At 43.2% G+C, this 144179-nt stretch overlaps 2 non-coding genes across 2 annotated transcripts; both read right to left on the minus strand.

The window, feature by feature from the left end:
- Window positions 1-69742: 69742 nt before the first annotated feature.
- Window positions 69743-69817, minus strand: Trnaw-cca (transfer RNA tryptophan (anticodon CCA)). The gene has a single exon. It is a non-coding gene; the product is annotated as a tRNA-Trp (tRNA).
- Window positions 69818-70042: 225 nt separating this feature from the next.
- Window positions 70043-70117, minus strand: Trnaw-cca (transfer RNA tryptophan (anticodon CCA)). The gene has a single exon. It is a non-coding gene; the product is annotated as a tRNA-Trp (tRNA).
- Between the last annotated feature and the right edge of the window lie 74062 nt (window positions 70118-144179).

Here is a 144179-nt window from a genome sequence, read left to right on the forward strand (position 1 = left end):
GGCAGAGGGTTCATCGAACCACAATCATACTATCTCTCCACCATTCCACTCCCGAACAGCGCGCGGGAAAAACGAACACCTAAACCTTTCTGTTCGAGCTCTGTTTTCTCTTATTTTATTTTGATGAGCATTCCTACCTGTGTAGGTTGGGCTCAACAAAATATTTTCGCATTCGGAAGAGAAAGTTGGTGACTGAAATTTCGTAAATATATCTCGCCGCGACGAAAAACGTCTTTGCTTTAATTGACTTCCATCCCAACTCGTGTATCATATCTGCCACACTCTCTCCCCTATTACGTGATAATACAAAACGAGCTGCCCTTTTTTGCACCCTTTCGATGTGCTCCGTCAATCCCACCTGGTAAGGATCCCACACCGCGCAGCAATATTCTAACAGAGTACGAACGAGTGTAGTGTAAGCTGTCTCTTTAGTGGACTTGTTGCATCTTCTAAGTGTCCTGCCAATGAAACGCAACGTTTGGCTCGCATTCCCCACAATATTATCTATGTGGTCTTTCCAACTGAAGTTGTTCGTAATTTTAACACCCAGGTACTTAGTTGAATTGACAGCCTTGAGAATTGTACTATTTATCGAGTAATCGAATTCCAACGGATTTCTTTTGGAACTCATGTGGATCACCTCACACTTTTCGTTATTTAGCGTCAACTGCCACCTGCCACACTATACAGCAATCTTTTCTAAATCGCTTTGCAACTGATACTGGTCTTCGGATGACCTTACTAGACGGTAAATTACAGCATCATCTGCGAACGACCTAAGAGAACTGCTCAGATTGTCACCCAGGTCATTTATGTAGATCAGGAACAGCAGAGGTCCCAGGACGCTTCCCTGGGGAACACCTGATATCACTTCAGTTTTACTCGATGATTTGCCGTCTATTACTAAGAACTGCGACCTTCCTGACAGGAAATCACGAATCCAGTCGCACAACTGAGACGATACCCCATAGGCCCGCAGCTTGATTAGAAGTCGCTTGTGAGGAACGGTGTCAAAAGCTTTCCGGAAATCCAGAAATACGGAATCAACCTGAAATCCCCTGTCGATAGCGGCCATTACTTCGTGCGAATAAAGAGCTAGCTGCGTTGCACATGAACGATGTTTTCTGAAACCATACTGATTACGTATGAATAGATCGTTCCCTTCGAGGTGATTCATAATGTTTGAATACAGTATATGCTCCAAAACCCTACTGCAAACCGACGTCAATGATGTAGGTCTGTATTTCGATGGATTACTCCTACTACCCTTCTTAAACACTGGTGCGATCTGCGCAATTTTCCAATCTGTAGGTACAGATCTATCGGTGAGCGAGCGGTTGTATATGATTGCTAAGTAGGGAGCTATTGTATCAGCGTAAGCTGAAGGGGACCTAATCGTATATAACGTATATAACTGGTTCATACTTAGGGACTCTGTATTACTGGGTGATCAAAAAGTCAGTATAAATTTGAAAACTGAGTAAATCACGGAATGATCTAGATAGAGACGTACAAATTGACACACATGCTTGGAATGACATGGGGTTTTATTAGAACCAAAGAAATACAAATGTTCAAAAAATGACCGACAGATGCCGCTTCATCTGATGAGAATAGCAATAATTAGCATAACAAAGTAAGACAAAGCAAAGATGATGTTCTTTACAGGAAATGCCCAATATGTCCACCATCATTCCTCAACAATAGCTGTAGTCAAGGAATAATGTTGTGAACAACACTGTAAAGCATGTCCGGAGTTATGGTGAGGCATTGGCGTCGGATGTTGTCTTTCAGTATCCCTAGAGATGTCGGTCGATCGCGATACACTTGCGACTTCACGTAACCCCAAAGCCAATAATCGCACGGATTGGGGACCTGGGAGGCCAAGCATGACGAAAGTGGCGGCTAAGCACACGATCATCACCAAACGACGCGTCTAGCAATATTTTGTTTGTTTTGGTTCTAATATAACCTCATGTCATTCCAAGCATGTGTGAATTTTTACCTCTCTATCTACATTATTCCGTGGTTTATTAAGTTTTCAAATTTAAACTGACTTTTTGATCAGCCGGTGTATAATATAGAAGACTTAGTGATTCCCCTCCTACGGAAATGGTGTGGTGGGAGCTAAAAGGTGGAATTGGCACTCAATCTGGGACGCAAGCTGGAGAGCATGGGAGGCAGTCAGTAACCAGCAGCCGATCAGTCAACAGCGCAGGTGCCGAGTGAGACATCCAGTACCTAATTTGAGATGGAATGGTCTCGGGTGTAATTACCGCTGTAAAATGGTGCTCTCGCATTGGAAATGGCTCTAAAAATGATATTCACGTCGCCAAGAAGAACTAAGTAGAGGATATTACTGCCAAAGGAGAGACCAGGTAGTCGCTACGTGCTCGCCACGACGAGTGCGCCACTACTTCACCTGCTCCAAGGGGTTAGAACTGTATAACAATATGAACCAGAGTGTTTGTGTGAATTAATTTGCAATAATAATTCAAATATTATTGATTAAAAACAGTCTTGGTTGCAATTTTAGTTTTATTGTTCAACGACGCGTTTCGCCTTATTTAGGTATCTTCAGGTTACCAAGACTGTTTTTAACTAATACTGTTTAAGCACTGGTTTGCTGTATGCCAAATATGGATTGGAAGAAATTCAAATATTACTGAACTTTGTGTACGAACCATGAATTTACTCCTTTCATGGTACCTAACATGGTCCTCTCCTCAAAATTATTATAGACCAAGTATCCTGTATGTAAAAACTGATAATAATCAGTGTTATTTGATTGTGCCTGATTTCTCAATGCAAAAATATATAAATGTGTATAGTCAGATTAATGGTTTCATTGAAATCAAAGGAGGCATTTATTGATGAATTTATAAATATCTCCAATGGGTTTTGGTTTGCTTCTATTTTATGTCTGTGATTTAATGTTCAGCAGTATAAAAGTTGTCAGTGAAAATCACTTGGTTCACAAGTGGTGTTATAAAGCATTTGGTTTTGATGCTGTTTAAAGTTAACATTTAACTGAAGTCTTTTCTGAAGTTTGTAGAAAGTATTGTCAGTGCAAATGGTATTAAAACATTACAAGATAAATGATCTTAAAAGGGGGAATAATTCAGCTTTCATCACACTTCAAAGTACACTCCTGGAAATAGAAAAAAGAACACATTGACACCGGTGTGTCAGACCCACCATACTTGCTCCGGACACTGCGAGAGGGCTGTACAAGCAATGATCACACGCACGGCACAGCGGACACACCAGGAACCGCGGTGTTGGCCGTCGAATGGCGCTAGCTGCGCAGCATTTGTGCACCGCCGCCGTCAGTGTCAGCCAGTTTGCCGTGGCATACGGAGCTCCATCGCAGTCTTTAACACTGGTAGCATGCCGCGACAGCGTGGACGTGAACTGTATGTGCAGTTGACGGACTTTGAGCGAAGGCGTATAGTGGGCATGCGTGAGGCCGGGTGGACGTACCGCCGAATTGCTCAACACGTGGGGCGTGAGGTCTCCACAGTACATCGATGTTGTCGCCAGTGGTCGGCGGAAGGTGCACGTGCCCGTCGACCTGGGACCGGACCGCAGCGACGCACGGATGCACGCCAAGACCGTAGGATCCTACGCAGTGCCGTAGGGGACCGCACCGCCACTTCCCAGCAAATTAGGGACACTGTTGCTCCTGGGGTATCGGCGAGGACCATTCGCAACCGTCTCCATGAAGCTGGGCTACGGTCCCGCACACCGTTAGGCCGTCTTCCGCTCACGCCCCAACATCGTGCAGCCCGCCTCCAGTGGTGTCGCGACAGGGGTGAATGGAGGGACGAATGGAGACGTGTCGTCTTCAGCGATGAGAGTCGCTTCTGCCTTGGTGCCAGTGATGGTCGTATGCGTGTTTGGCGCCGTGCAGGTGAGCGCCACAATCAGGACTGCATACGACCGAGGCACACAGGGCCAACACCCGGCATCATGGTGTGGGGAGCGATCTTCTACACTGGCCGTACACCACTGGTGATCGTCGAGGGGACACTGAATAGTGCACGGTACATCCAAACCGTAATCGAACCCATCGTTCTACCATTCCTAGACCGGCAAGGGAACTTGCTGTTCCAACAGGACAATGCACGTCTGCATGTATCCCGTGCCACCCAACGTGCTCTAGAAGGTGTAAGTCAACTACCCTGGCCAGCAAGATCTCCGGATCTGTCCCCCATTGAGCATGTTTGGGACTGGATGAAGCGTCGTCTCACGCGGTCTGCACGTCCAGCACGAACGCTGGTCCAACTGAGGCGCCAGGTGGAAATGGCATGGCAAGCCGTTCCACAGGTCTACATCCAGCATCTCTACGATCGTCTCCATGGGAGAATAGCAGCCTGCATTGCTGCGAAAGGTGGACATACACTGTACTAGTGCCGACATTGTGCATGCTCTGTTGCCTGTGTCTATGTGCCTGTGGTTCTGTCAGTGTGATCATGTGATGTATCTGATCCCAGGAATGTGTCAATAAAGTTTCCCCTTCCTGGGACAATGAATTCACGGTATTCTTATTTCAATTTCCAGGAGTGTATTTATGAAAGGTGTGTAGAGTTTGCATATACAGGGTGTTACATAAAGGTACGGCCAAACTTTCAGGAAACATTCCTCACACACAAATAAAGGAAGATGTTATGTGGACATGTGTCCGGAAACGCTTAATTTCCACGTTGGAGCTCATTTTAGTTTCGTCAGTATGTACTGTACTTCCTCGATTCACCGCCAGTTGGCCCAATTGAAGGAAGGTAATGTTGACTTCGGTGCTTGTGTTAAAATGCGACTCATTGCTCTGCAGTACTAGCATCAAGCACATCAGTACGTAGCATCAACAGGTTAGTGTTCATCACGAACGTGGTTTTGCAGTCAGTGCAATGTTTACAAATACGGAGTTGGCAGATGCTCATTTGATGTATGGATTAGCACGGGGCAATAGCCGTGGCGCGGTACGTTTGTATCGAGACAGATTTCCAGAACGAAGGTGTCCCGACAGGAAGACGTTCGAAGCAATTGATCGGCGTCTTAGGGAGCACGGAACATTCCAGCCTATGACTCGCTACTGGGGAAGACCTAGAACGACGAGGACACCTGCAATGGACGAGGCAATTTTTCGTGCAGTTGACGATAACCCTAATGTCAGCGTCAGAGAAGTTGCTGCTGTACAAGGTAACGTCGACCACGTCACTGTATGGAGAGTGCTACGGGAGAACCAGTTGTTTCCGTACCATGTACAGCGTGTGCAGGCACTATCAGCAGCTGATTGTCCTCCACGGGTACACTTCTGCGAATGGTTCATCCAAAAATGTGTCAATCCTCATTTCAGTGCAAATGTTCTCTTTAAGGATGAGGCTTCATTCCAACGTGATCAAATTGTAAATTTTCACAATCAGCATGTGTGGGCTGACGAGATTCCTCACGCAATTGTGCAATCACGTCATCAACACAGATTTTCTGTGAACGTTTGGGCAGGCATTGTTGGTGATGTCTTGATTGGGCCCCATGTTTTTCCACCTACACTCAATGGAGCACGTTATCATGATTTCATACGGGATACTCTTCCTGTGCTGCTAGAACATGTGCCTTTACAAGTACGACACAACATGTGGTTCATGCACGATGGAGCTCCTGCACATTTCAGTCGAAGTGTTCGTACGCTTCTCAACAACAGATTCGGTGACCGATCGATTGGTAGAGGCGGACCAATACCATAGCCTCCACGCTCTCCTGACCTCAACCCTCTTGACTTTCATGTTGGAATGTGTGAACACTCTCATTCGAGCTGATCGACGCATCGCTGCTGAAATGGACGTCTTTGGGGACTCTGAAGGGGTTGTTCTGTTTGATGTCCTCCCTCATGGTGCAACGATCATATCTGAAGTGTATTGTGCTACCCTCAGGAAATCGAAGAAACAATTTCACGTGTTGGTCGCCACAAAAATGCAAACAAACTTCTTCTCCATGACGAAGCAAGGCCACACAAAACTCTACACACGCGAGAAGAGCTCACAAAACTTCACTAGACCGTTCGTTCTCATCCAACCTACAGTCCAGATCTTGCACTTTCAGAATTCCATGTGTTTGCCCCATTGAAAGAGGCACACGTCGGGAAGCAAAGCGTGGCGAGGTTATTCATACAGCATGACCTCTGTAAGGTTTTGAGGACACAACATCAACAACAACAACTGTGTAAGCTGTAAATATTTTTGTTTAATGTTGCATTCTTATCACAGAAATACACGCATTTAGACAGTTTACAATGTGATAACGTTACGACAGTTGTCAAACGAGTGCATCTCGTCCTCAGAAAGTGAAATAATTCTAAACACAACAATAGCAAACTTTAACTAGAAGTTTCTTTACAAAATTATTCTTATGACTACATCATAATGTTGGCCAGTACTACGATAAATTATCGGATTCCAGTTTAAAGTTCGGTACTTTTAAGGATGACCATCAAGTCTCCAGAGCATGGATAGTTTTGTGACAAGTTGAGCAAAAGATTACCTAAGGTCGCTGGAGTTTGTAGTGGACCCAAGCTTGTGGATCAACAAGTTTACTCCTCTGCTTGCGGAATTTTCCTTAGCTGCGATGAGCTGTCATCTGCATGGCTGCTCTCGTTCTCTGAAATTCCTATAAAAACTAATAAGGCATTTGCTTATTTTTTGCAACAGAAACTCTCCCTAAGTTTCTCGTTACGTGAGAAAACATGTACTCATCCCTAATCTTGGAATATCGCGATATGCACGCACATAGCTGGAGCAGCATGCATATTAAAATGCCCTCTCAGTCCTCGTAAGAACAATTAAGTAACTGGCTAAATTGTTTCGCCACAGTTGGAGCTCAACGATGCTACAGCTAATATCTAGCTGAATGTCAGCCACAGACAATGCAGTGATCACAAAAATTTCTCCTCTGCATCGTACAGAGCGTTATGAGCTCCGTTCTGCACTTGACACCAGTTCAGAGAAGAGTCCCCAAAAATTTTGCTCTTCTCTTTCTCGTCGTCCAACTGTCTCCCTACCTGGGTTCTTTCGTTCTCCACGTCATGGGTTTTACGACCAATAGGAGTGTTCCTCTTACTTTCGTGGAAACTTTCTCTCTCTGCCAATCGCAAGGGCCCTATCGTTAAACTGCGTCAAAATTTCATCACTTTACTGCTTCCTAGTTCGTTTCCACCAGTCGGACGTATGAGTCCCCCCCCCCCCCCCCAAACGCCTAAAAGTTACATGCGTACATCACATGTGTAACATGTGTACCACTCGCTGTTCACGTGATCAACACCATAGATCTAATACTCTACTGATTTATTTTGCTTTTGTTTTATTTTATGTTACATCGTTGAGCTTCTGTAAATGTTGTTTGATTGAATCGATGACACAAAATTGTATACTCCTTTCTTTGTAAAAAACTTTGATGTCATGATTTGATTCTATGCAATGTAGTGTATCTGTCGTTTAAATTCTTTGTCCCATTTGGAGGAAATAAAACTTAATGTATATAATTGTAATTTCTGTGTGAATAATTTTTTGTAGAAATTCAATATGTGCAAATGTTCTGTTTTATTTAATGCGTTTGGTTGCTGTTATGTAAACTGCTGATCCTCACTTAGGGTTCTTAGTTATTCTGTATGTAAAAGTTGTTGTGGTTCCCCTCGGGAATGGAACTGCGAAGCGCGCGCAAATTGTGGTTGGCCTAGGTAGAAAAGGTGGAACAAAGAGTCAGTCGGGGACGAGCTACCAAACTGTGCACTGCCATGTGAAGGTTGTATATTGTGCTGGTTCCGAGAGAGGCTTTTTCTGCTACTTTCCAATGCCTCGGATGGATGGATAAATAGCTGGAACGATTCTGGAATTGGTATTCATCATCGCCACCAAGAAAGGCCAGAGTCCAGCAATTCTGTCTGCAAATCCGCCTACCAACATGCGGTTGCCACCACACTGCGCAATCACTGTAAAGGAGTACTATAATAATGTACAGTGAAGGATCAGCTTATTGGGTGATTTAGTGTGTACAAATATAAGGTAACTTATACCTGAATTTATGTACCTACCTTGATTTTTTCCCTAACACAACACCTTTCAGGTTCCTCCCCATTTGAACTATGATTACCGAGTGTCCTATTTTATGGAAAAAATGAAAGCGTCAGAGTTAGACAATTAATTACATAATGTTGTTTGATCTTTGATGAGAAGGGTATATTCAGATTTACTGTGGATTTAGTGAAATTGTGGGAGGAAGTAAATGTAGTTTTATGAAGTTTCAAAGTCACCTATTTAATCATTTACTTGAAAGTAGAAGGCTGTGGTAATAAAGACAATTTGCTGTTTCTTTTATAAATTAAAGTTCTTAAAATTGAGGCTTATAAAGTTTTGCTTAGTAAATGATCACATTGCTGCCTGTAGTAAATTTTAAAAGGTGAGTCAGTTTCTTGCAATTATGTCAACATTGTGTTTCACTGTAGTAAAAGTGGAAAACCGCAATAGTAGAAAATTATATGTACATGATTGCTAAGTGTTTGTCTCTCTTGTGTATTAGAAGTGCATATTAATAGTATAACTCGATCCACAGTTCGTCTATTGTGCTAATGCTAGGTAACAAGTAACGGGAAGGCCACTATTTATGAAAACCATAATTTCTTTATTCAAAAGACAGTGAGAAGTAACCTTTAGTGAATTCCATTTAATTTTCATTCTAAATAGAATAGTATTTAGTTGAGAGATATTTAACCTTTGACCAGTTCATAAAAATGCAGTGAACTGCATTTATAATTTCATGTGAGCTAGGAAAATATTTGAACAATAATACTGAACCTATGTCCAATTAATGATTCTGCACTGAAGAGTAATAATAACGTTATAAATACCATTCAGTTCGAATAAGCACAGAAAGTAATAGAGTGTTTCGTTATTTGTTATAGTTATGCAAATAGTTTGTGCTGCTCTAGTTGTTAGTTCCAACCTTAACGTTAACATATGCAGGTCTCAGTGTTCATTGCACTCCCGTGTGGTAAAATATAGGTTGTGTTATCCGTTAAAGTTACTCATACCTACTTTCTTAAACAAGAATGTTAATCATTCTCTTGCCTAATTAGGCTGGCGACCGTTTTCCTTATTCTTTAAACAATGTAGCTAAGTAAAACATTGTTTGGACTGTTTAAATATTTACGAAATTCTGACTTTCCTTTCCGATAAGCCACCTCCGTTAGGTACAACACCGTCAACACAACAAAATTCCTCTCAGAGGGTAACACTGCTCTGTTACTTTATACCATAATTACTCTAACAAAATAATTCTGCTTTGCAAACTGCCTCCAGCTTCGAGGTTATGGCATGGCAGTAGCGGAAAGTAGTGTTATGAACTGCGTCACTGGTTTTGTTTGTATCCATTTGGAATTCCGAAACTCAGTTTTCTAAAGCTTCTTTCTGTCCTACTTCCGGTGGCCCATTACTTGCTCTCCAGTATGCGTCACCTGTCTGGTCGCTGACTCCCTCCATGGGACGCCCCTAAGAGGTTTTCGTGGTGCCTCCCGTGGTGCGGCCTCTGCTTCTGCCTGCATCTGCTTTCACGCAAAACGTTTCCTCTCGCTGCCTGTTTCACCTTCAGCTCATTGAAATGCATTATATAGGAGCAATGTGTTAATACCATCGATTGAGTGTCATCCCTTTTGCATTACGTACTTATAGGCAAATCTGCTCATTACTGCCGAAGTAAGTTATGTGTCATATTCACCTTCCCATTACGATGTACAACACTCTTATGTAAAGTGCGAATTGACCTTCACTTATTCTCCCACCTTACATATCCTCCTCCTTCTGTGTTCAGTTTTGCACTGGGTCAATCAGTGGTTGAGAAATTGATTAAAGTCAGTGCAAAATTGTTTGCAGCTGCTGACTGTAGCAACTGACATATTTACCGATCAACTTCCTGTTTTAATATTTAGTATACCTTAAACAGCAGTTCGATCTAGTCTCCTTATATTCTGTTTTACATTGTACTTGATTTCATGTTTACAGATTTGAGCTCTTAAGCGATGTTCTATTTTCTTTCAAAATGTAACATTCTTTCTTATTTTCTGACTTTTATACAATTCACTTGAACTCATCTAAGGTCCTTTTCTTTCAATATAGTTATCTACATTTTAATTTTCATTTAAATTCAAACAATTTGAGTTTATCTATAAATTTGTATCATCCCTAAAAATTTTGACTTTGAGACTAATCAGTTTTTTGCTTACCTAATATATGTTAAATGATGATGGATATATATTGAAAGTGAGGAAACCTTCATTTAACATTATCCTCTCTTTTTTCAGTAGTTTTCATTTTATCCCTGGCTTTCATATCGACCATAATCTAAGACAGTTTCATTTCTTACAATAAAGTTTATGATCTATATTAAACTCAACCGAATCATTCCCATGACCTTACAGGCATAAACCTATTCATAAAGGTGTTTATATTCCACAAAAACCTTAAATCTGCACATTATAACTTTACAAAAATTTTCAAATTTGACTTTTACAAACATAATTAACTTCTATTCCTACTAATTATTTTACAAAATTTAAACTATCATGGAATACCTAAACCCATTCATATTTATATATCTTCTATTTCTGATAAACATATCACACATTAGAATCTAAACCTCCCACGAAATGTTAACACTAGGTTTTGTTAATTTAAACATGCTGAAAAATATGAAATACAAGGAAATATTATTGATATGTCAAGATTAAAGTTTAAAAAACATATATATAATTTGTTTGGACAGTAGTCTGTCAGACAGTTCTTTCTCCTACATCTTTAACATGGTTCGTTGAAATCGTCACTGTCTTCCATTGAACATGGAATAATGGTCGGCCGTATTCCTCGTCTTGTCTCCGTTGAGCATAAATATGATTGGGATGCGCCTTGCCTCGTTTCTGCCCAGCATGGAATGACGGTTGGCGAAGAGAAAGGTTGCTGAAGGTCTGAGCGTGTTGTGAATGCGTGGTTGCCTTTGTTCCTTTTTTCATATGGTTCCAATGGTTCTGAGCACTATGGGACTAAACATCTGAGGTCACCAGTCCTCTAGAACTTAGAACTACTTAAACCTAACTAACCTAAGGACGTCACACACACATCCATGCCCGAGACAGGATTCGAACCTGCGACCGTAGCGGTCGCACGGTTCCAGGCTGAAGCGCCTAGAACCGCTCGGCCACACCGGCCGGCCCATTTTTCATGTGCCCATGGTGACATTGTACTGGAGATCCGTTTCTTGCAGCACGAAACTTTTCTTCTCCATTCATCGAATCTTTATATTGGTTCATCGTTGGTCTCTTCGTCTCTAGGTAGTCATCTCCCATCTCTCGTTATGACATTTGAGGGTGTTGCAATTTACCATAGGAATATCGGATATTTATTCTGCTAGAACGGTTAAATTGGATTCTTCTTGTTAGTTAAATGCAATAATGGTCTCGTATGGGAAGGAATCTGAAAAGTTTTCTTGATCTCTTCTGGTCCAGGCTTCTCCTTCTTCTAAATCTTCTGCATGGCATCTTCTGTTCTTGGTGCATCTTGGTGTCTTCTCACTTGTGTTTTCGTTTTTCTCTGGACAGGGAATTGGGATTGAAGACCTGTTTAATTTCGTTATCGTTTAATCCCGTTCTTATGGTATCTTCTTTGAAAATGTTGTGCATTCTTTTATTGTACTCGGCTGTTCATCTAGATAGATTCGACAGCCTTCCATAGTTTTCTTGCTTCGTCCCATTAGCATTCAGGGGTTGTTTCGCAGTTGCTGAATTCCGTATGGTCTGATAACAGTTTCAGCTGTTCTGCACGTAGAGTTACAGAAACGCGTCTCTTCTTCTTCCTGTGGTGAATTTAAACACCCGCTCGTCCTTGCTGTAATATGTCCGGCTCCGTTCCGGTTCGGTGGACATCCATCATCTCTCCATATGCTGCTTTAAACAGTTCACGATAGAAGTGCCAGGTATCTAACACTTTTGCAAAACCATTTTTATAACGCTTGTATGTTGCTTTCGTATGAATAAAGCTCACGTCAGGGTACACGTTGATTGTATCCGGGATGCGTTGTAGTTCTCCAAACTTTTACCCAGAGGTGTTGTCCTCTTGGACCGTTGCTTCCACCAACGTCGTTTCTTTCGTTATCTCGTAAGGTGACGTACCAGGCACTCGCACTCAGTGTCCCTTCGTCTCACGCCTAACCGCTCTCCTCAGTCCTGCCGTCGATCTGGCCGCAATGATGCTGCACCTTGTCTGCTGACTTCATATTTAATACAATGTTTGTCCCCGTTTTGATTATCTTACTTCTCTTACAGACAGTTTGACAGAGCACTGAAAGACCTGAGTCGAAACAAGGCCCCGGGAGTAGACAACAATCCCTTCTAACTACTAACAGCCTTGGGAGAGCCAGTCCTGACAAAACTCTACCATCTGGTGAGCAAGATGTATGAGACAGGTGAAATACCCTCAGACTTCAGGAAGAATGTAATAATTCCAATCCCAAAGAAAGCAGGTGTTGACAGATGTGAAAATTAGCGAACTATCTGATTAATAAGTCACTGCTGCTAAATACTAACGCGAATTCTTTACAGTCTAATGGAAAAACTAGTAGAAGCCGACCTCGGGGTAGATCAGTTTGGATTCCGTAAAAATATTGAAACACGTGAGGCAATACTGACCCTACGACTTATCTCAGAAGCTAGATTAAGGAAAGTCGAACCTACGTTTCTAGCATTTGTAGACTTAGAGAAAGCTTTTGACAATGTTGACTGCAATACTCTCTTTCAAATTCTGAAGGTGGCAGGGGTAAAATACAGGCAGCGAATGGCTATTTACAATTTGTACAGAAACCAGATGGCAGTTATAAGAGTCGAGGGACATGAAAGGGAAGCAGTGGTTGGGAAGGGAGTGAGACAGGGTTGTAGCCTGGTACTTTATCCTCTTGCTTTACTATTTCTCTCTCCGTTTCGTATAAATGAGCTACATCTTTTACAATTTTGTCATCATCAGTTTCTGTGATACTGTCTATATTCACCGTTAATAAGTCCTGCTCCTCAACATCGGTCGATTCCCAGTCAACTGCATCCCAGCATGCTGTTGTTTGTATCCGATTACCCCCTAAACCTACTTCAGATACTTCCTGATCAAAACTAAGTCTATTTACATGTTTAATTTTATAATTAACTTCATTTTGCGATTGAATCACTTGTGACTGGTCTTCGTACCGTTCATCTCGTCAATTCTGTCTTTTACCTGGGTTTGGTGGCCTCAACTCGATTTCCTGTAACGGTTCATTTCGCTTGATTTTCCCAACTTTTCTGCGTTCTGGCCATTTCATTTCCACCTGAATAACTTAGATTTTGTTGTTGAAAACCTCTAAAACTTCCTGCCTCGTTTGCACGGTGATTACATCTCGGATCATAGTTACCACCGTAGTTTCTAGGGCCAAATCCACTATTGTAATTCCGCGGCCTACCAAAAGCATAATTATTATTCGACCTCTGTGAATTTCCAAAACCATAGTTATTATTGTTATCCCACGGGCGATTACCATTATTTCCATGACAATTACCTCTTCCTACGTTATTATTGCCTGTGGAACTATTATTAAAGCCTAATCGGTTGCTATTATCCCCCTACCTTTGTTTTCTCTCACTGTACGTTGTTTCTTCGCGTCATCTTCACTGAAGATGAATTCAAGTTCTCTTAATATCCCTTTAAATGCTTGTATATTATCTCCTGCCCTACCAACCAATGACTGCTGATAACGTAACGATAACTTCATTGTGCTCATACGTATCAGTTCCCCATCACTGTATGGATTATCTAAACACATTCGTTTCTTCGAAAAATCCAAATGATTTCTTTTCTCCTGAATCTTCGAATAATTCTTTCTGTAACAAATCATTCTTTATTCTATTTTGGGTTTCCGTGGACCAGTATCCCTCCAGGAATGCGGATTTAAATTGCTCATACGATTGACAGTTTGTAGCTATTCTTTGCGTGGTTTCCGCTATTGCGCCATCCATATACCCACAAATGAAGTCTAGTTTGTGTCTAAGTGGCCAATGCTCTGGTGACCGATATGGAATTGATTTATAAACGTGCGCGGATGTAAGCCGTTCCCACTTTCTTTGTAGTGTTGGAATTTTCTGACTGTAAAAAAGAGCTCATTGTCACATTTTTCTATTCCACCTTACGGCATTTGTGTTTTCACAACATTATCCGTTCCCTTCAACTGTGTCATGTTTTCTCGTATTCGTTCTACCATATCTGGGTCCTGAGATGCAGATTTACGTCCCATCTAGCATTGTTTCTACGCAGTGGTGTTCAGTTATCTAAACCGTATCGTTCCTCGTATATCGGACTGAAAGATCCGTTTAAATTTAGCGCTACTGCATCAGTTTTTTGTCCTTCTATTTGATTCATATTGACTTGCGGTCTATAGCCTGTTGTACTATAACTTGGAAATTGACAAACTGGTACATGTGTCGTCGCAAATTGCTCTGTTCTTGCATACGTTCGGAGGGTTGGCTGCCGCTCTGTTTAAAGAGAGATGGGGCCCCTCCACGCCCGCACCAACGTGGTGACCAAACCAAAAGTTCTACTGTCACCTCCGTAAACATGTTAGTTATCTAGTGGGTGGATCACAGGATGCTGGGCTGTGATGTTGTCCGTGCGTCTGGGTAAGGCTACGCATTAACGTTGGAATGCGCGCGTTTACCGTTTCTCGCACCATTGTCTGTTGTGACCGCACATTACCTGCTTCGCTCACCTGTGTTAAATGTTCTCCACCCATTTGATTCTCTTTCGTTTCGGTAATTATTGGCGCAACCTCTTGTGGATATGACTGGAATCTCGTGACTTTTTTGTGTTTCCGCCACTGCTACGGGTGATTGCACAACTGACTTGTTTACTTCTGGATTTCTGTCCATCACTATGTCGGATGATACTACCGGCTCCGTTGCCACACTACTGCTTTCAGTATGGTTCTCGATACACTGTTTCAGTTCTGTACGAAGCTGTTCATACTGTTTCTGATTTTTCGAGACGATGTTTTCAATGCGTGTATCGAGTCTTTTTAATGCGGCTCGCATGACACGTTTTCTGACATTGAGCTCTTCCACGATTTGTTGCGCCTTACTAGACGTCCTACTTGCTAAACTGTCAACTCTTTGATTAACATTAGACACTGTATCCAGCACCTGGTCAACGTCAGAACGCATCTTTTTCTGGTCAGCCATTAACGATTGTATAAGCTCGCGCGAGGCTCTCGCCTCTCTCCGGATTTTAGTAAACTGTTCATTAACTTCCGTTCGTAGTTTCTGCTGATCTTCGACGACTTTGGCTCTGAGCACTATGGGACTTAACAGCTATGGTCATCAGTCCCCTAGAACTTAGAACTACTTGAACCTAACTAAACTAAGGACATCACACAACATCCAGTCATCACGAGGCAGAGAAAACCCCTGACCCCGCCGGGAATCGAACCCGGGTTTGAGGACTTTTTCGAACATGGCGTAGGTTTCAAATTTGAGACTATTTAAGCCAGCATTTGTCTCTGTTTTTAAATCTGCTAACCTTGCATTTGTTTCAAGTTTTAAGTCTGCTAACCCTGCATTTGTCCATTTGTCTGCTTTATGACCATAGTGAGTTGCTTCAGTATTGCGAACACACTATCTGACTCTTCGCCATCGTCACCTGTCTCTATTTGATGTAAATTTTGCCGTTCGTGTCTTTCACGTGGCGCCTCATCGACTTCCGTACATAGTGGGGACGCACTTACACACATTCTTTCTGCTGACAACTGTCCCGTATGATTTAGAATTACTTTATTTGGTCCAACGTACTGAAGTTGCTGGCCGGCCGGTGTGGCCGAGCGGTTCTAGGTGCTTCAGTCTGGAACCGCGCGACTGCTATGGACGCAGGTTCGAATCCTGATTCGGGCATGGATGTGTTTGATGTCCTTAGGTTAGTTAGGTTTAAGTAGTTCTAAGTTCTAGGGGACTGATGACCTCAGATGTTGTCCCATAGTGCTCAGAGCCATTTTAACTGAAGTTGCTCGTCCTCTGATTCTACTTCTGACCCACTAGATCCGTCATTTGCTTGTTTTTTTGCATTCTCAGACTGTGATACCAATCGCGAAACTACCACCATTCCCTCTGCACTATCACTCCGTTCCGTTCCATGACTCGCACTCGATACTTTTTGTTGTACATCAGTTTCTATCCTGTCAAGATCTACAGTTTGCCCTATCTGCGATAATCTCAGATCTTCTAACTAATCGCTGACTTTCTCGAATAGCGCGAGCCTGAGCTCTCGTCAACATCGAGTTATACGATCTTACACGTTTCCAAAATATCAGAGAAAGTTTCTTAGACTATGTACACATAATTAGTAACGCCGTTCACTGTTTGTAGAATTTTAAATCAACTCAACAACGCCGTGAATAACTTCATGCGAGCCAGCAAGGTCATGCACAAGATGCTTTTACACAAACATATATATTATCTTACTTATTAATGCAACTTTTTCACACTTTGGAACACATTTACGGTATTCTTACACTATACATACACATACATTGGGTAACCTCATCACAAAAACAACAAAACAAAATAAAATTTCAGTTCAGAATTTAAATTTCACTTTCTAATTTGACTAATTGCCATCCAGGCAGACCAGTTGCCACCCTGGCAGGGTCGCCATTCTGTAAGGTTTTGAGGACAGAACAACAACTGTGAAAGTTGTAATTATTTTTGGTTTAATATTGCAATCTTATCACAGAAATACATTCATTTACACTGTTTACAATGTCACAATGTTACGACAGTTGTCAAAGGAACGCATCTCGTCCTCAGACAGTAAAATATTCCTAAACACAATAATAGTAAATTTTAACTAGAAGTTTCTTAACAAAATTATTCTTACAACTACTTCACAATGTTGCCCAGTACTACGATAAATCATCCGATTCCAGTTCAAAGTTAGGTACTACGTATTTAGGATGACAATCAAGTCTACGGAGGATGGTTACTTTTGTGACAAGTGGAGCAAAAGGTTACCCAAGGCCGCTCGAGTTTACACTGGACACAAGCTGGCGAACCATCCAGTTCACGCCTCTGCTTGCAGTATTTACCTTAGCTGCGATGAGCTGTTGTCTGCATGGCTGCTCTCGTCCTCTGAAATTCCTATAAAAACTAATTGAGCCTTTGCTTATTTTTGCAGCAGAAACTCACCCTACGTTTGTCATTATTCGTGAAGACATATACTCATACCTAGTCTTTGAGAGAAAACATGTACTCATCCCTAGTCTTGGAATTTGGCGATATGCATGCACAGGGCTGGAGCAGCGTCCATGTTAAAATGCCCTCTCAGTCCTCGCAAGAACAATTAACTAACTGACTGGTTCGTTTCTCCACAGTTGAAGCTCAACGGCGCTACAGCTAATATCTAGCTGAATGTCAGCCGCATGAACGCAGTGTTTACACAAATTTCTCCTCTGCATCATACAGAGCATTATGCACCCCATCCTCGCACTTGATGCCAGTTCAGAGAAGAAAATTTCGCTCTTGTCTTTCTCGTAGCCAAACTGTCTCCCCACCTGGGTTCTTTCGTTCTCCACATCACGAATTTTTTCGACCAATAGGAGCGTTCCTGTTTTTTTTTGTGGGAACTCTCTCTGCCAGTTGCAATGACCCTACCATTAAACTGCGTCGAAACCTCGGCACTTTACTCCTTCCTAGTTTGTTTCCACCAATCGGATGCTTTTGCCCACTCCAGACGCCTAAATGTTACATGCATACATCACATGTGTACCACTCGCTGTTCACGTGATCAACCGTGTCACTGGTTTCGTCCGTATCCATTTTAAATTCCGAATTGCAGTTTTCTAAAGCTTCTTTCTGTCCTACTTCTGGTGGTCCATTACTAGGTCACCAGTAGGTGTCACCTGTCCGGTCGCTGACTCCCACCATGGGACGCCCCTAAGAGGTTTTTGTGGAGCCTCCCGTGGTGTGGCTTATGCTTCCACACAGAATGTTTCCTCTCGCTGCTTGTTTCACCTTCTGCTCATTGACATGCATTATTTACGAGCGGTGTGTTAATACCGTCGACTAAGTGTCATCCCTTTTGCATTACATACTTACAGGCAAATCTGCTCAATACTGCAAAATTGACCTTCATTTATTCTGCCACCTTACACGTTGGCTCCGACGTCCTCCACTAGAGCTGAACGGTAAGGGCATACAGGCTCTCTGGGTAAGGTGGCATAAGGCTGTTGCATTCAACGGATATTAAGTTGAAAAATAGGGTAATAGCACTTTGGACCCAAAAGAGCGGAGAATAATATAGTGTATTGGAATCCTGAATAAAATTAGTCTGCGTTCAGTACGAAAGTGTTACTTAGAACAAAAGTTTTACTTACTCAACTCTCCACATACTAGCGGAAGTGAGATTCAACTAATTTAGTGGTATTATTTCTTCTTGGTGAGATGGTGTACCCTTAGGCCGGCCGGGAAACGATGATTTAAATTATTCTTTAAGGAATGACAAGGTTCTCAGTAGAATCGGTGAAAAAAGAAATACGTGACAAATAATGACAGGAAGAAAGGACCAGATAACAGGACATTCTGAGAATGTACGTTTGGAGTGCAGGATTGTGTGGTAGTGAAACATGGATTGTGGGAAAATCGTAACAGAATAGAATCGAAACATTTTCAATGCAGGGCTACAGACGAATGATAAAAATTAGGTGGAGTGATAAGGTAAGGAATGAAGAAATTCTCCGCAGAATCGGTGAGGAAAAGGAGAGACAGCATTATGGGACACTTTTAAGACACCAGTGAATAATTTCCTTGATACTGAAGGGAGCTACAGAGAGAACGCATTGTAGGGGAAGACACGGATGGAATATATTCAACAAATAACTAAGAATCGTGGCTGTAAGCGCTGGTCTGAGATGAAGAGGTTAGTACAGGAGAGAAAGTGCTGGAGGGCCGTTTCAACACGTCATTAAGTTGACAGAAAAAAGAAGAACCTGGTTAGAGTGCTACAAGGATCTGTGCACAACTAGGAAGGAAGTCGGCCAGGAAAAAGATAGAGAAAACGTTATGCGAAATGATACCGAATAGGAATAAGTAGTAACAACATTTAAACACGCAGAGTCCATGGATTTATGATGTTGTCTCCATACCCGTACACATCCATCCGCTCGATACAGTTTGAAACGACACTCGTCCGACCAGGCAACATTTTCCAGTCGTCAACAGTCCAATGTCGGTGTTGACTGGTCCAGGCAAGTCGTAAATCTTTGTGTCATGTAGTCATCAAGGGTGCACGAGTAGGTCTTCGGCTTCGAAAGCCCATATCGATGATGTTTCGTTGAATGGTTCGCACGCTGACACTTGTTGATGGTCCAGCACTGAAATCTGCAACAATTTTCGGAAGGGTTGCACTTCTGTCACGTTGAACGATTCTCTTTAGTCATCGTTGGTCCTGTTCTTGCAGGATCTTTTTCCGGCCGCACCGATGTCGGAGATTTGATGTTTTACCGGATTCCTGATATTCACGGTACATTCGCGAAATGGTCGTGCGGGAAAATACCCACTTCATTGCTAACTCGGAGATGCTGTGTCCCATCGCTCGTGCGCCAACAGTAACACCACGTTCAAAGTCACTTAAATCTCGATATCCTACCATTTTAGCAGCAGTAACCGACATTTGTTGTCTTATATAGGCGTTGTCGACCGTAGCGCCTTAATATGTCTGTTTACATATCTCTGCATTTGAATACGCACGCCTGTACCAGTTTCTTTGGCACTTCAGTGTATATTGGCTGCAGTAGAATCGTTCTGGTCAGCTTAAAATTCCAGTTAAAGTAATCAAAATGAGAGAATAGCTGTGCACGTTTAGGATTAGATTTCAGTTTATTTAACGTTCTCATTTTTGCTAACGACATACTGTTGAGATGGATGAGTGTCATTCCATTTTATTCTTTTAACCTTAGCGATGTGAACTGTGAAATGACAAATCAGTTTGAAGATGACCAAGTAATTATTGTTATGAAGAGCAACTTACCAGTTACGAAAGGTATGTGGCTCATACACCTTTAAGTTATGAAATGGAAGGTAACGTCTGCAACATAAATGTTTTCTTGAGATAACAAAATATTACCTATGTTACGGCTCTGATGTCGCCGTTTCAACTGTAATCCATTCGGAATGTTTATGGTTCTTCGTTATCAAAGGATGGTGGATGCATCCAGTTAGTTAATTAAATATAATATTTCCACTTGTTTCCTGAAAGCGCACAACTAATAAATGCTAGGATGCTTCTGAGATACTCTGCTGTAAGTCACTGTAGTGCACATTAACTCTTTGTGGTAATGTCATTACCATCACCTAAATTCTTGGATTATATTCTTAGCTCCATCGTCCCCTGAGCGCGGGGGATGCGCTGCGAACTGTGAGAGATCTGACGACAGATTCCGAGGGCAGTTCAATAAGTAATGCAACACATTTTTTTTCTCGGCCAATTTTGGTTGAAAAACCGGAAATTTCTTGTGGAAAATTTTCAAACATTCCCGCTTCGTCTCGTATAGTTTCATTGACTTCCGACAGGTGGCAGCGCTGTACGGAGCTGTTAAAATGGCGTCTGTAACGGATGTGCGTTGCAAACAACGGGCAGTGATCGAGTTTCTTTTGGTGGAAAACCAGGGCATCTCAGATATTCATAGGCGCTTGCAGAATGTCTACGGTGATCTGGCAGTGTACAAAAGCACGGTGAGTCGTTGGGCAAAGCGTGTGTCATCATCGCCACAAGGTCAAGCAAGACTGTCGGATCTCCCGCGTGCGGGCCGGCCGTGCACAGCTGTGACTCCTGCAATGGCGGAGCGTGCGAACACACTCGTTCGAGATGATCGACTGATCACCATCAAACAACTCAGTGCTCAGCTTGACATCTCTGTTGGTAGTGCTGTCACAATTGTTCACCAGTTGGGATATTCAAAGGTTTGTTCCCGCTGGGTCCCTCGTTGTCTAACCGAACACCATAAAGAGCAAAGGAGAACCATCTGTGCGGAATTGCTTGCTCGTCATGTGGCTGAGAGTGACAATTTCTTGTCAAAGATTGTTAAAGGCGATGAAACATGGGTTCATCACTTCGAACCTGAAACAAAACGGCAATAAATGGAGTGGCGCCACACCCACTCCCCTACCAAGAAAAAGTTTAAAGCCATACCCTCAGCCGGTAAAGTCACGGTTACAGTCTTCTGGGACGCTGAAGGGGTTATTCTGTTCGATGTCTTTCCCCATGGTGAAACGATCAACTCTGAAGTGTATTGTGCTACTCTTCAGAAATTGAAGAAACGACTTCAGCGTCTTCGTAGGCACAAAAATCTGAACGAACTTCTCCTTCTTCGTGACAACGCAAGACCTCATACAAGTCTTCGCACCCGAGATGAGCTCACAATACTTCAGTGGACTGTTCTTCCTCATGCACCCTACAGCCCCGATCTCGCACCGTCGGATTTCCATATGTTTGGCCCAATGAAGGACGCAATCCGTGGGAGGCACTACGCGGATGATGAAGAAGTTATTGATGCAGTACGACGTTGGCTCCGACATCGACCAGTGGAATGGTACCGTGCAGGCATACAGGCCCTCATTTCAAGGTGGCGTAAGGCCGTAGCATTGAATGGAGATTACGTTGAAAAATAGTGTTGTGTAGCTAAAAGATTGGGGAATAACCTGGTGTATTTCAATGCTGAATAAAACAACCCCTGTTTCAGAAAAAAATGTTTTGCATTACTTATTGAACTGCCCTCGTACAATGCTGGTGGAACCACAAATCTTTCGGAGGGGAAATTGCTAAACACCAGGCGATCCCTACCTATTCTCATGATGACCTTACTACATCGTCAATTAAAACTGCAGAGGGCACAAGATAATCGAGCTTCGACAGTTGATTCATGGAAACGAGTTGCCTGATGTCACGAATCGCGTTCCTTGTTACACTTGGTCGTCAGTTGTGTCGAGAAACGCCGCCACCCGCAAGAGCGGCTGCTCGAAACATGCAGCGTGCGACGGCTACAGGGCGGCAGGGGCAGTGGAAGTGGTGCTCACATCAGGAGTGCAAGTTGCTTACATACATAACATGAGGTCACAGAAGTCCTGCAATAGCGATATGCACATGTACCGATGACGGTACTATCGCGTACACAAGGTGTAGAAGGGCAGTGCATTGGCAGAGATATTTGTACTCGGGTGATTCATGTGAAATGGTTTCCGACGCGATTATGTTAGCACGACGGGAATTAAAAAACTTTGAACGCAGAATGGTAGTTGGAGCCTAATGCATGGGACACCCCATTTCGGAAATCTTTAGCGAATTCAATATTCCAAAATCCACACTGTCAAGTGCGTGCCCAGATTACATTTCAGACATTACCCCTCACCGTGGACAACACAGTGGCCGACGGCCCTCACTTAACGACAGAGAGCAGCGGCGTTTTTACGTTAAGTTGTCAGTGCTGACCGACCATCAACAAAGCGTGAAATAACCGCAGAAATGAATGTGGGACGTACCAGGGTAATCCTAAAAGTAAGGTCTCCTATTTTTTTTATAAGTACAGAACTCTGTTTGTGTGACAGTTGTTCACATTGTTATGAAGAGTGCTTCACACGCTGTGCCTGTTTGTGTGGCAGTTGGTCACATTGTTATAAAGAGTGCTTCACGTGCTGCGTGTAAATACACGCACGCCGCGCTGAGGCGTCTTTGCTTGGCAGCCGTTGAGAATGGAGCTCCCGTTGGATGTTACCGCCAAGTGCGAATTGTATGCAGTTATTCTTTTTGAACGCAAAGGGCACTGCGCCGATTGAAATCCATACCCAATTGACGGAAGAGTATGGTAAGTCGTGCATGGATGTCAAAAATGTTCGTAAGTGGTGTAGAGAGTTTGCAGCTGGTCGGACCGAAATTCACGACGAACAAAGGAGCAGGAGACGGTCAATTTCTGAGGAAACAGTGTTGAAGGTTGGGCAAAGCATGCGTGAAGATCGGATCACCCTGGATGATCTCTGCACGTTGGTGCCTGAGGTTTCCCGAAGCACCGCTCACAGAATTTTAACGGAAACATTGAACTACCGGAAGGTGTGCGTAAGATGGGTGCCACGCACGCTGACTGAGGACCTCATGCGGCAACAGTTAATGCTTCCCGCGCATTTTTTCACCGCCTTGCAGCCCAACAGGACAACTTTCTGGACTCAATTGTCACGGGTGACGAAACCTGGGCATACCACCTTACACCTGAGAACAAGCAACAATCGGCCGGCCGGGATGGCCGAGCGGTTCTAGGCGCTACAGTCTGGAACCGCGCGACCGCTACGGTCGCAGGTTCGAATCCTCCCTCGGACATGGATGTGTGTGATGTCCTTAGGTTAGTTAGGTTTAAGTAGTTCTAAGTTCTATGGGACTGATGACCTCAGTAGTTAAGTCCCATAGTGCTCAGAGCCAACAATCACGCTATTTGCGGTATCCTTCTTCGCCAAAGCCGCGGAAATTGAAACAAACACAGTCTGCCGGTAGAGTCATGAAAAACGTTTTTTAGGATAGGAAAGAGGTATTGTTGGTAGACTTTATGCCCACTGGGACAACAATTAACGCTGACAGGTACTGTGAGACTCTGTAAAAATTCAAACGGGCAATTCAGAACCGGAGAAGAGGAATGCTGAGCAAGGGCGTACACATTCTTCATGATAACGCTCGCCCACACATCGCTCGGCAAACCGTTGCTCTCCTGCAATAGTTTCAGTGGAACATAATCACCCACCCACCCTATAGTCGTGACTTGGCGCCCAGTGACCGTCACCTGTTCCCTAGGTTAAAAGAACATTTGGCGAGAAAGCGATTCAACTCCGACGACGAGGTGAAAGAAGAGGTTCATAGCTTTCTGAACAAGCATGGCGGCGAGCTGGTATGGCATGGGCATACATAAATGCCAAAGCGCCTACAAAAATGCATCGACAGGAATGGTGATTACGTCGAAAAATAGCTAAATTTTCAAGCTGTAAACTGATGTAAACCATTGTAGAAATAAACAGGTCTATGTACTTATATAAAATAGGAGACCTTACTTTTGGGATTACCCTCGTACGACGAACGTTAGGACAATGAGGCGAAATTTGGTGTCAATGGGTTATGGCAGCAAACGACCGACGCGCGTGCCTTTGCTAAAAGCACGACATCGCCTGCAGCTCCTCTGCTGGGCTTGTGACCATATCTGTTGGATCCTAGATGACTGGAAAACCGTGGTCTGGTCAGAGGAGTCTTGATTTCTCTTGGCGAAAGCTGATGGTACGGAGTGAGCAGAGACCCCCCCGATGCCATGGGCCCAAGTTGTCAACAAGACACTGTGCAAGCTGGTCGTGGCTCCATAAGGCTGTGAGCTGTGCTTTCACGGAATGGATGAACAGATCTTTCACTGGAAACGGTTATGTTCGGCTACTTGGAGACCATTTGCAGCCATCCACACATGATTAGAATTTCAGAAAAATTGGGTGATTTATACAAGAGAAATAGCTTCACAAACCGAGCAAGTCAATAACGTGTTGGTCCATCTCTGGCTCTTAAGTAAGCAGTTATTTGGCTTCGAGAGGCCCCAAACTTTCTCAACTGGGGAGACAACTGGCGACGTTGTTGGCCAAGGTATGGTTTGCAATAACAATGGAGATACTATCGAAGACAGTGCAGCCAAAGCAGATTTACTAAACACAGCCTTCCGAAATGCCTTCACAAAAGAAGACGAAGTGAATATTCCAGAATTCGGATCGAGAACAGCGGCCAACATGAGTAACGTAGAAGGAAATATCCTTGGAGTAGTGAAGCAACTTAAATCACTTAATAAAAGCAAGTCTTCTGGTCCAGACTGTATAACAATTAGGTTCCTTTCGGAGCACGCTTATGCATTAGCTCCATACTTAACAATCATATACAACCGTTCGCTCCACGAAAGACCCGTACCCCAAGACTGGAAAGTAGCACAGGTCACACCAATATTCAAGAAAGGTAGCAGGAGTAATCCACTAAATTTCATGCCTATATCGTTAACGTCGATATGCAGCAGGATTTTAGAACATATATTGTGTTCCGACATTATGAATTACCTCGAAGGGAACGGTCTATTGACACATAGTCAACATGGATTTAGAAAACATAATTCCTGTGAAACACAACTAGCTCTTTATTCACATGAAGTGCTGAGAGCTATTGACAAGGGATTTCAGATCGATTCCGTATTCCTGGATTTCCGGAAGGCTTTTGACACTGTACCACACAAGCGGCTCGTAGTAAAATTGCGTGCTTATGGAATATCGTCTCAGTTATGTGAGTGGATTTCCGATTTACTGTCAGAGAGGGCACAGTTCGTAGTAACTGACGGAAAGTCATCGAGTAAAACAGAAGTGATTTGAGGCGTTCCCCAAGGTAGTGTTATAGGCCCTTTGCTGTTCCTTATCTATATAAACGATTTGGGAGACAATCTGAGCAGCCGTCTTCGGTTGTTTGCAGGTGACGCTGTCGTTTATCGATTAATAAAGTCATCAGAAGATCAAAACAAACTGCAAAAAGGTTTAGAAAAAATATCTGAATGGTGCGAAAAGTGGCAGTTGACCCTAAATAACGAAAAGTGTGAGTGCTAAAAGGAACTCGTTAAACTTCGGTTACACGATAAACGAGTCTAATCTAAAAGCCGTAAATTCAACTAAATACCTAGGTATTACAATTACGAACAAATTTAATATGGAAAGAACACGTAGAAAATGTTGTGCGGAAGACTAACCAAAGGCTGCGTTTTATTGGCAGGACACTTAGAAAATGTAACAGACGCACTAAGGAGACTGCCTACACTACGCTTGTCCGTCCTCTTTTTAGCATACTGTTGCGCGGTATGGGATCGTTACCAGGTAGGACTGACGGAGTACATCGAAAAAGTTCAAGGAAAGGCAGCACGTTTTGTATTATCGCGAAATGTGGAAGATAGTGTCAGAGAAGCGATACAGGATTAGGCTGGAAACCATTAAAAGAAAGGCGTTTTTCGTTGCGACGAAATCTTCTCACGAAATTCGAATCACCAACTTTTTCCTCCAAATGCGAAAGTATTTTGTTGACACCGACCTACATAGGGCGGAATGATCACCACCATAAAATAAGGGAAATCAGAGCTCGCACGGAAAGATATAGGTGTTCATTCTTTCCGCGCGCTGTACGAGATTGGAATAATAGAGAATTGTGAAGGTGGTTCGATGGATCCTCTGCCAAGCACTTAAATGTGATTTGCAGAGTATCCATGTAAATGTAGATGTAGAAAACAAGCAATAGAAACTCTTACCGTGTGCGGGCAGGCATTATCCAGCTGAAATGTAAGCCCAGGATGGCTTTCTATGAAAGGCAACAAAATAGGGGTGTAGAATATCAACGACGTACAGCTGAGCTGTAAAAGTGGTGAGGGTAACAACCAAAGGGGTCCTGCTATGAGAGGAAATAGCACTTCAGACCATCACTCCTGGTTGTGGTCGTATCCCACCACTGTCGTGGGCGTCTCAAGAGCCTCTTCGCTGGTCATCGGTTCTCAATTCGAAGTAGGACTCATCACTGAAGACATTGTACTCCGGCTATGAGAGTCCAGGCTAAATGTGCCTGACGCCACTGAAAACGGGCTTTTTGGCGTACAGAGGTCAACGGTAGTCCTGCGAGTTGCCTATTAATGGTCCTTGTGGTCACTGAAACACCAGTTATTGTATGCCCTACTATCGAAATATTCTCTGTTCACTGTCATCGACAGCTGCGCGATTAAACTGCGCTCCAACGTCGCACGTTCATCCATCGGTGGTCAAAGTTTACAGTTTTACATTTTCCGTTGATACATGTACTAATAAGCACAATTCCTTCGTTGAGCATTTTTTTCTCTTTGCGTATATCAAAGGTGTGGTAAATAAACTGGATATTTAAAGAAACATTGTGCTTTTCATTAACTGAATTTTCCTTCGGTGCTTGGCAGAACATGACAATAATATTAAAAACGAAAACACTTCCTAATGTTCTCCGTATTATATTTATTTTCCCACTAATCGGCTTTCGGCTTCTCAGGCCATCTTCAGGTGACAAGTGAATGTCGCAAACACAGATAAACACGAAGTGGGACACTTACACAGATATTACTTGCATAGAAGATATAAAAATTACGAAGTCTTTACATATGAAAATATTACAGTAATTACATTAAGTAAAAAAATGGTGTAAACAAAGCTTTTGTATGAAGATATATGTAACAAACGATATGAAAAAAAAGAATTTACAGCCTGAATATAATATTTGTAACTAAAACTTAATTTAACAAAGCGGCAAATGGAAATTGGGTCTCATCGTTTAGTAATAGGCTGGCATTCTGAGATATGTGTTTCTTGATTTACAGTAGGCTCATTTTTCTGATTTTTCTTCTTCTAAACCACATGTATCATATTTTAGCAGAAGACTATCTATATGATAGAGAATGTGAAGATTTGCATGCTCTCAAAAAAAAAAAAAAAAAAAAAAAAAAAAAAAAAAAAAAAAAAAAACTGGAAATCAACAAACAAATGACAAAGAATGCCAGCCTAGTATTTGCTCATCTTCCTGTTTTTTTTCTTCTTCTACATCATATGTATCATATTTTAGCAGAAAACTATCCATATGATGTACAATGTGAAGTTTTGCATGCTGTCAAAAAAAAAAAAAAGACCACTGGAAATCAACAAACAAATGACAAAGAATGCCAGCCTAGTATTAAATGATCAGACTCAGTTTCTATTTTCCCCCTTTTAAAATTAAGTTTGTCCAATCCGTAAATTCATTTTATTTCTCATCATTTGTTACATGTACCTCCACGTAAAAGCTCTGTTTATCTCACCTTTTTTACTTAATGTAATTATTGTAATATTTTTATATGTAAGCACTTCGTCATTTTTATATCTTCTGTACAAATAACATGTGTAAATCGCACAGCATGTTTATCTCTGTTTGCAACATTCAGTTCACACCTGAAGATGGCCTGAGAAGCCGAAACCCAGCATGTCGCCAAATAAATATAATTTTGCAGAGTACTAGGAAGTTTTCTCCTTTTAAACATAGTGCATTTGTTTGGTAGTGACCCTCGTATAACACGAGACTGAGACGAAGATTGCCCGAAGATGTCCCGAACTGCGTTGTGTCCATAAGGAGCTAAAACAGCCGCAAGTTACGGCGTTTGATTTTCGTATAAAAGAATGCTTCATTTTAGCCGGAACTCGGTTTATGACAACATCGACGCGTCGGGAACGGTGTGCCCACTGGCCGCATCAGACGCAACGAGACAGAGCCCAGTTAATGCGCAGCCCATACCTAGCTTCCTCCTTTCCCCGGTAATGGCCCGCGGCGAATGCCACCAAGTACGATCGCGGAGTGACCGCCTCATTTGTCACTCTTAGTCCCAATCCCCGCGTGGCTTGGCAGTTCTCCCAGTTTAATAGAGTTCCCTCCCGCCCGCCTCCTGAATGGCTGCGTAATTTTGTATGCTGGCAGCCCCGTAATGTCTCACTTAAATTCTAATGTATCACCGCCTGTTTCCTGCGACTGCCCGCGCGGTCCAGTGGCTGCTTCGGCCAGGTCGCGGGCGGTCGCGTCCAAACAGGCCTACCACAACCCCAGCTGCCGTCATTTCCTGAGCCTCGCCATTACTGTCGAGGCGCCGAGATTTGATTCGGAAGCTGACAATCCTGATTTAGTTTCTTTATAGTTTTCCAGAATGCACTGGAACGAAAGCCCCTGCTGGTCCGTAATACAGTGACGCAGACAAGTGCTTCTGTGTCACTGCTCTATTAGGGGTCCGACTGTCTGGACTCGAGGCGAAGGCCAGGGATGGAGTCCGGTCTGTGTTCGAGAGGAGAGTGCATGAAATCACGGACTGATGGTTCTGCCTCATGTTTTCTTGTGAGACATTCTCGATAATAGTTAAGGTACCTAACAACTGTGGAGGAAGTTCTCAAGATGACATAGAGGCATATCATGGTCACAAAATATTGCGAGGGGAACTCTGTGCCCCAGACAGCGTACGTATGCAGTACTTGCAATAAATCGCAGACATCGCTCTGACATTTGCTAGGACTTGAATGATGTAGCTGTTGAGTTGGTGACACAACTGAATTTTACTTGTTTTTTAGTATCGAAAGTTGGTGAACGGTGTGATCTTCAGCATCGGTTTACACCTCTGAAGGTGAGAACAATGTTATCGTACTGGGTGGTTATAATTAAAGTGCAGCTGCTCACAAACGCTCAGTGTGGGCTAAAATTATCGTATGGCAGTGAAACGTGGTAGATATGCTAATGCGTTAGTGCAGAATTGATTTACACTGGAAAAAAAATAGTTCCAATTTTGGACACCAGGTGCAAATCTGGCGCTAGTGATCACGTTGTGTCACATTTGTTGTCGACGTCTCTGGTGCCCATGCTGAACAAAATGTGGATGTAGCAGTTAATAATAAAATCAACACTGCGCCTTTCTCACTTCTTTGACCTTTTTTGTCCACATTGCATCCCAATTACGTACGGAAACATTTCTACACGTCTTTCTTACATTCATAGCTCCAGCTTTGCACTTGATGGTCACAAATGAAACTAACTTTTTTCGAGTGAAAATTGGTTGCGAGTTCACGCATTAGCGTATCTACCAAATTTCACTGCCATACGATAATTACAGCCCATACTGAGCCTCTGTAAGTAATCGCGGTTTAATTATAATCACCCGGTACTACACTACTGGCCATTAAAATTGCTACAAATGGTTCAAATGGCTCTGAGCACTATGGGACTTAACTGCTGTGGTCATCAGTCCCCTAGAACTTAGAACTACTTAAACCTAACTAACCTAAGGACATCACACACATCCATGCCCGAGGCAGGATTCGAACCTGCGACCGTAGCGGTCACGCGGCTCCAGACTGTAGCGCCCAGAACCGCACGGCCACTCCGGCCGGAAAATTGCTACACCAAGAAGAAATGCAGATGATAAACGCGTATTCATTGGACAAATATATTATGCTAGAACTGACATGTGATTTACATTTGGGCGCATAGATCCTGAGAAATCAGTACGCAGAACAACCACCTCTGGCCGTAATAACGGCCTTGATACGCCTGGGCATTGAGTCAAACAGAGCTTGGATGGCGTGAACAGGTACAACTGCCCATGCAGATTCAGCACGATACCACATACTGCGAGCACTCGTCCATGGTGACTAGTCCGATAAAGAAGTCACATTGCCGAGAAAGGCAAAAACGCGACCATCGTCGGGGAATACCAATCGGAGTGTTTTTTTTGAGCCTGCCAAGATGTGGTGCTGACAGATTACTCTCGTAAGGAGAAAACCTTCACAGGAATATGCTACCTGAACCTCTTGACCAAACTGATGGAGGCTGCCACCAAGGAGCTTTCTGGGATGCTGTTCAAGGAAGTGTTTATGCTTCACGACAACACCCAGATCATTCTGCAGTCACGGATGCTGCTTCTTTAGACTACCAGTGTCTGCCCCTCACCCTATATTCTGCTGACATGGCACCCAGTGACTTCCTACTCTTTCTTCCGATGAAGAATCCATTGCTTGTCAGGTAGTACCGGAATGACGACGCGCTGATTTTCGAGGTGGAATGTGATGTGATGACAGTCGGCACCTGCTGTGTTCCGAGGAGCCAAATGTTATGCCCTCGGTGCTAACGATGAATGGGTGGGAGGTGACAAAAGTGACCTGTCGACGTAGGAATCTTGTTAGGTAAGCAAAAAATTAGTTGACACAAGCGCACTTCAAATAAATATAATAAATTCAAGTTCTGTGAAAGAACTGCTGCACTGTTGGCAACTTGTGGCAGACGCTCGGTACGGTCTACACTGAATGTTTGCCGGTAGAGCTAACTATCAACAACTCGGTGTAACGTTTGGCACCAATTAACGAGACGGAAGTAATCTCGACTAGCAGCAGTCTTGAACGAGAAGACTATAACACCGTCATGGCAATCTTAATTGGCCGACGGGCTGGAGTTTTTACATTGGTGGGCACGTACAAAGCGCCTGCAGGAATTTCGGCAGTATTGAGATCCTACAATACTAGCGAACGTTTCCTCAGAAGACAAAATGTAGACTTATACACAACTACGGTTTTCGCCAAGTCCTCCACTGGAGAAATGTGTCGCACTGAAAGGGGAATAAGTACAGATGGACTAACATCGCCAGGTATCATGATCACAGATTGACTTTTTGGTGGTGATATGATGACCACCCCTCTTACGTATTGGTGGTAATGGGTTAATTTCCAGATTCACGCGGTTCTTCTGCGAAGTGTTCTTCTCTACAAGTTTCGGGTGTTTTATCCCTGTGGATTTGAGAACACCGCAGTTGTATTCATACACATCACTAACGAAAAAACTGCAGCCAGACACACCTAATCGAAGAATGACCTATTTCACCATAACTAATTTCGGATCTGGTTCCATCATCAGACGGCACCGAGGATTTCTCCAACAAATTTCACCTGCTTGTACTGTAATATAACAGCATTTTCATCGCTTTTCTCATTTACAAGAGCTTCGACGTCATATGTAAGATCTGTACATTTTACTTACTAGAGGAAAGGGAGTTCAATAAATAATGCAATACATTTTTTTTCTGAACGGAGGTTGGTTTCATTCAGAATTCCAATACAGCGCATCATTTCCCACGCTTTTGGCTACAAAACCCAATTTTTAAAAGCAAGCTCCGTTTGATACGACGGCCTTAAGCAACCTTACTCGAAGGGCCTGTATGCTGACATGGTATCACTCTACAAGTCGACGTCGGAGCCAACGTCTTGTTACATCAATGACCTCCCCACCATCCATGTACTGCTTCATTGGAGCACAACAAATGGATGTCTGAACATGTGAATTCTGGGCTGCAGGGTGTATAAGGAAGAACAGTCCAATGAAGTTTCGTGAGCTCCTCTCGGGTTCGCAGACTTGTATGAGGCCTTGCGTTGCGATGGAGACGTTCATTTGCATTTTTTTGGCGACGAACACGCTGAAATTGTTTCTTCAATTTGCTGAGGGTAGCACTATAGTTTCAGAGTTGATCGTCGCACCATGAGGGAGGACATAAAACAGAATAACCCCTTCGGAGTTCCAGAAAGCCGTTGCCGACTGAATTTTCTTTCTCAGAGCCGAGGTAGTCTGGCGCCCCTATATCGATTGCCGTTTTCCTTACCGATCGAAGCGATGAACCCAAGTTTTATCGCCTGTGATGTTGTTCGACAAAAAAATGTCACGATCAGCCCCGTAACGTGCAATCAATTTCGTTGTTCTTTATGATCTTCTGTTATGCGGCGAGGAAGCCAGCGGTACACACCAAGTCCCCAGTTGTGCAGCGAGGTGTTTGATTGTGAGCCGTTGCTCACATCGAATGAGAGTGTCCGCACGTTCCAACATTGCAGGAGTCACAGCTGTGTGAGGCCGGCCGGCCCACGGCAGGACGGACAGGTTTGCGCGACCTTGTTGCGATGATGACAGACGCCTCGCTCAACGACTCACCGTGCTTTTTTTCACTGCCTGGTCGCCGTAGACACTCTGGAAGTGCCTATGAATATCTGCAGTGCTCTGGTTTTCCGCCAAAAGAAACTCAATGACAGCTCTCTGCTTGGATCGCACCTCCGAAACATATACCATTTTGAAGGTTACATATAGCGTCGACACCTATCGGAACTTCATGAAACTTTATACGCTGAAGCAGGAATATTCCACAATGTCTCACAGCCTATTTTCGTAACTTTTAAGCAGACATTGTGCAAGGAAAAAGTGTTGCTTTAGTTACTCAACGCCCCTACTGGTTTCGGATCTAGGCCCATCATCAAGCGGCAGCGGGTTTTCGATAGAAATTTCATGTCTGTTTGGTTTTGTCGTTTAAAAGAGCCTTTACGTCATATCCAAGGTTTTTACATTTTACTTACTCGAAGAAAAGTTTTGTTTTATACAGGCTCGTCCATTGATAGTGACCAGGCCAAATATCTCATGAAGTAAGCGTCAAACGAAAAAACTACAAAGAACGAAACTCGTCTAGCTTGAAGGGGGAAACCAGATGGCGCTATGGTTGGCCCGCTAGATGGCGCTGCCATAGGTCAAACGGATACCAACTGCGTTTTTTTAAATAGGAACCCCCATTTTTACTACATATTCGTGTAGTACGTAAAGAAATATGAATGTTTTAGTTGGACCACTTTTTTCGCTTTGTGACAGATGGCGCTGTAATCGTCACAAATGTATAAGTACGCGGTATCACGTAAAATTCCGCCAGTGCGGACGGTATTTGCTTCGTGATACATTACCCTTGTTACAATGGATCGTTTATCAATGTATGGTTATTGTGATCAAAATGCCCAACGGGCGTTTCCTATGTATGCTGCTCTGTATCCTGGACGACATCATCCAAGTGTCCGGACCGTTCGCCGGATGTTGTTGTTGTGGTCTTCAGTCCTGAGACTGGTTTGATGCAGCTCTCCATGCTACTCTATCCTGTGCAAGCTTCTTCATCTCCCAGTATCTACTGCAACCTACAGCCTTCTGAATCTGCTTAGTGTATTCATCTCTTGGTCTCCCTCTACGATTTTTACCCTCCACACAGCCCTCCAATGCTAAATTTGTGATCCCTTGATGCCTCAAAACATGTCCTACCAACCGATCCCTTCTTCTAGTCAAGTTGTGCCACAAACTTCTCTTCTCCCCAATCCTATTCAATACCTCCTCATTAGTTACGTGATCTACCTACCTTATCTTCAGCATTCTTCTGTAGGACCACATTTCGAAAGCTTCTATTCTCTTCTTGTCCAAACTAGTTATCGTCCATGTTTCACTTCCATACATGGCTACACTCCATACAAATACTTTCAGAAACGACTTCCTGACACTTAAATCTATACTCGATGTTAACAAATTCCTCTTCTTGAGAAACGCTTTCCTTGCCATTGCCAGTCTACATTTTATATCCTCTCTACTTCGACCATCATCGGTTATTTAACTCCCTAAATAGCAAAACTCCTTTACTACTTTAAGTGTCTCATTTCCTAATCTAATTCCCTCAGCATCACCCGACTTAATTTGACTACATTCCAATATCCTCGTTTTGCTTTCGTTGATGTTCATCTTATATCCTCCTTTCAAGACACTGTCCATTCCGTTCAACTGCTCTTCCAAGTCCTTTGCTGTCTCTGACAGAATTACAATGTCATCGGCGAACCTCAAAGTTTTTACTTCTTCTCCATGAATTTTAATACCTACTCCGAATTTTTCTTTTGTTTCCTTTACTGCTTGCTCAATATACAGATCGAATAACATCGGGGAGAGGCTACAACCCTGTCTTACTCCTTTCCCAACCACTGCTTCCCTTTCATTCCCCTCGACTCTTATAACTGCCATCTGTTTTCTGTACAAACTGTAAATAGCCTTTCGCTCCCTGTATTTTACCCCTGCCACCTTCAGAATTTGAAAGAGAGTATTCCAGTTAACATTGTCAAAAGCTTTCTCTAAGTCTACAAATGCTAGAAACGTAGGTTTGACTTTTCTTAATCTTTCTTCTAAGATAAGTCGTAGGATCAGTATTGCCTCACGTGTTCCAACATTTCTACGGAATCCAAACTGATCTTCCCCGAGGTCGGCTTCTACCAGATTTTCCATTCGTCTGTAAAGAATTCGCGTCAGTATTTTGCAGCTGTGACTTATTAAACTGATAGTTCGGTAATTTTCACATCTGTCAACACCTGCTTTCTTTGGGATTGGAATTATTATATTCTTCTTGAAGTCTGAGGGTATTTCGCCTGTCTCATACATCGTGCCCACCAGATGGTAGAGTTTTGTCATGACTGGCTCTCCCGAGGCCATCAGTAGTTCAAATGGAATGTTGTCTACTCCCGGGGCCTTGTTTCGACTCAGGTCTTTCAGTGCTTGGTCAAACTCTTCACGCAGTATCTTATCTCCCATTTCGTCTTCATCTACATCCTCTTCCAGTTCCATAATATTGTCCTCAAGTACATCGCCCTTGTATAAACCCTCTATATACTCCTTCCACCTTTCTGCCTTCCCTTCTTTGTTTAGAACTGGGTTGCCATCTGAGCTCTTGATATTCATACAAGTGGTTCTCTTCTCTCCAAAGGTCTCTTTAATTTTCCTGTATGCAGTATCTATCTTACCCCTAGTGAGACAAGCCTCTACATCCTTACATTTGTCCTCTAGCCATCCCTGCTTAACCATTTTGCACTTCCTGTCGATATCATTTTTGAGACGTTTGTATTCCTTTTTGCCTGCTTCATTTACTGCATTTTTATATTTTCTCCTTTCATCAATTAAATTCAATATTTCTTCTGTTACCCAAGGATTTCTATTAGCCCTCGTCTTTTTACCTACTTGATCTTCTGCTGCCTTCACTACTTCATCCCTCAGAGCTACCCATTCTTCTTCTACTGTATTTCTTTCCCCCATTCCTGTCAATTGTTCCCTTATGCTCTCCCTGAAACTCTCTACAACCTCTGATTCTTTCAGTTTATCCAGGTCCCATCTCCTTAAATTCCCACCTTTTTACAGTTTCTTCAGTTTCAATCTACAGTTCATAACCAATAGATTGTGGTCAGAATCCACATCTACCCCAGGAAATGTCTTACAATGTTCGCCGGATAGTTATGTTATTTATGGGAACAGGAAGTGTTCAGCCACATGTGAAACGTCAACCACGACCTGCAACAAATGATGATGCCCAAGTAGGTGTTTTAGCTGCTGTCGCGGCTAATCCGCTCACCAGTAGCAGACAAATTGCGCGAGAATCGTAAATCTCAAAAACGTCGGTGTTGAGAATGCTACATCAACATCGATTGCACCCGTACCATATTTCTATTCACCAGGAATTGCATGGCGCCGACTTTGAACGTCGTGTACAGATCTGCCACTGGACACAAGAGAAATTACCGGACGATGACAGATTTTTTGCACGCGTTCTATTTAGCGACGAAGCGTCATCCACCAAAAGCGGTAACGTAAACTGGCATAATATGCACTACTGGGCAACGGAAAATCCATGATGTGGAACATCGCGACCTTGGCGAGTTAATTTATGGTGCTGCGTTATGGGAGGAATGATAATTGGCCCCCATTTTATCGATGGCAATCTAAATGGTGCAATGAATGCTGATTTTCTGCGTAATGTTCTACCGATGTTACTACAAGATGTTTCACTACATGACAGAATGGTGATGTACTTCCAACATGATGGATGTCCGGCACATAGCTCGCGTGCGGTTGAAGCGGTACTGAATAGGATATTTCATGACAGGTCGATTGGTCGTCGAAGCACCATACCATGGCCCGCACGTTCACCGGATCTGACGCCCCCGGATTTCTTTCTGTGGGGAAAGTTGTAGGATATTTGCTATCGTGATCCACCGACAACGCCTGACAATATGCGTGAGGGCATTGTCAATGAATGTGCGAACATTGCGGAAGGCGAACTACTCGCTGTTGAGAGAAATGTCGTTACAAGTATTGCCAAATTCATTGAGGTTGACGGAAATCAGTTTGAGCATTTATTGCATAAACGTGGTATTTACAGGTAATCACGCTACAACAGCATGCGTTCTCAGAAATGATAAGTACACAAAGGTACATGTATCACATTGGAACAACCGAAATAAAATGTTCAAACGTACCTACGTTCTGTATTTTAATTTAAAAAACCTACCTGTTGCGAACTGTTCGTCTAAAATTGTGAGTCATATGTTTGTTACTATTACAGCGCCATCAATCACAAAGCGAAAAAAGTTGTCCAACTAAAACATTCGTATTTATTTACGTACTAGACAAATATGTAATAAAAAATGGGGGTTCCCATTTAAAAAAAAACGCAGTTGATATCCGTTTGACCTATGGCAGCGCCATCTAGCGGGCCGAACATAGCACCATCTGGTTTCCCCCTTCAAGCTAGACAAGTTTCGTTCTTTGTAGTTTTTTTCGATTGACGCTTATTTCGTGAGATATTTGTCCCGGTCACGATCAATGGACCATCCTGTATATTACGGCACTGGAGTCTGCATCAGTGATGTTGAAAATGAGGGAAAGACAAGATGGAGGTAGTGTTTGCATTTGATGTTACCTCCGATAGTAATTTGATCGGCTGTGGCCTGCAGCAACGCGAGTGCACCAGGCAGGAGAGCCGCCTTAGTAGGACAGCAGCGGCTGATGGAACGCCGCAACGCTAAGGCTTTTGTCAGGCGTCCAGCAAGAGGCAGCTTACAGCAGTTGTACGGGCTTGCCGACGTACGGGCACCATACCTGGGACCCCCCTGGAGGCGCCAAGATTACCGGATGGAGACACCCTTGACCCGAGTCTCTTTACTCGTTGGCACCAGCTCGAGCCCCAGAACGATCAGGACTAGCAGCGCGCATATACTACTAGGTGACTCATGATGCAGCTAGACGTAGCCGTAGCTGCTTGGTCCTCATGTTACCGAAGGCTGGTATGAAGTACTTCACTATGTCGGCAGTAAAAGAGAAGAAGCTGCCGACTCAGCGGGGACTATTTATAGTTGAAAATTTTTCGGTTTCATTGTGGCAGGATACAACAGCAAACGGTTTCGAATTTAACGAAGCATACAAACACACTGGCGAAAAAAAAATCGCAATACCAAGAAGCTATTGTGTGACATAAAGAAAAGTTGGTTGGCGTGTTGCTACATCTGAAAGACGACTATTCGAATTCCGGGCCAATAGCATGAGTAACGTTAGTAGCGTCACTGTGAGTATGCAAATCAGGTTTGCTTTAAACATACGCTATAGCGGCCGTGAGCGTTAGATAATTACTTGTCGAACTGAAGTTAGTCAAGAATGTCTTTAAGGCGAAAGAGACACCATTATTAACACCTCACCTAGGTTTGAACCAGGTCCCGTAACTGGGGTACGAGTAACTGGATGTTCCTTCCGCGGTACTGCAGAATAGTTGGCAGGAATGTAGCCAATGCGCACGATTGGTGGTGGCGGTGGTCACGTGAATGTACGGTCGCAAGAAAATCAAGCCCCGGACGGCCACGTGGCACTGCAGAGAGGGAAGACCGCCGTGTTCGCCTTATGGCTCTTCCCTATCTTACTGCGTCTGCAACAGCAATTTGAGCAGCAGCTGGCTCCACAGTGACACAACTAACTGTTGCAAATCGGTTACTTCAAGGATGTAAGCTTATTTGTCCGTCGCTGACACAGAAGAACGCAAACCTTTCCTTCCCGTCTGGGCAAGCTGTGAAGTGTCTAGGGTACATGTAAAGCTTACTGGGACAGGTTAAACGCTAGCTGTAATGAATTCGATAATTCGATTGTAATACTGGCATTTAATTTTGATATTTCCCATAACTGAGAAAAAATACAAAACTGTGAAAATTTTTTGACCACCTACACACTCCTGAGAATGGCACATTAACTAATTTGCAATTACGCGCCCCAATTACCGACAGCTACGTTGATGAGTATTCGGCACGTCGCAAGGATAACTACAAAGTCACGAATACTAGATAAGTTGTTGGAAGTGGTTAAGTGTTGGTGAAAATCTCGCTTCTGAGCACACAAAGAGCTCTAAGCGCAGAATTCTGCATGGAACGCGCGTTGGTGCAATGCTGCGATACACATCTCCCGCGCTGAAACTCGTCGTGTAGACCTAAAAAATGCGCAATCCTGCACCTATAGTGAAAGCAATCACTCAGACTGGCCCTATGTTGAAGATACCAATAACTCGGATGGCGATGCCGTCTCCGAATCGCAGCACTCCCACTCTGAGGTGATCTCAATTGAAAGTTGCTTCTCAAACTTCCACCCCAAAGGACAGCACAAATCCTGCAAGATAGAAATCAGATGGCAACTTCCTTTTGACAAAACCCATAACTCAAATTCGAGAAAAATCCCTCTCTGCTCTATTCTGCACAGAGGAACAATTCGCGTCTTAAATCTCGCGGGATGCGTCCTAACTCGCCGATGTCCAAGTCGAAGTCCGCTCCCTTCGGAGACGATGGCCAAGACACCGTCTCCAAGTCCGTACCGCTCGATGGTTCAAGTGGCTCTGAGCACTACGGGACTTAACTTCTAAGGTCATCAGTCCTCTAGAACTTAGAACTACTTAAACTTAACTAACCTAAGGACATCACACACATCCATGCCCGAGGCAGGATTCGAACCTGCGACCGTAGCGGTCGCGCGGTTCCAGACTGTAGCGCCTAGAACCGCTCGGCCACCCCGTCTTTAACGGATCCAACCAGTGCCCGGTTCTTTGCTGGTAGACGGAAGATAACCTTGATTTTATTTTTCTTCAGTAAACGGCCTATTTTTTTTACGACACATTCCCGGCGTATGGAAGGAACGCATGTAATATCGGATGATGAAAACCTCCACGCAGAATTAGAACACTTGGAGAAGGTTTTTAAAGAGAATGGCTACACTTCACGCCAAATAATGAAGGCCATGCGCGACTGTCATAACAAGAAGCAACGCACTGAGGACGCTGATGACGACTTTAAATCAACTGCGTTCCTTCCATACGCCGGGAATGTGTCGTCGAAAATAGGCGCATTACTGAAGAAAAATAAAATAAAGGTTATCTTCCGTCCACCAGCAAAGAACCGGGCCCTGGTTGGATCCGTTAAAGACGATTTACAACTGAAGAAAGCAGGCGTCTACAAAATTCCCTGTGAATGTGGCTCTGCATATATTGGACAGACGAGAAGAACTGTCCATCAACGATGTACAGAACATGAAAGACACATCCGTCTGCGGCAACCGTCAAAATCGGCAGTAGCAGAGCACTGTATTTCATTGGGACATTCAATGCAATACAATGGAACAAAAATTTTAGCTCCTGTTTCCGGATTTTGGGATTCCGTAGTCAAAGAATCGGTGGAAATACGTCTTGCCGATAATCTTATAAATCGTGACAACGGTTTTCAGCTGGATAAAAATTGGAATCCTGTTATTAAAATTACACAATCACAGCGGAATCGACAACGTCATTCGACACTCAATGACTAGATGATCTTTTATTTTCACCACCGAGGGCAGCACGTACAACTCTGCTATGCTGCGTATGTCAACACCTGACGCATGCGCTGTAGGATGCCAGTACATTTCGCATGCGCGAGATTCGGTATAAATACCGCGACTGCACCTGGGCTCTTCTCTTTCCAAAGTGTTGCGAACAGAAATCATGCTGTCGCTGGGTGTGCTTTTTATATCTCTTGCGAACAGAATCCAGACTGTCACCGTGTTTTTTAATTGTCTGTCTATTATTTTTCTGCTTCCTGTGTATTTTATTAGCATCATCCACCCTGTGTTTTATGTGTTAAGCTCCAGAATTTTCTGCCATTTTACCTTTAAGTCACCGATTTTATCGCCAACTGTTATTATTTTTTTTATTATCTTCATCTTTTTACAACAAATTCTGTAGGCTGAAGAGCGGCGTAATAAGCTGCTGCCAGCCCGCCCCCTTTAGGGGGAGTCGAAACTCAATAAAGGAAAAAAAAAAACCTGGGCTCTTCAGTAGTTGTGTGCTCACCTGATGATGGCCGGACGTCTCCGGGCCGAAATATCGTGGCAGAAAGTCGACGGGATCCGGCTGCATACCCGGAAATTATTAGAAGAGGTATTTGTTTATTATCCTCTCTGCAGTTACGAGAGATGGTTACAAAATAGCTTTTTTTACCAATTAGCCAATAGATGGCGGTATTGTCTTGAAGTTTCCGAGGCGCACAAGTCACATGATGTTTCAGTTTTGTGCTGACTGTAGCAGAGGACACATGGCAGCCCCTAGTGGCTTGCACCTCTGCTGCATTATATTTTAGTTCTGACTATCTGACGCTGTCAGGTGTGACCGCAGCTTTCGTATTTTTTGGTACGTTATGCCGTAACATTTAGTTTTAATTTTGTCCGAAGAAGGTGTCCCTTGTGACACCGAAACCTAGGTCGCAAATTATTTGTGTTCGCGATTGAGGGCTGTGTTTTTCAAAATTTTGTATTATACAACAGTCGCTGATTGACAGCCATGTTAAAAACCTCATTGGCACTTGCATACAATCAACCTGTCTGCGTTCTAGACACACTGGACCAACTCCCGGAGTTTTGGTATAGAGTGCGATTTCGTATGACAGCAGGAGCACGTGACCCGACAATTGTACGTAAATCTGGTGATTCGACCTGCTGTGCTGACATTCCAGACCAGCATTCCAGGGGTTGTTTTCCAAGAGAATAACGCTCGCCCATATACCGCTGTTGTTACCCAACATGCTCTACAGAGTGTCGACATGTTGCCTTGGCCTGCTCGTTCATCAGATCTGTCTCCAGTCGGACACAAATGGGGCACCATCGGATGACAGGTTCAGCGTGATCCACAAACAGCGTTAAACGTCCCAGTATTGACCGAAGAAGTGCAACAGGCATCCATCTCACAAACTGACATCCGGCACATGTACAACACAATGCACGCACGTTTGCATGCTTGCATTCAACATTCTGACGGTTGCAGCGGCTATTAATGAACCAGTATTTATTTGCAATGGCTTATGTAGCGCTTACATTAACCCATGATCTTGCAATCTTAATCGCTGAAATTTGTTACAGAATTTTTCTCATTATGTGTATATTGAAGGGCGATCTGTTTTAATTGTTGGAAACCATTCCAAAGCCTATATCGCAAAAAATATTTTTAATCCAAGACAACCGGTTTCAACAGTCTTAGCTGTCATCTTCAGGTCTTAAACTTTTTTTCTGTAGTAAAACATGTTCATTTCATGCTGATCTCACGCACAATCAAGTGGACAGTGTGCTGAGTTTTGTCCACTTGACATCTTGTGCACGAGGCTCACCGTAAAATGAACAAGTTTTACTACAAAAACTTGTTTTTAAGATCTGAAAATGACAGCTAAGACAGTTGAGACCGGTTGTCTTGAATAAAAAATGTTTTGTACGATCTCGGTTTTGGAATGGTTTCAGTTAAATCTCACACCTAGAGACAAACGTATTCCCAAAATTTTGTTACTTTATAATAATCATTTTTTGGTGTTGCGATTTTTTTCGTCGATGCATTACGTCAAAGTACTTTGTGCAGTGTGCGTTCACATCGAGTTTGTTTTGTGAGCCTGGCCCTGTTTCGTGCTGCTATGGAGGAGACAGCTAGTGTGCCCAATGTAACACGCAACGGTCATTGGAATTTTTCCACCACATTTTTGTACCTTCTTGATGACATAGTGCTGGCTTTCTTTTCTTTTAGCTGGGCCTACATCACATTTTATATGTTTTTTATGACCTATGGATTACGTATCAAGTTATTTTTGCGTCCTTTTTCCCATTTTATGTGGCTTTATGACGGATGGGTTACATATCGAGTTATTTTTAAGTAAATTTCTGTTAAAAATGGCTCTGAGCACTGTGGGACTTAACATCTATGGTCATCAGTCCCCTAGAACTTAGAACTACTTAAACCTAACTAACCTAAGGACAGCACACAACACCCAGCCATCACGAGGCAGAGAAAATCCCTGACCCCGCCGGGAATCGAACCCGGAAACTCGGGCGTGGGAAGCGAGAACGGTACCGCACGACCACGAGATGCGGGCAATTTCTGTTACTTTCAGTTCATCTTAAATGTGTAGTTGTACAAAATAGGTTTCTAGTCGATGGATTTCTTGTTTTTCTAGACAATGCCCAAAAAGGGTGAAACGAGTTATTGAAATCAAATAACTTCGGAAATATTTATAGCTGCTGCGCCCCATTTCCTTGTGTTGGTGCCCTGCCTTCGCACAATTAGGTGACAAAGCTAGCGCTGCGTTGGACTACGGCACGTGGAAATTCAGCCCACCATTGCGGTGGAACTGGAATGGAAGATGAAAGTTTAACTTCCTGTCGACGGCGGGGTCATTTAGAGACGGAGCACAAGCTCCGGTTACGAAACAACTGGGAAGGCAATCGGCCGTGCCCTTTGCAAAGGAACCTTTACGGCATATGGCTGGAGCTGTTTGGGGAAATCATGGAAAACTTAAATCTACAAGGCAGGATCGTGATCTGAACCTTCGTCCTTCCGAATGCGAGTCTACTGTGATAACTGGACCACCTCGCTCGCCGGCGGACTGGTGTCTTGCACCACGCTATTCCAGCACCGAGTAGCAGGATTCCATAGGCAGCTCGCCTGCCTGCTTTTCAACGGGTTATGAAGTCTGATGGGTGCTGTTGCAACAGCGTAACGCAGCTGTTCCATTCACGAATTGCTCTGATTTTCTCTTTGTGACTGCTTCGTGAGAACTATATGACAGGAAGTAATTTGTTTCCCGACATTTCCCCGAAAGTATGCTCTCGCAATTTCAACAGTAAACGTAATGCACAACACCTCTCTTGCAGCATCTAGCACTGCGCTATAGTTAGAGTCACGAAAGACGGCGGTCGAATTTAGGCTTGTTCTGCGCAACCTACGGCAGCCAACGAGCGTTCAGTAGTGATCTGAGCACGCTGCTGTGAATATTGTGACTAGTGCGAGCATTAGACGCAATCGTAGAAAGATATTTAGTGAATTTTTGTTCTATATGTTGTGAAACGTCCCCTTAGAAAAATTATACATGACTGTGCTTAAACTGACACACAATATTTTTGGCGCAACGCAGTCTGACTTTCAAAAATCCATACAAAGGAATTGCCCTGACTAACATTAACTTATATGTTTCACAAATCACTTACCTCACAAAAAAATCTTCTTTACTCGAACTACTGCAATACAGCGAGCGCCAATACTGCCAACTAAATAAAAGATTCTAACTACTGAAGGCACTAACTACTGATAGGTATAGTTAGCAAATGAAAGATTGTGATAAATAACAAACAATGTATTTACCTTGATAGTGTTCAAAAGTCATGATATATATTGTAGTTCATGACATCCAGTCTTACAAATGTACTGTCTCTGTCCAAAACTCCGCCATCTCACTCCCCACATCCACCACTGCTGGCGACTCACCTCCAACTGCACAACGCTACGCGCTGTTAACAGCCAACTGCCCAACGCTACAATGGCGAGTATTGCAACAATGCCAACCAGTCACAGACTGCACACAGCACAGCCAGTGATTTTCATACAGAGCGCTACGTGGCGGCGGCGTTACCAATATAAGAACCTAAACAGCCTACTTACAGTTGCGAGTTGTCATCGCTGATAGAGGTGGTAAGCGAAAAATTATACGTAAGAAGCAAGCGAGACGCTGATTCGCAGCAGACATGCCTTCTTCAAATGTAAAACGCGCATATGCAAGTGCGAAAACTGTAGCTTGGAACCGGCAGCAATGCAATCCCGGTTTCTGCCTCGTCCTGTGCGAACCGACGTCAGTCGTGAATCGCACTATAGTCAGTGACGAATCAAATCACGCTGCGGAGGATATTTTCTATCTCTTCGATTACTCGTAAGTGGTAAGTGTCCCAGACTGATGAACAACACACAGGAGTAAGTCGAACGAGTCTTCTTTCGCAGCTGAATTATAAATACACCAAATAAAGTTATGCATCATCCCAGTTCCCTGTACTCCTGAAGATAGACGTTGAATGTGGATATTGTATCACAGACACAGTCCCTTTGACTGTTCAGAGATGTCACTAAACCCGCCCAAAGATGTAAACAACCATGCATGAGCAGCGCCTATTGGACGGAGTGGGTCCGACAGCCGATCAGTTCCAGTCTTTCCACCAGGAAGGAGGTACACGGCTCGTGTTGTCTGTAGTTCAACCATGCCTGGACGATCAATACCGCGGTTCGATCGCGTCCACATTGTTACTTTGTCCCAGGAAGGGCTCTCAACAAGGGAAGTGTCCAGGCGTTTCGGAGTGAACCAAAGCGATGTTGTTCGGACATGGAGGAAATACAGAGAGGCAGCAACTGTCAATGACATGCCTCGCTCAGGACTCCCACGGGCTACTACTGCAGTGTATGACCTCTACCTGCGAATTATGGCTCGGAGGAACCCTGACAGCAACGCCACCATGTTGAATAATGGTTTTCGTGCAGTCACAGGACATCATGTTACGACCCAAACTATGCCATGTCACCGCCCCACAATTCTTCGTAATTATTTTGCAGTACATTCTGGACAGATCGAGCGAATGATTTGACCACCCATCGAACATTTATGGGACATAATCGGGAGGTCAGTTTGTAAACAAAATCCTGCTCTGACAACACTTTCGTAGTTATGGACGACTGTAGAGGCACCATAGCTCATTATTGCTGCAGTGGACTTCCAACGACTCGTTGAATCCATGAAACGTCGATTTGCTACACTACCCGGATAAAGGAGGTCCGACACGATATTAAGAGGCGGTCCACGACTTTTGTCAACTCAGTGTATGTTTTCGTAATTGATAGATTATTCGAAAAACCAGGTGTACCACGATTTCCCGTTTCTGATGTTTCACTACTGTAATCACCTTGGTACCTATGTAAGTAGGCCGTTTAGGTTTTCTTATTGGTAACGCCACGTAGCGCTCTGTATGAAAAATCACTGGCTGTGCTGTGTGCAGTCTGTGGCTAGTTTGCATTGTTGTCTGCCATTGTAGTGTTGGGCAGATGGATGTGAACAGCGCGTAGCGTTGAGCAGTTGGAGGTGAGCCGCCAGCAGTGGTGGATGTGGGGAGAGAAATGGCGGAGTTTTGAAATTTGTAAGATGGTTCAAATGGCTCTGAGCATTATGGGACTCAACTGCTGTGGTCATAAGTCCCCTAGAACTTAGAACTACTTAAACCTAACTAACCTAAGGACAGCACACAACACCCAGCCATCACGAGGCAGAGAAAATCCCTGACCCCGCCGGGAATCGAACCCGGGAACCCGGGCGTGGGAAGCGAGAACGCTACCGCGCGACCACGAGATGCGGGCGAAATTTGTAAGACTGGATGTCATGAACTGCTATGTATATTATGATTTTTCAACACTATTAAGGTAAATACATTGTTTGTTCTCTATTAAAATCTTTCATTTTGCTAACTATGCCTATCAGTAGTTAGTGCCTTCGGTAGTTTGAATCTTTTATTTAGCTGGCAGTAGTGGCGCTCGCTGTATTGCAGTAGTTCGAGTAACCAAGATTTTGGTGAGGTAAGTGATTTGTGAAAGGTATAGGTTAATGTTAGTGAGGGCCATTCTTTGTAGCGGTTACTGAAAGTCAGATTACGTTGCGCTAAAAATATTGTGTGTGTCAGTTTAAGCACAGTCATGTACAATTTTTCTAAGGGGACGTTACACCTAGAGGTGTTTGAGGTGGAAGTTCTTTTGTTATTACAAGAGCGTAAACACTTTGCGGCTGGTCAGTGTGCGAGGCCAAACGTAATTCATGAGCCGCCCTATCTGGTGCGAGCACGTCACTCACTCAGCGTCGACAGTGTAATAGATGTAGCCTATCAACAGGGGCTCGGCAGTCCGGCGCTCTAGTGTGAATATTATCTCCATATTACTCGGAGATTTACGCCCGTAATAAATTACCTGGCGCGTCCCGCTAATGGAAGCTGACGCCAGCTCTGTCGGCGCCTCTGACACAGGAATGCACTTTGGCCAATTAATTTCGAGGATCAGCCCCGGAGCAGCTCGCGATAAGACGGTCTGTGTCCTCCGCTTCGCCGATACGACACCGCCTCTGGTCGGGGATAAAATTCGTAGGAAGCGGCAGGGTAGTTACAGATAGCTGTGATATGCTGTGCTTAAAGAAGGACTTAAAAATTTCCGGGCTTTTACCAACTTGCCGTCCGATCTCATATTCTCCCCGTCGTGTATCATGTTCTTTGAAGCTTTTGCGGCTTGTCAGAGTATATCGTAAAAGAAGATGCCTTTCATGTAAGAAATCTGGAAGCTTTCTGCATAACGTCCATTTACTTATCAACGGTTCCCAATCTATGGGCAATAACTATATCCCTTACCGAACAGTTCCATCACTGACATGTCAGATTACCACCCAGGTAGAAACTACATTATCTGCACGTAAGATTCTCGTATGGCAGTCTCAGCGACACTGCTGCCGTTGTTTAAACAATATACGCCTCCTTTGGATATGTCGCTATGCCAAAGTTTCAGCACTGAGCATTCATACACTCCTGGAAATGGAAAAAAGAACACATTGACACCGGTGTGTCAGACCCACCATACTTGCTCCGGACACTGCGAGAGGGCTGTACAAGCAATGATCACACGCACGGCACAGCGGACACACCAGGAACCGCGGTGTTGGCCGTCGAATGGCGCTAGCTGCGCAGCATTTGTGCACCGCCGCCGTCAGTGTCAGCCAGTTTGCCGTGGCATACGGAGCTCCATCGCAGTCTTTAACACTGGTAGCATGCCGCGACAGCGTGGACGTGAACCGTATGTGCAGTTGACGGACTTTGAGCGAGGGCGTATAGTGGGCATGCGGGAGGCCAGGTGGACGTACCGCCGAATTGCTCAACACGTGGGGCGTGAAGTCTCCACAGTACATCGATGTTGTCGCCAGTGGTCGGCGGAAGGTGCACGTGCCCGTCGACCTGGGACCGGACCGTAGCGACGCACGGATGCACGCCAAGACCGTAGGATCCTACGCAGTGCCGTAGGGGACCGCACCGCCACTTCCGAGCAAATTGGGGACACTGTTGCTCCTGGGGTATCGGCGAGGACCATTCGCAACCGTCTCCATGAAGCTGGGCTACGGTCCCGCACACCGTTAGGCCGTCTTCCGCTCACGCCCCAACATCGTGCAGCCCGCCTCCAGTGGTGTCGCGACAGGCGTGAATGGAGGGACGAATGGAGACGTGTCGTCTTCAGCGATGAGAGTCGCTTCTGCCTTGGTGCCAATGATAGTCGTATGCGTGTTTGGCGCCGTGCAGGTGAGCGCCACAATCAGGACTGCATACGACCGAGGCACACAGGGCCAACACCCGGCATCATGGTGTGGGGAGCGATCTCCTACACTGGCCGTACACCACTGGTGATCGTCGCGGGGACACTGAATAGTGCACGGTACATCCAAACCGTCATCGAACCCATCGTTCTAACATTCCTAGACCGGCAAGGGAACTTGCTGTTCCAACAGGACAATGCACGTCCGCATGTATCCCGTGCCACCCAACGTGCTCTAGAAGGTGTAAGTCAACTACCCTGGCCAGCAAGATCTCCGGATGTGTCCCCCATTGAGCATGTTTGGGACTGGATGAAGCGTCGTCTCACGCGGTCTGCACGTCCAGCACGAACGCTGGTCCAACTGAGGCGCCAGGTGGAAATGGCATGGCAAGCCGTTCCACAGGACTACATCCAGCATCTCTACGATCGTCTCCATGGGAGAATAGCAGCCTGCATTGCTGCGAAAGGTGGATATACACTGTACTAGTGCCGACATTGTGCATGCTCTGTTGCCTGTGTCTATGTGCCTGTGGTTCTGTCAGTGTGATCATGTGATGTATCTGACCCCAGGAATGTGTCAATAAAGTTTCCCCTTCCTGGGACAATGAATTCACGGTGTTCTTATTTCAATTTCCAGGAGTGTATGTTACCGTCTAATCACATTAGCGTAACAACCTGTTAAAAGCTTAAATGAGCAGCTTTTGCGGCGCGAGACGTGCAGGAAGAGGGTGAGCGAGGTTCTGGAAGGTACCGTCAGAGATGTGGAGCCATGTTGACTGCAGTCCCGTGGCCAACTACGCTATGTTTCTTAGTTGAGGATCTATGGCCCCAACAGCCCGATCGAGATGGTCCCACTGATTCTTGACTAGGCTTAAACCTAGGAAGTTTGGTGGCCAAGGGAGTACGGTTAACTCATCCAGGTGCTCTCAGAACCAGGCACGTACATTCCGAACTGTGTGAGGCGTTGCGTTGTCCTGCTGGTAGATGCCATCGTGCCGAGGAAGAACAATCTGCACGTATGGGTGGACATGGTCCCCGAGAATAGATGCCTATTTCTGTTGATCCACTGCGCCTTCCAGGATGACGAGATCACCCAGGGAATGCCAAGAAAACATTCTCCAGATCGTAACGGTCGGATGATTGTTATGGGTTGAGGAGAGACTGCTGGTAGCTTCTTGGTTCATCTGAGCAGTCAGTTGTTCAACAGCTGCACGTCTGCCTGTACACTGCAGCGTCCTTCAAATTCCATATTCCTAGATTTCCAGAAGGCTTCTGACACCGTTCCTCACAAGCGACTATTAATCAAATTGCGTGCATGTGAAGTATCGTCTCATTTTTATGGCTGGATTAAGATTTCCTCTCAGAGAGGTCACAGTTCGTAGTCATAGACGATAAATCGTCCAGTAGAACAGAAGTGATATCTGGCGTTTCGCAAGGTAGTGCCATAGGCCCTCTGCTGTTCCTGATTTACACAAATGATCTAGGTGATAATCTGAGCAGCCCCCTTAGATTGTTTGCAGATGGTGCTGTAATTTACCGTCTAGTAAAATCATCAGATGACCAATTCTAATTACAAAACGATTTAGGGAGAGAATTTCTGGTCGTGAGAGAAGTGGCAATTGGCACCAAACAAAGAAAAGTGCGAGGTCATTCACATGGGTACTAAAAGTAATCCGATAAATTTTGGGTGTACGATAAATCTCACAAATCTAAGGGCTGTCAATTCGACTAAATACCTAGTAATTACAATTACTAGCAACTTAAATTGGAAAGACCACATAGATAATATTGTGGGGAAGGCGAAACAAAGACTGCGGTTTGTTGGCAGAACACTTAGAAGATGCGACAAATCCACTAACGGGACAGCCCACATTACACTTGTCCGTCCTCTGCTGCAATATTGCTGCGCGGTGTGGTATCCTTACCAGGTAGGATTGACGGAGGACATCGAAAAAGTACAAAGAAAGTCAGCTCGTTTGGTGTTATCGTGCAATAGCGGTGAGAGTGTCACTGATATGATACGCGAGTTGGGGTGGCAGTCACTGAAACAAAGGCGGTTTTCTTTGCGGCGAGATGTTGTTGTTGTGGTCTTCAGTCCTGAGACTGGTTGATGCAGCTCTACATGCTACTCTATCCTGTGCAAGCTGCTTCATCTCCCAGTACGTACTTCTGCCTACATCCTTCTGAATCTGCTTAGTGTATTTATCTCTTGGTCTCCCTCTACGATTTTTATCCTCCACGCTGCCCTCTAATACTGAACTGGTGATCCGTTGATGCCTCAGAACATGACCTACCAACCGATCCCTTGTTGTGCCACAAACTCCTCTTCTCCCCAATTCTATTCAATACCTCCTCATTAGTTATGTGATCTACCTATCTAATCTTCATCATTCTTCTGTAGCACCATATTTCGAAATCTTCTATTCTCTTCTTGTCTAAACTATTTATCGTCCATGTTTCACTTCAATACATGGCTACACTCCATACAAATACTTTCAGAAACGACTTGCTGACACTTAAATCTGTACTCGATATTAACAAATTTCTCTTCTTCAGAAACGCTTTCCTTGCCATTGCCAGTCTACATTTTATATCCTCTCTACTTCGACCATCATCAGTTATTTTGCTGCCCAAATAGCATAACTCCTTCACTAATTTGTCTCATTTCCTAATCTGATTCCCTCAGCATCACCCGAGTTAACTCGACTACATTCCATTATCCTCGTTTTCCTTTTGTTGATGTTCATCTTATATCCTTCTTTCAAGACACTGTCCATTCCATTCAGCTGCTCTTCCAGGTCCTTTACTGCCTCTGACAGAATTACAATGTCATCGGCGAACCTCAAAGTTTTTATTTCCTCTTCATGGATTTTAATACATACTCCGAATTTTTCTTTTGTTTCCTTCACTGCTTGCTCAATATACAGATTGAATAACATCGGGCAGAGGCTACAACCCTGCCTCACTCCCTTCCCAACCACTGCTTCCCTTACGTGTCCCTCGACTGTAATAACTGACATCTGGTTTCTGTACAAATTGTAAATATCCTTTCGCTCCCTGTATTTTACCCCTGCCACCTTTAGAATTTGAAAGAGAGTATTCCAGTCAACATTGTAAAGAGCTTTCTCTGAGTCTACAAATGCTAGAATCGTATGTTTGCCTTTTCTTAATCTAGCTTCTAAGATAAGTCGTAGGGTCAGTATTGTCCCACGTGTTCCAACATTTCAACGAAATTCAAACTGACCTATTTACAAAATTCCAATCACCAACTTTCTCTTCCGAATGCGAAAATATTTTGTTGACATCCACCTACGTAGGGAGAAATGATCATCATAATAAAATAAGAGAAATCAGAGTTCGAACAGAAAGATTTAGGTGTTCCTTTTTCCCACTCGCTTTTCAAGAGTGGAATGATAGAGAAGTAGTATGAAAATGGTTCGATGAACCCTCTGCCAGGCACTTAAGTGTGAATTGCAGAATAACAATGTGGATGTAGATGTAGATCCCTGTCATCTATGGCCCTTGAAGCATCACAGCTGCCTCATTTTACCATGCACGTTGTACTTAAACCATAGCGGCACGCGAACAGTTTGCAAAGTTTGCCGTTTCCGAAATGTTTCCACTCTTGGCCCGAATGCCAATGAATTCAGATAAATCGCGCCTTTCCGCATTATACTTCACTGTTTTCCGTCTAGTGCTGCCGCCTGCCGTCTGCGAGTGGTGTTTGCACGTTGACGTCACACAAAGCTGGTGGTCCCATTAATGTGGCCGGACCGTGTATTACACACGGTGTATAAGAACCTCAGCCCAAGGAGTAATTCATTCAAATTGCAGAATGACGTCTTTGTTTGTGAGTCTGTTATTCACTCTGTCGGCTTGAAATACTCTGTTTCTCAGGCTAACGCAACGGAATGGAAGCGTGTTAATAAATATATTTCTCTGAAATTTGGCTGAATTACTCCTCGGGCATGTCCGTAAGGCGTAATACGCATTCTTTATTTTAACTTATTGATTAGTTGTTGCAAAAAATTGACCAAAAGCACATGACAAAACTAGATCTTTGTCTCAAAGGTTCACTATTTTATTGCTTTTTTTTCAAATTTCAGAAAACTGTGCTATTACTTCATGCGCAATATGCTATGTACTAAGAAAATTCTTTGTTTTTTAATTTCAGATCAGATTTGCAGACTACAGGACTCCGTCATGAAAACGCATCATTTTGGAGAGAACAAGTTTAACTCCTCGAACGGGAGGCTTAATGAGGACCGAGTTTCTTTAAAAAAGCAGAAAATGTTGTCCAAGAATCAATAAATAATGTGCAAAATTATTTAGGCTGATTGCTTCAACAGTTTAAGAAAGTCGTAATTTATAGCTGACTCAGGTGAATGGATCCTTAAATAATCATGACAGTCTCGCATATGCACGGGATAACCTTTAAAAACGGTATTCCAAGCTATGTAGACTGAGAACAAGTACACTAAAACAATCGTGTTTCAATGAGTGAAGACGGCCGCTGTGACCTAGCGGTTCTAGGCGCTTCAATCCGGAACCGCACTGCTGCTACGGTCGCAGGTTCGAATCCTGCCTCGGGCATGGATGTGTGTGATTTCCTTAGGTTAGTTACGTTTAAGTAGTTCTAAGTCTAGGAGACTGATGACATCAGATATTAAGTCCCATAGTACTTAAACCCATTTTTTTCATTGAGTCACAGTAAGAAAGTTTTCTTGTGGCAGCAGTGGCTCAGAAGAAGATGTTAGTTGTAATATTTCCATGAAAGCCTTCGACCTACAAATAGTCTAAAAATTGTTCTTTTTAAATTTTTTACGAGTGATCTGTGTCAGATGTTATATGCACTGTGGTTTTTAGCAGTTAGAGGACAATCTGTTTTACTTAAACAGATGCATTTACTTGCCGTTACACATCTTTACAATCACAATCTTTCCATCGGCTTAAGAAATATTCTTGTTAGTGAGAGAACATTAAGATATACAATGCGGTGACAAACGTCATGGGATACCTCCTCAAATTGTATCAAACCTCTTTTGCCAGGCATACTCGACGCTCTACGCTGCATGGACTCAGCAAGGTTTTGCAAGTCCCCTGCAGAAATATTGAGCCATGCTGCCTCTATAGCCGTACATAACTGCGATGGTGTTGTCGGTGCGAGGATTTTGTGCACGAACTGACCTCTCGATTACGTCCCATAGGTGTTCGATGAGATTCATGTTGGGCGGTCCAAGTAGCCAAATCATTCGCTCGAACTGACCAGAATATTCTTCATACCAGTCGCATGGTGCATTGGCATTGTCTCAAAGTAGCCGAAGGTAACCGCGACCCAGTCCATTCCATGTAACCGCAGGCCGCACCATTATGGAGCTACCATCAGCTTGCACATTACCTTGTTGGCACCTTGGATTCACGTCTTCGTGGGGTCTGCGCCATACTTGCATTCTACCATCAGCTCTTACCAACTGAAATTGGGATTCTTCTGACCAGGACACGGTTTTCCAGTCTACCATGGTCCAGCCGATATGGTCACCGCCCTAGGAGAGGTGCGGCGGGTGAAATCGTACTGTTATCAATGGCACTTGCGTCGGTTGTCTGCAGCCATAGTCCATTAACGCCAAATTTAGCCGCACTGTACTAACCGGTACTTTCGTCGTACATCCCACATTGATTCCTGCGGTTGTTTCATTCAGTGTTGCTTGTCTGTTAGCACTGACAACTTGTGCAGACACCGCTGTTCTCGGTCGTGAAGAAGACCGTCGGCCATTTCGTGGTCCGTTGTGAGAGATAATTCCTGAAATTTGGTATTCTCGGCACATACTTGATCCTGCGGATCTCGGAATATTTAATTCCATTACGATTTTCGGAATGGAATGTCCCATATGTGTAGCTCCAACTTCCATTCAGAGTTCAAAGTACTGCGACCACATTCACGTCAGAAATCTTTTCACATGAATCACCTGAGTACAAAATGACAGCTCTGCCAAAGGTTTGCCCTTTTATACCTTATGTACGCGATACTACCGCCATTTGTAGATGTGCACATTTCTGTCCCATGACTTCTGTTCCCTCGGAGTAAAAAAAAATGTCGACGGTGGAAATAAGTCACCCCTCCCCAACCCTCCAACCACTCCTGCCTTTACAGTATAACTACGAGAAGCATGTGGCATGTGTATTCCTTTTCGTTCACGCTACAGAATAACGATCCACTTACCGTTTTTTTTTCTTTTTTTTTATCTTCCGGAGAAGACATTGATTCCTTTAACTGAGAAACGTGTCCTGAGATCGAACTTTGAGCTCCCTGGTGTTATTGTGGTCTCACGTCTTTTTGTAGAAATTTGAGGCGATATCGCCTGTCTGAAACACAAATGAGTTAAAACATTATGACCATCGTCCAATGCAATACCTAATGTCGTCTGGTGGAACTGCTCTCCCATGAAGTGACAGGGAAAGTATTCGGGAGGAAAGGGGGGGGGGGGGGAATAATGGCGATTGGCGATTGAGGAAACATTCTAATAGAGACAGGGGCCGCAAATGGGGAAATCCACGGACACGAGCGACTTCGACGATGGACAGACTGTTACGACCAGACGCCTGGGAACGAACATCTCGGAAACGGCGAAGTCGGTCGTCCGTTCTCGTACCCTACGGTACAATACGAGTTTCCTGACGTTGTCAATGAAGGCGATCTGCCATGTGAACTGCCGGCCGGAGTGGCCGAGCGGTTCTAGGCGCTTCAGTCTGGAACCGCGCTATCGCTACGGTCGCAGGTTCGAATCCTGTCTCGGGCATGGGTGTGTGTGATGTCCTTAGGTTATTTAGGTTTAATTAGTTCTAGTTCTAGGAGACTGATGACCCATAGTGCTCAGAGCCATTTGAACCAGTTTTGCAGTGTAAACTTCACCAGCCAAGATCCCTAAGGACGCATTTTATTGGAGAACCGGTTCTCACAAAGCTATGCTGACATCAACAGATCTTATGCTTTTAAATATTACAACATTTTTGTCCATCAGTGTTGAAAGGCGTTTCACACTGAGTATACACTTCCCACTGTCATGAATATCAGTACAGATCGGCATGTAAAACTACATACACAAATAGAAACATAAAACATAACCGATGACTTCCTGATGTTCACAAACAGCTGATGGTTAAAATGAATACTCGTAATCAAAGCAATACAGTTATATTTATGTTTATATGTAATAATTTTACATTTTGCATGTGGATTTGTAGTGATCTTCATGATAATGGGAACTGGAGGAGGTTACTAGAAACGGAGCACAATCTCAGGTTGGGGAAGGATATCGGCCGTGCCCTTCCAAAGGAAGCATCCCATCATTTGCCTCAAGCGATTTATACAAATCACGGAAGACCTACGTCAGAATGACTGGACGCGAATTTGAACCGTCGTCCTCCCAGATGCCTGTCCAGTGTGCTGATCACTTCGCCATGTCGCTCGGTGATAGTGGGAACTGTATATGCAATGTGAAACTACTTACAACACTGGTGGACAATACACTCAGGTGACAGAAGTCATCGGGTTGCGATATGCACATACGCAGATGGCGGTAGTACCACGTACCCCAGGTACTCTATGTGATCAAAAGTATCCAGACACCCCCAGAAAATACGTTTTTCATATTAGGTATGTCGTGCTGCTACCTCCTGCCAGGTTCTCCATATCAGCGACCTCAGTAGTCATTAGACACCGTAACAGAGCAGAATGGCGCGCACCGCGGAACTCACGGACTTCGAACCTGGTCAGGTGATTGGGTGTCATTTGTGTCATATATCTGTACTGGAGATTTCCACACTCCTACACATCTCTAGGTCCACTGTTTCCGATGTGATACTGAAGTGGAAACGTGAATGGATACGCACAGCACAAAAGCGTACAGGTCGACCTGTTGAGTGACAAAGACGGCCGACAGTTGAAGAGGGTGGTAATGCGTAATAGGCAGACGTCTATCCAGACCATCACACCGGAATTCCAAACTGCATCAGGATCCACTGCAAGTGCTATGACAGTTAGGGTGGAAGGCGAGAAAACATGGATTTCATGGTCGAGCAGCTGCTCATAAGCCACACACCACTCCAGTAAATGCCAAACGACGCCTCGCTTGATGTAAGGAGCGTAAACATTGGACGATTGAACAGTGGAAAAACGCTGTGTGGAGTGACGAATCACGGTACACAGTGTAACGATCCGATGGCAGGGTGTGGGTATGGCGAATGCCCAGTGAACGTAATTAGCCAGCGAGTGTAGTGCCAACAGTAAAATTGGGAGGCGCTGGTGTTACGGTGTGTTGGTGTTTTTCATGGAGCGGACTTCCACCCCTTGCTGTTTTGCATGGTACTTTCACAACAGAGGACTACATTGTTGTTTTAAGCACTTCCTTGCTTCCCATGTGGAAGAGCAATTTGTGGATTGCTATTGCATCTTTCAACACGATCGAGCACCTGTTCATAATGCACGACCTGTGGCGGAGTGGCTACACGACAATAACGTCCCTGTAATGGACTGGACCTGAATCCTATAGAACATCTTTGAGATGTTTTGGAACGGCGACTTTGTTACTGGCCTCACCGACCGACAACGACACCTCCCCTCAGTGCAACACTCCGTGAATAATGGGCTGCCATTCCCCAATAAACTTTCCAGCACCTGATTGAACGTATGCCTGCGAGAGTAGATGCTGTAATCAAGGCTAAAGGTGGGCCAACACCATACTGAATTCCAGCATTGCCGATGGAGGACGCCACGAACTTGTAAGTCATTTTCAGCCAGGTGTCCGTCCGCAGCTCGTGATCTTGCTGTAGCGTTCTCGCTTCCAGCGCACGGGTCCCCGGGTTCGATTTCCGGCGGAGTCAGGGATTTTCTCTGCCTCGAGATGACTGGGCGTTGTGTGTCTTTCATCATCATTTCATCATCATTGACTCGCAAGTCACCGAAGAGGTAGATAAGTCATACCTGGATGATACAGCAGACGGAGAGTTTCGTCGTGAACCCTCACACTCTGTAGCAGTATTTCCCCCATTTTTTCTTTTTGTCCCCGGTGCGAAAAAGTCTTCGCAGTTTTTGTTTCCCATCCGGTGCAAGATGTAGCACTGGTTAATGGTGGTATGGATTCCACCCTTCAGTTTTGTTTCATGGTTTCCTTAGCCCCGCACTTTTCTCTCTTTTTTTCTGCCTTTTTGTACAACTATTAGCATGTTTTTAGTAATGTGCGTCCCCAACTCGACGCAACGAGTGCACTTACTACTTTTCAGTTTCTTACAGTTAAAAAAAAAAAAGGTGTCAGCTAAAAAGGACTTGCAATTTCGGCAGCCGAACACCCCGCATGGGGTCTCCCGGCAAACAATGCCGTGCGATCATTTCATTTCAGTCAGGTGTCCGAATGCTTTTGATCACATAGTTTATAAGAAGGCAGTGCAATGGAGGAGCTGTCATTAATACTCAGATAACTCATGTGAAACGGTTTCCGACATGATTATGATCGCACGACAAAAATTAACAGACTTTGAACGCGGAATGGCAGTTCGATCTAGACGTATGGGACATTCCAATCCGGAAATCGTAAGGAAATTCAGTTTTCTGAGATCCGCAGTCTCTAGAGTGTGCCGTGAATATCAAATTTCATGCGTTGTCTCTCACCAGGTACAATGGCCAACTGCATTTACTTAACGACCGAGACCAGCGGCGTTTGCGTAAAGTTGGCAGTGCTAGCAGACAAGCAACACTGCGTGAAATGACCGCAGAAATCAATGCGTAACGTATGACCGACGTAACCGTTAGGACAGTGCGGCGAAATCTGGTGTTAATGGGCTGTGGCAGGAGACGACCGACACGAGTGCCTTTGCCGACAGCACGACGTCGCCCGCCGCGCCTCTCCTTGGGTGCTGACCATACCGGCTGGACCCTAGACGACTACAAAACCGTGGCCTGGTTAGATGAGTCCTGATTTCAATTAATAAGAGCTGATGGTAGGGTTCGTGTGTGACGCAGGCTCCACGAAGCCACAGACGCAAGTTATCAACACGGCACTGTGCAAGCTGTTGGTGACTCCATAATGGCCGGCCGCAGTGGCCGAGCGGTTCTAGGCGCTTCAGTCTGGATCCGCGCGACCGCTACGGTCGCAGGTTCGAATCCTGCCTCGGGCATGGATGTGTGTGATGTCCTTAGGTTAGTTAGGTTTAAGTAGTTCTAAGTTCTAGGGGACTGATGACCTCAGATGTTAAGTCCCATAGTGCTGAGAGCCATTTGAACCATTTTGAACTCCATAATGGTGTGGACTGTATTTACATTTGCAACCATTCGTGGACTACATGTTCGTAAACAATGATGAAATTTTAATAGATGACACTGCGCAATGTTTGAAGGCAACAATTGTTGATTGGTTTGAAGAACATTGTGGACAATTTGAGCGAATGATTTAGCCACCTATATTGGCCGACGTTAATCCCATCAAACATTTATGTGACGTAATGGAGAGGTCTCCCGCCGGAGGTTCGCGTCCTCCGTCGGGCATGGGTGTGCGTGTTGTTCTTAGCGTAAGTAAGTTTAAGCAATGTGTAAGTCTAGGAACAGATGGCCTCAACAGTTTGGTCCCTTAGGAATTCACACACCTTTGAACATTTGAATGGAGAGGTCAGTTCGTGCACAACATCCTGCACCAGCAACACTTTCGCAGTTATGGACGGCTTTAGAGGCGGCATGGCTCCATAGTTTTTCAGGGGACTTCCTGCGACTTGTTGAGACCATCCCACGTCGAGTTACTGCACTAGGCCGGGCAAAAGGAGGTCCGACACGATATTAGGAGGAATTCCACGACATTTGTATGTTGCAATATTTTTAAGCTAAGATCCTATAATAATAATCAAAGAAACATTAACAAATACAACATCAAAAGTAAAATTCCAGGGAGAAATTTCACGACATTTCGAGGTCAAAACCGGCGTCAGACAAGGAGATGCGCTGTCCGCGGTACTCTTCAACTGTGTTCTGGATAAAGTCATAGCAGAATGGAGAAAACTCACGCAAAAACATGGAGTTGAGAAAGTCCAAATTGGAGGGAAGTGCTACAAAGCCATTGAAACCAACTGTTTTGCCTTCGCTGACGATCTCGCCTGTTTAGCTTACACACAAAAAGACACAATAAAACAAACAGAATTACTTAAAGAAACTGCTGAAAAAGCAGGCTTGCAAATTTCATTTGAAAAGACAGAAATCATTACAAATATCAAAAATCCACCAAAGAAAATAACTACGAAATACGGAAAAATACAGGTATCTAAACATTTTAAATATCTTGGTGAACTAATTCAGCCTGTGGCAAAAGGTCATCCAGCCTGCAGGGCTAGAATACAAAAACTAGAGACAGCAACTCACTACTGCAGACAAATGTATTCAAAAAAATGTATATCCAAAAACATTAAACTCAGACACTACCAGACTGTCATTAGACCGCAGATACTATATGCATCAGAAACACTGGCAAATTTTACATACGCAGAACAGATAGAAAATCGTGAAAGAAGAATTGTGAGGACAATTCTTGGACACAGGAAAATAACAGATGATCAAGGCAAGCCTGTATACAGACTAAAAAGCAACAAAGAAGTGTATACGAAGTGCAGCAAAATTACAGACGAAATTAGAAAAAGAAGATGCTCCTTTTATGCTCACATCATGAGGATGAACCCGAATAGGTTTACAAAACAAATATTTTCGTACATTGCAAATATAAAATATAAAAATTTATGATTTATCAACACAGAAAGAGATCTAAAAGAAATGGACATAGATCAGGAAACAATATTTAACAGAAACCTTTTTAGAAAAAAACTGAATTCATTCACGGGTTTCGGTGTGAAAATTAAGGAGACTTGTGGAACTAAATGGTCTGAAGAGAGAAAAGCCGCCTTCAGCGCAAGAATGAAAGAAGTGTGGACTGAGAGAAAGAAGACTTCCCAGAAGCGCAAGAAATAACTGTTTTCACGGTCTTTAACGGCCAAATTTCTATAATAATAATAATACCATACTTCTGTCGAAACCGATGTTCCAGTAAAATGCTTTTTTTAGCGATCTTGGCTTGTGAAGTTTTATTCAGCTACGAAATCGAGAGTAGGTGACAAGGTGTTGGACGTGTACGACTCGTCACAGAAAATGGAGGCTTGCCTACGAGTTCCCATGGTGACCCTAGCTCGTCATAGAATACGAGTGTAGTGGACACGAGATGACCGAGATTGGACCGTGTCTCCTGGTCGGAAGAATCACGTTTTTTCTTACACTGTGCAGACGGTTGTGTCCGTATACGCCGTCAATCAGAAGAAAATTGCTCGACGCATACACCGTGCCACGGACGTCGGCCGATGGGAACAGTATTATACTATAGGCGAGCGCTGATCTTGATTTCTGTTGTCACCAGAAGAATCTACTTTCATTCAGCCATCGCTGTGGGTCCCTTTATTGCTCTGGGATAAGGCTCACCAAACTGGAATACCTTATTACCTAAGTGAATAAAAGTTTTACTTAACTTCGGCACAGAATTGCTGTATAATTTACAACTATCATTGGCTTTCAAAGCGTCAGTTGATGCACTTATTAACAAACTGTTCTCTTGCGATACAAAATGGAACTTTTGCGATAGCACATTTCTTCAGAAGCTTTAACTGTCAGTGTCCTAGATTATGATGTTGGCTCCTGCAGCGGTGGTTTCGAAGTGAGCAGAGCTCTTGCATGCTCGACACTATGTTGACCTCAGTGCGAGGGCACTGTTTTGCTGAGAGTGGAGATGTGGTCTTCAGGAGCGCCTCCCATACGTCGCAGCGTCTGTGGTATCGGTACGCGTTGCCGACTTTGATGTACCGTGCTCTCTGGACGGTATCTCAATATCCAAGGGAGCTCCTGTAGTTATTAATAAGAGAAAAGAGTTTCGGAGATCATTGATGTAAAACCGCTTATTGAAGTTTCTTCATTTATTACGACGTTTCGGCTACTTCCATCATCAGACATAAAAAAAACCTTAGAACTTACAACAGAAGGTCTTTTTCCAGTACTAAAAGGCCTAGATTTTACTACTGAGTCAGAACTTTCTTTTAGAAGTTCTAAGGTTTTTGATACCTGATAATGATGGTAATCAAAACGTCGTAACAAATGAAGAAATTTTAATAGGCAATCTAGACGGTTTTATTTACAAAACCTATGGTAGCCAGTGAAGGCACAATGGCAGCTTTGGACTACGTGGACATTACTGCAGACCACCTGCATCCCTTCATGCTTGATGGGCACTGGCTCATTATTTACAGGAATCGCGTGTTCTGTGCTTTGGAATCTTGTGCCAAGTATCTCCTGAAAGCCGACCAATATTTTATTAAATGGTTATAATTTTAGCTCTTTTACGTATCTGAAATGGAAAAATTTAAAAAGCAGATATTTTCAAGTATCTAGGAGGTAATAACCAAGAAAGGAAACATTAAGGATGAAATCTCGGAGAGAATTGAAAATTGTTCCTAATTTTATTACTGCGTATCAGACATAATTAGTAACTGGAAAATACCTGCCTAAGAAAGGATCATGACGCACAAGTCATTTTATCTGCAGTTTGATCTAAGGGTCAGAATGTTTGACTTGGACAAAGAAAGACCTGAGCAGAATACAATAACAGAGTTGCACTTTCTACAAGTGATCCTGGGCAAGACGAGAATGGACGAGATACGGAATGAAACCATACGAAACACCCTACAGGTCAAGCCCCTGAAAGAAGCTACGGAGAGTAACATGCTTAAAGGGTTTGCCACCATTAAGATGGAGAGAGCAGGTGAATGATGATGTGAACCGAAGAGGCCTGCAATGGGAGGAGGTGCTAAATGACAGACTGTGGAAGAAAAGAGAAACCAGGAAGAAGATCTGTGAATGACGTGCATAACAGAAACGCATCAGGAGAAGAAAAAGAAGGATTGTATTTTACCATTAATTTTAACTTGTGAACCACTGTGTGGCTAATTTGAGAAAGATCATGACACATCAATGGGAGATTGACAAATGACACAATGTTAGACATACGACGAACAGATAATCTTTGAGTCGAAAATGTTCTTTACGGTTGCAATTGCAGCGAGAGATAAAGTTACAAAACAACTCATCAGTAATGCAAAAGCCCGTAACCGGAAAGAAATGCTGCTGAAGCCGTAAAACGTGTTACGGAGCAATGGAAGAATGTGGTTCGGTCGGATGAATCTTTGTTCACACCGTTTCCTACTTCTCATCGAGTTTACGTCCCAAGAGTGTAATGTGGCGGCGGTTCGGTGACGATTTTGGCAACCATATCGTGGTTGTCCATGGGCTCCACTGATACTCTGCAAGGTCGCATTACTGCTGATCATGTCATCCCAAGGTACAATATTTGTTCCCCAGTGGTAGTGCTGTGTTCCAAGACAACAGGGCCCAAGTTTAAACTTCTCGTGTCGTTCACGGCAATTTCCTGCTTATGGAACTCACAGGGTTTTGTGAACAGGATGAACTGTCGCCACTCTCCTGGTCACCAAAATCACCACATCTCAAAATTATTGTGCCTTGGTGGTCTGCTTTGTAGAGAAGGATGGATAATGGATATTCACCTCCATCTTCGTTGCCTGAATTTGCCACTATTTTGTAGGAAGAAAGGTGTAAGACGCCACTGAAAACCATGCAGCACTTGTATTCCGAGACGCCTGGAAGCTGTTTTGAAAGCCAGCAGTTTTCCTACACAGTATTAGGCCTGGTAATTTGTCGTGTTTTGGCATTTTCATATTTTTGTCTACACTCTGTTAGTTCCGGAATAGAATAAACAACTGCATTCAGAAATCTTTTGTTATTGTACCATACAATGTGGTAGCTGTGCGTACAGGTTGAAAGCACTCAGCCGTGAAACCTTGCATCTGGCCAAATTTCATGATTCGAGGTCAAGACCCGAAGTAGGTGTTTTGATGTCTGAGTTTGCGAGTATCAAAATATGTGACATACATGGCAGTACCTTTTGACAGCATCGACTTGGAAGCTTAGCTGTTTTATGCCGCCATAGGACCGTTGAGCTTAGTACGTGACATAAATCTTAAAGTTAGACGTGACCCCGTTCGTGAGAAAAATGTTAACAGCCGGAGAGAGAGACGGGCGCAAAGGGATCCTGCACGGTTATTCCGTTCTACCCATCGAGGCACGGAGCCCTTTTCTTCTGCTTCCACAGGGGAAAATAAGTCTTTTTGCCACAGTCAAACGGTGCATCTGAAGGTAAGGAAATTCATGCTTCGTTGAATAGAATATGGGGTCTCCCAAATATGAACTAAATATATGATTTCAGGAAAAAAAGAGCATTCGCCCAGTGACTTCGCGATATCTTTTTGTTGCAGTGGATCATTCGCTGCATTCCATTGATGTCAGGACTATTGTGTCCTCAAATTACGCCGCAGGTTTGTTCACCTTGAAATGTTTCTGTAACTCAGCACATTCATTTCCTCACAGTATATTTTGCCCTTTTCTGTATCTTGCTCTAACCAGTTTCGACACAAGATCTTTAGCAGCCACTTTCTTTTCCATTGTGAAAAACTTAATTCCTTGGCGAGTGGGTTTACTCTCGACAAATACTATTCGGACATGTGGTCTTTCTCGTTTGAAAGTAGTTTGCCACTGCTCTCGGTCACTTCTTGTCTGGACTTGGTACGGTAATGTCGACGAGGCCCTGCGCGCTGTGTTTCTGATGTTGAGAAGGAAGCTGATTTTGTCTGGTCGAAGTCCACTCCGTTGCGCAGACATCGCTATGCGTAAGGACCGGGTGCGACCAAATCTATTTATTTACTGTGATGGCTATTGTCGTGTGGCGAGGCTAGTTCGGGAATGTTCGCTGGTATTACCTCGCTCGTAGCTATTCGATCGTGTGTTTCCGCACAGTTCAATATGCGCTCAAAGGTTATCACGAACTACTTGGAAGCTCGTTATTGCATCACTAGTTGCTTTATTTAATTCAGTGCTATTCTAAATTCCAAGATGCTAAAACTTCCTAACGTGTAAGGTTAATGGTAAAAGGTAAGGTTGCTTTGGTTCGTAAAAGTTGACTCTCCGTTTGTCTGATATTGTTGGCGGTGTTCCTATAGATACAGGGATAAGTGATCATGATGTCAACATACCGATGATGTTTGCTGAAGTTAATAAATCTGCATCTACATCTAGATGTTCACACACACTCTGCAAGCCACGAGTCTGTGCGACTGTCAAATGATGGTATGCTTGTACAGTCCTCATACGTGAATGATTTAATAGCGAAATTTAAAACTTCAGCTTTCCTTTTTCTATCTTCTATTGCTACATCAGACTGCTCACAGAGTAGTTAAGGCAAGAAGGCTAGGACACTACTCTCGCTAGAAAGAGGAGAGAAGCAACTGTTACCATTCCACGTACACGACAAATGGACATGTTAGTTCCAATACGATGGTCGTAGAGGAATTATGGACGACGTTTACACAGACTGTAAATCTCGTTCTGGGAAAGTATGTACCTAGTAAGTGAATCAAGGAACGAAAATCCCTATCCTGGTTTAATAACAAAATTCGGAAATTGCTAAGGAAGCAGAGACTGTTGCACTATCGGTTCAAGAAGAAAATACAAGATGACTTTGACAAAATTTATGGTTGGTGCAATGAATGGCAACGAGCTCTAAACGTAGAAAAATGTAAGTTAACACACTGAGTGGGAAAAACAGCGCCTTTCGAATACAGCGTTAGTAGTGTGCTTCTTGACACAGCCACGTCGATTAAATATACAGGCATAACGCTGCAAAGAGATATGGAATGGAACGAGCATGTAAGGACAGTAAAAGAGAAAGCGAATGGTCGATTCAGGTTTATTGGGGGAATTTTAGGAAAATGCTGTTCGTCTGGAAAGGAGACCGTATGTGGAACAATAGTGTGACCCATTGTCGAGTAGTGCTCGAGTGTTTGGGATACCCACAAGTGACGACATGCCAAATTTAGTAGAAATTCCTACGTCTGTGGAAGGCTCGATGCTCGAAGCCTATCACTGTCGTCACACCTTAGCAAAATACCTTGGCGAGAAAGCAAGAAAATTTTGGTCCTCCGTAAGAACGCTAAGCAGATCAAAGGTTTGTAGCGTCACTATTGACCCTGTAAGTAGGCTGTTTATGTTTTCTTATTGGCAACGTTACGTAGCGCTCTGTATGAAAATCACTGGCTGTGCTGTGTGCAGCCGGTGGCTAGTTTGCATTGTTGTCTGCCATTGTAGTGTTGGGCAGCGGCAGCTGGATGTGAACAGCGCGTAGCGTTGCGCAGTTGGAGGTGAGCCGCCAGCAGTGGTGGATGTGGGGAGAGAGATGGCGGAGTTTGGTAATTTCTCATGAACTGCTATATATATTATGACTATTGAGGTAAATACATTGTTTGTTCTCTATTAATATCTTTCATTTGCTAACTATCCCTATCAGTAGTTAGTGCCTTCCGTAGTTTGCATCTTTTATTTAGCTGGCAGTAGTGGCGCTCGCTGTATTGCAGTAGTTCGAGTAATGAAGATCTTTGTGAGGTAAGTGATTTCTGAAAGGTATAGTTTAATGTTACTCAGGGCCATTCTTTTGCAGGGATCTTTGATAGCCAGATTGCGTTGCGCTAAAAATATTGTGTGTCACTTTAGTGAATGTTTGAGTACGTTCAGTTTTGCTCAGCTGTTTGAAAAGCAAATAGTGTAAGAGGTTTATCAGCACAGTCGTGTATAATTGTTCCTAAGGGGACGTTACAACCCGTCTGGTGCAGCACTAAAAGATAGTAAAACGAAAGCCGAAATTTTAAAATTCGCGTTTAAGTAATCGTTCAGGCAGGAGGATCGTACAAACATACCATGCATTGACCATTACACAGAGTGTCGTACGGAGGACAAAGGAACAGGCAACCCTGGTGTAGAGAAACAATTGAAAGAGTCGAAAAATCAAGTTCCATGTTCTATGAAACACTACGGCATTGATCCCTAACTTATCTTGCATTTATCCCGAATCTCTCGCCCAGTGAAGATGCCAAGTGACTCAAAAAAAGCGCAGGTGACTCCTGTATTTGAGATGGGTAAAAGAAGTGACCTGCAAAATTACAGACCAATATCCTTAACATCGATTTGCTGCAGAATTCTTGAACATACTCTTCATTCGAATGTAATAAATTTGTTTGAGACGGGAAAGCTTGTGTTAATGAATGAGCAAGGATTTGGAAAGCATCGCTCGTGCGCAACTCCTTTCATCCTTTTCTTGCACGAAGTGCTGCGAACCATAAAGGGCAAAAGGCAGCTTCCATACGGTGCCCCACTGCAGGCTCTTAACGAAGGGTTGTCGTGTCCTGACATAGGCGGGAGAAAAGGGTTTACTGGTCAGTCTGCGCTCCCGAGCGGTACAGAGCAGAAGGCAGAAGGGCAATTCACAGTGAAGGCATTTGATTGTTTTCTTCTATCTGAGCCAACACTGGTACAGGCATTTACTAGAAATGCAGGTGGTGAGACTAGGTAGGGAACTCGTTGTGGAGATTCTTGGACAAACAGGGTTTTGAAACAGTTGTTTATTCCAGACAGGACTAACTAATATACTGGAGGCTAGTTCTAGTGTTAGAAAAATCATGTCGTTTTTGGAAACTGAGAATCTACTATGTAGGAATCAACATGGATTCCGGAAACAGCGATCGTGTGAGACCCAACTCGCTTTATTTGTTAATGAGACCCAGAAAATATTAGATACAGGCTCCCAGGTAGATGCTATTTTTCTTGACTTCCGGAAGGCGTTCGATACAGTTCCGCACTGTCGCCTGATAAACAAAGTAAGAGCCTACGGAATATCAGACCAGCTGTGTGGCTGGATTGAAGAGTTTTTAGCAAACAGAACGCAGCATGTTGTTATCAACGGAGAGACGTCTACAGACGTTAAAGTAACCTCTGGTGTGCCACAGGGGAGTGTTATGGGACCATTGCTTTTCACAATATATATAAATGACCTAGTAGATAGTGTCGGAAGTTCCATGCGGCTTTTCGCGGATGATGCTGTAGTATACAGAGAAGTTGCAGCATTAGAAAATTGTAGCGAAATGCAGGAAGATCTGCAGCGGATAGGCACTTGGTGCAGGGAGTGGCAACTGACCCTTAACATAGACAAATGTAATGTATTGCGAATACATAGAAGGAAGGATCCTTTATTGTATGATTATATAATAGCGGAACAAACACTGGTAGCAGTTACTTCTGTAAAATATCTGGGAGTATGCGTGCGGAACGATTTGAAGTGGAATGATCATATAAAATTAATTGTAGGTAAGGCGGGTACCAGGTTGAGATTCATTGGGAGAGTCCTTAGAAAATGTAGTCCATCAACAAAGGAGGTGGCTTACAAAACACTCGTTCGACCTATACTTGAGTATTGCTCATCAGTGTGGGATCCGTACCAGATCGGGTTGACGGAGGAGATAGAGAAGATCCAAAGAAGAGCGGCGCGTTTCGTCACAGGGTTATTTGGTAACCGTGATAGCGTTACGGAGATGTTTAACAAACTCAAGTGGCGGACTCTGCAAGAGAGGCGCTCTGCTTCGCGGTGTAGCTTGCTCGCCAGGTTTCGAGAGGGTGCGTTTCTGGATGAGGTGTCGAATATATTGCTTCCCCCTACTTATACCTCTCGAGGAGATCACGAATGTAAAATTAGAGAGATTAGAGCGCGCACAGAGGCTTTCAGACAGTCGTTCTTCCCGCGAACCATACGCGACTGGAACAGGAAAGGGAGGTAATGACAGTGGCACGTAAAGTGCCCTCCGCCACACACCGTTGGGTGGCTTGCGGAGTATAAATGTAGATGTAGATGTAGATGAACACAGGTACAGGCATTTACTAGAAATGCAGGTGGTGACACTAAGTAGGGAACTCGTTGTGGAGACTCTTGGACAAACAGGATTTTGAAATAGTTGTTTATTCCAGACATGACTAACTAATATACTGGAGGCTAGTTCTAGTGTTAGAAAAATCATGAATAACACTGTTACAACAGAAGCCAGTACAGAAGTCTCAGGAGTGGATGCTCACCACAGTAGCAGACACTAGCAGCATCTTAAGGCAACAACTTAGTTGCAAAACAAAGCATACTCAATGTGACACTGTTCACTGAAGCACTCCAAGTGAGAGAGCAGATTTACACGAAGCTCCACCGAGGCTGGAGTCGACGGACGCGGATTCGGCGCTCAGATCGTCTGACTGAGAACTCCGCCAAAATGCGGAATCTAGGGGTTTTAAAGAGTCGCGTGGGGGCACTGTTTTTCCCACTTAAAGCCATCCAGCTAATCCCGCAGGTCTCTTGCACGCGCCTGCCAATCACGGTTTAGTTAGGTCCCCTATACTGCTACTGTGGCGGGAATGTTAATGCAGTTGCACTAAGTCCGTATTTGGTATCAACATTGTTCAGCTGAAAGCTAAACGTAACTGCTCTGCCAAATAAGGCTTGCATAATTATTGTTATACGTCATTTAGCCCCGCCTCTCGGGTTCCCCGGAGTAGGGACTGCTAGGTCAACAGTTTTTTGGCGTTTTCGCTCTCTTTCTAACCCTTGTGAGTCTACTGACGTTGTTGTTCTCAGAGCTGGTATCAAGCTGGCTTTATCGCTCATACGTCCTTGTTGGTTACAAAGGTCTACGGTGGCAACCTACCACAGCATTTAGACAACATATGAAGTTACATGTTAATACCTTGAAAGAGTAATTAGCGCCCTGGGACTGCGTCTGGGGGCGTCTGCATTTTCGCAAGGCCCTTCCCTTACGGATTACTTCATGTAACAATATCTCTCCTAGTTTCATCTGCCCTCAGCATCGTCTCTGCTTCCGCGCCTTGGAGCGCCTGTCCTTTCTCACAGTTTCATGATAACACTGCAGTAGCAAGGAATAATCAATATATTACAGGGTAATAGCGTACACTGTAGGTTCCCTGAAATGTGTCTCGAAGACTTTTTAGGTGATAGAACCCAGTACGTTGTCCCTGACGGCGAGTGTTCATCAGAGACAAGGTTATCGCCAGGAGAGGCACAGGGAGTGTGGCAGGACCGCTGCTACTCTTTCTGTACATAAAAGATCTGATGGATAAGGTACGCAGCTGGCCGAGGCTGTCTGCCGATGGTGCTGCGGTGCACGGGACGGTATCGTCGTTGAGTGACTACAGGAAAATACAAGATGACTTTGACAAAATTTATGGTTGGTGCAATGAATGGCAACGAGCTCTAAACGTAGAAAAATGTAAGTTAACACACTGAGTGGGAAAAATAGCGCCGTTAAGTTCGAATACAGCGTTAGTAGTGTGCTTCTTGGCACAGCCACGTCGATTAAATATACAGGCATAACGCTGCAAAGAGATATGGAATGGAACGAGCATGTAAGGACAGTAAAAGAGAAAGCGAATCGTCGATTCAGGTTTATTGGGGGAATTTTAGGAAAATGCTGTTCGTCTGGAAAGGAGACCGTGTGTGGAACAATAGTGTGACCCATTGTTGAGTACTGCTCGAGTGTTTGGGATACCCACCTGGAAGGATTAAAGAAAGACATCGAGGAAATTCAGAGGTGGAATGCTAGATCTGGTTGCAATTCACGAGCGAGTATTAGCGGGGAAGACAATATTCTTCTCACAAACAAAACCACTATTGAAACTTGAAACCTCCTGGCAGATTAAAACTGTGTGCCCGACCGAGACTCGAACTCGGGACCTTTGCCTTTGGTGGGCAAGTGCTCTACCAACTGAGCTACCGAAGCACGACTCACGCCCCGTCTCACAGCTTCACTTCTGCCAGTATCTCGTCTCCTACCTTCCAAACTTTACAGAAGCTCTTCTGCGAAACTTGCAGAACTAGCACTCCTGAAAGAAAGGATATTGCGGAGACATGGCTTAGCCACAGCCTGGGGGATGTTTCCAGAATGAGATTTTCACTCTGCAGCGGAGTGTGCGCTGATATGAAACTTCCTGGCAGATTAAAACTGTGTGCCCGACCGAGACTCGAACTCGGGACCTTTGCCTTTGGTGGGCAAGTGCTCTACCAACTGAGCTACCGAAGCACGACTCACGCCCGGTCTCACAGCTTCACTTCTGCCAGTATCTCGTCTCCTACCTTCCATTCTGAAAACCACTATTGATAAAATTTAGAGGACCAACGATTGAAGTCGACTGCAGAACGATTCTTCTGCCGCCAATGTATATTCCGCGTACGGGCCACGAAGATACGAGAAATTAGGAATCGCATGAAGGCATACAGGCAACCTTGGCACACATGCCACACACGGCCAAGGTTATTCCGACTACACTGCAAAAAGGTTTCATTGGGAAGCCGTTACATATCCTCCGTACTATCCCTCCCACGCAATTTCCATGTTTTTGGAGCCCTGTGGAGAGACATTCATAGATATCGATCTGCTACGGAGGCGAAGAAATACACGCTTGGGCACAGTCATGATTCCGTAGGCAACCACAAATATTTTTCCATTAAGGCATTGAGCGCTGTGTGCCACAGTGTGATAAATGTGTGAAGAGTTATGGCGATGACACTTGAAATAATTAACAGTTTATTTAATTTTTTCCGCATGTCCTGTTTTCACTTGACTGCCCCTTATATTAAATTCACAAATTTTATTCATTTATGTGCTAATAATACATATTAGAGATGTACATCCTCATTTCTTTTCGCTGTGCTTAATTTACAAAAGTGTGTGTCGTGGGACTTTTTTTTATTTATTTTGGAGTCAGATCGCGTTACTAAATTTGTTCTCTGGGGCATGAGAAATGTATATTCTGCGTATCTTGAAAGTATCAGGGCTTATTCGTCGCTACGTTTGAGAGTAATCTGTGGTGAGATACACAGAAAACTTTCAACTTGCTGAGTGTAACAAGTTGCGACAGTGAACAAGGCGGCTGCGCGCAGAGAATGACCAAAAATGAAGAAAACATCGTGGGAACAAGTTCGTCCAACAACTGTCGAGCCAGTTGCTTGGATCGCGGCTTCGCTGGAGCTGTCAGGAAGTGTGAATTTCGTCGACTTGGAAATGAAAAATCACTGCCGGAAAGAAATTAAGAGTAGATTCAAGAAATATATGAATGTTCTTTTCGTCTCCCTTTTTTTACCAGCCTTACGTAAGTCGAATGTTAACTACGGCCACTAACTAACAACCAGATTTTCTTCCAGAAATGTGGAAGTAAGTTTATTATTCCGTCGACATCGAGTTCATTAGAGTTGAAGGAATACATTGTGCAATATCTAGTCTTATAGCTTCAGGAAAACAAAACAGCTAGTAACGGATGTTACTGTGTTACCTTTAAGACAGTTCAAATGATAAGCATGACCTGCGTAAAGCCTACGACGTCGGGCTGTGGCTTGGGTTGGTATTACTCAGTTACACATTAAATTAATGATTCAGGTAAATCAGTTTAGGAACAGTCACTAGTACAAACAGTTAATTATAGCGTGTAGCATTAACAGCATCTCTTAAGAACTCATATTAGAAATACGACTGATGTACAAGTACCCTTAACTGAAAGTAGTTTTCAAAAAGTAATCTCAATCTAATATGTGCTCTCAGAGTTAAAAGAATAATAAACAGTTTAAAGTTGCCCACCTAACAATGGACACGTATATTAGAATACTTTTGACACATGAAATAAATAACTGAGTAATAACCTACTGTTTTGCCTAGTCCACAAGTTCTAACACTGGGTTCAGAAAATCAGTAATACCAGCAAGAGTAACACTTTGTGAAACTAAAGACCTACATATGGCTCATTTATTAACAAGCTCTGCCTTGTATACTGATTAAACAAATATCTCCAGAAATCAAACCAGTGACATGACCAGTTAATTGCAATTCGCATCTGATTAACTTCAGCGAATGTTAACAGCATTTACAGCTGTTATTTCAGTGAGTTCTAAATAATTACGTTTCGTAACAAAAACAGTACCTGACTTTTCTAGTGCTTCCTCTTTCCCTTTCACTGTCCTCCCGTTTTCGTACAGCAATATGCAGTAATAGTTCGCAAAACTACCCTCAACAAATTCTACCCTAGTGCCAAAGAAACTACAGAGTTAAGTTTCCCCTTGGTAGCCTGAGAAAGTTCCAACATTAGTGACAGCTTAAGAAGAGAACGAAATTTCCTTTACTCAAATATTATTTATCGCAATTACTAATTATATGTTCTTAAGAGAGCAGTACTACATGGACTTATTGATCAAAATCTGCTCTCTCAAACTTACGACGATGTTACACACACACATGAGATCGACATCTGCTGGCACTGGCGACTATGAAATTAAATTTACGTGCTTCTGCAATTATAATCTTCATATGTGATCTTGGCTGTCCTCCTTAAACCACTCGCTCTTCAGCCAAACCACAATAATATAGCTCACATCTTATGTCTTTACCATTAGTCTGTTTCCATCTTCTTCACACGCCTCAGTACATTTAAATACACTGTCGGTGCCAAGTCTGTGTGTTCCGTAAAACACATTCCAGAACCTTTTTTTGTTGGTTTAAAGTAAACTGCCATCCTTATGCCTGAATGATCTCTCTACGACTTTACATAAAACAGAGCTTTTCAAAAATTTTCTCCTTCATCAAATACATAATAAAAAATGTTTTCTCATAAAGAATAAAATTTACAAAGTTATAATTTCATTAATAACTTACAAGTTAAATAAACGAAGTTTACGTACCTTAATGCATAAAATTAGTAATAAAATCACACACTACCAGATCGATAATTGTTACAACTGCCAACTCTGTTTGGCAATTAAGCGTTAAGCGTAACATTTGCACTGCATTACCCACAGGTCATGTGCGTATCTACCAGCAGGGATTCTGCACCGGCAACTTCACTCTCAGACGCACGGTTCATTGATACAGGAAGTAGACAAGAATATGGAAACGACATAAAACCCAACAAAGCAAAGTAAGAAAACCTTTGGCATGCAGGACAGCTTCCAATCGTCTCGGAACGGATAAATACAGGTCCTGTATGGTTTCCAGGAGAAAGAAAACTGGCGTTCTACGGATCGGAGCGTGGAATGTCAGATCCCTTAATCGGGCAGGTAGGTTAGAAAATTTAAAAAGGGAAATGGATAGGTTAAAGTTAGATATAGTGGGAATTAGTGAAGTTCGGTGGCAGGAGGAACAAGACTTTTGGATAGGTGATTACAGGGTTATAAATACAAAATCAAATAGGGGTAATGCAGGAGTAGGTTTAATAATGAATAAAAAAATAGGAGTGCGGGTTAGCTACTACAAACAGCATAGTGAACGCATTATTGTGGCCAAGATAGACACAAAGCCCATGCCTACTACAGTAGTACAAGTTTATATGCCAACTACCTCTGCAGATGATGAAGAAATAGATGAAATGTATGACGAGATAAAAGAAATTATTCAGGTAGTGAAAGGAGACGAAAATTTAATAGTCATGGGTGACTGGAATTCGTCAGTAGGAAAAGGGAGGGAAGGAAACATAGTAGGTGAATATGGATTGGGGGGAAGGAATGAAAGAGGAAGCCGCCTTGTAGAATTTTGCACAGAGCATAACTTAATCATAGCCAACACTTGGTTCAAGAATCATAAAAGAAGGTTGTATACCTGGAAGAATCCTGGAGATACTAGTAGGTATCAGATAGATTATATAATGGTAAGACAGAGATTTAGGAACCAGGTTTTAAATTGTAAGACATTTCCTGGGGCAGATGTGGATTCTGACCACAATCTATTGGTTATGAACTGCAGATTGAAACTGAAGAAACTGCAAAAAGGTGGGAATTTAAGGAGATGGGACCTGGATAAACTGAAAGAACCAGAGGTTGTAGAGAGTTTCAGGGAGAGCATAAGGGAACAATTGACAGGAATGGGGGAAAGAAATACAGTAGAAGAAGAATGGGTAGCTCTGAGGGATGAAGTAGTGAAGGCAGCAGAGGATCAAGTAGGTAAAAAGACGAGGGCTAATAGAAATCCTTGGGTAACAGAAGAAATATTGAATTTAATTGATGAAAGGAGAAAATACAAAAATGCAGGAAATGAAGCAGGCAAAAAGGAATACAGACGTCTCAAAAATGATATCGACAGGAAGTGCAAAATGGCTAAGCAGGGATGACTAGAGGACAAATGTAAGGATGTAGAGGCTTATCTCACTAGCGGTAAGATAGATACTGCCTACAGGAAAATTAAAGAGACCTTTGGAGAGAAGAGAACCACTTGTATGAATATCAAGAACTCAGATGGCAACCCAATTCTAAGCAAAGAAGGGAAGGCAGAAAGGTGGAAGAAATATATAGAGGGTTTATACAAGGGCGATGTACTTGAGGACAATATTATGGAAATGGAAGAGGATGTAGATGAAGACGAAATGGGAGGTAAGATACTGCGTGAAGAGTTTGACAGAGCACTGAAAGACCTGAGTCGAAACAAGGCCCCGGGAGTAGACAACATTCCATTTGAACTACTGATGGCCTCGGGAGAGCCAGTCATGACCAAACTCTACCATCTAGTGAGCACGATGTATGAGACAGGCGAAATACCCTCAGACTTCAAGAAGAATATAATAATTCCAATCCCAAAGAAAGCAGGTGTTGACAGATGTGAAAATTACCGAACTATCAGTTTAATAAGTCACAGCTGCAAAATACTAACGCGAATTCTTTACAGACGAATGGAAAAACTGGTAGAAGCCGACCTCGGGGAAGATCAGTTTGGATTCCGTAGAAATGTTGGAACACGTGAGGCAATACTGACCTTACGACTTATCTTAGAAGAAAGATTAAGAAAAGGCAAACCTACGTTTCTAGCATTTGTAGACTTAGAGAAAGCTTTTGACAATGTTAACTGGAATACTCTCTTTCAAATTCTGAAGGTGGCAGGGGTAAAATACAGGGAGCGAAAGGCTATTTACAGTTTGTACAGAAACCAGATGGCAGTTATAAGAGTCGAGGGGCATGAAAGGGAAGCAGTGGTTGGGAAAGGAGTAAGACAGGGTTGTAGCCTCTCCCCGATGTTATTCAATCTGTATATTGAGCAAGCAGTAAAGGAAACAAAAGAAAAATTCGGAGTAGGTATTAAAATTCATGGAGAAGAAGTAAAAACTTTGAGGTTCGCCGATGACATTGTAATTCTGTCAGAGACAGCAAAGGATTTGGAAGAGCAGTTGAACGGAATGGACAGTGTCTTGAAAGGAGGATATAAGATGAACATCAACAAAAGCAAAACGAGGATAATGGAATGTAGTCAAATTAAGTCGGGTGATGCTGAGGGAATTAGATTAGGAAATGAGACACTTAAAGTAGTAAAGGAGTTTTGCTATTTAGGGAGTAAAATAACCGATGATGGTCGAAGTAGAGAGGATATAAAATGTAGACTGGCAATGGCAAGGAAAGCGTTTCTCAAGAAGAGGAATTTGTTAACATCGAGTATAGATTTAAGTGTCAGGAAGTCGTTTCTGAAAGTATTTGTATGGAGTGTAGCCATGTATGGAAGTGAAACATGGACGATAACTAGTTTGGACGAGAAGAGAATAGAAGCTTTCGAAATGTAGTGCTACAGAAGAATGCTGAAGATAAGGTGGGTAGATCACGTAACTAATGAGGAGGTATTGAATAGGATTGGGGAGAAGAGAAGTTTGTGGCACAACTTGACTAGAAGAAGGGATCGGTTGGTAGGACATGTTTTGAGGCATCAAGGGATCACAAATTTAGCATTGGAGGGCAGTGTGGAGGGTAAAAATCGTAGAGGGAGACCAAGAGATGAATACACTAAGCAGATTCAGAAGGATGTAGGTTGCAGTAGATACTGGGAGATGAAGAAGCTTGCACAGGATAGAGTAGCATGGAGAGCTGCATCAAACCAGTCTCAGGACTGAAGACCACAACAACAACATGGTTTCCATGGGAATCTTTTACCATTCTGTTTGCAGAACAGTGGCAAATACAGGCAGCGACGATGTACGTGGATAGCGATCACGCACTGTTCTCTCCAAAGCAAACCACAGAGGCTCAGTAATACTGAGATCTGGCGACTGTGGCGCCCATGGGACATACGGCAGTTCATGCTCCTGCTCACAAAACCAGTTGCGGGCGATGCGAGATGTGTCAAGACGAGTCCTGACGTCTTGGAACACAGAATCACTATTGGCGAACAAAAATCACATCATGGGATGGATGCGATCAGCTAAAACGGTCACATAATCCGTGGCAGTAATGTGATCTTGCGTAGTAACCATGAGGTGCATGGAATACGACGGTATGGCAGCCCAAACCCCATGGAATACCACTATATGGCTGCCCAAATCCCAAGGAATACCATGATATGGTTGTCCAAATCCCGTGGAATACCATGGTATGGCAGCCCAAATCCCATGGAATACCACGGTATGGCAGCCCAAATCCCATGGAATGCCACGATATGGCTGCCCAAATCCCATGGAATACCACGTTATGCCTGCCCAAATCACCACCGAACCATGTTTCATAACTTCAGCACCACGTTTTCCTGATGCGGCCAATTGCATCACTGATAAGTGGTTTTGAAATTCCAGCGTGCCGTGAAATTTCCTGCCTATGGAGCTCCTTTCGTGTATTTTATTTATTTATTTAAATTATATATATATATATATATATATATATATATATATATATATATTGCGAGTGCAACATTCCTTTCTGCATTCACTGTTGTAGCTATCGCACCCTTAATTTTCATCGCAATCCTCTTCAACGACCACTCAACACACACTTTTGCCCACGTCGTCGCTTAGCGGACGATATTTTTCCACTACCTCTGTATGATATATAAATATTTGATACAGTGTTTCTTGAACCAGAAAAAACTTCGGCTAACCTTGTTACGGAAGTACCTTCTATATGAGCACCAAATGTTTGCCTGCGTTAGGATGCACTGAACTCCTCGAAAATGCACTGATTGCTGTATAGAGCACTGTTCTGGCCGCGACTTGACAAACAATGACTCGCAAAGTGTCGAGGAAATTGCACTCTGCCGTTCATGGTCAATTACAACAGGGCAACCTGCAGGCTTGGCTAGCATTCGCATTTACGTTCACGCTTGCATTTCTTGCGGTATTTCCATATTTTTGTGCACTCCCTACATGCTAACGGGAAAGGAGCGATAGCGGCCTATTTAATGAAACAACTAGGCGTTCACACGAGAGCAATTAGGGAATTCCGGTCACGATGACACGACAGGCTTTTGACGCCTCCAGACTACTTACCATTCAAGTTTTTTAAGTTCACAGTACCTCTCGCAGTAAAATGTGGATTTCTGAAAGAACAAGATTCAGATTATCCATGGAGGTAACAACCCAACGCAGAGCCTATTCGCTGACAATTAATAACGAAACCAGCGAATTGTAGTCACTTGTCTAAATGAAATGACTCCCTCTCGTAAGTGTAACTTTCTGTTTTTGAATCGTTCAGTCGAAGTACGTTGTAAGTAATAAAAACATATTTTACAGACCAACAGAACTGTTTTAAACTTGCCTATAGTTACCATATTTGAAAAACTGATTTGAAATAATTATTAAAAGTCATTTACATTAAACTTGAAAATTGACAGCAACACGAATTTAACCATTTCAAGTTGCAAGGTGACGACTCTAAACAGATTTTTGATCCTTAGTGCAACAATGTGCTTTGTTAAGTCAACAGCGTATTAACACTGTTGTTTAAAATAGTGATATACAATAAAATATCAACTTCTCGTCAAATAAGTTCTTTTTAAAATGATAAAGAAAACATAATACGTCAGTACCCCTGGATAACACTAATAAAAAAACTCTAGTTGGAATAAACAAACTCTATTGTCCCAAAGTTTCAGACTGCCTGTTTGTTCGTTTGATTGTCTGCTTAGCATAGTATTTTAGCCATCACGTGTTTTGTTCAGTCAAAACCTTGCTAAATTCATTTTTGTGCATAGCTTTTCCCAGGCTTAGGTGTTTTTGCAGTATATTATTTTAACCACATGTGCTTTGTACAATTAATTTTGTACGATTAATTTTTTCTAAAATCGTGCTTGGTGAGGCGAAACGTTACTGGAAAACTACCAAAATGCTTTAGGCGATATCAAGTTAAGCTTCAGAGTGAAATGATACGTATTTGCGTGTGTGTGTGTGTGTGTGTGTGTGTGTGTGTGTGTGTGTGAGAGTAAGTTTTTGTTGACGAAGAAACTCAAGTATTTTAGACGCGGGAATACTGCAAACTACACTCTTTACTGATTCTTTTGGTAAATAACGTACTGGACAACTTTGCAACCAATGTATCATTTTGCAACAATAATGTACTCTAGCTTTTTATTATCAGATACTTGGGTCAGGATTCAACATATAACTCTGCTACAATCTGCTCTCTCTCAGTGTTGCCGTTAATGATGGAAGCTACAAGCCTGTGCATTATATTTGAGATGAGCACATAGCCATTATGTTTACAGGTGGGCAAATATCTTTGTAGGTATCTTGAAAACTTTTTGCTATTGCCGATAACTTTGAAGAGCTGACAGACTGCAGGAAAGTTGATATAAATACGTTTTATGTCCAGACCATTCTGTATAAGCCTTAAATTATGCAAAAAATTTCTTCAGCCATTCAAGAGCGAAACAGTTATTTCTGTAGGTTGTAGAGGCAACTTTGTGACAATTCACATTCCAGAAGAGAAGTGTAACTATGGAAATTGTAGAAATAACTCATTAATGACATCAGGGACAGCCGGCCCGTCTGGACGAGCGGTTCTAGGCGCGTCAGTCCGGAACCGCGCGACCGCTACGATCGCAGGTTCGAATCCTGCCTCGGGCATGGATGTGTGTGATGTCCTTAAGGTTAGTTAGGTTTAAGTAGTTCTAAGTTCTAGGGGACTGATGACCTTAGCAGATAAGTCCCATAGTGCTCAGAGCCATTTGAACCATTTTTGAACGTCAGGGACATCTGTGAATCGTTTTGTAAAGAAAGACGAAGTTTGTTTCCGCATTATCACTTTGTTTATACACTCCTGGAAATGGAAAAAAGAACACATTGACACCGGTGTGTCAGACCCACCATACTTGCTCCGGACACTGCGAGAGGGCTGTACAAGCAATGATCACACGCACGGCACAGCGGACACACCAGGAACCGCAGTGCTGGCCGTCGAATGGCGCTAGCTGCGCAGCATTTGTGCTCCGCCGCCGTCATTGTTAGCCAGTTTGCCGTGGCATACGGAGCTCCATCGCAGTCTTTAACACTGGTAGCATGCCGCGACAGCGTGGACGTGAACCGTATGTGCAGTCGACGGACTTTGAGCGAGGGCGTATAGTGGGCATGCGGGAGGCCGGGTGGACGTACCGCCGAATTGCTCAACACGTGGGGCGTGAGGTCTCCACAGTACATCGATGTTGTCGCCAGTGGTCGGTGGAAGGTGCACGTGCCCGTCGACCTGGGACCGGACCGCAGCGACGCACGGATGCACGCCAAGACCGTAGGATCCTACGCAGTGCCGTAGGGGACCGCACCGCCACTTCCCAGCAAATTAGGGACACTGTTGCTCCTGGGGTATCGGCGAGGACCATTCGCAACCGTCTCCATGAAGCTGGGCTACGGTCCCGCACACCGTTAGGCCGTCTTCCGCTCACGCCCCAACATCGTGCAGCCCGCCTCCAGTGGTGTCGCGACAGGCGTGAATGGAGGGACGAATGGAGACGTGTCGTCTTCAGCGATGAGAGTCGCTTCTGCCTTGGTGCCAATGATGGTCGTATGCGTGTTTGGCGCCGTGCAGGTGAGCGCCACAATCAGGACTGCATACGACCGAGGCACACAGGGCCAACACCCGGCATCATGGTGTGGGGAGCGATCTCCTACACTGGCCGTACACCACTGGTGATCGTCGAGGGGGCACTGAATAGTGCACGGTACATCCAAACCGTCATCGAACCCATCGTTCTACCATTCCTAGACCGGCAAGGGAACTTGCTGTTCCAACAGGACAATGCACGTTCGCATGTATCCCGTGCCACCCAACGTGCTCTAGAAGGTGTAAGTCAACTACCCTGGCCAGCAAGATCTCCGGATGTGTCCCCCATTGAGCATGTTTGGGACTGGATGAAGCGTCGTCTCACGCGGTCTGCACGTCCAGCACGAACGCTGGTCCAACCGAGGCGCCAGGTGGAAATGGCATGGCAAGCCGTTCCACAGGACTACATCCAGCATCTCTACGATCGTCTCCATGGGAGAATAGCAGCCTGCATTGCTGCGAAAGGTGGATATACACTGTACTAGTGCCGACATTGTGCATGCTCTGTTGCCTGTGTCTATGTGCCTGTGGTTCTGTCAGTGTGATCATGTGATGTATCTGACACCAGGAATGTGTCAATAAAGTTTCCCCTTCCTGGGACAATGAATTCACGGTGTTCTTATTTCAATTTCCAGGAGTGTAAATATAACATACAGTTGTGTATGAATGCATGGTTTCGCGATGATATGAATTAATAACATTTTCCCGGGCTTCCAGCCGCGTCAGGTGGTTAAAATCCCACGAGCTTTCAACCGAGCCCTCCTCAGTCATTGTCCAGTGGTAAGAATGACTTGACAATGACTGAGGAGAGCTCGGTCGAAAGCTCGTGGGATTTTAACCACCTGACGCGGCTGGAAGCCCGAGAAAATTTTATTATGACATACATTTGTTCAATATATTGTTTTAAACGTGTCATTACTTTGTTTTTTCTCACACCAATGAACTTGTAATAAGTGATTAACAGTTTGAACTAATTGCATTGTGTTAAAATAAGTGGTATGGTCTGTTCTTTGTCATATACTCTATGTGATCAAAAGTATCCGGACACCCCGAAAAACATACGTTTTTCATATTAGGTGCATTGTGCTGCCTCCTACTGCCAGATACTCCATATCAGCGACTTCAGGAGTCATTAGATGTCGTGAGAGAGAAGAATGGGGCGCTCCGCGAAACCGACGGACTTCGAACGTGGTCAGGTGATTGGGTGTCATTTCTGTCATACGTCTGTACACTGGATTTCCACACTCCTAAACATCCGTATGTCCACTGTTTACGATGTGATAGTTAAGTGGAAACGTGAAGGGACACGTACAGCACAAAATCGTACAGGCCGACCTCGTCTGCTGACTGAGACCGCCGACAGTTGAAGAGGGTCGTAATGTGTAGTAGGCAGACATCTATCCAGACCATCACACAGGAATTCCTAAATGCATCAGGATCCACAGCAAGTACTACGACATTTAGGTGGGAGGTGAGAAAACTTGGATTTCATGGTCGAGCGGCTGCTCATGCGCCACACATCACGCTGGTAAATGCGAAAAGACGCCTCGCTTGATGTAAGGAGAGTAAACATTGGACGATTGAACGATGGAAAAACGTCGTGTGGAGTGATGGATCACGGCGATACGATGGCAGGGTGTGGATATAGCTAATGCCCGGTGAATGTAATTAGCCAGCGAGTGTAGTGTCAACACTAAAATGCGGAGGCGGTGTTATGGTGTGGTCGTGTTTTCGTGCAGTGGGCTTCCAACAGTAAAATGCGGAGGCGGTGGTGTTATAGTGTGGTCGTGTTTTTCATGTCATGGACTTCCACCCCTTGTTGTTTTGCGTGGCACTCTCACAGCACAGGCCTACATTGGTGTTTTAGGCACTTTCTTGCTTCCACTGTTGAAGTACAATTCGAGGATGGCGATTGCATCTTTCAGCACGATCGAGCACCTGTTCTTAATCAGGCCTGTGGCGGAGTGGTTACACGACCAGAACTCACTTGTAATGGGCTGGCCTGCACAGAGTCCTGACCTGAGTCGTATAGAACATCTTTGGGATGTTTTGGAACGCCGGCTTCGTGCCAGACCTCACCGACCGACATCGATACCTCTCATCAGTGCAGTACTCCGTGAAGAATGGGCTGCCATTCCCCAAGGAACCTTCCAACACCTGACTGAACGTGTACCAGCGAGAGTGGAAGCTGTCATCAAGGCTAAGGATGGTCCAACACCATCATTACCGATAGAGGAAGCCACGAACTTGTAAGTCTTTTTAGCCGGCCGCTGTGACCGAGTGCTTCTAGGCGCTTCAGTATGCTGCTTCTACGGTCGCAGGTTCGAATCCTGCCTCGGACGTGGATGTGTGTGATATCCTTAGGTTAGTTAGGTTTAAGTCTAGGGGACTGATGACCTCAGATGTTAAGTCCCTTAGTGCTTAGAGCCATTTGAACCATTTGTTAGTAATTTTCAGCCAGGTGTCCGGATACTTTTCGTCACATAATGTAGTTCCACTGAACAGATGTGTAAAGAAATGTGACAAATTCTGGCTTGTTCTTTGTCATGTAGTTCCACTAAACAGATGTGTAAGGAAGTGTGAAAAAGTTTTATTTAATTACTTTGCCTGATATAGTTCACGTTTCTTAAATTCATCTCTCTTTCAGTTGACGATGGACTTATAAGTATCTGGATTTTAAGAAAACTAGAAAAATAAACCTTGCCCAGTTGTTAAACTTTATGACAAAAATTTTTCTCTGCGTGGCTAAAGCGAATTTATAAAACTGAGCAAGTTTGTAACAAAGCAATAATTGTAGGTAATAAAGAAAAATTAGACTAGACAATTTTTATAAGAGATGAATTTACTTTCTCTGTTGTCCAGAGCAAGTGGGAGGGAGAGAGGGGGGTACCTTTTTTGCAATTAATATTACAGCTACCTCACTGCACATGAACACTTTATTGCTATCAGAATTAACAGATAAAGTTTATGAAATTCCATGTATTTGGAAATTAAATGTTGCAGTGGACATTTGTATAACGTTGTATCACAAAAAGAGCTAAATACGAGTATGTCTCAAAGCTGCCAAGTTTTACAGTTTTTTGAATGCGGCACAAATATTTCAAATGCTTCTGCACATGGCCAAGATGGTGGTTCTGAGGCTACACTGTGTTTGTTTTTTTCGTTTTAATGTCCAGTAAAATAGTGGGATCTGATTGGCTGCTTTCGTTTTAATGACCACCACCATTCCAAGGAGTGTGTTGTGCCTTCTTGGATTATGAATGCCGTCATAGATAGAGGGGCGTGAATTTTCACGTCGTGATAATGCCGTCACGGATAAGGGTAGTGGTTTGCGACATCATAGGTAGGACGCTGATTGGCGTACGTGATACCACAAACGTAAACAAAGTGCACCAGAACCAACATAACCCTGCTACTAATGATGTGTTACAGGTACATCCTGAAATTGAGAACGAACTAACAAGATCACGAATAACGACTTCTTTTTTTATTAAATAATGATATATAGCACCCACTACTTCTTGCGAATAAAGAGCCAGTTGTTTTTCACAAGAACGATATTTTTGAATCCGTGCTGGTTACGTGTCAACAGATTGCTTTTCGCAGTATTTCTTAATGTTGGAACACATTATATTTAAAATTCTACAACACATGTGTCAATGACATGGGTCTTTTCTTGTGTACTGGTGTGATTTGGGCAACTTTACAGTCTTTGGTCTGGATCTTTCGTCGAGTGAGTGGTTATATATGATTTCTAAAAAGTCAGCTATTTAATCAGCATACTCCGAAAGGAACCTAATTGATATACAGTCTGCACTGGAAGACCTGCTTTTATGAATTCAAAAATCAAATTAAATCATCCACGTCACACGTTTAATGTCAGGCTAATACTTTTTTAATTTGAACATTACTTAATATTGACAAATGGTAGTAAATATTTTAGTTTCTGATTTGAATGTCAATATATTATGTCAGACGCTACGTGTGTATATCGATGCGGAACCTCCTCTAGTATTCCAAACACGACAACATTCCAACAGATAATTTAGTCTGACCTCAATAGCGTATAACATACCTCTTACGTGCCTGACAATGTAGTTTATTTAAACAGCTCAGCACATGTTTTCGACTCCCCCACTTCTTATGCCGTATACGTTTCCTCCGTTTTTGTGCTATCTGCTGATGTTTTCGGCTGCACATGTCTCCGCTGCGGACAAGTTTATAGACGCTGTTCGACCTCTCGTCCCATCTCTTTTTAAGGAACGCGAATTAAGTTATAGCTCTCACACGGCCTCCATTTGCAGGTTGCGCTTGACGTGTTTACGAGCGCTCAAAAAGCGGAGAGGACTTTGTCCCCCCTCCCTTCTCCTCAATAAAGCAGAGCTGTCCGACTTCCCTTGTTCGTTCCTAATTGTTATTGCAGTTCTTCTGTTCAGACGTGTCTGGAGCGGCTTTATATCTGAGGAATTCAGCAGCGAGGCCGTGTCTCGAGACGAGAATGGCTTGTAACTGTCGATGGAATCCGTTCACAAGACTTCCGTTAACTTCCAGCCTTTGATCTCCGCCTCAGTGCTGCGTACCTGCCGCGAGAAAAAAAGCTCACGCGAAGTATTTGAACGTTTTATGTATGCAGATTGTTTCCACTTTTATAGTTACGAGTGGAATACTTACCCTGATTAAAAGTCAGATAGATGGGTGGACGCCTTGCCTCTGTAATTACCGGTTATTAACATCGATTATCTCGTTATGAGCCTGTTTTGTACCTTCCGTTCTGAGTCTGCAGATTTTTCGCTGCACAATACGTCGTTCCTTCCCTGTGCGCGGCGGCAAATCTTGACTTCAAAGTGCTTGCCGCGACATCCGTTTTGCGTCTTGCATGAAATAAGACCGTGGTTTGGAACAACGTTCGGGGAGGGGGCAAAGTGAGAGCGCGGGGCGACCATATCATTTCAAATATTCATTAGGTAGCCAAACAAAAATGAAAAAAATTGGAATAACTATAAGAATCTGGTTCGTTCGAGCCACTTGTTCACACATGCCGGTTGTGGTAGATATTTTGAGATATTATTATTTGCTTTTTATATGAAAATTACATACTATTAAGGCTACCACACATAATAACTATAACAGAAACATTTTTTCAACATATAGTCAGAACGGGATCAGCAGCTTCGTTAATATAAATTCTTAATTGTAATTCCCTTGCAGTTGAGTTTTATTATGCTGGTGACTAGTTTCGAACTACGAAGTTTATTTTTCAAGCCAGGCCTCTTGCACATTATGAATACATCTACATTATGGAATCAGTCTTACATTCTACGTGACTCTGTATTATGCATATATTACGTATATGAAAATTGTTTGTCTGTTAACAAAGTACTATTAGTGCAGTTATAACAGGCTTGGCTTGAAACAGAACATGGTAGTTCGAATCAAGTCGCCAGATAATTAGATGCAACCGTGGCGGAATTACAATAAATAATTTATATTACAGAACCATTTGTTTTCCACCAGAAGGGAATGTTTATGCAGGTCCCACAGCCGTTATAGTGATTTTGAATGAAATGCCAGCACAAATTGCTCTTTTCTTTTTATTTTAAAATAAAAAGAAAATTTAACTCAGATTTTTAAGCCTCTTAACCTTTTGTCTCGTATCATGAGTACACGCAAATACATGGGTGGATAAATATATGGAAATACTGAAAACACATAACCACGACTATTATGGTGTAGGAAAACCGTTGGCATTCGCAACAGCTTCCAGTCATCTCACATTGGATAAATGAAGTTCCTGATAGGTGTCACGTGAGTATTAATCGATGGTACAATAATGTCATATCTTTGCTCTCGAGCTGTTTCATCCGAGCGAGCAGCGATGTTGTAAGCTGTATCGCAGGATTAGGTTACCGTCTTTGGTGCGCGCATAGGTGCAGGAGCACTTAGTGTTTGGCTGTGTTAAAGTGAGGAAGCAGTTGTAATGCTATGTTTCAAATGTAAAGTCTCAAGTTATCGATGTGTTTTATTAAGATGATTATGCAATGGTAACCTATCTGAGAAGGAGTAAGTGTAATGGAATCTTTTAGTTACGTGAAGAGGAATTATAAGCTAATTTTTTTAATGTCACACTTTTATTATTGCAGCGCTATTTTTCACCTACCTTTCTCTTACAATTTTGAATTGACCACGGTTTTTTCAAAAGTAGAAAAGGAACGAAGTCTATTCGAAAATACTTCGATCTGCAGCCCACAGAGAACTCATTGCATTTCACGAGTGTCTCGGTATAGATATAGTGATTTGCAGCTTTAGCATAGCGGCGCGCAAGACAGAGCAGTACTGCAATGCGCTACCCAGATTTGCGCAGAAGAGGAAAGGGCTAAATAGTTCGATTTTTATTTATTCAATCAGGACCATCTTATGTCATTCAGAGACAGATTTTTCTGTGTTATGTATCAGTTTTAGTTCTGGGACCTGTGATAAATTTTGCAAAACTAATTATCGTAGGTTTTATGTCAAAGTTCATTATTCAGGCTGTTTATACTGTTCAAAATTCTTGCAGTCAGAGTATTCACTTTACCAGTATTAAAGGCTTGCCTTCTCAATACGACAGTTCGATTTCATATTACTTCTGCGTAGCTCTTATCATTCAAATCAGAGTACGTCAATCATATATTTATTATTTAAAGAGAACTTTCAGTCATGAATGTTTTTCAGTGGGCTCTTAAACAATTTTTATTGCATAGTGTGGCAAGTTCAGGTAACGATATGGAGATCGATGGTGATCTTATACGCTTGTCATCAAATAGACCACAAAGGCTCAATAATATTGAGATCTAATGGCCATGTTGGCTAGAGGAGACGCTACAATCATCCTCGTGCACCAGTCCTGGACGATGAGAGCTTCGTCTTCCAGAAGTTGAAAGCAGTGTGGAAGATGTGACCAGATGACGTTCTTCCATCGCCTCCTAGTCCAGGTTTTATGGCTTCGGCACCACGTTTTGTTGGTTACAGGCTTTTGTACCACTGATGAACGATGTAATTTCAGTGGTGTAGTGTAATTCCAGCTCGTCCCGCAATTCTCTGCTTCTGGTGTACCCTTCGCGCTGATTTGATGCTGACAGGATTTGGATGTGCGACTTTTGCTTCTGCTTACTTTTATCATCGCAAGCCTCTTCAATGACCTTTCGTCACACTCACTCAACACACTGTTTCATCCGCTTTGATGTTTTTCCGTTTTATCTGTATGCAGTTGTGAGCGTGTGGGTGCTATTCTGTCATTCCGCGCAACAGATTAATCTGAGATGTACCCTTTACCCTATGGCTCCTGCAAGATGCAATTTCCACCCCACACTACTACAGAAGACAGACAGACGCTCCTAACGTTCTAAAGAGAAATGCCTGAAAAACTATCAGCAAGAAATATCTTCTGGAGTCGTCCGCTGTAAGGAAATGACACAAAAATTCACAAAATTTCTTACGTAACGAGTGGGATACTTGGTTACTGGAGTAGTGCTAGTTAGTGTAAGAAAAACATGAACTAACGAAAATTATTATTTATTTTGCTAAAACTCTGAGAAATCACAATGACACCTTTAGTTATGAACTGAACAATTTCCGGTTTTTTTCGGTTGTGTGAAGTTACCTCTCAAGGATAGGATTCGCTAATGAAATTTCTATACAAAGTTTAAGATTGTTATTGACTTGGCAGAATGGCTGAGAGCCGCACCTACTCAACTTGAATAATTATCCATTAGAATGTTGCTTGGTACAGTTGAGGCTGTCACGTGTGAAATGCAGTGAAGTGTACTGCTGTGGAGGAAATATGGGGCTCGCAAGAGCTGTAGCGCACAATACCATAAGCTGCAATGACTGCTGTCTGCGCCGCTCGCTGCTGACAAATAAGATAACTCTTGTTCTATCTGGATTCACCTTCACCATTCAAACTCTCCCTATGCCTTGATGAAGTCAAGGACTCCTATTCGCCCCTAGCCTAACTATTGGCGTGGTACACCGGTCAGATAACTAGTCTACTGTGACGCCTCTAAAAAATTAGCTTGCAGGCGTTTAACTATAACTCTGTCCATTCACACCGCACAATAAGTGTGGCGGCCAACACAGTGAACAACACGTAATCGCAAGGACTCAATATAGAGTCGCACTCCGATTCGCTATCGACAGAGCTGCTCTCCCAGTGAAGTACTGAGGAGAGACTTGCTCCTCGCTCTTTGAGTACACGTACGAGCACACACACTCTCGTTACGTGTTCTTGCTCCAAGAGCGACAACGGAATGGTCCCTCTCTATGCCAGACATGAAGGGGTATATCTTTTGGTCTCTTCCATTACTCCTTCAGCTCAAGGCGTCAGGAATATCGTCTGCCAATCAGCATTGCTCTTCTAAAACGGGAGAATGACGTTTCGTTTAAGGCGACCAGTCCGGAAATCTGTAGCATCGGCGTTTGGCGTTTGCTGTCTCCCTGTGAAAACCTCTGAAACTGCGTGCTATGTTTGTAAAGAATGCGTAGGCTGGGCGCTCCCACACAATGTAGCGGAATTTGCTTTTAAGCCGAACACGGGGTCGTTCTCCCTTTCACTCGCTGTCTGCTCTGCGGGCAGTCGCCGGCTGACGTAGATAAGTTGACTCGTCCTCTGATGGGACCGGCCTCCTGGCGTGCGGTTTGCCTCTCCCAAACTAAAAGCTTTTGTGACCATTGTGGCACAAATTCATACAACATTGACTTTATGTTATCGAGTTTGTGTTCGAATGAAGCGTCTTGATGAGCGGAATGTGATTGTGAGGGCGGAATATGTAAGCAATGAAGGTCAGGAGGCAATGACGTCTTACACAGTATAAATCTTCGATACGGAACCTGTTGAAACACCAAGCAGTTTGGCTTCATTGGTTTGGGAAACACCAACCATTTGCCCACGTCCGAAGTCACTCAGCTCTGTCGTAATGCACTCACACCCACACAGAAGACTGTTCTGACCAAGACTAACACTTAGAACGTATTAAGGACATTGCATGGTCGCGTTTCAGGGTCAGATACAACAGAGTAACCTGCAGTCTTACCTAGCATCTGCATTTGTTTTCAAGCATGCGTTTCGCGCCGTGTTTCCATATTTTTGTCCAACCCTTATATGTCTTCAAAAACGTCCCCTTTTTAGATAAATTTCAGACTGAAGAAATCATCTGTTGCGCAGTACGAATATATCTAAAGGCAGTTACTGTGTAATATTGTGCAACGGTGTGAATAGTGAACATGTATGAAAATTTAAATGGATTCTATGATCACATTCACTTCTAACGCTTCATAATCTGATTTCAAAAACCAGCTGATAATCCACCTTATAGGAAAGTTATGTTCAATGAGCATACTTGACACAGTCTGTTAACTCATGACTTCGTACCCCGAAATCTGGAATCTACAGGTGCCTAGCGCTCATACTGAGCATGATCGTGGATAGCTCCCTTGAAATCTCTTACGGGCTCACTCCCCTTTCGACCACTAAATCACGCAAAAAATGGTAAAAGCGTTCGTAAGAAGTGTTTACTGACTGCAGTAGTGGCCCCTTTCGATCAGTATTTCTGCTGAAGGCAGACAACTTGTAAAGGTACAGGGGTTGGACTAAAATATGGACACACTTCTAGAAATACGTACTTGAACATACAGTGTTCTCAATACATTGCAAGAGCCAGTCGTGGCCAGAACAATATTCTGTGTAGTTGTGAGCGCATTATGTCAGAATACGTGTATTCGAACGTGGGCAAGTGGTTGGTTTTCCGTAACCAATGTAGCCGAAACGTTTGGTGTTTCAAGAGATACCATATCCGAGATTAATACCGCATATAGGGAAAGCGGAGAAACATAACCCGCCTTGACCGAGCGAGGTGGCGCAGTGGTTAGCACACTGGACTCGCATTCGGGAGGACGACGGTTCAATCCCGTCTCCGGCCATCCTGATTTAGGTTTTCCGTGATTTCCCTAAATCGTTTCAGGCAAATGCCGGGATGGTTCCCTTGAAATGGCACGGCCGATTTCCTTCGCAATCATTCCCTAACCCGAGCTTGCGCTCCGTCTCTAATGACCTCGTTGTCGACGGGACGTTACACACTAACCATCACCAACCACCATAATCCGCCAAGTCACAACACGGACGAAAGTGTGTGTTGAATGATCGTGACAGGTGGTCACTGATGAGGACTGTGACGGACAATACGAAGACAACAGCTGCAAAAGTCACTGCAGAACTGAATGTCGCAGTAACGAACTTTGTCAGCGGCAAAACAACACGAAGGGAGCTCCAGAGGTTTCGAATTGCAAGGCGAGCAGGAATTACAAAATCTATCACCCGTGATGCAGACACCCGTAACAGGGAAACGTGAGCATTGGAAGGGTGAGTGTTGTTTCAGATTGTCTCCAACTTCTGTCAAAGTTTACGTCTCATGAGCGAAACATGGCCGGGGGGGGGGGGGTATTCGGTGATGATTTGGGCAGCCAGATAGTGGTATTCCGTGGGCCCTATGGTTAATCTGTAAGGTTGCAGGTTGCACTAATGCAAAGGATTATGTGACCACTTTTGCTGGTCAGATCTATCCCGTGGTTCTCCAGTGCTGACACTGTCTTCCAAGGTTGCAGGTTGCACTAATGCAAAGGATTATGTGACCACTTTTGCTGGTCAGATCTATCCCGAGGTTCTCCAGTGCTGACACTGTCTTCCAAGAAGACAAAGCCCTGCTCACACAGTTCGCATCGTCTAGGAATGATTTGTGACCACGAGAATGAATTGTCGCATCTGCCCTGTCATAGCCTTCTCCAGATCTCCATATTATTTAGCATTTGTTATCTGCTTTGGAGAGAAGGGTCTGAGATCGTTGGCCGCCTCCATCATCGGTACGTCAACCTTCCGCTTTTTGCAGGAAGAATGGTGTATGATTCCGTTGCAAACGATGATATAGGATTTGGGTTTAGCTATTACGAGACGACCGGCGGCTGTTTTGGATGCCAACCGTTTACCTACACTGTACTACGCATGGTAATGCATAATGTACACTCCTGGAAATGGAGAAAAGAACACATTGACACCGGTGTGTCAGACCCGCCATACTTGCTCCGGACACTGCGAGAGGGCTGTACAAGCAATGATCACACGCACGGCACAGCGGACACACCAGGAACCGCGGTGTTGGCCGTCGAATGGCGCTAGCTGCGCAGCATTTGTGCACCGCCGCCGTCAGTGTCAGCCAGTTTGCCGTGGCATACGGAGCTCCATCGCAGTCTTTAACACTGGTAGCATGCCGCGACAGCGTGGACGTGAACCGTATGTGCAGTTGACGGACTTCGAGCGAGGGCGCATAGTGGGCATGCGGGAGGCCGGGTGGACGTACCGCCGAATTGCTCAACACGTGGGGCGTGAGGTCTCCACAGTACATCGATGTTGTCGCCAGTGGTCGGCGGAAGGTGCACGTGCCCGTCGACCTGGGACCGGACCGCAGCGACGCACAGATGCACGCCAAGACCGTAGGATCCTACGCAGTGCCGTAGGGGACCGCACCGCCACTTCCCAGCAAATTAGGGACACTGTTGCTCCTGGGGTATCGGCGAGGACCATTCGCAACCGTCTCCATGAAGCTGGGCTACGGTCTCGCACACCGTTAGGCCGTCTTCCGCTCACGCCCCAACATCGTGCAGCCCGCCTCCAGTGGTGTCGCGACAGGCGTGAATGGAGGGACGAATGGAGACGTGTCGTCTTCAGCGATGAGAGTCGCTTCTGCCTTGGTGCCAATGGTGGTCGTATGCGTGTTTGGCGCCGTGCAGGTGAGCGCCACAATCAGGACTGCATACGACCGAGGCACACAGGGCCAACACCCGGCATCATGGTGTGGGGAGCGATCTCCTACACTGGCCGTACACCACTGGTGATCGTCGAGGGGACACTGAATAGTGCACGGTACATCCAAACCGTCATCGAACCCATCGTTCTACCATTCCTAGACCGGCAAGGGAACTTGCTGTTCCAACAGGACAATGCACGTCCGCATGTATCCCGTGCCACCCAACGTGCTCTAGAAGGTGTAAGTCAACTACCCTGGCCAGCAAGATCTCCGGATCTGTCCCCCATTGAGCATGTTTGGGACTGGATGAAGCGTCGTCTCACGCGGTCTGCACGTCCATCACGAACGCTGGTCCAACCGAGGCGCCAGGTGGAAATGGCATGGCAAGCCGTTCCACAGGACTACATCCAGCATCTCTACGATTGTCTCCATGGGGGAATAGCAGCCTGCATTGCTGCGAAAGGTGGATATACACTGTACTAGTGCCGACATTGTGCATGCTCTGTTGCCTGTGTCTATGTGCCTGTGGTTCTGTCAGTGTGATCATGTGATGTATCTGACCCCAGGAATGTGTCAATAAAGTTTCCCCTTCCTGGGACAATGAATTCACGGTGTTCTTATTTCAATTTCCAGGAGTGTATTTCACGTAGTTACACGTCCCGTGACAATGAAGATATGCTCGTGAATTTGGTCCTATGAAACTAGACGAGTACAATAAAAAAAGTGTTGAATTTTTGGTGTTTCTGTATTTTTGCCCAACACCTGTACATGTTGTAGATAGGTGCAGGTTGCGACATGCACACAATACTACGGAAGTAACAGAATTCTCAAACATGAGTTTATCAGTAGTACCTGTATAGGAATACGAATAAATTTCATAAGCTTCGATTTCACTGATAATTACTCGAGCTGAATCTCAAACATAATCATTGATACAAGAATTCTTGTAGTCCTCCGTGCTTGAAATACGTGGCGTAATTTACCACCACAAAAGAAAGGAGTGAACAACAAAGATTCTATATGGATCGGAAAATGCTGGAAACGTTTAACTAAACTTGAGTGTGTTGAGTTCAAAAAATCTATTGCTTGGAGGGACTAATGATAACACGAATCTTTACCTAGTTTCTCGAAAACTAACCACTTTACTGCTCAACGAACGTTAAGTATCAATACAGACCTGGAAATGCTGCGAACAGTATTTCGCCGAACTGTGTGGTTCGAGCCGGGATCTCACACCACATTTGTAGCCTGTAGTCTGAGGATGAACACCAGACAGCAACTTCAGAGCAAATTAATACAGTAGTCACCCATAGAAGAGCCGCAGCACCCGAAATCGCAAACAGGAATATCCACACACGACTAGACTAGACTGCTTTGCTTGCCTTAGGCAGTCGTGCACACCGAGAAATGTGCGGACACGCTCGCTTCCCGTTAGTTAACGCTGCCACTCGCCGAAGTGTTTCACTTCAGATATTCCTCCTAAGCTCCTCAAGGACTGTAATACCGTCAGCAGTCAACTGTCTGGTACTAAAAACCACTTTAGAGTATGCTTGAGATCTAGAATATGCGGAAGAAAGATTAGTTTGAAAGTTGTCACCGTAACAAGCAACTTTCAAACTGAGTTAAGCGGACGGAATGAAACTTTCGCTCAGCGGTGTGTGCTGCTTCGAAACATCCCAGCGTATTATCACAATGTGTGACGGAACGGGATTCGCCACCAGAACGTAGCCTTTCATGGGTTGTTATTGACTGAGATAGCGAGAGACTTTAAGGTGTAAGGGTAGTCTGTAAGTGCACCTGGATAGCTCAGTCGCTAAGAGTTCTGTGTGAGAAAAACGAGGTTCTGGAATCGAGTTCGGAATTAAGTCTATCATAGCATTTGTAATCGATTACCTTTTACTAACGATCTGTTAGCTGTGAAAAGTCCAGCCAAAGTATAAAAAAGAAAAAAAGCTTGTAGCACATCACTTCAATAATATCTATACAATGGCTGTACTCTGGACGGACATTAGTCATTATTCTGAAAAAAATGTCTCTGATGGGCGTGTTCCATTTACTACAAAATCACTTTTTACTTAGCTGATCTCTTGAAGTTGGCCTCGTTGACTTCTTTTCCGTGTATGACTTAGATCTCCACAACTGACTCTACATAGAAATATACTATTTCTACGTTCGTCAAGTCGATGTTTTATTAAGGGGGAAGTAGAACTGATTTTTCATTGAAATCTGTTCATTAATAAATCGGTAGACAACTAGTTCACAAGAACGTCTCACAAAAGGTTCCACAAGGCTGTGTTTTCCACAACTAAACATAACTACTTTTTACAACCGTCTTTCCAACGCTGTGTCATACAGCCGCTCTGCAAACAAGCAGACTGAAATAATTTCAATAGTTGTTAAAGATATTGTTTCGATCAATTGATACATAATTTAGCAAATATTAGTGAAATAAATATACAGATTTTAATATTAAACTTGAAAAATCATCGTGATTAGATGTAAACAGTCAAGCATGAAATAATGAACCTTAGTTAATGTAATTTTATACGAATTTTTCTAGCTGTAAATGAAATTATCGATATCGCATTGCTATCCATAGCTTCAGAATGTTTATCAGGCTTGATTACATTACAAACTTCATGCCCGGAAGTTCACCATTCAGTCAGTATGCCTGAGAGAAGTTGGACATGGAAGACTCTGCAGCTTTTGTTGAGACGTTAGGTGAATTTTCCGCTGTCCAAAAACAACCAGCAGTTGCATTAGCCATGATTTCCAGGCCTCAGGTCACTGTTAGCTGTTGCAATATTATGGCAACAGTCGCGTTATCTGTGACATCTCTGGTGCCACTTGTTTAGCCACTGGAAATTCTTATGTCACTCCGTCTTCCCATGTGCAACATGGTTTGTCTTCACTAGATGGGAAGTGGCGGACTTATCTCTGGGAGGGGGTGGGGGAGGACGAATGTCTTAACTGAGCGCACATCTGTCCCTTTTAGTGCTAGTACAGTGACCGATTTTCCTGCCAAGTGTCGACGAGTTCAGAGGAATGGTATGTTGGTCACTGGGAACTCAAATAAGGCGAACAGTGGCTTTCAGGAAATGTCTGGTCAGGAAAAAAAGCCAGTTCGTTGACGAGCTCGCATACGAATTTCTTGATTTTCAGTGTCACATGCAGAACTGTACAGTTTACCTCATTAGGTCTGGCGTGCACTACTATATGAAAGCGACTGCACGGGTATCTGAGTACGTGTGGCGAGCACACAATTCGTTATTTGGTTAGAAGAACTGGCCCGTGGGATCGTTGTTGGATTACCTGCTGCGGCTATAGAAAGAACAGGCATGTTACTGTCGGAAGAGAGTGTTCGTCGTTAAACCAGTAAGACAAAATGTTGACCCATCATAATATCTCATAATAAGCCTGGCTTAATAAAGGTAATTATGCCCACTGGCGTAACCCGACGTGGGTCGCAACATACTTACTCTGAATGCCACACCCCCTTTGTAGAAGGCGTGGGATTTGAGGTGCAGATCTGTGACAGCGACGGAGTCACGTTAAGATGTTTCTGAAAGTCTGATGGTATATCTCCACTATCACAGATTCTACACACCAGCTTGAACTGTCGCTTGGTTGTCAATCCCTTCTATCAAAAATAATATATATAAGAATGGAAAAAAAATCTTAAGGATCTGTCAGATGACGACCAGCTTTAGGAAAGGTGAAGACACAAGAGAGGCACTTCTGACCTGTCGCCTGATAAGGGAAGCAAGTGAGAAAAATCAGGACATGTTCGTGGAATCTGTCGATACAGAAAATGTGTCCGACAATGTAAGCTGGAGAAAAATGTTCGAAATACTCAGGTAAGTATGTGTAAGTATAGGGACAGATGGGTAGTATAAAATATGTACAAGAACCAAGAGGGAAAAATAAAAATAGAAGAACGAAGTGATCTGATTAAAAAGAATGTAGTAAAGGGTACAGTATTTCTCCCGTACCATTCAACTGATGCCTCAAAGAAACAATAGCGGAAATACGAGGTGCATTCAAGTTCTAAGGCCTCCGATTTTTTTTCTCCGGACTGGAAAGAGATAGAAACATGCACATTGTTTTAAAATGAGGCCGCGTTCGTTGTCAATACGTCCCAGAGATGGCAGCACCGTACGGCAGATGGAATTTTACTGCCAGCAGCGAGAATGAGAACTGTTTTAAATACTTAAAATGGCGACGTTTTCCTTACTTGAACAGCATGCAATCATTCGTTTTCTGAATTTGCGTGGTGTGAAACCAATTGAAATTCATCAACAGTAGAAGGAGACATGTGGTGATGGAGTTATGGATGTGTCGAAAGTGCGTTCGTGTGTGCGACAATTTAATGAAGGCAGAACATCATGTGACAACAAACTGAAACAACCTCGGGCTCGCACAAGCCGGTCTGACGACATGATCGAGAAAGTGGAGAGAATTGGTTTGGGGGATCGCCGAATGACTGTTGAACACATCGGCTCCAGAGTTGGCATTTCTGTGGGCTCTGTGCACACAGTCCTGCATGACGACCTGAAAATGCGAAAAGTGTCATCCAGGTGGGTGCCACGAATGCTGACGAACGACCACATGGCTGCCCGTGTGGCATGTTGCCAAGCAATGTTGACGCACAACGACAGCATGAATGGGACTTCCTTTTCGTCGGTTGTGACAATGGATAAGACGTGGATGCCATTTTTCAATCCAGAAACAAAGCGCCAGTCAGCGCAATGAAAGCACACAGATTCACCGCCACCAAAAAAATTTCGGGTAACCGCCAGTGCTGAAAAAATGATGGTGTCCATGTTCTGGGACAGCGAGGGCGTAATCCTTACCCATTGCGTTCCAAAGGGCACTACGGTAACAGGTGCATCCTACGAAAATGTTTTGAAGAAAAAATTCCTTCCTGAACTGCAACAAAAACGTCCGGGAAGGGCTGCGCATGTGCTGTTTCACCAAGACAATGCACCCGCACATCGAGCTAAAGTTACGCAACAGTTTTTTCGTGATAACAACTTTGAAGTGATTCCTCATGCTCCCTACCCACCTGACCTGGCTCCTAGTGACTTTTGCCTTTTTCCAACAATGAAAGACACTCTCCATGGGCGCACATTCACCAGCCATGCTGCTATTGCCTCAGCGATTTTCCAGTGGTCAAAACAGACTCCTAAAGAAGCCTTCGCCGCTGCCATGGAATCATGGCGTCAGCGTTGTGAAAAATGTGTACGTCTGCAGGGCGATTACGTCGAGAAGTAACGCCAGTTTCATCGATTTCGGGTGAGTAGTTAATTAGGAAAAAAAATCGGAGGCCTTAGAACTTGAATGCACCTCGTAAAAGGAAGATTGAACAGCGACCGAAATTCAGAGTGAAAGAGTAATAATAATACACTTCGTGAAATTGAGGAAGAATTGCAGGACCTATTCATACGAATGAACTGTCTAATGGGCACTACTTTTGGATTGAGAGTAAACCGAAGGTAGACGAATGAATTGTGGAGCAGCAGGAATGAGATAAGTGACAAACTTAACATAAAATTTAGGGACTAAGAAATAGGCGATGTGAAGGATTCGTGCGATCTTGGAAGCAAAGTAACTTGTAACACACGAAGCAAGGACCACGAGAGAAGTAGACTAACACTTCTGCACAGGACATTCCTGGTCAAAAGAAACTGTCAAACATCAGCCTTAATTTGAGGAATAAATTATTTGAGAATATGTGTTTGGAGCACACAGATACCAAGCCCACACAGAAGTACTACATATAGCCAACAAGGGAAGAAAACTAAGCCTGTTAGAAGCACTTGAGGCAAGCAAGCATTTAGCTCATAATCACCGACTCGTTCTAAATGAGCACATTCCTACTTTTAAGCTTCACATGATGGAATCAACCAGCCACACACCTGCAGACTGTTACCGTGACACATAATGCTACACAAAATTGGAAACACAATACAATCTCATATTCCTTACATTGAATTCCTCACAAAGTTCAAAGTTATAACAATAAAACTTGTAATATTGTAATATTGTGTATTGTATCACGTACTGTGCTTAGTGTTGCCCATTGTGTAAATCGTAATTTACAATACAAAACACGTTTGTTGCACAACATAAGTGACTAGTACTTCGTTAGACATTTCTCAACCAATTTCACGACCACATAAACTAAAGTATCGTAACCATATAACCTGTAATACTGTATTATTGTGTATTATTGGGTATTGTAATTACTGTGTTTAATATTCTCCATTGTGTTAAGTGTAATTTACAGTGTAGAACAAGTTTGGTCAACAACATAAATAAAGAGTGCTTAGATTGACAGTTTCACTGCCAATATCAAAACCTCACAAACTTAAGCGTTATAACCATATTACCTATAATACTGTGTAGTTTAATTATTTATTGTGCTTAATATTGTCCAGCGTGTAAAGTGTAATTTCAACGTTAAAAACAAGTTTTGTGCACAACATTCTGTGAAAGTGGATTGTATCTTTGCTTATAACGTTTGGTTATCTAAGAGCTAATGTCCCTTGCAGACACTAGTCAGTTGTCTCCTGAAGATGGCCCAATAAGCCGAAAACTAGTTAGAAATAAACAAAAATCAGTAAAACAAAAACAGTGTACTTGTTATTCAACCTCAAATATGGAATTGTTCTACCAAGAAATAACGGAATAATTCATAAATAAGTTCCATAATTAATTAAATTTTTCTCATTTCTTTTGTATTTCCAGTTCTATCAAAAACGAGATACCATTTCCTAAGAATATGAACGAATTTATGGAAGAGTTGCCTATATTTGTACCACTACTATAAAATTAATACATCTTGTACTGTCCGGCATTTGGTGAGGCCTGCGCGAACTTCAGGGAGCCATATGTTAGCTACGAATTTTCTGTGTTGAGGAACATATCGTCTGAAAACAAAATTGATTTTGCTGCAGTTTTCATCTATCGTTCGTGCATGTGACAAAGAAAATTTCTGTTATAAGGTCGCGGCCGCTCCCGCCGGAGGTTCGAGTCCTCCCACGGGCATGGGTGTGTGTGAGTTGTTCTTAGCATAAGTTAGTTTAAGTAGTGTGTAAGTCTAGGGACCGATGACCTCTGCAGTTTGGTCCCTTAGGAATTCACACACATTCGAACATTTTGGTATAAGGTAATTGGTAACATAACGTTTTACTTGGGGCTGAATATACATGAAATAGTCTTAGTTTCCAGATAGTTATGAATCTGTATTCGTTGTAGTTCCTTTGTAGGAAACTGAGAAAGAAAAAATGGCGACGTTGCTATATAATTTACCGCTACAAGTTTCCAATATAGCAGCACCACGGCTTAAGAAACTTGCTCTTATAGTGAACTTTTATAATGACTGAGTGCAAATAATGTTTTCAAATGATGTGGTGAATTTTCCAATGCGTTATTTATTCTAAGTTATTAATTAAATAATTATTTTGTATTACGGTTTTGAATTGGAAGAAATTATGGAAAGTGGAGCACTAGCTGACCCGCATTTAGCTGCAAGAATATATTTAAAAAGGAATCGTTGATTAAATGAATTTGCTAGTATATAAAACGTGCCTCAGCCAAAAATGAACAGGCATTCTGAAAATAAAAAAGAAATCCAAACGAGGATATAAAAATTTTTGGCAGCACTAAAGTACTTTCCAACGAAGCTGAAAACAAATGGGAACAATGTATTCTTACATTTGAAAAGATTACAGTCAGTTTAAGCATGTCAGACATCGCAAAATTTGCATTCGACACTGCAGAACGAAACGGATTTGCTACATAATTTCAATACAGAAGAAACCATGGCTAGCAGAAAGTGTGATGAACGTGTCCATCCAAGAAATATCGCCAGAACCAAAGGAAACGATGAAAGCTCCTCCAAGCAAAATCAAGACCTAGCCAATGAGCCTCTGAGATAATGAATCATGCATGAATAAAAAAAAAGCTAGGCTAACAAAAGTACAGGAGCAGCAATCTGGGTCTACGAAAAGAAAATGTTTTGGAGACTCAGCAGGAAAACCACCACAGAAACTCATTCGTAAAACAGTATAGCGTGTAGTACCAGGAAGATGGAATGGAAAAAATGATATGATGCTTGGAATACGAAATATGGATCCGGGTCTGATATCGAAATTATTCCGCCGGGTTGAAATACTAGGTAGAACCTTAACTGCAAACTTTGGTCAGCTGTACTTAGTGTCTGAAGGTGTGCATGGGGAAGGTGGAAGCAGGAAAAGTTGTGCGACGCCGGCAGATAGTGATGTAAACAATAAAATACGGAAATTCACTTAGACTAGTATACGTCTTTAAGCTCAAAGATATAGATTATAAGTGTGGTACAAGTTACGTACCCATTACTAAGTATTAGGAAGCCAAATAACAAATTTGCACCACTTCCAGCTGTCTGGGAAATTGGCTGTAGTGCGTTCATGTTTCTCAGAATTCCCATTAATTAAATCAGATACCGAGGAGAAAATCCTGCAGTTAAGAATGGTGTTGTTTAAATAATTTTGTAACTTATTGCTTAGGCGGTAATACACGAAATCTCAGAAGTGGTCCAATTCACGCAACTCCAACCCACTCTTTCTGTGGTCTGGCCGTTTATTTCTAATTTTCTGAGAACTGGTTTCTATCCGCAGACAGCCACAATTTTTATTGTCTTTGAAGATATTAACAGATTACATAATAGCTGTAGTTGATAAAACTTGTGCCATAGTTTAAAGTATGTTCTCGCTTTCAGCAATCACAATACAATCATCTGCAAAGAATAATGTCATAGGATAATTCCTTCCGTTGAAATCATAAGTATGAAAACCTAATTTACTTATCCATTGCCTCAGCATGTCGTCAATACAAAAATTAAAAAGAATCCTATTTCCAAATTTATCCTGGTCTTAGATTTTCTATTTACGAACTTCGTGAGTTTATTACAAAGTGAGAAGAAAATGACTCAGTAGCGTAACGAAATTAAGCTTTAGCATGCTGTATTACATAGTTCCGTCGCGACCTGATCCATAAGGGAAGAAACCAGATCTCACAGATCTACTTTCCATAATTTTGACCTTGAATTTCGATTATTTATACTCAAATGAACCCGTTTTACTTTGAAATTTAAGGAAAGTAATCACGTCACAGCTTGGCCACAAACACCAAAAGAACATAAAACACGAAAACTCCCGTAAATAAATTCGTAAATGATTAAGGGCATAGATATAACTTTGATGAGTTATAACTGTAAGAAACAAATAAACTCGCATATGGTCTTGAGTATGTCGTAATATGAGCTCTTACTGAATGTAAACTCAAGTTTACGTAACTCACAGCTGTCAGATTCGAAATTTCCATCTATAGCGTGCCTTGCACCAATAGTGCATAACTGTCATTGGTCGGCGCTGAGAATTTAATGGCGGACGCCGCAATTTACGCGGGCTGACAAATATCACGACCAAAAGACGTAAACACGGCTGATAAAACACTGTCTACATACATGAAAACACACCCTCCTAACGAATGCGTAACACACATATAGTAACAACTACAATAAAACAAATGAGTAAGAGAGAGAATGTGAAAGAGTGGACTCAACAATGTCAACACTGATTTACGAACTCACTTTGCAGTAACTATCTTTTTTTAGGGAAACTAAATATTCAGAATAGTTAGTTACAAATGAAAAAGAAATTGCAACTGAAACTGTTTAAAATGCTTTGAGTCTTTCTGGAGTAGAGTATTTGACGTTGCAACTTATCTGAGTGTCTAATCGATGTGACATCAACGGCAAATCGTTGATGCTGGCTGTGTAATAACGCTAACTTCGTCAGACAGGTAACTGCAATGAATACATCCTCTTAAATTAGTATATGATGTTCCATGCATTATTATTATCTCCTTGGCGTTTCTTTGGTCACAGGCTAGTCGGACGCAGTCGGTGTTGTGTTAATTCAGGTTCGCATATACGCAATTACAACGTTCCATACAGAAACGTTTCTGTTTCTAACGTGCCGTGCACAATTTTAAAATGGTACGCTATTCAATTCCACCGGCTGATCGCGACATTACAGTCCGTGCGCTTTTAGCAATCACGATCGCAAATTCATATTTCCTGCGAAAACAGTGGCTCACGTCACGCATCGTTTGCTAGTCTCACCCCGACAGTTAACGTTAAAACGCGCATAGCAGCTCATTAAGTTGAGCACGAGGTAATAAAGTCGAAGTTCATTAGTTCGTGCAACTCAATTACGTGCAAAGCAATTCGAGTAAGCATTGTGACTGCTGTTTATGAGGCTCATAGTATTCGCAGTCTAACGTTTCGTTTCATAAAGTCCACGTCGAAATGTGGTTTATACCGCTACCTAAAATCAAATACTCAGTCATAAATTTTCGCGTGCTTCTGTCTAGCGATTACACAACATAACCGCGCGTACGCCACGACTCTGCACACCGAGGAACGTAGAATAAGAACTGCACACCTTCTCATTGGCACTGTTCGATTGCAGCTATCGATATCACTCTCACTTCTCAGTTCATACAACAGTGCTGGATATTACATTTAGTTTTACACAGCGCATTACACATAAGCATTACAAAGAAAATGAAATACGAATTGAAATTATTGCGTAGTCAGTTAAAAGGAGATTTATGCACCAATACAAACAAAGCAAAACAACTACTATCGTGAATTCATAGTTCTGGCGAAAGCAGAGCCATACGTCACAACCAGTTTGCGGGTCTGCACGGTGATAGTTAATGTTTTAACGTGCGTGGCAGTTCAATAAGTTGCACACGAGATAATAAATTCAAAGTACATCAGTTCTGTAACTCAGTTACGTGCAAAATAGCTCGGTTCTAACTAAGACAACCACAGCCCATTCGGGTAAGCATTGTGACTGTTGTTTATAGTACTCAATGAAGCTCGATCACGTTTACATGCGACACATCTTCCTAAAGACAAAAACCGAATTTCGGAAACCGTTTTTCGATGTAGTGTTTATTTGTTAAGGTCCGAAGCGGATTTGCTAGCCCTGTTAAATATGGCGTCTGTAAATCAGCAGTTCCAGTTTCTGATTTAGTCACTAGAATTGCTATGTCTGCTCACTTTAATGTTAGAGGTAGACAGCTTGATTCTCAGTCTAATATTTCTACCTCTCCTTCATTGCATAATAAGTCACTCCGTCGACCATATTATTAGAATATTTGGAAAACAAGACATAATCTCAGTGGCGGATTTACATATAGGCCCACTAGGCACGGGCCTCGGGGCGGCACCTTATGAGGGGCAGCATTTTTTGCTCTTTACTCATTTTAACCTTTTACGTTTAAAATAACTACGCTTACAAACGACAAAATTTTTTAATATTGTTAAACAACTTGCTAGTTTAATAAGCCTTAAGAACGAAACTCGAAAATACATGCTTGGAAATATACATAGTTTACTTGGTGACGGGATGAAAATTTAACATTGGGTTTCTGTCTGGTTTCATCTTCATGGTTGTTCAAAATACACTCCTGGAAATTGAAATAAGAACACCGTGAATTCTTTGTCCCAGGAAGGGGAAACTTTATTGACACATTCCTGGGGTCAGATACATCACATGATCACACTGACAGAACCACAGGCACATAGACACAGGCAACAGAGCATGCACAATGTCGGCACTAGTACAGTGTATATCCACCTTTCGCAGCAATGCAGGCTGCTATTCTCCCATGGAGACGATCGTAGAGATGCTGGATGTAGTCCTGTGGAATGGCTTGCCATGCCATTTCCACCTGGCGCCTCAGTTGGACCAGCGTTCGTGCTGGACGTGCAAACCGCGTGAGACGACGCTTCATCCAGTCCCAAACATGCTCAATGGGGGACAGATCCGGAGATCTTGCTGGCCAGGGTAGTTGACTTACACCTTCTAGAGCACGTTGGGTGGCACGGGATACATGCGGACGTGCATTGTCCTGTTGGAACAGCAAGTTCCCTTGCCGGTCTAGGAATGGTAGAACGATGGGTTCGATGACGGTTTGGATGTACCGTGCACTATTCAGTGTCCCCTCGACGATCACCAGTGGTGTACGGCCAGTGCAGGAGATCGCTCCCCACACCATGATGCCGGGTGTTGGCCCTGTGTGCCTCGGTCGTATGCAGTCATGATTGTGGCGCTCACCTGCACGGCGCCAAACACGCATACGACCATCATTGGCACCAAGGCAGAAGCGACTCTCATCGCTGAAGACGACACGTCTCCATTCGTCCCTCCATTCACGCCTGTCGCGACACCACTGGAGGCGGGCTGCACGATGTTGGGGCGTGAGCGGAAGACGGCCTAACGGTGTGCGGGACCGTAGCCCAGCTTCATGGAGACGGTTGCGAATGGTCCTCGCCGATACCCCAGGAGCAACAGTGTCCCTAATTTGCTGGGAAGTGGCGGTGCGGTCCCCTACGGCACTGCGTAGGATCCTACGGTCTTGGCGTGCATCCGTGCGTCGCTGCGGTCCGGTCCCAGGTCGACGGGCACGTGCACCTTCCGCCGACCACTGGCGACAACATCGATGTACTGTGGAGACCTCACGCCCCACGTGTTGAGGAATTCGGCGGTACGTCCACCCGGCCTCCCGCATGCCCACTATACGCCCTCGCTCAAAGTCCGTCAGCTGCACATACGGTTCACGTCCACGCTGTCGCGGCATGCTACCAGTGTTAAAGACTGCGATGGAGCTCCGTATGCCACGGCAAACTGGCTGACACTGACGGCGGCGGTGCACAAATGCTGCGCAGCTAGCGCCATTCGACGGCCAACACCGCGGTTCCTGGTGTGTCCGCTGTGCCGTGCGTGTGATCATTGCTTGTACAGCCCTCTCGCAGTGTCCGGAGCAAGTATGGTGGGTCTGACACACCGGTGTCAATGTGTTCTTTTTTCTATTTCCAGGAGTGTATTTTGAAGTAAGCTGTCAGGACGGCAATCTACACTACAATGTTTGAAACATTATTATTCCGAGAATGTTGTCGGCTTCTATATAACCCTACCATATTTTCCCCATGAAAATACCGGGACCCCTGAAAAGCTGTGATAAACTAATCAGTAATTTCTTAAATACTGCAACGTGTGTGGGCCTCAGTATGTAAAACCAGATTCTACTTCAATTTCTTGTAGAAATTACGGGAAAGTATCGAGTCAAACCTCCACTACTGCACTAATGTGAAAGCTCTGTGGTCTTCAATATCTGAGCTTTGGTTTGATGACACCCGTTTAACAAAACATGTTGATACTGGGAATGTTTAACATTTTTAAACACATGTTGATACGAAAAGAACATAAGCAGAATATCTAATATGTGTGAAATACACTTCACAACAGTTTAAAAGTTTTATTTATTTGCTTAGTTACTTTTTTGGCGAAAAAAGAAGAAACCATCTTTCGTTTGTCTCATTTATTGTGCTGCAGCCCGCACGACATCAAAGTTTCAACTCTGTGCAATCGAACAGTATTTGGCACTGCAAATTTTATATCAAACTTCTTAATTAAGCTTTTTTTCTTCGAGGAAAGGTTATTTTTATTTTATGTTGGAACAAAAGGCGCATTTGCATGTAGACATAACAGCAGTATTCACACAAATGACAACACACCACATCAACTGCAGTGAACAAGACTACTTAAACTTCGTAGTCTGTCTTTTCTGCCCACGGAAACCGCTAAAATGTGGGATAAGAGTCGATCCTGCATACCTCACTGCAAGAAATTGCAAAAATTATTGCTTTTTAAATTAGAAACACAGTGTCAAGTATATTCAGAAAATATTTGCGTCCCAGCTAAAATTCCGGTGATACAGAAAACAGAAGCCAAAAAAGGGACTCCCGTTTTGTTTCCGAGACGAATTCCAGCCGGCAGGTGTGCTTCTACTGTTCACTGACAACTGAGACACAGGCGACAATGAAATTACAAACGTGCAAAATTAAGTGGGGCGGCATTTCGGAAATTATCGAAGGAAAGACGAGAACGAGAAGCCAATGTTCTAAAAACGCTAGGCAGAGTAGATAAATTTTTCGCAAAAAATGTTGCTGGTTCGACTTCGAGTTCAAGTAGAACGAATGATACTTTTGGCACTGCAGCTGTTGTAAAAGAAGTAAATACAGACGAAACAAAAGTTAAAAATGAGAAAAGGCAAATTGTTCCTGATTTCGAGTTTCACGAAAAACTAAGTGTCGAGTCAGACTTTACAAAAAGAAATAACCTCATTAGTGATGATCCTTCAGAATGGTGTGTCAATAAATTAACAATCGACATTCTCTTACAACGTGACATTAATCAAAACTGTAATGGTGATTTTTCTAATTCAAGAAGATCAAAAGGCGATAAAAACAGATATTTGAACAAAAACGTATTTTACCGTAAACTTTTAAATTGTGAATCAACTTTGCGTGATTTTCTAGTATACTCCTGTAGCACTGGTGTTGTTTCTTGTGCATCATGTCAACTGTTCGGAGGTAAGGCCGCGATTGCTTCTAATGGTATTGCAGATTGGAAAAATATTTCTAATATTTTATCTCATCATGAGAATTCACTTGAACACAAAAATTCTGAGTTATCACTCTTCACAAGAAAAAAGTCACTTGGAACAATAGACAACATTTTCAAGTCGTATGTTGAGACAGAAAAAATGTACTGACACAGTGTGTTGAAAAGGGCGTTTGCAGTAGTGAAGAAGCTAACAAGTCGTGGACTTGCCCTACGTGGACACGTTAAAGATTCCGTTCATTATATAACGCTCAATTAATGATGTCTCTTGAACTTATAGCCGAGTTTGATACTTTTCTCGCAGAGCACATTGAACGATATGGAAATCCAGGACAGGGACATGCATGTTATCTTTCTTCAACAATCTGTGATGAAATAATAGAGCTTCTTTCTGAGCGAAGAAAAAGAACGATTGTAAGTGAAATAAAACAGGCCAAATATTTCTCTGTAATAGTAGATTCTACTGCGGACATTTCACACGTTGATCGATTATCTTTCATTTTAAAATATGTGAACGAGAATGGCGAACCTGTTGAACGTTTCCTTCTGTTTTTACCAAACCCAGACAGAAGTCCGAAAACTTAGTTAAGGCCGTACTAAAAGTCCTGTCTACAAATACCATTGATATTACTGACTGTAGAGGCCAGTCATATGATAACGCATGCAATATGTGAGGAACCTACACTGTTTTGCAGGCACGCATTAAAGAAAGAAATCCGAAATCGCATTATGTGCCTTGTGCAGCACATTCTTTGAATTTAGTTGGCACTAGTGCTGCAAGCTGTCGTCGGGAAGAATGTTCGTTTTTCTCTGTAGTGCAAAACCTTCATAATTTTTTCTCTGCTTCTACATAGCGCTGAAATAAACTTCTTTCTTTCATGAAACCAGGAAGCAAAATGGTAAAAAGTGTATCAAAAACACGTTAGTCAGCAAGAGAGGAAGCTTGTGTAAGTCTATATGAAAAGTGTGAGGGCGTTATCAATGCCCTCAAACATATTGCCAATAATACATCTGAGAAACCACTTGTGCGAAATAAGGCTTCAGCTTTATTGAATCAACTCAGCAGACTAGAAACAGTATTAATGAAGACAATCTGGAAGGATATACTCCAGAGATTTAATAGTGTAAATCTGAAATTCCAAAGTGTAAATAGTTCATGAATTATATGAATCACTTGTAGGATTTATTGCATCTATTCGTGGCATATTCGACTATTATGAAAATAAATCCATGGAGACTGTGACTGATATAGGCTATGAACGCACCTATAAAACATCAAGAAAACGCAAACTTCATGATGACGACGAAGCGGACGCTGAAGAAGTTTTTCTTAGTGGAATGGAAGAATTTAAGAGTCGAAACATTTCTCCCAGTACTTGACAACTTGTACCCCGAATTAGTGAGGAGGACGAAAAGCTATAGAACAGTGTTGGATTCCTGCACAGTTCACCTGACGATATTGCTGAACGTGCAGCAAAACTCCAAGGGTCATATGACACAGATTTAGAGCCTTTCTTCCCTAGTGAACAAGTACATTTCACGGAACTTTTTAAATCTTCTGAGATTATGATATACCATTCGAAATGAGTAAATTTTTACAAAAAGAGAGGTTACAGTCCGTGTTTCCGAATGTTGACATTGCTCTTAGAGTATTTCTATGTATGGCACTTACAAATTGTTTAGCAGAACGCTCGTTTTCGGCTCTTAAAAGACTGAATTCGTACCTACGTTCTACGTTCTCTGAGGAGAGATTGAACGCCTTGTCCATTCTTCACATGGAAGCTGACCTCCCAACTGATAACCGTCTGAACTATGAAGATATGATCAACTAGTTTTCTGCCGTCAAAGCCAGACTCGAACTTGGATGTTGGATGACTGGTGGTTTGTTTATTTATTCATTTTAGTTTAAAAAATGTAAGATTTTAATGTAATTTTTATTATAGATTACAGCAAATTCATTGGATTTACGAACTACGTGTTACCTAGTCCATTAAATTTCGGGCATGCAGTCGCGCAAATAAAATTTCCTCCACGTATTACCTGTTTATTTTACAATTGCCGATGGCAGAACGTGGAACTAAACCTCGTTTACGTGCAGACGTGACCGAAGGCGGCGGACAATACTAATCAATACCCGAATGATCCAGGCTGCTCGGCACTGCACAGTCAAGTCATACTGATACTGTAGTATTTTACAACTGATGCGTATTCTTGCCGTCTGCTGAAATGTATAGTTATCGCGGAAATAAACGTTATCGGAGAGTACGCTCAGATGAAAAAGTCTTAATAAATAACGTAGTTCAGTTCTGCCAATAAATACGTAAAAGCTTTGCTAAAACCGTTAGAAAGATCTATGGTGAGAGTAGGAGCTGCAGTACAAAACTGTTCAGGTATTGTGTACACTTATTATGCAGCATCTAGCTACCTAATGCTTTACACATTAACTATTAGATTATAGAACAAATTTGATTTTTCCACACTAGTCTGTAAAATTATGTAATAGCAAATCCAATTCTGTGTTTGTCTATATTTAATTATTAGTTCGTGCACCGAAATCTCTACTTCATTTTCATTTCTTACGCTTTCCTGTAGATTCACGTATTAATACTGAACGCGTTTTTTTTTTAATCTGCTACACATTCTCGTTATTAGATCGTAAAACGACACTTTAATTTAAATTTTGAACGCATCTCTGTAAAAGTACGTATTGATTTCTAATATATGACACATTCGCTTTTAGATCGTAACATAATTTTTTTTAATTCTCATTTTCAACGGTTTCGTGTGAAAGTACAGATTAAAAGTGCATGTGTAACAAAAATCCGTTGCCTCCTACACGCTCTGCTGAATTTTTGGCCATAAAAGAAAAGTTATTTTCCTTGTGTTCGTTTCTGTTGTCTTTCGACAGAAGAATGTGAAGCGTCCCCTTAAAAAAATTGCTGATAAACCTCTCACATTACTTGGTTTTCAAACAGCTGAGCAGAACTGAACGTACTCAGACATTTCGCTCTTTACCTATTCTGATCAACACTAAACTGACACACAATATTTTTAGCGTAACGCAATCTGACTTTCAATAAGCCCTACAAAAGAATGGCCCTAACTAACATTAACCTATACCTTTCACAAATCACTTACGTCACAAAAATCTTCGTTACTCGAACTACTGCAATACAGCGAGCGCCACTACTGCCAGATAAATAAAAAATTCAAACTACTGAAGGCACAAACTACTGATAGGCATAGTTAGGAAATGAAAGATTTTGATAGAGAACAAGCAATGTATTTACCTTAATAGTGTTCAAAAGTCATAATTATATATCAGTCCATGATACCCAATATTACAAATTTACTCTTTCTGATGGACAAACGTCCAGATCGTCCGCTCTCAAAATTCCGCCATCTCTCTCCCCACATCCACCACTGCTGGCGGCTCACCTCCAACTGCGCAACGCTACACGCTGTTAACAGCCAACTGCCCAACACTACAATAGCAAATTCCAACAATGCAAACCAGCCACCGACTGCACACAGCACAAGTAAGTGATTTTCATATAGAGCGCTACATTGCGTTACCAACATAAAAACCTAAACAGCCTACTTACAAATGTGTTAACACAATGCATTTTTAAGTTTGTTTTATCCGCTGCCGTACACCAAGTACAGTTCAGGAACCATATTACATTTTTATTGAGCGTGACTAGACGGCTGAGGCGTCCTTCAGAACAACGAATAGCAGGCTACGCAAACAGCTCACAGCGCTCCCACCCAAAACGGCAATTGTGAAGTGATCGGGTAATAGTTATTATTAAAAACATGTTTTTTGGGGGGAGGGGCGCATATAATGTGGTGTGCCTAGGGACGCAAAATTTTTTAATCCGCCACTGCATAATCAAGGACAAGCACGTTTCAAAAACGGTTGTGCGTTCACATGGAGCGAAAATCGATTGTGGAAGTTGAAAACCGGCAGCTAGAAATGGATTTCTAGAATCGATTTTGGAGCGTTTACATTACCCACCAGAAGCGTTATTGGTATATCGGTTTACGAAATACGGGTTGCGGAGCGCATGCAAACTTAGTAGCAGTATTTACAGTCTGACATTTCGCCTCACCACGTCCACGTCGAAATTTAGTTTATGCCGCGATCGAAAACTACGAACGCGGCCACAAATTTTCGTGTGCTTCTGTCCAGCTCGATTACACAACGTAAACCACGTGTATACCACGAATTACGCACCTTCTCGATGTTACTGTTCGACTGCAACTATCAGTATCGATCTTGCATCCCAGTTCATACAACAGTTCTGCACATTACATTTGGTTTTACAAAGCGTATTGCACGTAAGCATTACAAAGAAAATGAAATACACAATGAAATTTCTTGATACTGAAATAACACCAATAAAGCAAACCACAGTACCAAAAATGTATTCTGGGCTATAAAAGATATGAAGCACAAGAATACAAAGAAGAAAAAACTTAGCCCTCATTATTAGCAACAGCTTCACAAACTAGTGCCACAACCTAGCCTCTCGCAAGCTCTGCTGTTACCAGTCGATCTAGCGAGGTACGACTCACGACTTGACATCGTTTCTTCCCACACATTGTCCTTGAAATACAAGTTCCATGGCTCGAGTGCTGATTTTACATTCGTATTAAAATCACTTTCGTATTCTTCTTGCGGACTTGAGGGGTGACATCAGGCATGACTTTTGGCTTACCCTTGGCTCACTTTTGCACCTCCAGGTGCTCGTTCTGACAAATTACCTTCTTCTGAACAATGAAGGAAATACGACAAGGTTAAATAATGTGAACGCAAGAAGTATAAATGCTGCTATGTCGGTTGCTCATTTCTCTGGATATCCACGGGTGCTGGGGTCACCACAATGCTATTTCTTTCCTATGGCCTCGGGGTATGTGAATGTTCGGGGATTATTTCAAGGTTTCTAATGTCAGTGGTGAACTTTATCGGTATCCCAGTCAGACGTTAAACACCTACAACTGAACAGTGACACACACACCTGGTATACAGCCGTATAGCTTCGCCTGGCAGTGCGTGCCCCCTTTACGTAATGGATGACCACCAGTTACTTAGAATAAAAAACGAAAACAAGTCATGACAGACCGGTGCAGCGGTGGATTTGGCCAGAGGGCTGCTATTAAACAGTTACCCTGGTCACCTGCTCTGCGCTTTGCCAATTTTCCGAACTGATTTAGAGGACAGATGCCAGTAATTTGCTAGTAATTTCCCTCTAAACGGCGGGACACTCAATCAGAGCGCGGCCAATTTTCCCAGCGTCGCAGGCGAGAAAGTATTTCCTACCGTTTCTCGATTTATGTTATTAGCTCCGCAAATGCTATGTCCATTCGGGAAATTAGCGCTGAGTTACTCTTCGTCGCGGCCCCGAAAGCTGTTATTCCTGGCGAATTTCACAAATGGTGGAATAAATGAAGAGCCAGTTAGTCGCTACTTACAATTCTGCTCGGGATCTGCATCTCTAAGAACTTCTCACTGATCACAAACGCAGCGCTATAGGGATTGACTGATTTTAGACCATATAGTTGTTACGAAAATTACGTTCTCTACTTTATTCCAGATAAATTACGGGCAATTGGAGCATATCATACAACAGTTAAATAAAGGCAATTATTGTTGCTGAGGTAACTTTCCACCACGTGGAATGTAATTATAAGGGACGATCAAAACTTTCCGTATGACGTCGCCGCTGCAGCGTATATTGCAGTATAGCGCTCCACCGAAGCGAGCATACGAGGGGTGTTTGAAAAGTCCGTGCAAAAATAAAAACTGCTTACGTGTTTGGGGTAAACTTTTATTTTTCGACATAGTCTCCTTTTAGACTTCGTCCAACGCTGTTCTAATTTCTTGATCCCTTCCGAATAATAGGAACTGTCCAAGTCTGAAAAATAGCTATTAATTGCTGCAGTCACCTCCTCTTTTAATAAAATCTTTGTCCCGCCAGCCATTTCTTCAAATTTGGGAAAAAATAGTAGTCTAAGGGAGCCAAGTCTGGTGAATAGGGGGGATGTGAAAGAGTCGGATTCCTATTTCCATTAATTTTGCGACCACAACTACTGATGTGCGTGCTGGTGCATTGTCGTGATGGAAAAGGACTTTTTGCGGTCCAATCGCCGGTGGTTTTCTTACAGCTCGGTTTTCAAACGGTCCAGTAAAGATGAATAATATACACCTGTAATAGTTTGCCCTTTTCCAGATAGTCAATGAGGATTATCCCTTGTGAATCCTAAAAGACAGTCGCCATAATCTTTCCGGCCGAAGGAATGGTCTTCGCCATTTTTGGTGCAGATTCTCCCTTGGCAACCCATTGTTTAGATTGTTGTTTGCTCTCAGGAGTATAGTAATGCATCCATGTTTCATCCACAGTGACGAAACGATGCTTAAAGTCCTGCGGATTCTTCCTGAACAGGTGCAAACCAGCCTTGCAGCACTTCACACGATTCCGTTTTTGGTCAAGCGTGAGCAATTGCGGAACCCATCTTACGGACAGCTTTATCATCTCCAAATGTTAATGCAAAATATTATATACCCGTTCATTCGAGATGCCTACAGCACTAGAATCACACGCACCTTAACTCTTCTGTCATCCATCACCATATCATGGATTTTATCAATGATTTCTGGAGTCGTAACCTCCACAAGGCGTCCAGAACGTTCAGCATCACTTGTGCCCATATGGCCAATCCGAAAATTTTGAAACCACTTATAAACTGTTCTAACCGAATGTGTAGCCTCACCATAATGTTTATCAAGCTTCTCTTTAGTCTCCTGAAGCGTTTTGCCTTTCGTAAAGTAATGTTTAATCACCACACGAAACTCTTTTTCGTCCATTTTTTGACAATCACTCGGCTTCCTTGATTCACACGAATGCCAAAGACAAAGAAATAGACCAATATGGCTGAAACTTGGTGTGCGTTCTTTTCTAAGATGCTACTAACTATACATGACCTCGATACGCGCCGGAGGTGCCATCTCGCGGACCTGGCACGGACTTTTCAAACGCCCCTCGTCTAAGCACCAAAATGTAGACAATGGATTAGTGTGGCATTGGTGTCCTTCCGACGTTATTGCTGCAAATCCGAAAATGCGAACTATGGCGACGTTATTACCAGATGCGTCCAAACAGCACCAACATGATGTTATTCTTTTCTTGGCTGCCGAAGGACAAACGTTAGGCATCCATTGAGAGACATCTACCGGGCCAGCATGTCTGCCGAAAACTAGCGGTGTGGAAATGGTGCTATTGTTTCATGATAACAAACGTCTCCACATCGTCAATGTAGTAACGCAAACTTATGCCAGTTCAAGCAGGAGACACTAAAGCACACGCTCTATGGTTCTGATCTTTCCCCAATCGATTATCCCTTCTTCGGTCCCTTAAAAAAGGCCTTGAAGGGTCGAAGATTCCTGCCGGCTGAGGATGTGGGGCAGGTAGTTACAGATTTCTTCGTGCAGCAGCACAAAGTGTTTTGCAAACGGGTATCTTCAACCTGGTGCGTCCGTGGGATGATTGTCTCAATGCTCACGGCGATTTTGCCTGATTGGCATACCGAATCTGGAATGTAGAACCATCGAAAGGTAACTTTTTGATCACCCCTTATACATTTCTGATGGTAGAAGACACCTTCATGGTGGTTTTCGGCCGGAAATGAAAAGATGGTGATCACCAGACATTGCCACAATGTCCTCAATTAAATAACTAATAACTTAACAATGTCACATATAGTAACAGTATCTGACACTGAAGATAGTGAGCCGTTGATTGGATGTATATTATTTTTAGTCATCAGTCTTCTGATTGGTTTAATGCGAACGCCTCTGAATTCTTCTCTTGTGCCACCCTCTTCATCTCAGAGCAGCATTTACATGTTACGCCCTCAATCATTCGTTATATGTACTCCAGTCTGTCTTCACCTACAGTCTGTACCTTTTATAGCTACTACGGAAATTATTCCCTGACGTCTTACCACATGTTTTATCATCTTTTCCTTCGTTCTTGCCAGTGTTTTCAAAATCTTTTGGTTGACTGTGAAGGGAAACTCTTCATTCCTTGCCCCATCAGGCGGCCTAACTTTCCACGCTTCTCGAACGATTTGATTATCTTCTTTTCCTATTTCCCCACAGTCCATTTCCATACAAAACTGCGCTCAGGGCGTGTGTTCTCAAACAGTTTCTTTCTCAACGTAAGGTCGATGCTCGATACTTTCTTTTGGCCAGGAATGCCCCTTTTGCGTAAGTCTGTTTTTTTGTGTCCTCCTTGCTTCGTCTCTTACAAGTTACTTTGCTTCCATGTTCGCAAAATTCCTTCACAACTCCGGGTTTCGTAGTACACAAACTTTATGGTAAGTTTATCACTAGCCTCATTTCTGCTACTCCGCACTTCCTTCGTCCAACTGGTTTACCCTCAATCCAAATACGGTGCTCATTAGACAGATCATTCCATTGAACTTTTAATTCTTCCTCACTTTCACGCAATATGTTTCTGAAATTCTTTCACCCTGAACTGCAGTCCCTCTGTTGAATTTTCCTTTTATTTCCGCTATTGATTCTTCGATGCTCAGGTTGAACAGTAGAGGGGAAAGACTTTCTTACAACCTTTATAATCCAATCACTTCGTTCTTGATCTCCTATTCTTATTTTCACCTCTTGGTTATTGTGGATATTTTGTGATACCCGCCTGTCTCTATAGTTTATACCTACTTATCTGAGAATTAACACCTGTTTTCTGCTTACATTTGTCGGTCGCTTTTTCTATGTATACAGATTCTATGAACGTGTCTTGATTTTCCTGTGTTGCTTCCATTAAAATTCGAAGGGGCTCAACTGATTTCTTTACATTTCCTAGAACTTCTCGTCACCTGACAGATCATTAACATTCTTTCATATTGTTCTGTTTATTTATTTGTCGTATGACGACAACAAATATTGAAAAATACATACAGTTTACAATTATGCATTTAACGATTTAGCTACAGAGCTAGTATGGTCAAAGTCTTTAAGTTAATAATTCAATAATACTAAAACGACATTTAAGCCAAAAAATTAAAACGTATGCATTTAATCACAGTTCAACATCTGTTGAATGAAGCCAATTGATAGCAGAGAGGGCAGCATTAATAAAATCACTGAATGGTCCTGGGTACTTCTCAGAGGGTAGTCTTTGGCGATATGCTGAACGGTTTGTTCCGGGAACCCACAATCACAGTCGCCACTTGTGCATCCGTGTATTGCACCTGGCGTGACCGGTTCTTACCCTGTAGAGTCGTGTCCACTCACTTCTCTTCAGAAAAAATCATGGTAGACCGGCAGATAGATCTTGAACAGCTTGAAGTTTTATTGTTGCAGCATTCCATCTCCCACACCCTCTTCTTTAAGGTCAAATTTCTTCTTCTTGCTTCCATTGTAACACAGTGGAATGCGTGATGTCAAGCGGTCTGAAGGAGGATCATATAAGACTGTATTAATTGAAAGGTCTTGGGGGCAGTCGGGTCGACGCAGCTTCCTTCATTCTCGATCAGTTGCTTCTTGACGTCGCAGTTTAGGTGGTGGAATATTACTGATGGTGGCATACAGTCACCTGAACTGCGACACCAAGAAGCAACCGGTCGAGAATGGAGCAAGCTGCGTCAACCGCACTACACTCAAGACCTTCCAGTTCATACAGCCTTAAATGACCCTCCTCCACCGCAGCCATACTAGATCAACTTCTCGTGGCCTTTCAAGACAACAGCACAAGAAAACGAACTGCAACAAAGACTCTTCTCAGAACAAAAAAAAAAAAAAAACTGCCGAAGAATTTTGGACGAAGTATTCTTCTATGTATTAATTTTATGAGAAATTCACCTGCATGATCTGTCAAGTTGATCGTGCGATCTTTCTCACATTTATCTGTCCTTGTTATCCTTGGGATTGAGCGGATGATATTTTTCCGAGAGTGTGGTGGCTTATCTTCACTGTCATAGATTCTACACAGTCGTGAAGTTGCCACTTCCAACAGTGATTGTAATAATTCCAAAGTAATGGTTCAAATAGCTCTGAGCACTATGGGACTTAACATCTCAGGTCATCAGTCCCCGAGAACTTAGAACTACTTATTAAACCTAACTAACCTAAGGACATCACACACAACCATGCCCGAGGCAGGATTCGAGCCTGCGACCGTAGCGGTCGCGCGTTTCCAGACCGAAGCGCCTAGGACAGCTCGGCCACCAGCGGCCGGCTCCAAAGTAATGTTATCTATGCTTTCTGCCTTATTATATGTGAATGGTGTGTTGAGATTTATTCACAGTCAGCTTTCCTTATAACTTGGATACACGGGAGGCAGGAGCATTTACTTTGTTTCTTATGCAGCGCCCGATGTCATCTTCGCCACTGCGCGTGTGCAGTAGCATCGTGTATTCGTGAAGTGAGCCTCGGCCGATGAAACGGCAGGGCAAGAATGATAACAGTTACTCGTTGTTGAGGAAACTGATTTTATAATATGGTTCTTGATATCATTACTGCTAGAGAGAAAAAAATTTTGATTGATTTGATGAATGCTTAATAGTAAGGTAATAATTAATTGTGTTTGGTTTAATTGCGCGTGAGCTTCTGCCTGCACACCATTATAACAATTTAGTATCAAACAGAATTTTTCGCTCTTCTTAATTAGATAGCATTAGCGACAATTCAGGAAAGATTAGCTGTTTAAGTGCAACCTTCTGTAATCTACAACGAACATATATATTGAACATGACACTTGAATAACAAGTATTTTCAGGGTCTGTCATTTCTTTACAATTTTTTATTACAATGAAGAATACTTTGCCCCAACACACCTTTTAAAAGAATGGGTGTCAACGTAATTTAGGACGTTATCATCCATTTCCCAGTCTTCGTCATTCCCCGCATAAAGTTTCACATTTGCAATTTAAAATGCAGAACACGTTCTTCAACATATGTGGCAATTCTGGGACACAAAGACAGGGAAGTTTTGATCACAAATACTTCCTCTCTATTTTAGGATTTACATGAATGACTTGCTTCAGTAATTTAGCTTCCTTCTACCACCTAGCTGCGCTTTCACCCACAAATTTGAATTCGTTAGCAGTTTTTTAGAAGGTGAACCCGCCACGCGAATGCCATCGATCGCTAGACAGTGACTCATTAGAAGAATTTCAAAACGCATTTCTCGCCGCATTTTGGTCAGTAACGACACAACATGGAGTAAACGACAAATTAATCAATTTACTCATTTTTGAAACTTCTCGCTTTGCAACTTCAAGTCAATTTTTCGGACACTTGTACAACAAAATCATCTGACAGAACGATACAGCCTTTCTGCTTTAATACAGATTTGAATTTCCAAATCAGCCAGATCGTGACGAATATCATGACTAACAGGACATCAGAAAGACAGCATCAGTGCTTTCCGTTATGTATTACAATTACTGGAATTAGAAAATGTAAGCTATTCATACAGCGTCAGGCAGTGAACGTAATTACGCTGACAGACTCCAGAGGACGGCAGAGACGACGCTTTAATCAAGGAGCCTGTCACTACGACAATCACAGACAACCACAAGATCATTTTCAGCCCGAATCAAATTACCGACGACATAATCAACTGTCATTTAACCAAGATAGAAACATGAACAATGACGCAAATCAGTAGTCACATCAGCAAACATACAGTTACCGATACCACACAGAGAAAAACTACATACAGATGAATAACTACCTGCACGGATACCGACAGCAACCATACCACCCAAATAATTCCAGTTACAACAGCACGATTATGAACACAAAAGGTCGCGGTAGGAATAGAAACAGAGGACAGGGGAGCTGGAACAGATCAAATTACGGGAATGACTAACATCTTTCTTTGAACGGTTCTGACAGGAATATTTCATCCAGGACAAGATAACTTAGACAGTTCGCCACCGCAACGTTCAGTTCAAATTGTTCCGGTTCGCCCATCGGATCCCCGACCGACGCGACAGCGTGAGGCAGCAATAACTAGAGAAACAATATCCGGAAGACGCGCTCGCGCTGTCAACATAGAATTCCAAGAATATTATATTCAAGAAAAAGAAAAAACCAAAAAAATCCTGGCTCATCTTTTTTTTTAGCGTACATGTAGGGAAACATAACTTATCTGGAGTTTTGGATTCAGGCTGTCCCATCTCACTAACCAGTCACTCGACTTTCAACAGATGTAACGAAGATGTAACTTGCCCAGCACTACCTTTACGAAAGTATGAGGAGCTGTTACAGGAAGAGAAGTAGATGTTGAAACTCATACATATTTACTATTCACACATTGTTTGCAAATTTCTTAATCGTCAGCTACTTACAACCGATGTTCTGCTTGGCACGGATTTCTTGAGTAGACGCACAGGCGTACTTGATTTAAATAATTATTACACTTCTCTACGAAATAGCAACGCTATGCTTACGTTAAATTTCGATCATTGTATGATGAAAGAAGAACAAGATGTTAACAGACTTTACTTTTTGACTTCACATAGAAATATGAATTGGTTCTAATCTTTTTACACTAACGTAGAAATATTTCACATCAACGAAGACGACGAATCTTATATAGGTCTCTATCATGTAATTAAGAACAAAGTAGATATAGCTGTAGCAGCGACAGATACTGAAAAGGAACAATTACATCGCATATTACAGTCTCACTCTCACGTTTTTGATAACATTACGGGTACAATGCGATGACTTGTGTATGAATTTAAAGTATAAACAAATCACGAGTTTACAACTTCATCATATAATAATTCGCTCTTGTACAAAACAAGAGTGCAACAGAAAGTTGAAATTATGCTGCAAGAAGGTATCACAGAACCTGCCAGTCATCTCGTATAACAGCCTGCTTCGTATCGATGAGAAGAAAGATGGTTCGATGAGTCTGGTGTTGGATTTCCGACAAATAAATACAATTATTGTCACAGAAGTTGATAGACCTTAAACAATGGACGTTTTCTACAAAAATTTCATGGTATCACCGTATTTTCCACCATTGATCTCAAATCGAGTTTTGGCAGATTGAGTTGCACCAAATTATCGCAAATACACAGCATTGTTATGTTTTGGAAATTTCTAACAATTGTGCGGACTACCTTTTGGTTCCACCCCATGAACCATGGACCTTGCCGTTGGTGGGGAGGCTTGCGTGCCTCAGCGACACAGATAGCCGTACTGTAGGTGCAACCACAAAGGAGGGGTATCTGTTGAGAGGTCAGACAAACGTGTGGTTCCTGAAGAGGGGCAGCAGCCTTTTCAGTAGTTGCAGGAGCAACAATCTGGATGATTGACTGATCTGGCCATGTAACAATAACCAAAACGGCTGGTACTGCGAACGGCTGAAAGCAAGGGGAAACTACGGCCGTATTTTTTTCCCGAGGGCATCTTGGGTAAAATATTCCGGAGGTAAAATAGTCCCCCATTCGGATCTCCGGGCGGGGACTACTCAAGAGGATGTCATTATCAGGAGAAAGAAAACTGGCGTTCTACGGATCGGAGCGTGGAATGTCAGATCCCTTAATCGGGCAGGTAGGTTAGAAAATCTGAAAAGGGAAATGGATAGGTTAAAGTTAGATATAGTGGGAACAAGTGAAGTTCGGTGGCAGGAGGAACAAGACTTCTGGTCAGGTGACTACAGGGTTATAAACACAAAGTCAAATAGGGGTAATGCAGGAGTAGGTTGAATAATGAATAGGAAAATAGGAATGCGGGTAAGCTACTACAAACAGCATAGTGAACGCATTATTGTGGCCAAGATAGATACGAAGCCCACACCTACTACAGTAGTACAAGTTTATATGCCAACTAGCTCTGCAGATGACGAAGAAATTGAAGAAATGTATGATGAAATAAAAGAAATTATTCAGATAGTGAAGGGAGACGAAAATTTAATAGTCATGGGTGACTGGAATTCGAGTGTAGGAAAAGGGAGAGAAGGAAACGTAGTAGGTGAATATGGATTGGGGCTAAGAAATGAAAGAGGACGCCGCCTGGTAGAATTTTGCACAGAGCACAACTTAATCATAGCTAACACTTGGTTTAAGAATCATGATAGAAGGTTGTATACATGGAAGAACCCTGGAGATACTAAAAGGTATCAGATAGATTATGTAATGGTAAGACAGAGACTTAGGAACCAGGTTTTAAATTGTAAGACATTTCCAGGGGCAGATGTGGACTCTGACCACAATCTATTGATTATGACCTGCAGATTAAAACTGCAAAAAGGTGGGAATTTAAGGAGATGGGACCTGGATAAACTGAAAGAACCAGAGGTTGTACAGAGTTTCAGGAAGAGCATAAGGCAACAATTGACAGGAATAGGGGAAAGAAATACAGCAGAAGAAGAATGGGTAGCTTTGAGGGATGAAGTAGTGAAGGCAGCAGAGAATCAAGTAGGTAAAAGACGAGGGCTAGTAGAAATCCTTGGGTAACAGAAGAAATATTGAATTTAATTGATGAAAGGAGAAAATATAAAAATGCAGTAAATGAAGCAGGCAAAAAGGAATACAAACGTCTCAAAAATGAGATCGACAGGAAGTGCAAAATGTCTAAGCAGGGATGGCTAGAGGACAAATGTAAGGATGTAGAGGCTTATCTCACTAGGAGTAAGATAGATACTGCCTACAGGAAAATTAAAGAGACCTTTGGAGATAAGAGAACCACTTGTATGAACATCAATAGCTCAGATGGAAACCCAGATCTAAGCAAAGAAGGGAAAGCAGAAAGATGGAAGGAGTATATAGAGGGTCTATACAAGGGCGATGTACTTGAGGACAATATTATGGAAATGGAAGAGGATGTAGATGAAGATGAAATGGGAGATACGATACTGCGTGAAGAGTTTGACAGAGCACTGAAAGACCTGAGTCGAAACAAGGCCCCCGGAGTAGACAACATTCCATTGGAACTACTGACGGCCTTGGGAGAGCCAGTCCTGACAAAACTCTACCATTTGGTGAGCAAGATGTATGAAACAGGTGAAATACCCTCAGACTTCAAGAAGAATATAATAATTCCAATCCCAAAGAAAGTAGGTGTTGACAGATGTGAAAATTACCGAACAATCAGTTTAATAAGCCACAGCTGCAAAATACGAATTCTTTACAGACGAATGGAAAAACTAGTAGAATCCGACCTCGGGGAAGATCAGTTTGGATTCCGTAGAAATACTGGAACACGTGAGGCAATACTGACCTTACGACTTATCTTAGAAGAAAGATTAAGGAAAGGCAAACCTACGTTTCTAGCATTTGTAGACTTAGAGAAAGCTTTTGACAATGTTGACTGGAACACTCTCTTTCAAATTCTAAAGGTGGCAGGGGTAAAATACAGGGAGCGAAAGGCTATTTACAATTTGTACAGAAAGCAGATGGCAGTTATAAGAGTCGAGGGGCATGAAAGGGAAGCAGTGGTTGGGAAGGGAGTAAGACAGGGTTGTAGCCTCTCCCCGATGTTATTCTATCTGTATATTGAGCAAGCAGTAAAAGAAACAAAAGAAAAATTTGGAGTAGGTATTAAAATCCATGGAGAAGAAATAAAAACTTTGAGGTTCGCCGATGACATTGTAATTCTGTCAGAGACAGCAAAGGACTTGGAAGAGCAGTTGAACGGAATGGATGGTGTCTTGAAGGGAGGATATAAGATGAACATCAACAAAAGCAGAACGAGGATAATGGAATGTAGTCGTTTTAAGTCGGGTGATGTTGAGGGTATTAGATTAGGAAATGAGACACTTAAAGTAGTAAAGGAGTTTTGCTATTTGGGGAGCAAAGTAACTGATGATGGTCGAAGTAGAGAGGATATAAAATGTAGACTGGCAATGGCAAGGAAAGCGTTTCCGAAGAAGAGAAATTTGTTAACATCGAGTATAGATTTAAGTGTCAGGAAGTCATTTCTGAAAGTATTTGCATGGAGTGTAGCCATGTATGGAAGTGAAACATGGACGGTAAATAGTTTGGACAAGAAGAGAATAGAAGCTTTCGAAATGTGGTGCTACAGAAGAATGCTGAAGATTAGATGGGTAGATCACATAACTAATGAGGAAGCATTGAATAGGATTGGGGAGAAGAGAAGTTTGTGGCACAACTTGACCAGAAGAAGGGATCGGTTGGTAGGACATGTTCTGAGGCATCAAGGGATCACCAATTTAGTATTGGAGGGCAGCGTGGAGGGTAAAAATCGTAGGGGGAGACCAAGAGATGAATACACTAAGCAGATTCAGAAGGATGTAGGTTGCAGTAAGTACTGGGAGATGAAGAAGCTTGCACAGGATAGAGTAGCATGGAGAGCTGCATCAAACCAGTCTCAGGACTGAAGACCACAACAACAACAATCTTTTGGTTTAAATATTTCTTCAGCTGCTTTCATCAGGGGTTTTGATACCATTTTTCCAAACTATTGGAAAGACAGAATCATACCTTACGCCAGTGACATTTTCGTTGTGCAGAAAACTTGGTATGAACGCAATTCCACTCTCAAATTATTGTAGGAAACCTTTTCGAATCATGGAATTACCGTCAATCATGGCAAATCTGAATTTAAAAAATCTCACATTAAATTTTCAAGACTTATCATTTCGGGCAAAGGCATTCTACCAGATCCTTAGACATTACAGGCACTTAATGACAATCGAATTCCTACAACAAAACGTCATGTTTGTTTGTATCATAATTTATTTTCGTTGCTTCGTTGATTGCAAATCTCTTAATACTTCACGGTTATGCCAATTAACAGGTAAGAACACAGTTTGGAACTTGGATAAACAAGTCCAAACAGAATTTGATGGTTTGAAACCTGCATTAATTAACGCGCCATTACTTTCCCATCCTGATCTTTCTTGTGATTTCTGCATTGCCACAGGTTCTTCTAAGACTGCACTTGGTGTATACTTATTTCAGGAAATTGAAGAGAGCATTGTTATAGTGCCTTCGCTAGCCATGTTTTATCACGTTCAGAACGTTATTATTCAGTCACAGAACTTGAAGCGCTAGCAGTCGTTTGGTCTTTTACAAAATTTCACTACTTCTTATTTGGTAAACACACTAAAGTCTATACTGACCGCCATGCGTTGCGATTTTTAATGGCCTCAAAGCTCTCCAACAGACATTTGATTCGTTCGGCACTACAGCTGCACGTATTTCGGTATACTCTAATACACATTCGTGACATCTGGAACATATTTGCCGACGCTCTTTCACGATCGATTGGTGAAACACAACATGATTCACCAGAGGAATTTTGTCAAAACAACTTCAGCCTTAACTGCATACAACAGGAAGCTTTTGAAAATTTAATCTCATCCGCTCTGAGCGACATTGCCAAAGAACAAGACATAGATCTGTTTCAGACAGACAGTGAGAAACTACTACTTAGAGAGAAACGACATTCTTTTCAGACGACAGAATCCGAACAGTTGTACTTGGCTTGTATGAGATCCAGAATACCTAATAAGCAACTTATGTGGTGTATCCATCCCAGCTGTGCTCATTATGGCACAAGAAACCGTTTTCCCGTACTAAGTCAAACTTAAAGAAATTCTTTAACATGGAGTAACGCTAATTGCTAACTTGTCATTGCAAACTTTGTCAGAAAGCTAAACAATCCACACTTTGCTCACGTTTTTCCTACAATTTCAGTAAAATTACATCTTCTGAAGAGTGAGTTGATCTCTTCTGGCCAGTCCCAGCGACTAAACAAGAATTTTCCTACACATTTTCGTTGCAGTGGAGTTAACTTCTAAATTTTTATTCTTACTTTTACAGGAAGCAACATCCCAAACAGTATCTGCAGCATTTGTTAAGAATTTCTGACGAGAAGTAGGTCATGTTGACAACGGAACACAGTCTCGATCCAGTCTTGAATTCGCACTTTGAATAGTAGAAAATTGAATCTATCTTTATTTCCCGGCGCTACGCACAATTAAATACCGCAGGACGTATAATGATGGAATTAAATAAATTATAACAATATTAGAGAAGGAAAGTTGTTACTCACCGTATGGCGGAGATGCTGCGTCGCAGATAAGCACAACAAAAACATTCACACAACTATAGCTTACGGCAATTAAGGCCTTTGTCAACAACAGACATACATACACACATGCACACACACACTCACGGAAACGCAACTCGCACACGCGACTTCAGTCTCAGACAACTGAAACCGCACATAAATTATATAGATTATACTGTCACGAAATAGATGCTGAGTGGGATAAATATATATACATTTTTCAGGAAATCATAAATTCATTGCCTAACGACTCACATTATTTTCTCCTCATTTAGTGTTGAGAAACAAGCAGCCACTGGGTCGCATTAGAGAAATTATTAATTTCCCACAGCAACAATGTTTACAACGTCATGACATCATTGACATTACCATCAAAAGCATAAAACAAGCAGCAGAGAACAGGAAACACACTCAAAGATCAAAAAGAATGTCACGTAGATCAAAAGGTTTTAGTTCGCTCTTATAGTCTGTCTCACAAAGATAAAGGTGTCAGAAATTCTTTCTCTTGTACGAGTACGACAGACCTTTTCGCATTCGACGGATCGTCCAGTCCAATGCTGTTCCTGCAGAAACGTTGTAAACCAAGAAAACTAGAGTCTTGCACCACATTTCCAACGTTCAACCATTTATCGATTGAGACGATATTTTACCGGCATGTCGGATGAGGAAATATTATTGAGGACAAAAGGTTTTATACATGTTTTGGCACATTTACTTCTTACGCCATTCAGTTTTGTTGTTATGGAGGAACTGCATGTTCTCATACATGATTTGTTAGAAAACGCTTTTATTTAACTTTTTGTGGACAGCGTTTTATGGACACTTATTTGTTAGGCTGAAATAGAGTTTCGGTAGAATTTTCCATTTCTTACATCTTTGATTATGGGATGATGATAGATTTAGCACTTTTTTCACATATGTACTTTTAATGTTGCAGAGAATGTCTATACTTTTGCTTACAATGCAAATTTTTGTACCATTTTAATTGAAGACGTCATCAAACAGCAATAATGAATTTGTTTTTTTACTACTTATTTAGGAATAAAGGAGACGACTCACCTAAAAGCAGAAGCCGTGCGTCGTCGACAGATACCATACAAAAGGTACTGAGCTTTACTTTGCTAGCTTACAGCTCTGTATCTTTCGTGTGTGTCTGTTGACGACGCAACGCTAGTGCCTTTAGGCATGTCGTCTCCTTTATTCCTAAATAATTATCTGTGTAATATTATTGGATTTCAGATACTTTGGAAATGAGATATTTGTCATAAAAGAAAGGACTCGCCATCGGGCTGTAGTTCGTAAAGATATTAAACATCACAGAGCACGTGCAAAGAGACGAAATGCTTTATACTGTGCGCCTACACCAAGACGCGGGTCCAGCTTTAAAATATTTCAAATAAACACTATGACCCACTGGGCGCAGATAATTAAACGATTGCCACAGCGCTCGATAGCAATAAGCTGCGAAACATTTGAAAGATCAATCCATCATTTGTTAAGAAATGTTCTAGAGACTTCATTAGCTTTTAACGTTTGGTCGCCGACTTGTTAAGACGTGTTGTGTAGCACCGCTACAAGTTATATTTTATTTAGTGCCTTTACTTTACTTTTCCGAGTCCAGATCAAATTTTATTTTTCCAATAGTTAGTCACCGCTACGGCTTTGTCGTTGGCTTGTAGAAGGTCACTAAAACTGCAGGGCTCCGGCAGTAGTCGGCACATGAGCAGATGTGCCTCGTCTTGTACCTCTCCGCATCCGCAAAGAACGTCGTCATCGTCATTCAGCAGTCCCCACTTGCACAGATTAGTTTTGCATCTGGGTACACCAGCCCTCAGCCTATTTAGTGTTCTCCACACTGTATAAGGAAATTTGTTTCCAGCTGCCATTTGCTCTTTTGGTATTATCTGCAGTGCGGTTTGTTCATTCTCCCATTTACGGACTCTATTATCTTCCTGTGAACCGTCAAGGATCTTGTTTCTTGCAATAAAGCCATTTCTAGATTTAAGCCTCCGAGCCTGAGTGACGTGCCCATTCAGTGGGTGTCGAGAATCTGTTTCTTTCTTTGTTCTCTCAGCGTCTGCTGCCACCTGCCTTCTGATCTTGAATGAGGCAATTCCAGCAAGTAGGTACAAATTACCCGTTGGTGTGGGTCTGAGACAGCCCATTGTCTCATTTACACTTACATCAACCTGTTTAGCATGTGCAGACAGCCCATTGTCTCATTTACACTTACATCAACCTGTTTAGCATGTGCAGATGCTTCCCATACTGGCGCTGCATAGTCTGTTGCAGAAACACACAGAGCAAGTGCTGATGTTCTCAGTACTGATGGCTGAGCTCCCCATTCATAGTTTGTCAGCCAGCGGATGATGTTATTCCTGGAGCAGACTTTAGCAAATGGTTCAAATGGCTCTGAGCACTATGGGACTTAACATCTGCGGTCATCAGTCCCCTAGAACTTAGAACTACTTAAACCTAACTAACCTAAGGACATCACACACATCCATGCCCGAGGCAGGATTCGAACCTGCGACCAGACTTTAGCCTTGGTGTTTCGGCAATGCTGCTTGAAGGAAAGCGTTCTGTCAAGTACAACCCCATGGTATTTAGGTGTTGGACAGTGCTTTAGCTTCTTACCTTGCCATGTAACGTCGAGCTCAACTCCAGCATCTCTATTGCGCAGATGGAAAGCACATACTTGGGTTTTGTCAGGGTTTGGCTTGAGGCGATTGGCGTCGTAGTATTGAGCCAGTTCTTCAAGCGCTCTAGATAGATTTCCAGATGTTGCATCAAAATTGGACCCCTGGACCACCACAGCTGTGTCATCAGCATATACGAACGGTCTTGCATCTTGAGGTATAGGTTGGTCATTAGTGTACACATTATAAAGGATGGGAGAAAGTACACTTCCTTGTGGTAAACCATTCTTCTGCAGTCGCCATCTACTGTTCTTACCATTTAGGGAGACATAAAATCTTCGATTCTACAGAAGACTACCAATAACCATCGTCAACCTACAGTCCCCTGTGAGGTGATATAATTTGCGCAATAGCTTTCTGTGGTTTACCGTGTCGTATGCAGCAGTAAGATGTATGAAAGCTGCTCCAGTTACTAATTTTTTTTCAAACCCATTTTCTATATGTTGCGTCAGATTAAGTATTTGCCCACAACAAGATCTTCCTGGTCTGAAACCGGCTTGTTCCTTTATGAGCTTTCCATCTATAGTTTCTGCCACCCGGTTGAGAATCATCCGCTCCAATATCTTGGCACAGAAGTGACACTGGTCGTAACTTTTGGGGTCCTTAATCTCCTTGCCAGGTTTTAGTAAAGCCACCACTCTCGCCTGCCGCCATAGTTTTGGAATATTCAGCTCTTTAATACAGGTGTTCATCATTTTTAGTAACCAGTTTCGAGCTTTGGGCCCAAACTGTTTTATCTGCTCCGTTCTAAGGTCATCAGTTCCAGCGGCCTTATTCAGTTTCATACTCTGAATGGTGTCTTCCAGTTCTGTTGCTGTGAATGAAGCATTGAGGAGTCCGTAATCTTTTTGTTATTGGAGTATAACTCTTTCCCTTTCTCTTTTCCCTTTGGTTTTCCCATTCTTCAGAAGTTGGCTAACAATCTGATTTGCTGTTACCCCGCGTCAAAAACCATGTAAATCACCAAGCAAAACGCTTCGGTAAACCGTGTGACACTAAAAAGTACTTACACGCACGCCAGAACATTTAATTTTTTAAAAAAAATCTCGGACAGACAAAAGCAGCGATTGTTGAACTGCTCCATGTATGAGAGAAACATAAAAATATAAGTTTTGTATTCATTGTATATTTGTTAATGTCTATTAGTCTAACGCCTTTGTTCTTTGAGAATATATTGATGCTTCACTTTACAGAAAATCTCTACTTATTCTTTTCTTTAAACTCACCATGATTTTTCAATGTGTGTAAGTTTGTTGCAGGTTCGCTCTTCATCGCGGTATTTCGATTGTATTTGGGAGGACATTAATGTGTTAAATTTTCAATCTGAAAACTTTTTACAAAATTTCATTGTTTTGCATTCATTTCCAATTTTTTTTTTTTTATTATTCAGATAGGTCCCTTAGGTACTTACATCGAAGATTCTGATTTCGTGAAGGCAATCCGAGTCAAAGGTCAGTCACGAAACCACCTTCGCGTAATCAAACCTTACGTCTCCTGAACACAATCGAGAACCGACGCGTCTGTGATCATACATTAATTTTTATCTCTTTCCAAGTCGTACCAAAAACTGCAAAGCAGAACTGCCGTGAGTACGCAGTCTAGTGTAATAAGTTGCATTCTTTATCTTGTCGGCAAACAATGCCAGACATTGTCATCATTACTGTTATATTTGATTAAATGTGTGTGAATAGCAAAATCTATAACACTGGATCAACCAGAACTTTCCATACATGATTGTTTTTTTACTAAGTAGAAATGATGATGTCGAAATATGGATGTTACGGATCGAGGCAGTGGTGACGATTACGAAGATATCACGATTTAAGATTTTGCCAAGAAAATGTATATACGACTATGAAGTTACACTGCAATATGTTGCTGATGATGTTGATAAGAAGTATGAAGTTTAGTTACGGATTATAGGGAGCTTTTGACGATTTATTTGTGGTAAATACTTTGAAATGCAATGAATCAATATTCTTTATAGGTACAAGGGAGTCTTCTTCAGTTATGCAGCGATATAAATTTTCTTGTGATTTTATCTCTGTTTGTTCTTACGTCCTTTTCCTCATTGGTAATTGTAGCACAGGAACAGGAACTTAAGGCAAGATGCAACACAAGGTAACTTAATCCTTTCTACAGCTACATGGATACTCTGCAAATCACGAAGTGCCAGGCAGAGGGTGCATCGAACCACCTTCACAATTCTCTATTATTCCAATCTCGTACAGCGCGCGGAAAGAATGAACACCTATGTCTTTCCGTACGAGCTCTGATTTCCCTTTTTTCATCGTGGTGATCGTTCCGCCCTATGTAGGTCGGTGTCAACAAAATATTCTCACATTCGGAGGAGAAAGTTGGTGGTGGGAATTTCGTGGGAAGATTCCGTCTCAACGAAAAACACCTTTCTTTTAAAGATTTCCAGCCCAAATCCTATATCATTTCAGTGACACTCTCTCCCATATTTCGCGATAATACAAAACGTGCTGCTTTTCTTTGAACTTTTTCGATGTACTCCCTCAGTCCTACCTGGTAAGGATCCCACACCGCGCAGCAGTATTCTAAAAGAGGACGATCAAGCGTAGTGTAGGCAGTCTCCTAAGTAGATCTGTTACGTTTTCTAAGTGTCCTGCCAACAAAACGAAGCCTTTGGTTAGCCTTCCCCACAACATTTTCTATGTGTTCTTTCCAATTTAAATTGTTCGTAATTGTAATACCTAGGTATTTAGTTGAATTTACGGCTTTTAAATTAGACTGATTTATCGTGTAACCGAAGTTTAACGAGTTCCTTTTCGCACTCATGTGGATGACCTCACACTTTTCGTTACTTAGGGTCAACTACCACTTTTCGCACCATTCAGATATCTTTTCTGAATCGTTTTGCAGCCTGTTTCTATCTTCTGATGACTTCATTAGTCAATAACGACAGCGTCATCTGCAAACAACCGAAGACGGCTGCTCAGATTGTCTCCCAAATCGTTTATATAGATAAGGAAGAGCAAAGGGCCTATAACACTACCTTGGGGAACGCCTGAAATCACTTCTGTTTTACTCGATGACTTCCCGTCAATTTTTATGAACTGTGACCTCTCTGACAGGAGGGAATTACGTAAGAAATTTTAACATATAATATCAGGTAACCCGTAACAATGAAACGTTGGACGTGTTACCCCATAAGTAATTATATCATTTCGACATTTTTTTGTTATTGTGTATTTACTGTTGGATAAGGAATAGTCTAATAGTGCTAGTATGCTATGTGCATAGGTTAAGAATTTAATTTTTCTGCAACTGTATTGCACATATGAGTTGCACCTGATTGACCTTAATGACTACTAAGGAAAAATATTTGATTTCTGCACAAAGCCTTTCTGTCCCAGAACTGATCCTGTATATTTTAGTAATAATATGAGCTCGAGCATGCTGTGAAAAGTAATACTTTGAACTGTAGTTATTGCTGATGTAGTAAGCTTCACACATCGCACTTGAACACTATTTTCCGAATCAAACGGGGTGTCTTCCCAACAAAGAAAATTTTGTACATGACTGAAACCACTATATTTTATGGAATCTTCTTCCCAATTTTCTCTACACATTTGTATATAAGAAATAATTTTGTCGTAAATCATTGTCACACAGAAAGTTTGTATTATTTTATGGATATATGTGCAGCATTTTCTTTTCTATGTCATTTCTACTTCTATGTTTTGTCGCACTGTTGTACGTAATTTGTCCGTAAATAGTACATTTTCTATTCTTATGGCTTTGATTGGTTTTTTGTGAATAACTTGTTTATTGTGAATAACTTGTCCACAAGTTGTAATACTATTTGTAGCCTGCTTTCAATAATTTGGGATGTGATATAGCTATGAGGCACAATTTCACCACAGAAGCTGTCATGTTTGTAGCAAAGTGATATGAAAAGTTTAACAACTGCACACAAACATTTAGTGGACTAGCAGATCGTCTTTTTGTCACTGCTTCTTTACGCCATGCTCTGTAATTGATAAAAATTTGAACTTAAAGGTAATTGCGGAGATCAAGAAATGGCTACCTCATTCTCTGAGGTTATACAACATGTCTACCAGTTATTGTTAGACGTTTGGTGGACTGGATCTACGATTTTCTACTCCACTTGGTACCATTCAATGCTGAATAACTGACAGTCATTTTCCAGAGGGATGCACACATGTACAGATTTTTTTTTTCATACCATCTGAGCCTTCTCTTAGTCTACTCATGTATGGACCAAGTTTACATACACTTCTTTGTTGATGTCAGTGGAACACGTCTGAACTCAATCTCGCACTATGTTACACCTTTTGAAGCATGTGATTCCATTGATAAATCTTTATTCATTGTGTATCTTTCACGGTTATTTGTAATTTGAAATTATTTTTATAACACTCTGTAACTCTAACTAAACAATTGTTTCATCTCACTTCCGTACTTAATAGAGAGCATTTTCCATAACTTCGTTAGCGAATTTCGCGGAACGAGCCTTGTCATCCACAAAACTTACTCTGCAAAATTCCGGCCGAAGGGTGGTGAAAGTGGTGTTGATATTTTTTCGCTGTCAGCTTCCTTTATAACTCTGATACGTAAACGGTCGTCGCGCTTTCTTTGTTCCTGCGACAGCTCGCAATGTCATCTGCATCTGTGCAGTAACATCTCTGCGTCGACCGCTCGTCACAAATACTTAACATACGATAATAATTAATTGTCTTTGCTTTAACTGCATGCGAGTTGCTGCCTGCGCACCATTATAACAGTTTAGTATCCAACAAAGAACTTCCCCGGGGTAAGATCAACTCAGTTAATGCAAACTTCTGTAATCTTCGATGATTATTTTGTAATAATTTTTTGACAATGACATTGTTGAACAAACAACTTTAAAGTAATTTCAGAGTTTGCCATTTCTTTGCGGTTCATAATTAAATGAACGATAGTTTTGTAAAGTGACATTTCTAAATTTGCCAATACACCTTTTAAAGAAATGAGAATTAACGTAATTTTTTTTTATTTTTGTTATTAGGCGACTCAGTACACTTTCAGAGAAACCACGCAGTCATGTAAACTTCTCTTTCGACTCATTGTCTGCAATAGACGCAGCTTCTGAAATAGCCTTTCAAACAATCCGAACAAAGCAACAGCCAATGCAAAGTCAATAAAAAGAAACTATCAGTAAAACTAATAACAATAATCTTTTTAAAGAAACTTTCAAATGGTTGGTTCAAAGACCTGGCGTACTCTAATTCTGGATTCTCGAGGCGTTTATGCTGTTCACAGGTATGCTGTCGAATATGATCGTCTTCACTACACGATATTCCGGCGATAAGTCTGGCCGCCAATTTCAGGTGCGATCGCTGAGCACACAATTACTGCTGAACAGAATTAATATCTTTTTTTTTCTTTATTGAATGTCGATTCCTCCCCAGAGGGGAGGGGGGGGGGCTTCAGCAGCGTAATTTGCCGCTCTGCAGCCTAAGAAGAGTTAAAAACATAATGAGTAAATAACAAACTATAAAAACAGGCGATAACACGGTGACTGTTTAAAACTGTAACACGGCGATAAGTTGCGGAAGTGAAAGTATAAAAACAAAGGGTTGGTGATGCTGATTAAAACACATAGTGTTAGACAGGCATAATTAAAAAACGCGGCAACAATCTGGTTTCTGTTCGCAAGAGGTAAAAAAACACACCTAGCGACAGTATGGTGTCTGTTCCCAACAGTTAAAAAGGGGACGTACAACTCTGAACATTCATGTAAACACTGCACTATACGGTAGACACGAAGGCAGATAGAAAGGGGGGGGGGGAGAACCGGGACAGATGAGGGGTGAAAAGTGGGAGGAGAGGAAAAGCAAAAGGGGAGGATCCAATGGAAGAAGAGGACACATAAAGGAGGTGGGGGGGGGGGGCAGGGCGGATGCGAGAAGGAGTGGGAAAGACAGTGGTGAGGAAAACAAAAGGACTCTTGGGAGGGAATGGTGTCAAAGAGAGGGTAGCTGGAGAAGAACAGGATGGAATGGGGGGAGAGGGAGCCCAGGAAAAGGACGGAGGAAGGGAGGCATAAATGCAGGGAGAGGGGTCATCATCTGGGTGGGGGAGTTGACAGAAGCCACATTGGGAAAGAAGATGACGGGTGTAAATGTAGAGGGTAGGGGGGGGGGGGGACACAATGGTGAAGGTGCGGCAGTGGGTGGTGGTTGGAGAGGAGAGGAGCAACCATAGAATGGAGGGGATCAAGTGTGCGGAAGGTGTAGAGGACTTGGATATTTTCGAGGAAAAGTAGCAGCCGGAGGAAAGGAATCAGGTCATAGAGGATTCGCGTGGGGGACAGGAAGCATATACAGAAGGCGAAGCAGAGTGCGTGGCACTTGAGGATCTGTAGGAACGTATAGAATTTAGGGGGTGGATATCCATATGGGACTGGCATAACAGAGGATGGATTGGATCAAGGATTTGTAGATGTGGAGGATGGTAGAGGCGTTCAACCCCTATGTCCGGCCAGAGAGGAGTTTAAGGAGACGGAGGCAATTGTGGGCTTTGGACTGGGTAGAGGAGAGAAGAGGGATCCACGTGAGATACCAGTCAATGGTGAGTCCAAGGTAGGTGAAGGTGGGGGAGAGGCGGACAGGACGGGCACAGTTGGTAAGGGAAAAATCAAGGAGCCTGAAGGAGCGAGTGGAACGACCTATGATGATTGTCTGGGTCTTGGAAGGATTGATTTTTACGGGCCACTGGTTATACCCTGTGGCAAAAAGGTCAAGGTGATTCTGGAGAAGGCGTTGGGACTGTTGAAGGGTAGGAGTGAGGGCAAGGAAGGTCATTGGCATACTGCAGGAGGTGGACTGGAGGGGGGCTATTGGGCAATATCCGCTGCGTGCAGGAGACAGGGGAGAGGGGAGAGGACAGAGCCCTGGGGTACACCCGCCAAGGGGTAGAAGGTGCAGCAATCAGTGTTACGGATGGTAACGGAGAAGGGGCAGTGGGAGAGGAGGGATGCAACCAGATCGACATAGTTGATAGGAAGGGCGTAGGTCTGGAGTTTAAACAGGAGACTGGGATGCCAAACGCAGTATTCGCCTTTTTGAGGTCTAGGGAGACAAAAATGGTGGAGCGACGGGAGTTAACCTGGAGGGAGAAGTGATGGGTGAGGCGTAGGAGTTCGTCGTCGGCAGAGAAGGAAGGTCGAAAGCCACACTGGGATGTTGAGAAAGGGGTGGTGTCGGTGGAGATGGTGATGGACGCGCCGGGTAATGGCGGATTGCAAGAGCTTGCTGAACACCAAGGTGAGACAGATATGGGCGGTAGGAAGAGGCATCAGATGGAGGCTTGGACGAACATTAGAAACGGCGGCTCCTTTATATGCCGGGTCCAGGTCACTTGCGCCTGCGCGACAAGCGGAAGAGCTGCCCCCCACGAAGCGAAGAATTGTAGCGCCGCCGGCAGTAAAAACTGACGAAAGTGATGAATCACAAATTAAAATGTAGCCGGTCGAAAACAAGACCGTTGTTTTATATCAGATAAAATAGGGTTCCACATCTTGCTTAAAGCAAAGCCTTTATCTTTATTAATAATGTCATCTTGAGCACACAATTCCAGAATCCATCGAAATACGATTCTCTGATGACATTATTGATAGAGATAAAGGTTTTCCTTTAAGCAAGATGTGGAACTCTATTTTATCTGATATAAAACAACAACGGTCTGATTTTCGACCCGCTACATCCTCATTTGGCGATTTATCGCTTTTGCCGGTTTCTACCGCCGGCGGCGCTGCAATTCTTCGCGTCGCAGTGGGTAGCTCTTCCGCTTCTCGCGCAGGTGCAGTGGCCTGGATCCGGAATATAAGGGAGCCGCCGTTCATTCAGTTCCGGCGCGGGACCCTACAAAGAGCTTGAAGATATCCTAATTGCTCATCGCCTGTATGTCCAGTCCCCCACAGACCCTACCAAGACCCTCATTATCCTCAGCAAGCTCAATATAAGCCTCTCCACCCCCCTCCCAAAAAGACCCTCCACCCTCGGGCCGTTGTCAGAGGGCTCCCCACGGAGCACTCCGCCCCTGACACGCCGGAGAACCGCCACCCCCCAACCCCCCCGCTCCTCGATCACGCTAGCGTGTCGATGGAGAAACCGCGCTCCAGGAGGATGACCCTGGTATGCTATCGCTGCCAGGGACTGGCGCACTTCTCGGGTGACTGCACCCACAGGTGCGTTGCGTGAAGTGTGCTGGTGGTCACGCCTCCCCGGAGTGCTCTAAACCCTGACACGCCCTCCCCCCCCCCCCACCTGCGCCAGCTGTGGCGGGAATCACATGGGCAGTTACATGGGCTGCCCGAAAATCAAGTAATTCAAGGCAAGCCAGAAACGATTTGTAGGGCCATCAGCGGCGGCCCGCCCGGGCACCAGTTACTCCAGTGCCCTGGTAGGATCGGCGCCGCGGGCCCACCCCCTTCATGCGTCTCGCTCACATCCCGCCCCTCTGGGCTCCCCCCCTCTCCACCCCCACCCGCCCCAAAAGCCTTCCCTCACCTCCCTACCCAGCAGGTGTCAAGCACTGCTTCCCCCTCCTCAGAGCAGGTGTCACGCTCCGCCGTTCCTTCCCCATCCCACCAGCAGGCGTTAAGCACTGCTACCCCCCTCTCCCACCCTTGTACAATCTCAGCAGCACCCTCTCCCCACCCCATCCTCTGTTCCCACCCACCTCGGTGACCTCATCACCAATGTTGTTGAGGCACTGACCTCAGCAATCACCACCACATTCATTTCCCTCCTCCAAACCATCACAAACCAACTTGCCACCACCCTCTCCCAATCCATGTCCCCCATCACCACTACCACTCCCATTCCAACCAGTCATGGCTATTAGACATCACAAATTGACAGCCATGATCTGGAACGCCAATGGTCTTCCCAAACGACAGGGCGAGTTCCGACAGTTCCTCCTTGATGAGAGGGTTGATATTTGCCTTGTTGCAGAGACACACCTCAAACCCGGTGTTTTTGTCCGTGTAGCAAACTACTACTGCTACAGGACAGACAGGCCCACCGCCTATGGTGGCACGGCGGTGTACGTGTGTAACTCTCTCCGCCACCACCCTATTCCCCTCCCCCCACTTAACACTGTGGAAGCCACTGGCGTTGTTGTCCACACAGTGAGGGGTCCCATCACGTTTGTGGCTCTCTATAGACCACCACGAGGCCTTCTTGAAACACCGGACTATGAAGCATTGCTGTCACTGGGCAACGACGTCTTCATTGGCAGTGACTTCAATGCCAAACATGCTGCCTGGAACAGTAGATTAACAAATACATCAGGTCGTCGACTCCTCCGGGTCGCTGAGCGGCATCATGCCCGCACCATCGGCCCACACAACCCCACCATTTACCCTTCTGGAGGACGTCCCCCAGATGTCTTAGACATCGCAGTGGTGAAAGGTCTACCCCACCCCATCACTGCAGCCACCCGCTTCGCTCTAGCCTCCGACCACCAGCCGGTCATCTGTTACATCGATCTCGTTGGAACCTCGACCGCGCTGAGTGAAGGCCTGAACATCCAAGGTATTGACTGGCAGTCCTACCAAAGACGGGTCGAAGCAGCCCTACCCACAATCCCTGCTGCCGATCAAACGGATGCAGATCGTACCCTCATACACCTCACCACCATTGTCCTAGATGCTGCAACAGCAGCGACCCCTCACCATCCGCACCGGCCCCCAGACCATCTGTGTCCACTCCCCCCCCCGCATCCTTGCTCTCATCACAGAGAAAAACCGGACTTTCCGAGAATGGCAGCACACTCAGAACCCGGCAACCAAGCACCTCATCAATAGACTACAGCGCCAAATCAAGGCTGTGGTGCAAGACCACCGCAATCAGGCATGGAAGAACAAAATCTCTGCCATTGACCTGAGTGACCCGTCTGCTTGGCGGCTCACAAAAAGCCTTCTGAGACGAGAGCAACGGATTCCCCCACTCCAGGTCGGCAATGACTTTGTATCCGAACCAGACGCCAAGGCTAACGCCTTGGCTGATGTCTTCGCACACAACTTCACCCCGGTCAATGACCCCATTGACCCCGACCATATTCGCCTGGTAACAGCACGCCTCCCACAACTCCTTGCCGTCCAGGACCCTGAGGATGAAATCACCCCCATCAATGAAGAGGAGGTTGAGCTGCAATTGCGGTACCTCAAATCCGAGAAAGCTGGTGGCCCCGATAAGCTGACGAATGCCCTCCTCAAGCAGCTACCCCAAGCTACTATTCCCATCCTGACGGCCACATTCAACAACATCCTCACAACCAGGCAATATCCCACTGCCTGGAAACATGCTGAAGTGGTCGCCATACCCAAAGCTGGGAAGGATCTTCGTTCCCCTGCCAGCTACCGCCCCATCAGCCTCTTGCCCGCCATATCGAAGGTGTTCGAGAGGCTGTACCTTAAATGACTGCTCATCCACATTTCCCGAGAACGAGTCCTCCCTGAGGAGCAGTTTGGCTTCAGGCAGGGACACGCAACCACTCACCAACTCCTGCGCCTTGTAGAAGAGGCACTGGACGCCATAGAACGTAGGGAGTACTTCGGGGCCATACTCCTCGACGTGTCCAGAGCGTTTGACTCGGTCTGGCACGAAGGGCTGCTCTACAAATTATTTTCCCTTGGCTTCCCAGTGTCCCATGTATGGCTAATAGCCACATACCTGGAAGGTCGCACCTTCCATGTTAGGATACCAGACGGGAAATCTACACGACGACGAATCAGAGCAGGAGTACCACAAGGCAGCGTACTTGGACCGCCACTCTACTCCCTCTTTACAGCCGATCTGCCCTCTGCACCAAGGGTACATTTAGCGCTCTACGCAGATGACACTGCACTCTTCTCTCGTTCTCGGAGTGCGGCAGGTCTTCAACAGCGGCTCCAGGGGGCTACAGATTCCCTAACCAATTGGGCTAGGACCTGTCGTCTGGCATTTAATCCCTCCAAAACCCAAGCCCTTATCATCTGCCGACGCCGTATTCCCATTTGGCTCCCTCAGGTGATGGTCCTTGGTACCCCAGTCTCCTGGACTCGTACTGCAAAGTACTTGGGGTGTTACCCTGGACCAACGCCTCACCTGGCGCCCCCACATCGATGACGTGCGTCGTAAGGCAATGGGGCGGCTATGCCTGCTCTACCCTCTCATCAATCCAACCTCTTCACTCCCCACACACCTTGCTGTTAGACTGTACACCTCCCTTGTTCGCCTCATCCTTGAATACGCGGTGGTGGTGTGGGGCAATGCTGCCCCCACCCACCTCCGCTGACTCCAAACCGTCCAGAACCGGGCTCTCCGGCGTGCCCTCCGCCTCCTCTTCGACTTCCCAACCCAAGAGATCCACATCCTGGCTGAAGTGCCGCTCCTTCGTACCCGCATCCTCTCCGCAGCCAACTCCTTTTACCAACAAACCCGTCACTCTCCTAATCCCTTAATCCTTTCCCTGGGTACCTGTGTTCACCGTCTAGCCACCACTCGATGGCCTGACCTTTTATTTCGCCCCCCCCCCCCATGACTTCGCATGCACTAGCCACCTCATCTCATGACAATTACTCTCCCTCACACCATAGATCATCCCCCCCAACATGTCATGTCATTCACTCCCCTCAACACGCCACCCCCCTTCCACCCACACTATCCCCAATGTTACCCTAATCATGACAGGCCCTTCCTTTTTCCACTTCTTCATGTGTCACCCTCTGACTTCTTTCTCTTCCCACCCCACCCCCCAACCCACCACTCCAAGACTGACTGCCACCACCATCAAGACGCCGCTATGAAGAAGAAGAGGCCAGGATAATGGCCTTTCGCTTTCACTAACTCTCACTATTCCTCCTCCTCTCCTTTATTCTGTAATTTAATCATAATTCCCGGCTAGTCAATGGGCCGTTCGTTTTCCCCCACTCTTCTACTGTCTCTTCTACTGTCCTGTCTTCTTTCATTAAAAAAAACCCACCAGCACAAAAGTCAAGTAACAACCACACCCACCATGTCATCCCACATCCTCACCACACCATTTAAGAAGGCGAAGCGCAGTAAGCGCTAGAACTTCGTCCCCAGCAGAGGGTTCAGCCCTCAGTCATGTGCGTCTGCGTCTGCAGTTCTGGCTTATTTATGTACATTGCGATCGCGCCTGAAAATTGCGGTTAGATGCATCGCCGTAATATTGTGTAGTGAAAATGATTAAATCTGGCAGCATATCCGAGAAGACCATAAACATGTAAGTAATCTCCGGAATCACGACTAGAGGCGTTCTCTGTATGTACTAGAGATGGGCAAACTGAAACACATAACTGTTTCGAAACAAATGAAACAGTACAATGCAATGTTTCGATACGCTGTTTCGAAACAGTGAAACAGTTTGTGTTTTGTTACCTAATAATGCTACACATGTTATCATCTTGAATGTCTACTGTATAAGTATGTCCATATAAACACAAATGAGGTGCGAGAGCGCTAATCATATCGCAGAAAGTATGAAACTATCACTTAGGCGTCTTGGCAGTTTCGTATTTCCTGCAGCAAAATCGCTGCTTTCGTGTCGTGTGACTTTCATACTTTTCAATTGGCTGAGGACAGCCATAGCCAAAGACAGAAGAACCACCACGAACGGAACTAGAGAACTGCAGAAACAACGGATATGCTACTGGGATTCCCACATTCCGTTAGTATGGGTCATATACCCATCCCGCTAATTTCCATGCACACAAAGGGAATCTTTGTGGATAATAAGCACAGTGACTATAGTCTCACAAATAATGCCAAATAATTCGAATAAATAACAAAATATAACAGAAAAAAAATTTGTCTTTCAAGGTGTTTCGAACCGTTACTATAAATTCACCATGCTTGCCAGCCCTTCCCGTTCACCATCACACTATCAGTGATATGTCAAACAGTTTGCTTGCAATTATACCTACATCAAATTTATGTATATGTCTAATAACTGTCACTCTACGCCTTTTTTTTATTCGAAATGTTGTAGGTTTACTTGCGTTTCTTAATATGATTACTGTACATGAACAGAGAAACGTATGTTATAAAAAAGTGTAATTTAACTGAATGATTTTCACATATTTATTATTTTGAATGTGAATAGTATGCGTTGTTTTATTGTTTGGTTAGTGTTTATAAAGCAGATGTTACGCCATTTCGGAATAGAACAGTCAGCTAGAAACGAAGCTTTATTTTCGGATATCTTAAGCTTCATGCTATTGCTTGTCAAAAAGATTTCGACACTCTCGAAAGTGTTTGACGAAGTGGTATGTTGTGTTTCAGTACCTGTGCCGAGCCCGAATCTTGCCCGACGCAGAGCGGAATGAAACATCACTGTTTCGATACAATTAGTCCGTCCCAAGCACAGGTGGACTGAAACAACCTTATTTTGAAACAACGATACAGTTTCTGTGTCTGGCTCGAGATCGAATCTGGTCCGGTTATCCGAGACAGGGGCGGAATGAAACACCACTGTTTCGAAACAGTGAACCACAGCCGTTCCGAAACACTGAAACAGTTCCACGTATCGATACACTGTATCGAAACATAGAAACAGTGGCCAAGTCTAGTATGTACGCTTTTCACCTATCTGTTCTCACCTCTGCATTTAACAGTGCAGTTCCTTTGATTTTAATTTCGCCTCAAGTCAAATTACGCGAGCATGAAAAGTCTTTTACATAAAAAAGAGATGTTTCAATTCTTTGAGAAAATTCAAGTAAGTACAGAAGTACATCCTCGTTATTAAATACCTAGGGTTCGAGTGAAAGTCATGTAACTGGACAACTGTACTGCAATCAAACGTCTCATACCAAAGTCAGTGACTACATTGTGGATGACATCAGAACCGTAAAACGTACAGTGTGTATATTATCTTCAGCATTTTTCAACACATCCAGAAGCTTCTTTTCGAAAAGTTTCGATGACGTGTGCAAAGGAATCAAGATTACTGGTACAAGTTTCAGCAACATTTGTTACGAGATAAGACTTTGTACCCGCTGGTAGCGTAGAAGACGTTCATATCCTTCTCAGGGAAATTAGTGTCATTTATAAAGACATTGGACACCAATTTCCAAGCAAATAAATAAATAAATTAATTAATTAATTAATTAAAAATAATAATAATGTCATTGTCAAGAAGAGAACAGTCAACGGGATTGCCAATTTCGATAAGAACATACTCGAGGGAAACAGCATAACAAGATACTTAGTGTTCCAGTTAGTAGAATAAGCGATATGATCAAGAGATAAAAACGAACATGTTTTTCTGTGTCTTAACCATTGCGTGTGCTTGTCGTCAAATTTGCAGTTTTCGTGGGAGAACAGTGTTACGAAGATGGCCAGGCGACAAGCACAAATCGAATTTAGGAAAGTGACTTTGATTCTGTAGGAGTCTGTCTTGTAAGTTTAGAGATCCAGTCATTAATATAGCACAAGATTGTATTATCCCAAATGTACATTAAGGCGCACAATAGCACTAATTAATACTTTTTTTCCGTCGCTTCATTTAAATTCATGCCGATCACCACGTCTCCGAAAACGTCGATCACGAGAAACCCAGGTTGCGCTTTTCTCGTCTGCCATCCTGAAGGCCATTGGTCAAGGAAATCTGGCAGATGCAATATTTCCGCACTTTCAAATACGTCTGACTCAGTACGATCCAACGTCTGTTAATGGAAACACGACCATAGGGGATATCAAAAGAAATTTGTGACTACACAGTGGCTATCTTGCCAGGAAGGAAGCAGTTGTTACCTTCTTGCGGCCTACGTCCTCAGTTATTTCGTCAATGTATTCCACTCTCTGTTTGGGTAAGTCCTGTGTTTGATACTAAAAGACTTCTCATGGCCAATAATGCCCTTTTTGCCAATGCTCGTCTGCTTTTCATGTCCTCCTTACTCCATTCGTTATCCCACTGAAAATTTTCCGGTAACCGCCTTTTCAGCGTCGTAATTTCAGTAAGCACTCCCAATGGACGTTTCACATGCATTAATCTTGCAAGTTTACGTTTATAAAGTTCTCGCATCGACTCGTTCCCGTGTTTAAATGTTGGCCCGTTCAGAAACTCATTTTGGAGTCGCACTTCGCCATCGATATCTGATATCTTCAACAGCGCTTTTGAAGGGTATCTGAAACGGAGGCATCCTGCTTCGCTAGTACCTCGAAGAAAACAGTAATCCTTGAAGTAGCCTCTCTCTTCCTTCTCTCATCGCTGACAAGGCAGGACGTTCAGCCGTAAGTGTGATGCGGCACAGAACATTAACCGCAGCTTGGTCCATCTGAGCCACCGATGACAGTGCGACTGCAGGAACTTATCTCTGACACGCCTCCCGTGAGACCCACATTCGCAACTTAGTGTTCCGCACTATATTCATAGTGCCCCTGCCCATTATAGTCATTACTCGCGGCTTTACTGCCGATTCCCGTAAGAGTTCGGGCACTGTTTGTGCATCCGCACAGAAGAAGATTGTCAAATGGCTGGTAAGCCTGAATTTTATATATATATGATGATGGTATCTGTTCTTTCGGACATGTCCGAAAAAAATGTTCAAATATGTGTGAAATCTTATGGGACTTAACTGCTAAGGTCATCAGTCCCTAAGCTTACACACTACTTAACCTAAATTATCCTAAGGACGAACACACACACCCATGCCGAGGGCCGGGACCAACCTCACAGCCCATGACTGCAGCGCCTAAGACCGCTCGGCTAATCCCGCGCGCACATGTCCGAAAGAACAGATACCATCTTCATATATAAATAATATCCATTACATAATAAACGTTAAATTCTTTTACATAAAACCAATACAATTTCCTTCTTAGCTTTGAATGCCACGGCCAGTAGCCTTGCTCCAGTGCGCTTTCTCATAAATAAATAAAAAACAAAAGTAACTATTATGTACTAAACTTTACAACAAGTATTCTATTACCTGATGATTCAATAAGGTGTCATGCTGTCATCGTTCAGTGTGTTTTGTGTGGAGGAAATGATGATCTGATGCTTAACTGTAAATTGGATAATTTAAATTTACTATATCTTTTAAGATATAGGGAAGTAAGGGCAATAAGCATAGAAGAAATATGAATAAACAAGGGCGGAAAACGGTATGTGTAGAAGAAGAGAAGAAAGTTTGGATAGATTATGTTGAACAGTTCACAGGCTGATAACATCACACTGGTTGTGGAAGAGGAAGGGGAACAAAATGAAAAAAGATTGAGGTCCTAAGATATTGAAATGGAAACTGCAGAAAGCAGTTCTGGAGCTCCAGAACAGTACGTATTGGGCTGTGGCAAATCCAAATTTAATAACCACATTTACCGAGGTAGTAAGCAGAAGTTACGAGACAGGAATTCGACCTCTACCTTTACCTAAAAAGTGCAACTAAAAGGAATGCAAAGACTATAGGACAATTAGTCTTATCAGTCATGTTATAAAGGCTACAACGAGAGTCATATTAAGAGGAACAGAAAATAAAACTGAGAAACATACTGGGAAAGAACAATTCTGATTCCGAATGAGTAAATCAACAAGATAGTTATAGGTTTCCGAAGGTGGTGGAGAAAGAATAGTGGAAATGAACAAGGTGGTGTATATTTGTTTTATCGAATACGAGGAGGCTTTTGATAGTGACACCTGGAGTATATCACGGACAATTTTAAAAGGTGTGGATATACGGTAGACTAACGTAAGATTCGTTGACATGCCAAAGTTAAAACCAGTATTTGCAAAAAATTTCGTAGGTGAATCCGTTCCTTAATACCGTAAGAGTACATCACGGATGCGACACGTGGCGAAAGTTACCAGAGAACATGTTAACATTTAGTGGCCTTAAAGATCGCTTGTGTATTCTTGCCATCGTCAATCACAAATATAAGTACGCAATTTTAACAAAATGTGGTAAATGCTATGCAGTTATAATATTTTAATAGCAAGTGGAAGCTAAAATATTTTCTAGAGACAGAAATAGTATACGTAACACACAGAGGTAAATCAGTACCGGTAAGTCGAAAAATGCAACCTGTCGTTAAAAGTGCCGCCTAAAGATGTAACTGGTATACAACTATAAACTGTTGTAGCAGGTGAAAGCTAAATTATTTTTAAAACGATAATGATTGAAGCTGAAGAAATGAATCAAAATTTGTGCTATTGCCGGG

This window comes from Schistocerca cancellata, chromosome 2 (assembly GCF_023864275.1).
Source record: "Schistocerca cancellata isolate TAMUIC-IGC-003103 chromosome 2, iqSchCanc2.1, whole genome shotgun sequence".
Classification (NCBI taxonomy): domain Eukaryota; kingdom Metazoa; phylum Arthropoda; class Insecta; order Orthoptera; family Acrididae; genus Schistocerca; species Schistocerca cancellata.